The 121,896-nt window shown below is 40.4% G+C and overlaps 1 protein-coding gene and 1 pseudogene across 2 annotated transcripts; one reads left to right on the forward strand and one right to left on the reverse strand.

The window, feature by feature from the left end:
• Positions 1–14,214: 14,214 nt before the first annotated feature.
• On the forward strand, positions 14,215–15,732 carry GPR101 (G protein-coupled receptor 101; the record flags this gene model as incomplete). Its single annotated transcript, XM_081221848.1, has 1 exon — positions 14,215–15,732. Exon 1 carries the CDS (start codon positions 14,221–14,223, stop codon positions 15,730–15,732), a length of 1,512 nt encoding a protein of 503 aa, XP_081077974.1. The 5' UTR covers positions 14,215–14,220.
• Positions 15,733–24,981: 9,249 nt separating this feature from the next.
• LOC308609283 (transmembrane 9 superfamily member 2-like) lies at positions 24,982–117,120 on the reverse strand (annotated as a pseudogene). The gene is made up of 14 exons: positions 116,776–117,120; positions 111,651–111,718; positions 110,423–110,516; positions 107,256–107,336; positions 103,744–103,872; positions 90,650–90,777; positions 85,682–85,793; positions 73,155–73,234; positions 69,874–69,982; positions 68,735–68,866; positions 67,643–67,762; positions 67,162–67,223; positions 50,018–50,189; positions 24,982–25,049 (listed from the first exon to the last, which is right to left on the reverse strand). The product of its transcript is annotated as a transmembrane 9 superfamily member 2-like (transcript).
• Between the last annotated feature and the right edge of the window lie 4,776 nt (positions 117,121–121,896).

The following is a 121,896-nucleotide window of genomic DNA, read 5'->3' on the forward strand; positions in this document are numbered from 1 at the left end:
ATGGATTAAAGACCTAAACGTAAGGCCAGACACTCTCAAACTCTTAGAGGAAAACATAGGCAGAACACTCTATGACATGAATCACAGCAAGATCCTTTTTGAGCCACCTCCTAGAGAAATGGAAATAAAAACAAAAATAAACAAATGGGACCTAATGAAACTTCAAAGCTTTTGCACAGCAAAGGAAACCATAAACAAGACGAAAAGACAACTCTCAGAATGGGAGAAAATATTTGCAAATGAAGCAACTGACAAAGGATTAATCTCCAAAATACACTAGGAGCTCATGCAGGTCAATATTGAAAAAACAAACAACCCAATCCAAAAATGGGCAGAAGACCTAAATAGACATTTCTCCAAAGAAGATATACAGATTGCCAATAAACACATGAAAGGATGCTCAACATCATTAATCATTAGAGAAATGCAAATCAAAACTACAATGAGATATCATCTCACACCAGTCAGAATGGCCATCATCAAGAAATCTAGAAACAATCAATGCTGGAGAGGGTGTGGAGAAAAGGGAACCCTCTTTCCCTGTTGGTGGGAATGTACACTGAAACAGCTACTATGGAGAACAGTATGGAGGTTCCTTAAAAAACTAAATATAGAACTACCAGCAATCCCACTACTGGGCATATACCCTGAGAAAACCATAATTCAAAAAGAGTCATGTACCCCAGTGTTCATTGCAGCTCTATTTACAATAGCCAGGACATGGAAGCAACCTAAGTGTCCATCAACAGATGAATGGATAAAGAAGATGTGGCACATATATACAATGGAATATTACTGAGCCATATAAAGAAATGATATTGAACTATTTGTAGTGAGGTGGATGGACCTAGAGTCTGTCATACAGAGTGAAGTAAGTCAGAAAGAGAAAAACAAATACTGTATGCTAACACATATATATGGAAGCTAATTTAAAAAATGGCTATGAAGAACCTAGGGCAGGACGGGAATAAAGACGCAGACATAGAGAATGGACTTGAGGACACGGGGAGGGGGAAGTGTAAGCTCAAATGAAGTGAGAGAGTAGCGTTGACATATATACACTACCAAATGTAAAATAGATAGCTAGTGGGAAGCAGCTGCATAGCACAGGGAAATCAGCTCGGTGCTTTGTGTTCCTCTAGAGGGGTGGGATAGGGATGGTCGGAGGGAGACGCAAGAGGGAGGGGATATGAGGATATATGTATACATATAGCTGATTCACTTTGTTATACAGCAGAAACTAACACACCATTGTAAAGCAATTATACTCCAATAAATATGTTTTTAAAAAAAGAGTCATGTACCACAATGTTCACTGTAGCACTATTTACAATAGCCAGGACATGGAAGCAACCTAAGTGTCCATCAACAGATGAATGGATAAAGAAGATGTGGCACATATATACAATGGAATATTACAATAAAAAGAAACGAAATTGAGTTATTTGTAGTGAGGTGGATGGACCTAGAGACTGTCATACAGAGTGAAGTAAGTCAGAAAGAGAAAAACAATTACCGTATGCTAACACATATATATGGAATCTAAAAAAAAAAAAGGTTCTGAAGAACCTAGGGGCAGGACAGGAATAAAGACGTAGACTAGAGAATGGACTTGAGGACACAGGGATGGGGAAGGGTAAGCTGGGACGGAGTGAGAGAGTGGCATGGACATTTATACACTACCAAGTGTAAAATAGATAGCTAGTGGGAAGCAGCCGCATAGCACAGGGAGATCAGCTCAGTGATTTGTGACCACCTAGTGCGGTGGGATAGGGAAGGTGGGAGGGAGACGCAAGAAGGAGGGTGTATGGGGATACATGTATACATATAGCTGATTCACTTTGTTATACAGCAACAAATAACACAACAATGTAAATCAATTATACTCCAGTAAAGATGTTAAAAAAATAGAAAGTCAGGCTAGTAAAAACTTCACGTTTCCAGGCAACACCCAACCCTTCTGGGTAGTAATATGTTAAGCTCTTTAGATTAAACTGCAGAAGATGCTGAGAGGCTGAGTGAGTGGGCTGAAAAGAAGCAGGTGAGCGTTGGTGTAGGCAAGTGCAACATAATGCTCCGAGAAAAAGAATCCCATTAACCACTCAAAATAACACACCGAGCAATCAAGCCTCCTTTGTACAAATCCTCGGGACATCTGCATCCCAAATGAAAGGGCTAACTCTTCTATTAGACAAATGAAGTGACATAGAGGTCATCCAGCTAGAGATGAGGATATGGAGGCCAAGGTACAGATCTGGGACTAGAACCCAGGCCAGAGGACTTCACCAGGAGCACAGCCACTGGACAAGAGTATTAGCACTGACGTATCAGTGGACAGATCAAGGGTCTTGGAAACAGTGTGGTGTAATGGAGGGAGTACAGGTTTTTGAGCCAGACTCATTCACACACCCCTCCATTTCTAGCTGTATACAAATTAAGCAAGTTGCTTAATCTTTTTGAGTCTCGGTTACCTCAACTGTAAGATGGGAATCATGACACATACTTTCCTAGGTTGTTATGAGGAGTAGAGATATTTTAAAAGTGCTCTACAAAAGGATATGAATAGACATTTCTCCAAGGAAGATATACAAATGGCAATACACACAAGAAAAGATGCTTGACATCACTAGTCTTTATGGAAATGCAAATCAAGACCACAATGAGATTCCACTTCACATCCACCAGGATGGCTATAATCAATAAAAAGCGGGGGGGTGGGTGGGGGGCAATAACAAGTGTTGGTGAGGATGTGCAGAAACTGGAATCCCAGTACACTACAGGTGGGCATGTAAAATGGTGCAGCTGTTGTGGAAAACAATTTGGTAGATCCTCAATAAATTAAACAGAATCACCATATGACCTAGCAATTACACTCCTAGGCATATGCCCAAAAGAATTGGAAACAGATGTTCAAACAGAAACTTGGACATGAATGTTCATAGCAGCACTATTCACAATAGCCAAAAGGTAGAAACAGCTCAAATGTCCATCAGCTGATGAACAGATAAGCAAAAGGTGGTATATCCATACAATGAAATATTATTCAGTCATAAAAAGGGATGAAGTACTGACACACATCACAACATGAATCAACCTTGAAAACACTATGCTAAGTGAAAGAAGCCAGTCACAAAAGCCAACATATTCTATGGTTCCATTTATATGAAATGTCCAGAACAGGTAAATCTAATAAATTAGAGACAAAAAATAGATTAGTGATTGCTTAAGGCTAAGGAGTGGGGAATGTGACATAAGGGGCTGTTAGCTAAAGGGCTTCTTTTTGAGGTTATGGAAATATTCCAAAATTGAGTGTGGTGATGCCTGCACATATGTGTGAATATACTCCAGTCAGTTGAGTTGTACACTAGATGGGTGTGTGGCATGTGGATTATATCTCAATAAAGCTCTATAGATAAAAATAATGTGTTCTACAGACAGTGATGTGTCAGTAAAGGTTTAACATCTGGCTCTTAGAGAAAAATGTCCTAATTTGCAGTGTTTGATGATTTCCATGGTAAAAATACTCCCTTGGCCAATTTCAGGTACCAGTGAGATGTCAGTCAATGTGGAGTTGTGTGGAAATGTGTGGCATTACTGTATAATAGAGTATTTGCGATATACACATACAATGGACTTAAATAATCTCAAGATAACAGATAATAGTCAAAGGTGATGAAACAATTAGGAAGTGATGTGTTTTGAGTATTTATTACCTTTTTTTGAATGTAATTCATTTAACTGTACGTTTACGTAATTTAATTTTTAACCATCACTTGCAAAATTCCTGAAAACGGAACAAACCAGTACACCAGCTCTCACAAACCAGTACAGACTGTCTCTAGACTGTCTCTACTACACTGTACCACAGAACACTCTTTTTAAAGAATTTCACATGAGCAACTTCTAGAAAAATGCCATCCTTTGCATTCCTCTGGGCAACAGCTCTAAAATTTATATGGTCATTACTGTTTGGCTTGAAGAGGTTGATTTCTCCCCCTCTAATGCTGATATCTGAGCATGGCAGAAATATTTTCCTAAACGTAGAAACATAATCCTATTTTCTGTCAACTCTGTATTAAGGCATTTTGGCCCCATGTCTACAGCCAAAAAGCAACACTAACAGTTCGAGGAAGGCACCTGAGCACACTTGAGGAACTGTCTTCCTCTGGTCAACCCACAGGCTCCGCAGCTCCCTTCTGATTCTTAACTGCCATCAAGCTCATTGCTTTGAATCAAACTTCCAAGTCTTAATTCAATGAAAAACAAAATACAAATTCGCTGTTGAAAACTCCACAGCCCCTAATATTTAATGCAGAGCCATGGGAGGTTTGAAGTGTTTGGTACTTTGAATATTCAATACTAATCAGTGATACATTGGCTCTAGCCACCCAAGCCCTCCACTCAAGGAATACGTGTTGTAGAACGCGGTAGGCCGTTCCAATGCTCCTGGCACCTGACACTGCACCAAAGTTATGCTGTGAAACTCTAGAGCCTTTGGGCAAGTTGACTCAAGAAGAGTTAAGTGTGGTTCCAAAGATGAGAAGATTTAAGTCTTTCCTTCCCTGAGGGTGACAGTAAGCAAAGCAGCTACAGAGAGTAGGCTCTGAAGTTATCCATATGCTATTGGGGTGACTTGGAGCAAATTATTTAGCTTTTCTAAGCCTCAGTGTTCTCATCTATAAAATAAGGAATATTAACAATACTCACCTCACAGGATTGTTGGAGAATTAGATGAGATAAGGCATATAAAGTTCCTCACATATCAGTGATACATTTTAAAGAATTGCTTAGTATAGGGAAGCAAAATAGTGTAGCAGCTAAGCACTCAGGCTGTAAATTCAGAGTCAGTCCTAAATTCAAATTCTAGCCCTGCCTGTTCCAGAGTGACTCTGAGTAAGCCACAGCTCCTTTCCAAACCTTTGGTTCCCCGTCTATAAAATGAGGCAAATGATCGCACAGTGTTCATTAAATGATCTGGGAGAGGTCAAGTGCAAGGTACACTGTTAAATCCTCAGTAAATGAGAGCTGCTAGCCTGCCATGAAGGGATGGACACAATTCTGTAAGCATTTGGGAAGAGTTCACATTGTGTTCCCATCACAGAGGGAAGGTGGGGCAAGAACACAGATTACTGAAACACAACGGTACACTGATGAGAACCAAGACGGGGTGCTGGGAGGCCTGATGGTTCCCTTAGAGAAAGGTGAGTGTTCTAATGCTGGAGGTGGGATCCTGGACACACAAACCATTTGCTTTGTTTTTTTTTCCCAGGGACTTATTTTTACATACAGTTTTATTTAGGTATAATACATGTAGATTAAACTGCACATATCTGAAGAGTACAATTTGATGAGTTTTGACATAGGCATACACCACAAACAATCACCACCATCAAGATGATGAACATTTGTGTCCTCTCCAAAAGATTCTTCACACCCCTTCCCTCTCTTCCCCCACTCCAAAGCAACCACTGATCTGCTTTATGTCACTTTAGTTTTCATTTCTGGAATTTTCTGTAACAGAAATCATACAGTATGTACTCTTTTTTGTGTGGTTTCTTTCACAGCATAATTATTGTGAGATTCATCATGTTGTCATCTATATCAACAATTTGTTCTCTTTTGGGCTAAGTATTGGGTTGGCCAAAAAGTTCATCCGGGTTTTTCCATAAGATGTGGAAAAACCCGAATGAACTTTTTGGCCAACCCAATAGTATTCCAAGGTGTGAATATACCATTCACCTGTTGATAGACACTGGAGTTGTTTCCAGTTTTTATCTATTACAAATAAAGGTGCTATAAACATTCATGTACATCTTTGCATGGACAAATGCTTTCATTTCTTTTAGGAGTGGAAAAGCTAGGTTATATGGTCAGTGTATATTTAATGTTTTTTTAACCAGCCAAACTCTTTTTCAATGTGGCTGTCCTATTTTACATTCCAAAAGCAGTGTATGAAAGTTATAGTTTTCCCAAATATCCTCATCAACTATATGGCAAGGATTTATGGAGAAACAGGGAGTATTATCTGTGCCTTGGTATGGTTTTCATGTTTCTTGTGCTTGAGTTTTGTTGAGGTTCTTAGATCTCTGGGTTTATAGTTTTTATTACATTTGGAAAAGTTTCAGCCATTATCTCTTCAAATAATATTTCTGTCTCCCTAACTTCTGGGACTCCACTTACACATATATTAGGCCACTTGAAATTGTCCCACAGCTCACTGTTTCTCTGCTTACTTTGTTTTCTTTTTTTTTTTTTTTTTTTTTTTTTTACGGTACGCGGGCCTCTCCCTGTTGTGGCCTCTCCCGTTGCGGAGCACAGGCTCCGACGTGCAGGCTCAGTGGCCTTGGCTCACGGGCCTAGCCGCTCCATGGCATGTGGGATCTTCCCAGATCGGGGCACGAGCCCGTGTCCCCTGCATTGGCAGGCGGACTCTCAACCACTGCGCCACCAGGGAAGCCCTTACTTTGTTTTCTATCTTTTTTTCTCTGTGTTTCATTTTAGACAGTTTCTATTTCTATGTCTTCAAGCTCACTAAACTTTTCTGCTGCAGTGTCTAACATGCTAATAATGTTATCCATTGTATTTCTATCTCAGAAATTATATTGTTTATCTCTAGAAGTAAGATTTAAATCTATTTTCTATCTTCTATGTCTCCCCTTGACATGCCTATGCTTTCCTCTACCTTCTTAAATATATGAAATATATTTTTAAGCCATTTTACTGTCTGTCATCCAATTCCACCATCCATGTCTATTTCTTTTGATTTCCATTTGCGTGGAATACCTTCTTCCATCCCCATCTATGTCTATTTCTATTAAAGGACTTTTCTTCTCAATATGGGTCATATTTTCCTATTTTGCACACATTGTAATGTTTTATTGGAATTCAGACTTTGCAAATTTTACCTTGTTGTGTGCTAGAGATTTCGGCACTCCGTTAAATATTTCTGAGGCTTGGTTTGAGTTGCAGTAAAGATACTTGGAAAGAGTTCAACCCTTTCAAAGCTTGCTTTTAAGCTTTGCTATGTGGGACCAGAACAAACTTTACACTAAGGTTAACTTGGCTCCACTGCTGAGGCAATCCTCTCTGAGTACTCAGTCTGATGCCCTGTATATTATGAAGTTTCTTCTCTCTGGCTATTGAGAAACTGAACTATTCCCAGCCCTGTATGAGCTCTAGAAATCACTCCACCTACCTCTTTTGAGTCATTTCTTCCCCAGCCTTGGGTAGTTTCCTCACATGTAGTCAAAGATTTGAGGGGTACCTTTTACAGTTCTCAAGAGCTCTCTCTCTCTCTGGGAGGCTCCTCTCTAGTACATTACCTTGCAAATTCTTGCCACCCTTACTTACCTCCCTGAATTCTGACCTCTGTCTCCTCAGTTTAGGCAGATGCCTAGGTTCAGCCTGGGTTCCCAGCTGGTAAACTTTCTCTAGGTAGTAAACTGGGGCAATTGTAGGGCTCACCTCATTTGTTTCCCTTTTGTTGAAGACCACTGTCCTGCATTCCTGTTTTCCAATGTGTGACAACCATCATTCCATATATTCTGCCCAGTTTTTTAGTTGTTTAAGGTGGAAGGATAAACCCAGTCCCTGTTACTCTTTCACAGCCAGAAGCAGAGGTCCAGCTTTCAGTTTTTAAATAGTTGAGTTGGATTAGTTTGGGGATTTTTAATAACACCCAGATATAAAATAGATGGAATCAGTCAAAAACTGACAGGATCCTTCGAAATTACCTAACGCTAACCCCACCAAATTTGGTGGATTAACAGAAGTGAGATCAGACAGAGGAGCAGATCTTCCCAAAGTCACACAACTAATTCTAGCCACAGAATTAGGACTAGAAATCAGGTCTCCTGCTCTTTATTTTTATTCCATTCAGTTATTTTCTGCTGATTTTCTCTTCCAAACCATTTTATTTGGATAGTTATAGCTTTGAAATCTAGACCTTCTGTCCTGCCCAAGCCCACAAAGTTGGCAGTATTAGCTCACACCCAAATGGTACTTAATTTCATGTGAATTTTGCAAACAAAACCCCTAGGGTTAGACTAAAGTGAATACCAGAGCAGCTCATAACACTGAAAAACTTAAAATGCCCCCATGGGTAGGCACTCCAGAACAAAACCATATATTTTTCCCCCACTGACTTATTATGAACTCACTATGCAGGAAGGACTGTGACTTAGAATTTAGATTGGCTAATTTAGTCATTTCACCACCTATGGGAACCATGTATCTTACAAAAAGAAGCCATTATCATTGCAACTGCATTTGTCTTACCACAATTTTAGCAATTCATCTGGATTCAAAAATTTTATCTGGGCTGGGTCTCTGGGAGCCTTTCTTTCTGTCTTGCCTCTTGACCCTGCCAAGAAGCAGCCTAGGAAATGTTCCTACATTGGAGTCAGAACAAGTTTTACCTCTCAGCTCCAATACTTACTTGCTGTGTGACCTTGGGTAAAGTTACTTAACCCCTCTGTAAGGACAGGGAGGGTACTGGCATACATTGATTCTAAAGCACATTTCTTTTCACATTTTAGCATCTTTAAAATCAAGATGCATATTGCCAGCAGTGGTGTGAAGGTTAAATTTGCAGCTTTTTATTCTTAATGGTATATGATGTCTTGGATTCTAAAAATACTGTATTAATCTCTAACTTGCAGAGTTTCCTCAAGGATTAAATAGGATAAAGCAAGCATAGGGCTTGGCATGTGGCAGGTGCTCAAGGACTCTTGCACTCCCATTTTTACTGGAACCAATACCTGGCTGGGTCCTGGGCTGCTGACTTCCCTCACCTGGCAGTTGGTACATGCATCGGGGCAGTCTGATGAGGTGAACAAGTCTGGGAAAACCAGGCTGGCACGCTGCTGGCTGGTGTTGCAGCTTGTGATTGTCATCAGGCCCTAGAGCCTTTCTAGTAGCTTCCTGCCCTCCAGCCCTGCCCCATTAATACCATTTGCCTGATCTTACCTCTGCTGCTACAGAACTATGAAGGTAGGGAAATGGACTAGGTGGCTTCTTGAACCATCATCCCAAACTCTCCCTGTCTCATCCCAAAGAACCTCCCCAGAATCTAACAAAGCTTGTCAGTTGAAGGGCTCTCCCAAGGCCATCAGAATCAGGGCCTGTGGGGCCTGAAGCCAAATCCACATTCCCCAAGGCCCCCCACATACCTCCAGTTGGGATGCTGATACTTGCATGCCTTTGAAATTCAAGGACACCAACTCTACTCCTGCCTAGAAGGAAAAAAAGAGGAAACAGACACCTGAGGATTAACAACCCTCAAACAACTCCCTGTACAGAAAAGTGGCTTATATTTCTTCCCCAGGGCTCCCTAGCCTTTCGTACTGTCTCCTGCAGGCAGACTGGCTTTGGTTGCAGAGGCCTCATTGCGTTCAGACTCCTCCACTCCCCATCATGTCCCGTGGCACTCAGGGGTGCAGCTGCAGATTCCACGATGCCACCTCTCTGAGGCACCCACCTTTAACATGTACCTAGAGGTTTTCTTCCTGTGCCCTGCTGGATCCCAGCAGTCCAGGGAACTCTTGGGACCACAGTGAAAAAGGAGGAAAGAGCAGGATAGACTAGACTGGTCTTTGTTTCTGGCCATTTCTCGCAGCTTGACAGCCTCCCAAGTGATTCTAAAATATGGAGTCTGAGTGATCTGTCACTTGACAGTGCGTGCCACCCAGGATTCTGCGCCATGGCCAGTGTGAGGCTAGGAATTAATAACTGTGAGCGATTATCATGGAAACTGTCTCCAAGAAAAACGACTAGGTTTATACCATTCAAACTTCAGAAGATAAAATCAGGCCTAGCCAAAAAAAAAAAAAAAAAAAAAAGACAAGGTATCTGCAGCAAATGGTAGGACTTGAAATCCAAAGAGCATCCTGGGGCCTGATTCTACACCTGCCTTGTTCCCTGTCCAAAGGCATGGGGTGCAGTGGGGGGAGGGGGCGGATCTCCATCAGGCCCATCAACCAACTCAGAACCTTGTGTCATCCTAGATCCCTCCCAACACCTCCTTTCCGTTATCCCTCCCCATTGTCAATTTGGCCTCTCTATGGGTCTCTGCTCAGCCCCCTCCTTGTGACCTATCCAGACTGTCTTTCTCTCCCGCCACAGCCTCCTTCCTGCTCTTTCTCCATTCAGCAGCTCGCCCCCCGACCCAGCCCTGCTTCTAGACCCTGGAAGAACAGAAATCTTACCACATCGCCCTGCACAAAAACCACCAATGAAAAATGAAAATCATTAAAAAAATCATATATAATCTTATCATACACTAGATGATAACTTTTAACATATTGGTTTAACCGCCTTCATATCCTGAATTCATGTATAAAAATATATAGGCCTTTTTAAACAAAAGTGTTTAGGGGACTTCCCTGGCGGTCAAGTGGTTAAGACTCCACGCTTCCACTGCAGGGGACACGGGTTTGATCCCTGGTCAGGGAACTAAGATCCCGCAAGCCACGCAGCACGGCCAAAAAAAGAAAAAGTATCTAAGTTTATACCCTGATTTTTTTCACTTATTAAACCTCGTTCAAAATTTTTTTTTAAAAAATCAATGAACAATAATTGCAAAATATTTATCGTTGGTAAGGTTGGATGGTCAGAACAACGGGGGGGTATTTTATTATTATCATCATATTTGTGCATGTTGGAAACTGTGCATAATAAAACAAATCCTCAAAGGCCCTCCAGGGATCTCAGGATGAAGTCCAAAGTCCCCAGACTGGCATTCAAGGCCCATGAGGAGCTGCCCCTACCCCATTTTTCCAGCTCACCTGCTGGCACTCACCGTGCTGCAGCCTCTCTTGGCACCCAGCTCTCCCCTGCAGCCCTCTTTGCCTGTGCATCTCCTTCTAGAAGAACAGTTCTCCCCTTCTGTCATGCCTAGAAAAGGTTTCATTATCCCTTGGAAACCAGATGCAAATGACCCCTCGTCTGGGCCCCCTTCCTGGACACGACCCTCCCTTCTGGGGGGCAGGTGAGCTTACATTCTGGTGTTTGCCTGCCTGGTAAAGAGCAAACACTCGATGTGTACGTGTTTGGGAGAGTCCAGAAAGTCTTGGTTAATAGAGCAGGTGCAACATTTACTTGAACTTAGGCAAGTAGGGTAATCTCTCTTGGCTTCTGCTTCTGTCTCTGTAAAATGAGGATAATAGCAGTACTTTTCTCACAAGGCTGGAGGAAGGATTCGGCGGTATTCTCTGTGGAAACAGTTTACCACAGTACCTGGCACAGAGAGAGAGAGACTGACTGACAGACAGACTTCAATCAAATAATAAAGTAGATAATTAAGCAGCTTGTCTTAGAGGAAATGCTCCCAAGGCCTAGAGGAAAGGAACTGCCGTTTAGCTCTTGCTGGGAGCTAGAGAAAATTGTGGCAAATCAGTGATATCAAAGTCATTTCCTCTCTCAGGCCCAGGGGCGGTTCATACTTGAGGGGGGTGAGTGTGTGTGTGTGTGGGGGGTCTTCCAAGGTGAAAGGCCCAGGGCCCGGCCCAGCTTTCTGCTTCTCTTCGGAAGAACTGTGCAAGTCTGGGGCCCGGCCCTGCCCCGAAATCCGGGGGCTACAAAGGCATGGCATTTGCAGGAAAATCAGCCCCATTGACGATCCCCAGTCTCTGAGGTCTCCAGTGAGCTCGGACCGCCCGGGGCGTTGATGCGGGGTGAGAATAGCTAAGCGGGCCCTGCGCAATGCCGCCCGCCCCTCCGGGAGCCCGCGGCCTCGTGCGTCAGCTGCGCGGGCGGGGGCCGGGGGGAGGGGGGCGCCGCAAGGTGAGGGCCCCGCGCTGCCTTAAGACGCCGCGCGCCCCCGCCGCTGCTCAGAGCTCGCAGCGCGCCGCGCCGGCCGGACGGGCGGGCACGGGCGCCCCGCTCTCGCTGCTCCAGCCGCCCGGTGCCAGCTCGCGGCCGCCGGCGCCTCGAGAGGCCACCCGGTCGAGCGCGCCGAGTCCCGAGGGACCGGCACGCAGCTCCTGCGGCGCGACGCCTTCGGCAGCAACAGGTAAGCGGCCCGGCTCCGCTCCCCGCGCCGCGGCCCCTGCGCCCCGCCCGGCCCCGTGCTCCGGCGCCCGGGACGCACTGTCCGCCGCGACCCGACGGCGCCTGCGCTGCCCCGTACGGAGGCCCCTGGCGCAGCCCCTTCTCGCCTCACCTCGGCCGACCCCTCGCGCTCGCATTTTCCCTCGCACTTTCCCTCGCGCCCACCGCCCCCCATCTTCTCGATGTTTCCTCGTTCTTTCTCACATTTTCTGCTTCCCATCCTCTCTTTTCTTATCCTCTCTTTGATGATTTTTCTGTCTCCGTCTCTCCCTGTCTCTCATTGGCTCATTCATTGACTCTAGGCCTCTTTTCTCTGTCATTTTCTCTGTTTCTCTGTGTGACTGTCATTCTGTCTCTCATCTCTTTCTGTCTCTCTGTGTCTCTCGGTTTTTTCTCTCATTCTCTTTCTCTCTCTGCCTCTCAATCTCTTGCGCTCTCTCTCCCCACAACCCCTGCCTGCTCCCCCGCTCTCCCCGAGCTCACCCGTCCCTACACCCGCCGCTGCCGCCGCCGCCGATGCCGGGTGGGCTTGGGAATGCAGGGAGGATGCCGAATGGCGGGGGGGGGGGGGCGGTCGCAGTAGGCATCCTCCCTGCCTCCAGCCGCGGCTGCGCTGCTGAGAAACTGGGAGGTTTATCTGCCACAGCCCGCGGTGGCCAAGGTGGCAGCTGGTTTCCATGGTAAAATAAAGTCGACAGAGAGATAGAGATCAGAGACAGTGATCCAGCCAGAGAAAAACCGAGGTGAGGGATCGTCGGAGAAAGATGGAGAGAGACAGAGATGCACACGCACTCAAACACACAAGGAAAGTGTTTAGCGAGAGCCCCCGGGAGAGAGTGAGTGACAGAGAAACCGACTCCCTTTAAGTGCACGCGCTGGAGAGAGTCTGAGCAACGCAGAGACAGAGATAATCAGGAGAGACAAGGAGTAGATTTTCAGAGACCCACTTAGAGACACAGACAGCGATAAAGAGAGAACTTAACGCACGGGGAGACAGAAGCCGCAGGGGGGAGACAGGGAGAGACACAGAGGGGAGAGGATCCGAGGAAGAGCGAGAGCAACGAGAGACGGGAGACGCGGAGAGAGAGAATCCGAGGGAGACATGGTAACAGGAGAGTTGGAGAGACATGGAGACGGTCAGAGACACATTCAGCGAGTGATACTGAACAGGTGCACCGGGGACCCACAGAGATTGTCAGGGAAATAGACTGTGAGAGAGAAATGGAGAGACGAGACAGCATCAGGGGAAGACGCAGAAGCGCACGCACTAGCGAGCGACAGAGACAGTGAGAGGCAGGGATACAGAGACGGGAGCGCATCAGAAAGAGATGGAGGGAGAGACAGGGACAAGACTGGGAGAAAGACGACGAGAGACAGAGACACGCACACACAGCTAAAGAGAAAGTGCGCTGGCGAAAGAGACTCAGAGAAACTGAGACGGAGAAGCCGACCAAGAGTGGGAGGGCGAGACAGGAGCAACAGAAAGGAAGGTGAGAGGAGAACGACAGACTGGCAGAGATGGACAGACAGCGCGCATGTGCTAGCGAGGGTCTGAGAAATAGGGACAGGCCACAGAGTGAGAGACAGGGGTGAGAGAGTCAGAGAAAACCGGTGAGATACACACACACACACACACACACACACACACCCGAGGTACAAGAAAAGTGCGCTAGTGAGAGACACTGGGGAGAAAGAGACAAATCGACACATGGAAACAGGCAGGGACGGAGCGCGCGCGCATGTGCTAGCAGGAGAGCTAGCGCAGAGATCTGCGGAGAGACCTCCAGAGAGACCCAAACTTCGAGACCCCCAGATAGTGTGGGAGACGCACAGAGAACGCGCGCGCGCGCGCCAGCGGGACACAGGGGTGGGGGTCGGGAGTACTCAGAGACCCCCAGAGGGAGAGGCAGAGAGACCCAGAGTAAGAGAAGGATTCATAGAAACTGCCCGAACGCGGACTGGAGCCGCGCGAGGGCCCTGGGGCCGGGGTCCTGCAGCGCCGCTGCCCGGCGCGGAAGCACCCCTCTTCCTCCCCGGCAGGAGGACTAACTCAGCCCCGCGTGTTTCTTTCGTCCCCAGCCTAGACGGTGAGTGTGGTCCGTGCGCCCCTTCGCCGCCCGCCGGTGCCCGCTCCGCGCCTGCACCTGCCTCCCGCCCGCCCCCGCCGCCGCCATGGCGTCCACCTGCACCAACAGCACGCGCGAAAACAACAGCAGCCACACGTGCGTGCCCCTCTCCAAAATGCCCATCAGCCTGGCGCACGGCATCATCCGCTCGAGCGTCCTGCTCATCTTTCTCACTGCCTCCTTCGTGGGCAACATAGTGCTGGCGCTCGTTCTGCAGCGCAAGCCGCAGCTACTGCAGGTGACTAACCGCTTCATCTTTAACCTCCTCGTCACTGACCTGCTGCAGATTTCACTCGTGGCCCCCTGGGTGGTGGCCACCTCCGTGCCCTTTTTCTGGCCCCTCAACAGCCACTTCTGTACCGCCCTGGTTAGCCTCACTCACCTGTTCGCCTTTGCCAGCGTCAACACCATCGTCGTGGTGTCGGTGGATCGCTACCTGTCCATCATCCACCCTCTCTCCTACCCGGCCAAGATGACCCCGCGCCGGGGTTACATGCTCCTCTACGGCACCTGGATCGTGGCCATCCTGCAGAGCACACCCCCACTCTATGGCTGGGGCCAGGCTGCCTTTGATGAGCGCAATGCCCTCTGCTCCATGATCTGGGGGGCCAGCCCCAGCTACACCATTCTCAGCGTCGTGTCCTTCGTCATCATCCCGCTGATTGTCATGATTGCCTGCTACTCTGTGGTGTTCGGTGCAGCCCGCCGGCAGCACGCTCTGCTCTACAACGTCAAGAGCCACAGCTTGGAGGTGCGAGCCAAGGACCATGTGGAGAATGAGGATGAAGAGGGAGACAAAAAGGATGAGTTCCAGGGTGAGAGCGAGTTCCATGGCCAGGATGAAGGTGAGGTCAAGGCCAAGGAGAGCAGTGTGGAAGCCAAGGATGGCAGCAGGAAGGCCAAAGAAGGGAGCGTGGAGACCAGTGAGGGGAGCGTGGAGGCCAAGGGCAGTGAGGAGGTCAGAGAAAGCAGCTTGGTGGCCGGCGAAGGCAGCACCAAAATTCAGAGCAGCAAGAAGGCAGACAAGGGCCGCCTAGAGGTCACCCAGTGCAACATTGACTTGGGTGAAGATGACATGGAGTTTGGTGAGGATGACATCCATTTCAGCGAGGATGACATCGAGGCGGTGAACATCACAGAGAGTCTCCCAGTCAGTCTTCGAAACAGCACCAGCGACCCCCCTCTGCCCAGGTGCTACCAGTGCAAAGCTGCTAAAGTGATCTTCCTCATCATCTTCTCCTACGTGCTGTCCCTGGGGCCCTACTGCTTTCTAGCGGTTCTGGCCGTGTGGGTGGATGTCCAAACCAAGGTACCCCAGTGGGTGATCACCATAATTATCTGGCTTTTCTTCCTGCAGTGCTGCATCCACCCCTACATCTATGGCTACATGCACAAGACCATCAAGAAGGAGATCCAGGATATGCTGAAGAAGTTTTTCTGCAAGGAGAGGCCCCACAAAGAAGACAGCCACCCAGACCTGCCCGGAACCGAAGCCGGCACCGAGGGTGGAACTGAAGGCAAGATCATCCCTTCTCATGATTCTGCCACTTCGCCTTGAAGTTCGTTCTAAGATAAACCTTGAACTGTCCACAGAACACAGGAGCAGCTTTCTCTTAAATGGACCATCCACAATCGCATTAATGCCAACCCATACCATTCCAGGCAAAGGTTCTGCACACATCCTCTCACAACAAGGTAGATAAATATATGGAAGAGGTAGGAACTGGGGTCTTCCCTTAAAAGTGTGCCCCTGAAAGAATGGACTTGAGGATTCTGACTGAAATTTTTCCCCCCCAAAAAAGTTATTAGGCTCTAAATTTCTTAAAGCAACAAGGGCTATCCATTTTGGACCCATGCCTGGTATTCTGTCTGTCTCCCCAGAGCTACCATGTGTCAACTTTTGCTCTGGGGGAAAAGGAAGATGATACTGGTGAACTTAAGGACTTCTGAGTTCATGGGCAAGGGCTACAGCCCATGTTCAAGGGAAAGAAAAGCAATGGAGCAAGTCATTCATGGAGCCCAGGAAGCATGACCTGACTGACTGATCAACATATGAGACAAATTCTAGACTGAAGGGCCCCCAGAATCCGGTGCAAAGGCTATTATGGAATCTAAGGGCACTGTGTAGTTAAAAACCAAGAAGGTTTCTAGATCCTCTAAAGGGATCCAGAAAAGTGGAAGAGGATAATAGGGCATGTTTGAAATGGAAAGATAGTCCAAGGGAGAAGATAGAGAAATCACACACATCCGTGGGGCTAAACAGTTGACTTTTTTCTATAAAATCCTGGGTTTGTGCATAGGCTGAGACCAAAATTGTCTCATGCAAATGGAAAATATGTCAGGTGACACTAAACTATTTTCTGTCTCTTATTTGAATAATAATGGGACAGAAATCATGCCACCATTTTCCAATTTTCCCTTTTGTGATCAAATTGAGATGCTCATAAGAATCCTCCAAATCTCCTCTGCCAGTCACTTGTGTTTTCTTTTCCAAATAGGCCTTTTTGGTCTATTTGGAAACAGTATTTCCGGGGAAAACAGTATTTCCAGGAAAAAAGAAAAAAGAAATTCAACTAGGAGTGGCCAAAGTCCTACAAAACTCACACTGCCAATCAAGAGTGATGTGCCCACTAGAAATCTCTTTTTTGTGTCCATGAGATCATAGACAAAACATATGATCTCCACATGGGGTGAAAGTAAGGCAGGATAAACGTTCTCCTTCCTCCAGGCACACCCATGCATCTTTTCCACCTGTGGCTGTCTCTAAAGCCTTTAAGCTCTCCGCAGATGTGGGAGAGAAGTATAGTCAGAAATGACAGAATGGTTTCTCAATACCTGGCAAGCATCTGACCCATTCCAGACAATCGTAAATCAAAGCGTTCAGGTCAGACTTATCCTAATTATTGCTGTTGAAATATATCACTTTGGGAAAACCTTTACAATATCTAAATTATCCCTAGGGTCAATACAGAGGAAGAGTTTTCAAATCCCAAACCCTGAAATCACTTTGGGTGGGAATATACTTGTTTATTTCTGAGGTCACAGGCCATATCAACATGACCAAATGACATGGAACCAAAAAATGGTCAAAACGGTATTATTGATCCTCCTGAAGATCAAATTAAAGCAACTGTATGGTCAGTCATGCGTTCAAGCAGAAATCCAATGTTAATATGGGTGGAGGGAGAGGAAGGAGTATTTGATTGAAAAAAATGGTTAATCAGGTGGTTGTATACAAAGATGGCCATATTCAGAGTTTAGTCTCATTCTTCTGTGATGACCATATTGTATTAGAACTCAAATTTCGTTCATTTAAAAGCCAAGCTCACTTATATTTTATCCCTTCCTCCTGACAGATTCCAACATGTGCATCTCAAGGTGGAGAGGTAAACAGCAGCGTATTGGGGCTGTGAATAAGTCTGCATGGGAATTTGGCATTGCCATGTTCAGAGTTTAGGAAAGGAGCAGGGTAGACCCAAATAACATTGAGCTGACCCAGCAGTTCGCTACATCCACAAAAATCTTATCGATTTCAACCCCGTTAATTTGGAACTTGTGGTACAGACAAGACATGGGGGCTGAAGTTTACCTTTGCAAATCATTTATTTTTCTACCAAAACATATAAAGTGAATTAATAGTCATAAATTTATGATACCCATTTATTGCCAAACTCTTGTATCGACCTGTCCTCAAAGGATATCTGGGTGAAGAAATGGCCCGTGTGACCAATCCTTCTATGCGGGGAGGGGTATTGCCTTGAAGATCTGTCATGGTCAAAGGAGTTCGAGGTTGCTATAGCCTGTCCTTTGAGTAGAAATGCTTACCTGGGTAGGAAACAGGATTTCAAACATAAGTGTCTCCAAATATTTTGTTGAAACTGAACTTCCTGTTTTATTTTTAAAGCTCAACCCCTTCAAAGTGTATCAGAAAATTTTTTGCCAAAATCCCAAATCAAAATGGAAGCAGAACCTGTCCGAGTGTGGTAAGTTTGTGTAATGGCACACACAACATCCTCCAGGGCACCAAGACTCACCGATTTCCTTTTTCAAGTTCCTCTTTTCCCTATTTTAGTCATTGTTTATTCTCATAGCAAATTGGATCTTTCAAAGGTGAAAACCTTTTGAAAATAGGGAACTGGAAAAGAGGACCTTTGAATTCAGAGCATTCCCTTTGCTGACCTGTTCTTCTTAATTAACAATAGGGACTCTAGTTAGCTTGGAGATAGCACTGCTTCAAGTTATGCTGTTTTGAATAAAACACTATCAACTTAATGAGGTTTTACTGCACATACTGTTTTGTCATTTGAAAATCTGAAAGCACACACAAAAGTCATCATTAGCCTCACAGATCCTCATGTGCAATAGCTTTCCCTAAATGTTTTTAAAGGAGGTATTCTTTTGCCAAGGCCACTTCATATGCGCAGTAAAAATCCCATTAAAGTCCAGGAGCCAGACGAACCAGACTTTGAAATGATGTGGTTTCCAATTTAATGATTTCCTTAGTTAAGAATAATAGAGCCTCCAGTTTGCCAAGGAGTCGCAGGTGCTTTGACTCACACACCAATTTCAACGAGCTTGGGAAGGCAGTAATAAGGAGCGAGCCCCTGGCTTCTGTGACTTCTGTGACTGTGAGGGCCTGTCTTCTTACAGCACCACAAATACCAGCTGCCGGGAAGTCCTCTACACTTCTGCCCCCCTGCCTACCTCCCGCCATCATGCCCACTGCCTTCACCTGCCTCACTCCCCCTGCCCCCGCTGTGCTGGCCCTTCAGGAACATCCCGTTCTTGAAGCTCTGTGTGCTCACTCACCCCTGTTCATCCCTGCCCACCAGGAGCTGACAGGTTCACAGGGACCCAGGGGCCCGTGGCAGCAGGGAAGGACCGAAGTGAGCAATAGGATTAAAAGTATTTTTCTGTCTCCTCCCCAACTCCAATCCAATTTAGAGATGAGGGGATACCTACTTCAAATTCAACAGGTAAGGACAAGTGCCATTTTATAATAGGAGGAGGTAGGCACCTCATACCAAAAAACACACACTACAACATATCTTTGGGAGCACATTCAACCCTGTAGATACTGTCCAGTTATTTCAGCAAAAAAAAAAAAAAGAAAAACACTAAAAAAAATGTACCTATAAAATTGTAAGGTGCCTGATATTGCCTTATTTTCTATGTAATTAACCAATTAAGCTAGGTAAAGTTACTTCAAAAGATTTTTTTCATACTACCTGAAGAGTAATACACAAGATTAAACTGGCTTTCTTTCTTAGACTTTGCCAAAATGCTCTTAAAAATGTCTGAAATACACCATTTGGAAGAGAAAAATTATGCCATCATCTGGTAATTTGAATGCTCCAAGATGAAACCCACAGAGGTTGTTGGGATAAAACAGAGAGTACCAATTTCAACTAGTGGACTGTATTTTTTCCTCATAACTGCCTTCCCCCATATTTTGAGGAAAAAAAATCAAAAGAAGTGTTTTCCCCTCATAATGTCTTTTTTATTGTATTCCTCTTTAAGACAAACCCTCGGGCTGTCAGGAGAGGCTTCTCTAAGCAAAATGTCTTTTCCCCCAGAGCAGACAAAAGATTAAAGGAACAGTTGGCCGTGAGCCAGTTACCAAGATAAGAGAAAATCTGGTCAGTCATGGCTTTTAACCCTCTCAGTCCTTATCTGTGTGTCTCTCATTTTCTGTGGGCCAGACAGGTGCTCCTGGCCCCCTCAAAGCCCCTCCAAGCTTAGGCATGAGGAGACAGAAGCAGTGAACCACAAAGAACAGATCATAGCCTAAAAGTCAAAGAGAGGCTCCTGTCATAAATTCTTTCCAGTTACTTACAATCTCTTCCTCTACGGCAAAGGCCCAGCTTGCTTACAGCAGTCTTCTGCTAAAAGCAGCAAGACTGGCTGAAGGAAGAACTAGGAGAGCTAAAATCCACAGCTAAAGTTCACTGCTCTTTGGTAAGTAGAATAAGAATCCTCAAGGTAAATGAAGGTCACCAATGGGTGTCAAATGTTCCCATCACTGCCTCTCAAAGCTTGTATATCTCAAAGTATACACACCAAGGGGAAAACACAGTAACTTGTACACTCACAAGAGGTTTGCTATGGCCAAAGATTCGTTACTGGATCTCTCTTGTTCTAAAATACAGGCAAAAACAAGATGGGTTTAGTTTGGTGCTTCAAAGTTGAGTGGATTCCCCCCTCCCTTCATCTGTGCTACAACTTTAATGTTAAAAATTTGGTATTTTTGTCTGTTTCAGTGGTGTATTCCTTTCTGTAGTAATTCTTCTAAATGTAAGCTATTACTGTATATAAAATATGTGTTCTTGGAGATAAGGTGCTAGATATTAGATTTATGTGTCCATAGATAGTGTCACCCTCAAAACTGGGTAGTACGTACATGTAAAGTTAGTTAATAAAATGCATGCAGAATTCTATTTGTGACCCACACCTTGGTCAGTTTCTGAAGTAGAACATAGTATATTTGTGTTTAAAGTTTTCTTTTTAAAGTGTACACTGCAGGATGTATAAGAGGCTCCAAGGTGGGGTGGGTGGTGGGAAGTGGTGCCTTTCATTCCTTAAATCCCTGGTATAGTATATGACAGGTGAGAACTTATTCTGGTACAGTTGGTCATTACTGTGACTTAATCGTCTTGGCCAAAGTCCTCGCTGGCAGTTCTCCACAACACGCTTGGCACTGCTACGCCTGTTTTCCATTCATTGTATAGAATGCAAAATCAAAAAAGACAATCCTTTCATCCTTAAAGAGCAAAGGCCCCAGGACAGGCTACTGGAGTCCTGTTAGCAGGATGGAAAGAATGATGTAGTCTCAGGATCCAACCAGTACCTGACTGTGAACTGGCAGGGTTTGCACTGAGCAGATCTATATTGCGACCATCCCTGCCCTCCCAGAGCAGTACCAAAAACCAGAAAAAGGCTGCTCTGTTTAGTTTTTTTTTTCTTTGACCGGTTGCCTGAGAGATAAGAGAGCATAGATGGGTAAATAGATAAAGAAGTAGCGGGACTCCTCCGGGGGTCACAGCTAAGATGTTTGAGAATTACAATCGTATAGCAATGGCATTTGCATCAGACAAGAAAAGAGAACTATAAGATGAGTTTATTTTATTTTAAGAGTAAAAATATTAAAGCTGAAAGCTATATATATTGAATAATTTCTAAAACTGCCTTTAATACCAAATTTTATGTGCTGTTTTTGAGACTGAAAGCAGGAGGAAAATGCATTCAGTCAATAAACAGTTTTCTTTAGTATTTTAAATTTAGAATTTGAATTTTTCCTTTTCCTTATCAAAAAGTATTTGTAATTTAAAAGTGCCTTTTCAAAGGATTGCCAAACTACAATCCTGGGGCCAAGTTCCCACTGGCACAACTTACCTTCAGGTGCACAAAAGGGGTGGACTTAATCCTCCTCTCCCCAGCAAGAAGAGAAACCCCTTCACACCCCAGTCAAATTCATACATCAACACTGTTACACGGGTCGGTAGTCTCGGAGACTCTGCCCAAGGACAAGGTTTCATATATTGGTTGGCTTTAATTGGATCCTTTCTAAAATGGTTACAGTGCATGTTCTTGCTGGACAGGAATAACAGACTCCTGCTTGGGGAATACAGAGTGATTGATGTTTGTGGTTTAACTAAATATTATTAAGTAATGTTTGTGTTTCTTAAATAGGTGCTGTTAATCTGTCCTTGGTATATTCTTCTTAAATATGCTGAATAAAGTCTAATTTTAATGCGTGTATCTGGTTATTATGCCAAGTTCCATGGAAAACACATAAGGGAGGGAGACACATAACTAGTTCTCTATCCCTTCTCTTTTGCTTGAACAGAGGAAACGGGGGGAAACTAATTGTAGTACGCAGCAGAATGAAATAGATGGGCTCCAATGCTTCACATTGCACTATTCCAATATAAGGAATATGCAGTGGGAGGGGGGAGTCATCTTGAGGGGCTTGCTGGAAGAGGGGAATCTGCTGAGTCCTCTGTGAATAAAAAGGATTCCAAAGTGAGGGTGGTCAGGCTTGGAAAACAAACTTATGGTTACCAAAGGGGAAAGGTGGGAGGAGGTATAAATTAGGAGTTTGGGATTAATACACACTACTATGTATAAAATAGATAACTAATGGGGACCTACTGTATAGCACAGGGAACTCTACTCAATATTCTGTAATAACCTATACGGGAAAAGAATCTGAAAAAGAATGGATACATGTATATGTATAACTGATTCACTTTGCTGTACTCCTGAAACTAACACAACATTGTAAATCAAATATGCTCTCCTACAAAATAACATTTAAAAAAAACAAAGTGAGGATGGGTGGGCAGAGTGGAAAAATGTGGCCAGGCGGTTTGCGGGGCTCCCAAGTGCCAGCCTTAGTCTCAAGGCCATGAGGTTTGGGGGGTTGGGCTGAATAGGCTTTGTTTTAGGAAGCAGTACTGCCCAGCACCTGGGTCACCCCCACTGGGCTCCTGGCCCTTCCGTCTTGCTACTCATGACCAGGACACCTCCCTCGGCACAATTCAGCCACACCAACACCATTGTCACCCCACCCACACACACACACCCATACACCCAGAGTCCTGACTCACCACGGTTTACACAACAAGAGGCAGGAGCATGATCTCTCAAGCCCCAGTTTAAGAAACTGGCTCAGCCTCTAACGCCAACCATGACATATGAAAACACAGGGCACAGATGAGATAAGCAAGTATGTGTAAAACTTAAGAGCCCACTAGTTCCTCTCAAGTCGATGTGCTTGACCTACTAGTAGCCCTTCTTCCCATAATCTCATCAGCAGTGGTACAAGGAGCTGTGCCCTCGTGCTTCCACGCTCGCTCGGAGGCTCAGGGAGCTATTCATCCCCATTTCAATCAAAGGAAAGTGCTCTTCTCCATTTTTCACTCCAAAATCTAAATACTGACTTACGCGCTGTTATTTCGAGATGTTCCAAGGTGGCTGCCGTGAGGCCCGCCCGTGGTCGCCTTTAACCTTGGTTTATGAACAACGTCCAGGCAATGACCTTCTCGTGCTGCAGAAATACACTTACCATCTAGAAAACTACTACCACCAGTGCAAGCAAGTGAGCTCGTGAGCTCCAATAAAACTATCAGGCAGCAAACCTGTATTTAGAGAAGGGGCCGGGTTCCAAGGTATCTATCGCCTCAGAGAAGTTCCTCCTCTCAGGCAGGGTTTAGGGCTCGGCCTTCGATTCCGAGACTGAATGAAAGAAGGTTGAGAGGGAGCTTCCCTGGTGGCACAGTGGTTGAGAATCCGCCTGCCGATGCAGGGGACACGGGTTCGAGCCCTGGCCCGGGAAGATCCCACACGCCGCGGAGCAACTAGGCCCGTGAGCCACAACTACTGAGCCTGCGCGACTAGAGCCCGTGCTTCGCAATGAGAAAGGCCGCAATAGTGAGAGGCCCGCGCACCGCGATGAAGAGTGGCCCCGGCTCGCCATAACTAGAGAAAACCCTCGTGCAGAAACGAAGACCCAACACAGCAAAAATAAATAAATAAACTCCTACCCACAACATCTTCTTTAAATGAACCAAGGACTGATCCCTAGAGCAGTTCAACATTAAAAAAAAAAAGAGGGTTGAGAGGATCTGAAAATGCCACTGTCAAGAGACACCTTTGACCTTCTGTAGCCACTCCCTCTCCCCCAGGTCCGGTCAGCTCCAGGCCCCAGTCACAACCCTGCTCCTTCCAATGCAGAGGAAGGCCTACTACTGGTTACTGAACTAGTTTCTTCTTCCCTGAGGCAACTAGTCAGCTCTTACTCTGTCTCCCACTCTCTCAGAATGCAACCCCCTGACCTGTCCCTCCTCATTCTGGACTCCCCTTCAAGGGCAACACCACCTCTTTGCTCCCTGCACCCACCAACATGTATTCCACAGCTGGAGGGCGGCTTTGAGAACGTTCATGAATTGAAGGGTATGTGAAGATAGTTTTCAAACGTTTACCTCAATAAGACCAATATTTATCAATAAAATGTATCACAGAACAATGTATGATTTTCATGACTGCTCCCCCAAAACTGCAAGCTCAAAGAATGCTTGCAATACAAATTCCCGACATTTGGGAAGTTGTGATGCCGGACTATTGTTGAGTAGAAGCAAAGAAATCCAAGAAAATTGACTCCAAAGATTTTGTATCTACACACAACTAAGTCACACTTGCACATTCTCAGCCTCCAAAGGCAGCAAACAAAAAAAGACAACCAACAACCAGAAATGTGCCAATTTAACTGAGGAATAAGACAGCAGTATCTGGTATTCCATAAATTCTATATGCTAAACCAACGCATATTTTTAAAGTGATCACCCAGATACAAAGGTGTAATATAGTTTGTACAATCAACTTAAATTGGAAAATTTCACATTTTACCTAAGAGTTATTTGGCAGTAGTTCTGATGCTCTAAGCAGATGAAGAAGAAAAAAGAAAAAAATTTTTCATCCAAAAAACCAGTCTACTCAACTTTTTTAAGGAAATGTGCTTCCTTTGTTCTAATTGCTTTAAATCAAACCCTTTTATGGTATTGTTTCAGGAAAAATATTACTTAGAATGAACCTGCCTTCCAACCTGGTTTTTTTTTTTTTTTTTTTTGTCCATACAATCGTATTTTGTGTCATACAAACTGAGGCCGGACAATGAGGTTTTTAAATTGATAGATATTAAAAACATGCAATTAGAAGCATACATATATATCTCTATAGATGTTCATATAGCTACAGATATATATTCAAAAGCAAGGGTGATGTGCCTGGAAGCCTCTGGGGACATTATTTAATCCACTTTCACCACACTGTAGAGTTTAGTAATAAAACAGAAGCAGGAAAAAAATTCAACTGTCCCTGAAACAAAATGAAAAATATCCTTGTTAACCAGACATTATAGAACATCAAAGTAGCTTTCTCAAAAACGCAAAGCATGTCCGTTTTGAGGTGGAGCACTCATTCTCTAAATCTCAAGACTCAGACTTTATCAAATAAAAATCACCAGGCTCTCTTGCTGAGCAAAGAGGATGAGCAGCAGGGCTGCAGGCAGTCACCTGGAAAAGGGTGAGAAGCCATTTGATTGAACACTGCAGGTCTCTAACCAAAGCAAAGTAATAAAAATGAGTAACTTGGGCTTTCCTGGTGGCGCAGTGGTTGAGAGTCCGCCTGCCCATGCAGCAGACACGGGTTCATGCCCCGGTCCGGGAAGATCCCACATGCCGCGGAGCAGCTGGGCCCGTGAGCCACGAGCCATGGCCGCTGAGCCTGTGCGTCCAGAGCCTGTGGTCCACAACAGGAGAGGCCACAACAGTGAGAGGCCCGCGAAACGAAAAAAAAAAAAAAATGAGTAACTTAAGTTCTCTATTTCAAAAAGGATCAAAAAAGTGCAAGGCTACTTTCTTTTTTATTTTCTTTTTAAAAAATAAATTTATTTATTAATTTTGGCTGCGTTGGGTCTTTGTTGCTGCGCACGGGCTTCCTCTAGTTGCAGCAAGCGGGGGCTACTCTTTGTTGTGGTGCGCGGGCTTCTCATTGTGGTGGCTTCTCTTGTTGCAGAGCACGGGCTCTAGGCGTGCAGGATTCAGCAGTTATGGCTCACTGGCTTCAGTAGTTGTGGCTCTCAAGCTCTAGAGCGCACGCTCAGTAGTTGTGGCGCATGGGCTTAGTTGGTCCACGGCATTGTGATCTTCCCGGACCACGGATCGAACCCGTGTCTCCTGCATTGGCAGGCAGATTCTTAACCACTGTGCCACCAGGGAAGCCCCCAAGGCTGCTTTCTAACACAATAAACTTTGTATAACTTGCTTCAATTTTAGAAAATGTAAATAACCATTACCTACGTAGCAAAAGCAGGAATAATCTATTTACTTACATACTCAGAGAATATATTAGTTTTCTAAATCAAAGTTTTGTATAATTAAGCTTGAGAAACAGCCCATCTCTGGGGACTTATCCTAAAGAAATGATCCCATAGAAGAAAAAAATTACATGCAAAAGGTGTTCATAATACTGATTTATCACATTGAAAAGTCACAACCAACCAAAATGCCCCCAAATAGATGACTACCTAAACGATGGACTAAGATGAAATAAGATAGGCATCAAAAATGACAAATATAAAGCAGCATGGGGCAATATTTATAATATGGTGTCAGGTGAAAAAAGCCAGACCTTAAAGAACTCCCAGGCATCACACCTATGAGAACACTGCATAAGCCTAAACCTGTAGACTACAGCAGAGCATGAACAAAAGAAGATACCTTTATATTTTAGGGTGACATGATTATGGACAAATTTTTCTTTAACATAGAATTCCATTGATGTTCATACTATAAAAATAAATCTTCAGATGACATTAAGGTCTAATGACTTAACTGAAGAAAACTCTAATAAGATTTCCAAATCCCATAGTCTAAATGGGGCACCCTAAGACAATTTAATCATCTAAGAAAACATCTTAATAACAAGATCACAGAAAGCTTTAGGCAGGATTTGTTACCTTTTTCTATGCCGATTGCTAAATTTATCAATAGAATAACTTTCCATCCTATATACCATCATGCCATTTCCCTCCCATCCTACAAAGCTCCTTGTCAGGAGTCAGTATGGTACAGTGATAAGACCATGGGCTCTGGAGGGACACAAATCTCCTCTGTTGGTTACTTGTTGATCTTGGGCAAGTGACAGTCTTGCCAAGCCTCAGTTTTCTCAGCTGAAAAATGGGGGCGATAATACCTATTCCTACTTTTGGCTTCCTTTTTTGAATCCAACAACTTCAAAGGTTCAGGTGCATGGCTAATATATGTCTCTGAATCTAAAACACTCCTGATTTCAATTTGCTGCATATTATTCCCATAAATCATTAAAATGTCTACGAATTCTCAACTTTTTGATGCTCTATTTAAAGTACCAAATTGTCTCCTACCTGAAAAACAAAAATCCATCAACCCTCACATTGTTCTGATAGTTGGCTGAGCTAAAGAATCTGGACTCTGGAGTTAGGCAGACACTTAGCTGTATGATGATGTAGAGCAAGATACCTATCTCCTCTGTGCCTCATAAGTGAAAAGGAATCATATCCCCACCCAGCTAACAGGCTTGACCTGACAAAAAAAGGATAAAATACATTAGAGGCACCCAAGAAATGATAGCTGTCACTGATGTTCTGATCTGGGGCTTGAAAAATATGTTCACATGGGATTTATTTGACTAGTGTGGAAGTCCTCAACATCACTTGTAGCTTGGAATCACCGGGGGAGATTTAACAAATACTATTGCCTGGGTCAACTCCCCCCCCCACCTATGCTGATTTAATTGATCTGGGATGCAGCTTGAGTGTCAAGAGTTTTTAAATCTCCCCAGGTCCTAACATGCAACCATGGTTCAGAACCTCTTGGCTAGCCTGTCTTCCTTAAGTATGAAGAGAGGTGTGGAAATTTCTCTCCTAAGGGCCACTGTACCACACAAGTTAAAAGCAATGTAAAGGATCTGGAGAAATTAAAATATTTTTTTCTACAGCTCAATTGCTTGTACTACAACTTGAGGGTAGAAAAAGGGAAATGGGACAAAAAGGGAGAAAATTATCACTTTGGTGTCTTTGCCTACTTTTGCCTCAGGACAGAGAAAGTACTAAACCAATACTAGAAGTGTCCTAGTTTCTTTCTAAACCTCATAACCTTTTTTCATTAGGTGGGGTGGTACATAACAAAAAGACAATCCAACCACAGGATCTTGAATGAGGCAGTCCAAGACAAGCAGAGAAACCCGTTTTCCCCGTCCTTTCTCTAATTGCAATTCTATAATGAAAAAAAAAATTCACAGTCTGATCTAGAACTGGCATCCAATACACATTTCCTCCAGGGCTTTCCCAAAGTAGTCATGAGCACTTGAAAAAGAAGAAACTAGCTATATAAAACATTTTGAAAGTCTATCACATTCTATGTAACGAGATACAAACAAACATTTAAAGAGGCTTTCCACAGTCACAGTAAATTCCAATATACATTAATTTGAGAATTGGCAGCTGTGAATAAGACACGCAGAAAAGATTTTCCTAAAGCTGGAATTAAAGCCATTGCACAGAGGAATAAAGAGAAAGTGTGTTTGGAGGAAAGGGTCTTGGGGACCTTGATTCTCCTCAGCCACATTTGATTCAGTATTCAGTAAGCACTTTCTCTGGGCCTGGCACTTGCCAGGTAATGTAAAGGATAGTAAAGGGGGCTCTGGTGGGGAACAATGTCAGTGGCCGCACAACATAGCACTATTTATACAGAGGCCACAGTCTGAGACTTGGAAAGGACCCCTAACCCCTCGTCTTTCTCGCTTCCACATCTTATCAGTCACCAAGACCTGCCAATTCCAACGTGGAATTTTTTTTGAAGTACAAATATTTTATTTACATGCTTATTTAAATACTTCTTTTCCTCAACTAAATACTTACTGTGATAACAGAATACAATTGCTTTCCCCCTCTCAGTTGGTAACCTGTGAAATTATTTGTTTTGGTGTTTACATACATAGGAAAACATCTTTATAACAAGTTTTAGAACTAAAGAGGAGACTGAGATTCAGTAACACTGCCATACCCATTAAAAGTGCCAGCAAATGGATGAAAATATTACCAGAATTCATATTACATATTAAACCACATTTTTTCACATGCACGTTATTGTTAGGATTGGAAGAAAGTGGTGTTATTTACTGCAGAAACTCTTAATAGATACAATTTAATATAATGTTTAAACATATTTTATACTCATTCTTGCATAATTGTATAATTTGTTATGAAAATAAAAATCAGAGATGGTAAATGTAGTTTTCACTGATTCCTTGATTGTTTCTGTTTACTTTCCGAGCTCGATGCTCTATCATTTATAAATTAATGTTTTCTGTGATCTTTTCTCTAAAAACTTTATTATCACTTCCAGAACATAATTGGCATTGTTTTTTTTTTTATGGGAATCTTCTGAATCCATCCCCTCCATCCATCTGTCCATCTCTGTAGCCATTGGGTCTTAAGTCACACTCTCTTCATCTCTCATCTAGAAAACTGTCTCCTGGCTTGTCTTCACTTCCAGTATCCCTCTCAAATCCATTCTCTGTCAGAGTGATTGTGATATTTCCAAAACACAAGTTTGATTGCCAGGTCCCTACTTACAAACCTTTAATAGCTTCCCATAGCAAAAGTACTTAAACCCCGGAGGGTATCAGAAACCTTTTAAGCTGGCTAAAAATACAGATCAGCAAGGATTTTGATTCAGGGGCTTTGGGATAGGCCCTGGGCATCAGATTTATTGGTTTTAGGTAGTTTTAAATAATTTCCACAAGTGAATGTAAGGCACACCCAAGTCTGAAAATGACGACTATATATGATAAAAATTCCAACTCCTTAGTCTCAGCACACAAGGCCCTCCAGAATCAGACCCTGGCCCGCCTCTTTAGGCCTTCTTCCTGCCATTTGATGCCTTAAATTTTAAACTCCCTAACCCCAAATTACCTGAAGATCTCTGTGCTTTCACAAAACTCCAGGTTAACTCTATTAGGCTCCTTACCACGATGCATGGAAACGATCTGTTTAGAGGGCTTCTCTCTCCAGATGATAGCCTTGAGGCTAGGGGTGAAGTCTTACTCAGTTTTGTACCCCCAGTGCATGTGTAAGCTCCATGAGGATAGGGATTTTGATCACTGCTAAAGCCCCAGCCTCTAGGGCAGTTCATGACATACAGTAGGTGTTCACTATATTCTTCTTGAATGAATGAATGAATGATGAATAAATGGCAGGAACTTGGAGAGGGCATCATAGAGAATGTGCTATAAAGCTGGATTCAGAGGCGTTTGAGGATGGGAGACAGCTATTCCAGATAGAGGGGAAAGTACCCATAAGCCTGAAATAACTAAAACCCTGGCAGTTTTAAGGAACAGTGAGAACCATGGCAGAGGGGTTGGAACATTAAGGGTGAGTGATCAGAAAATTAAGGGAATATTAAAAAGAGCATATAGGAGGGCTTCCCTAGTGGCGCAGTGGTTGAGAGTCCGCCTGCCAATGCAGGGGACACGGGTTCGTGCCCCGGTCCAGGAAGAAGATCCCACATGCCGCGGAGCGGCTGGGCCCGTGAGCCATGGCCGCTGAGCCTGTGCGTCCGGAGCCTTGCTCCGCAACGGGGGAGGCCACAATGGTGAGAGGCCCGCGTACCGCAAAAAAAAAAAAAAAAAAAAAAAAAAAAAAAAAAGAGCATATAGGAGAAAAGACCGCAAAAGTAGGTGGGGGCCAGATAATGAATGATAAGTTAAGAACTTTGGATTTGATACCATAGGCAACTGGGAGCCAGCAAAGTTTCATATGCCAGAGAGTGAGATGAACAAATTGACCAAGACAGTGACAATGATGATGATGATAATAATAATAATAGCTGAGATTTACTAAATATTTATTATATGCCTGGCTCCAAGTTAAGTGTTTCACCTGTGCGATCACTCTGAGATAGGTGCTATTATTTTCTATAAAGAAATGGAGGCTCAGAGAAGTAAAGCGACCTGCCTTACAACACACAGCCAATAAGCAGTACAGCTGGGACTCAAAGTCAGTTCTACCCTGACTGTTCTAGAGTGGAGATAATCAATACGGGCTGAGATGACCAAGAACTGCTTTGTACAGAAAAATACCTCAAAGAATAAGCAGCAGTTGGACAGGAAATGCTTGAGGATAGGAGTAAGAAATCAACTCAGGTATGAGATGCCAGAGACATAAAATGCACAAAACAAGAATTCAGCTTTTGCTTACCTCTGGGGAAAAGGAATACTTCCCTTCCTTTGAATATTTTTAGTATGATGCTCAAAACTAGAAGAATACTGGCTACCACAGGGCCCAGGGTTAGAATAGGTCTGTAACTACTTGCACTGGGAAAAATGATAAGACCCTGAGGTTTTCAATATCCTTGAGAATAGAGAACACTCTGTCCTGTTAATTCCTACAGCACCTGGCACTTTGGTCCATAAATATAAGCAGAAATCAAAATCAGCTGGAATTAAAGAAGTAATGGAATTATCCCAGAGATTACACTGGCCTTGACTCCCTCTATCCTAGAATAATGTGGAAAAATTGGAAGGATGTGCCTCTATTTTTTTTAAAGAAGGGCTGGAAGGGTTGAAGGGGCATGGAAAAGACTTGGGATAGTCTCTTTTCATCATCTATTCCTGAGCGCAATACTTCATTGCTTTACATGCACCTGTCTTCATTCTCCCAATTACAGGAAGTCCACCTGATCAAATAGAGGCCCACAGAGCAGATTCCGCAGGCATCCTTTGGTGGTTGGTTTAGCCCCACCTCAAAGAAAGTACCTCTTTCTTAAGGAGGACATAGAGAGTTGTGTTTAAGAGAATGAACTTTAGAGTCAGAGCAACCTGGGTTTGAATGAATCATAGCTCCCACACTTACTAGCTGAGTGACCTTGAACAAGTCACTTAATCTCTCTGAGCCTCAGTTTCCTCATACATGCAATGGGAATAACATGACCTACACCTCATAATAATCAGACAATTAGGTGAAAATTAAGTGAGATAAATGTATGTTTCCATATTCCCTATTAGCACATTGCCAAGCCCATAAAAGAAGTAGTTTAGTAAATATTTGTTGGTTGGTTAACAATTAGCACTAATACATCTTTATCCCTTTTTGATCTTTTGGCCTTTATAATTGAAATTTTTAATAAGACAGAGACAGCTTGGTATAATAAAGCACAAAAGGCCCACTACAGCTAACATTTGTGTGTTAAGATAATTGGACATTTCCTTCAATACAGTGTATTTCATCTTGCACTGTGTGAGAACATTCTTCACTTTAGTGATACAATGTTATACAGTAGACACTCTCAAAATATATTGAACTTCAGTCGCTTCTTTTAGTGAATAAAAATATATTCAAAGCATAGACAGTGAGAAAGCCAACAGAAAAGCACTCTGCACCCGGCTGATACTTCTTCTGGGTCGTAGAAACTCTTTGAATCACGCTGGCTTCAATTACTGCACAGTGACTGGTGGCTCAGAGTCTCAAGACTCTAAACATGTTCTCTTGAGATGAACAAAACTATATTTTGAAAATAGCATTAACTCCCAAGTAAAAGTGAGGTCCAAAAACAGTTCACTCTAGACCAGATTTCTTAAACAGCAGTACTATTAACATTTTGGGCCAGATAATGCTTTGTTGTTCAGGGCTGGTCTGTGCATCATAAGATGTTTAGCAGCATCCCTAGCCTCTACCCACTAGATGTCATTAGCATCCTCCCAGTCATGACAATCACAAATGTCCTATACGGGACAAATTTGTCCCTGGTTGAGAACCACTGCTCAGGAATAAAAGACTGTGGCTGAATGCAAACATTTATATAAAATATTTAATTTATTACCCAATGGCAATGCAGCCAGGATTTATATTAAACCATAAACTCCATTATTATAATAGAACATAGCATTTAAACACAAAGAGAAGGAATCTTAAGTATTAGATTATTGTGATCTTATGTCTATTACATCAAACTAGAGATACATTATTTTGATTAACTTTCTTAAGATTTTAATGCATTGATATCGAAAACAAAACTTGATGCAAATAAAAAATCACTAACTATCCTCCAATCAAGATCGAGTATCCAGGGCTTCCCTGGTGGCACAGTGGTTGAGAGTCTGCCTGCCAATGCAGGGGACACGGGTTCGAGCCCTGGTCTGGGAGGATCCCACATGCCGCGGAGCGGCTAGGCCCGTGAGCCACAACTGCTGAGCCTGTGCGCCTGGAGCCCATGCCCCACAACAAGAGAGGCCACGATAGTGAGAGGCCCGCGCACCGTGATGAAGAGTGGCCCCCGCTTGCCACAACTAGAGAAAGCCCTCGCACAGAAACGAAGACTCAACACAGCCAAAATAAAGAAATAAATTAATAAACTCCTACCCCCAACATCTTCTTTAAAAAAAAAAAAAAGATCAAGTATCCATATGTGTGCCAACCATGAACATCCATTAGAGATCTGAGTAAAGTGATCAGATTAGAAGAGATCACAGCCTACTTGGTCATGCACAGACTTAGTTTCTTTAATAGCCAGTTTCTTAACAGCTGGTTAAACTAGTTATACTAAAACCAGTTAGGATTTTGGGCAAGTCACCGAACTTTAACTGAAATTTATCTTTGTCTCTACAATACAAGGTTTCCCTCCTGGTACCCTTTGGTGACATTATTGGTATATTGTGGCTTATCCTTCTTCTTCCTGTTCTTTGAATCCTATTTCAAAATGTTATTTACACATCTGTTAGTGTGCTATGAACTGAAAATTGGGTAGAGGAACACCAGCCACAATGTACCTCACTTCCTTTGCCTCAAAAAATGAGAGGAAGAAAACAATGGGGTGTCATTTTAGACATACTGAGTTAACAAAAAAGAAAACCACTTTTTCAGGGTTTTTTGGTTATTGTTTCTTTAAAAATAATATTCAATGCCAGCCAAGGCTGTAGAGAAACCGATACAATACTGCTGATGGCAGAAAGCCATAAAGAGCCATAAAAATATTTATGCTTTTTGACCCTGTCATCCCATTACACAGACTATCCTAAGGAAATAATCCAAAATGGCGGGGATTCAACAGTGAGGAAACAGTTAAGTAATCTGCTCAATAGATTAAACAGCCATAAAAATGGCAAATATAAAGGATATGTAGAAACATACTCAATATTGAAAAGTGACAGCTCTGAAGTCTTCTACTTCCATTGTGATGCCATGGATGAATTCAAATACCAAAGAGAAATGTGGTGACCACAAGGAACAGCTTTGGATAAATGCGTAATTATTCTAAATTAGTGTGAAACTCTTCATCACTTTTTACATGAGTGGATATTGCTAATTTTAAAGTTCTCATTTAAAAAAATCACTCTCAGAAAGGTTTGTCTACAGCAAGAAAGAGTAGTCAGCAATTAAGAACTATACTTTTGTGTACATCTATATTCTTAAGACTAATTATTTAATTAAGGATGTCTTCCTCAAAAGTGAAACACCATGAACAGAGGTAATAAGCCTTGCTTCCTGCTGTGAACCTCAAAATGTAACAGTGAAATGTAAAGAGATGCCATTTAAGAGTCTTACGCAGAGAGGGCTTCTTAAACAACAGTTCTAGAAAACTGATGTCAAAAGCACACTTCATGATTTTACTAATTTTTTTCCTGATATGAACAATAACCAGGATTTACTTTGGAGGTTTCTCCTACCCATGATTTAATTTTAAAATAGATATGGAGATGTCTTTTTCTCTCTCTCCCCCCCCCATATGAAAAATAATTTGCTCTGATTCATGATGATGACATAGGAAGATCCTGAACTCACTTCCTCTCATAGACACACCAAATCTACAGCAGTGTATGGAAAAAAATTCCTCTGAAAAAAGCTGTCAGAGAGCCCACTTCACGTGGGGTAAATGAGAGGGAAACCACATCGAAGGGGATAGGAAAGGCTGAGACACAATCTCACCGTAAACCCCAAACCCGGCATGGTGACGCACATTCGGAAGGGAACTCAAGACCTTGAACTTCTTTCTGAGGAGAAAAGCATTCATACCCTATATGGAGCGCTCCACCCTTTAAGACTGGCATCTGTAAATAAACCCCCCAAACATCTGGTTTTGAAAAACAACAGGGCTCACACCCATGAGACCCAAGGGGCTGATACAAACTGAGGTTTGGCTCTTAGGGCCCCACACACAATCTCCAAAATATACAAACAGCTCATGCAGCTGAATATCAAAATAAACAACCCAGTCAAAAAATGGGCAGAAGATCTAAACAGTCATTTCTCCAAAGAAGACATACAGATGGTTAAAAAGCACATGAAAAGATGCTCAATATCACTAATTATTAGAGAAATGCAAATCAAAACTACAAAGAAGAATCACCTCACACCAGTCAGAATGGTGATCATCAAAAAGTTTAGGGCTTCCCTGGTGGTGCAGTGGTTGAGAGTCCACCTGCTGATGCGGGGGATGCAGGTTCATGCCCCGGTCCGGGAGAATCCCACATGCTGCGGAGCAGCTGGGCCTGTGAGCCATGGCCGCTGGGCCTGTGCGTCTGGAGCCTGTGCTCCGTGGCAGGGGAGGCCACAGCAGTGAGAGGCCCGCGTACTGCAAAAAAAAAAAAAAAAAAGTTTACAAAGAAGAAATGCTGGAGAGGGTGTGGGGAAAAGGGAACCCACTTATGCTGTTGGTGGGAATGTAAACTGGTGCAGCCACTATGGAGGACAATATGGAGGTTCCTTAAAAAACTAAAAATAGAGCTACCATATGATCCAGCAATCCCACTCCTGGGCATATCCAGAGAAAACCATAATTTGAAAAGATACATATACCCCAATGTTCACTGCAGCACTATTTACGATAGCCAGGACATGGAAACAACCCAAGTGCCCATCAACAGATGAATGGATAAAGAAGATGTGGTACATACATACAATGGAATATTACTCAGCAATAAAAAAGAATGAAATAATACCATTTGCAGCAACATGGAGGGACCTAGAGATTGTCATACTGAGGGAAGTAAGTCAGACACAGAAAGACAAATATCATATGATATCGCTTATATGTGAAATCTAAAAAAAAGTGTACAAATAAACTTATCTACAAAACAGAAATAGAGTCACAGATGTAGAAAATAAACTTATGGTTACCGGGGGTAAGGGGGGGAGGGATAAATTGGAAGATTGGGATTGACATATATACACTACTATATAAAATAGGTAACTAATAAGGACCTATTGTTTAGCACAGGGAACTCTACTCAATACTCTGTAATGGCCTATATGGGAATAGAATCTAAAAAAAAAAAAAAACAGAGGATATATGTATACGTATAACTGATTCACTTTACTGTCTAGCAGAAACTAACACAACATTATACATCAACTATACTCCACTAAAACAAATTTTTTTAAAAAAGGGCCCACACGCAGACTCACTGGCTCCAGGGCACAGAACAGAAGCAGTCTTTTGAAAGGCACCCAGACTTGATGTGAAAGACTCCTTTGCTAATTTTAAAGCATTGGTCTGAAGGGATGGGGCCTGCTGGGATACTCTGAGACAGAGGCTGGTGGGTGCCATCTTCTGCTCTCCCTATGCCTACGTAAGCTAGCTGATACCATCTTTTCTTCTTTTATTTTTTCCTTTCTTTGCAGCAGGTGTCATCATTATGCTTCAGCCAGTGGGCACCATCTTCCTCCAAATCCCTCTGCCTTGCTAAAGCCAGCAGGTGCCATCTCCCTCACCTCTTATTTTATTTCCCATTTTCCTTTCTCTTCTTGTTTTCTTTTTCTTTCATTTTTTTTTCCTTTTTTTTCTGTGGGTGCCATCTATGCACTTCCCCTTTGCCTTGCTCCAGCCAGTGGGTGCCCTCTTCGTGCTCTCCCCCGGCCATATTCCAGAGTGCTGTATCTCCCAGAGGGGAGCTTCTACACACATCTGGCACCCCAGTTTTTACATATGGTGCCCTGATTTTTGCAGCTGCTGCCAGGGGACACCTCTGCATTGCCCGGCTCTGGTGGGCAGTGGGGCTTATGCTCACACGTCCCACAGGACTGTAACCAATGGAGAAAGAGTTCTTAAACAGCTACCACTCCCTGGGCCCAGCAAGAGGCAACAGACCCAGGGGCTCCTATTACCTTATCATCACAACTTCAGCCTGAGGGGCAGGCTTCTAATTAAGCCCACATCTTAGGGCTGACTGTAAACCTTCCCTGAGACTTTGGAGGATGGGAACTCTTATATGAGTCTGGTCCCCCAGTTTTTACATTTAGTGCCCTGGGTTTTGCAGCTGCCTCCCAGGGATACCCCTTGATCGCCTGGCTCTGGTGGCCAGGAGGGCTGGTGTTCCTGGGTCCCATGGGACAGTAACAACTGGAAAGACAGTCCTTGGCAACTACCACCCCCAGGGCACTACACAGACAGCAGACTGAGAGGCTTTTTGTGAAGGAGGCCTACTTGTTAGTCCTAAATCTTCGGCCTTAGGGGCAGGCGTTAGGTTTGGCACACATCTGGAAGCTATGGAGCTGCTCTCAGGGAATGTACGCTGAGGAACATCACCTTTGCACTCTCCCTCTACCTTGCTACAGCTCACCAGTGCCTCCCAGAGAGGAGCTTATACACTCATCTGGAGCCCTGATTTTTGAGACTGCTGCCCGACAGACACCTCCAGATCACCTGGTTCAGGGACCCAGTGGGGTTTACACTTGCAGTTCCACAGAAGATATATGTCTATTCTTTAAAAGCTGCTGCCTGAGGGTCTGGCTTTCAATCAGTCTGAATCTTGGTGCTGACTGAGATCCTCCCTTTTGAGACACCGAAAGGTTTTGGCACACCCTCGACTACTAGGAGCTACTAAAAATGAAATAGGCTGATGGACCTAGAGGCTGTCATACAGAGTGAAGTAAGTCAGAAAGAGAAAAACAAATATCGTATATTAACGCATATATGTGCAATCTGAAAAAAAACTGGTATAGACCAGCAGTCCCCAACCTTTTTGGCACCAGGGACCGGTTTCATGAAAGACAATTTTTCCACAGACCATGGTGAGGGGGACTGGGATACAGTGGTTCAGGAGGTAATGTGAGCGATGGGGAGGAGCAGAAGCTTCGCTCACTCACCCACCGCTCACCTCCTGCTGTGTGGCCTGGTTCCTAACAGGCCACAGACCCCTGGTATAGATGATCTTATTTACAAAGCAGAAATAAAAGACACAGACTTAGAGAACAAATGTATGGATATGGTGGAGGGGATGAACTGGGAGATTGGGATTGACATATATACACTATTCATACTATGTATAAAGTAGATAACTAATGAGAACCTACTGTATAGCACAGGGAACTCTACTCAGTGCTCTGTGGTGACCTAAATGAGAAGGAAATCCAAAACTGACGGGATACATGTATACGCATAGCTGATTCACTTTGCTGTACAGTATAAACTAACACAATATTGTAAAGCAACTATACTCCAATAAAAATAAATAAATAAAATAGGCCACTTGGATAATCACAAAGGTTTGAGAGACAATCAAGAGCTAGGGCAGATTTCAACAGTGAGGTTCATCTCCTACACAAGGCCAACCCTTCAAGGCTGGGAGAGGTGGCTATTTCATCTAACGCACAGGAACCAACACAGTCAAGCAAAATAAAGAAAGAGAGGAATATGTTCCAAATAAAAGAATAAGAAAACCTCAGGAAAAAAAAAAAAACCTTAAGGAAACAAAGTTAAGTAATTTACCTCATAAAGAATTCAAAGTAATGGTCATAAAGATGCTTACAGAACTCGGGAGAAAAATGGATGAATACAGTGAGAACTCCAACAAAGATGTATCAATAGAAAATATAAGAAAGGTTCAAACATAAACCACAGAGCTGAAAAATACAATAACTCAACTGAAAAATACACTATAGGGGTTCAATAGCAGACTAGATGAAACAGAAGAAAGGATCAGTAAACTGAAAGACAGGGCAGGTAACTCACCTAATCAGAGCAAAAAAGAAAAAGAATGAAAAAAGTGAAGATAGCTTAAGGGACTCATGGGACACCATCAAGTGGACTAACATTTGCATTATAGGAGTTCCAAAAGGAGAAGAGAGAGAGAAAGGGGCAGAAAAATTATTTGAAGAAATAATGGCTGGAAACTTCCCTAACCTGGGGAAAGAAACAGATGTCCAGATCCAGGAAGCCCAGAGAGTTGCAAATAAAATGAACCCAAAGAGACCCACTGAGACACATTACAATTAAAATGTCAAAAGTTAAAGACAAGGGGAGAATCTTAAAAGCAGCAAGAGAAAAACAACTTGTTATGAACCCCCATAAGACTATCTGTAGATTTTTCAGCAGAAACTTTGCAGGTCAGAAGGGAGTGACAATATATTCAAAATGATGAAAGAAAAAAATCCAACCAAGAATACTCTAGTTGGCAAAGTTATCATTCAGAATTGAATGAGAGATAAAAAGTTTTCCGGGGTGGGGGGGGATAAACTGGGAGAATAAGATTGACATATACACAGTACTATATAAAATAGATAACTAATGGGGACCTACTGTATAGCACAGGGAACTCTACTCAATACTCTGTAACGGCCTATATGGGAAAAGAATCTAAAAAAGAGTGGATATATGTATATGTATAACTGATTCACTTTGCTATACAGCAGAAACTAACAGAACATTGTAAATCAATTATCATCCAATAAAAAGTAATTAAAAAACAAAAGTTTTCCAGACAATCAAAAGCTAAAATAGTTCATCACCACTAAACTGGCCTTACAAGAAATGTTAAAGGGACTCCTTTATGCTGAAAAGAAAGGGCACGAATTAGTAACAAGACAACTTATGAAAGTATAAATCTCACTGGTAAAGGTAAATATATATTAGTAAAGGTAGTGGATTCATCACTTATAAAGCTAATAGGAAGGTGAAGGGGCAGGAAAATTTTTTAATTATTTAAAAATTTAAAAACCTAATATAAAGGTTAAAAGACAAAAGTAGTAAAAATAAGTTAGGGGATACACATAATAAAAAGATGTGAAATGTGACATCAAAGACATAAAACATAGAAGGAGAGTAAAAATGTAGAGCTTTAGAATGCTTTCAAATTTAGGGTCTTATCAACTTAAAATAGACTGTTATAAGTTGTTATTGGGTTGGCCAAAAGGTTCCTTTGGTTTTTAAGTAAAAATAAAAACCAAATTTTTCATTTTCACCAAGAACTTTATTGAACAATGTATTCACTGTTTTGTTCCACTACATTCTGCCATTTTTCAGGCAACTTCATAATTCCATCTTCCCAAAACTTTTTATCGTTTTGAGCAAAGAACTGTTCCAGGTGCCTTTTACAGTCTTCCAGGGAATTGAAATTTTTTCATTAAGAGAATTTTGTAAAGACCGAAATAAATGGAAATCCAAAGGTTCAATGTCTGGTGAATACGGCAGATGAATCAGAACTTCCCAGCCAAGATGTAACAGTTTTTGCCTGGTCATCAAAGAAACATGTGGTCTTGAGTTATCCTGATGGAAGATTATGCGTTTTCTGTTGACTAATTCTGGACGCTTTTCGTCGAGTGCTGCTTTCAGTTCGTCTAATTGGGAGCAGTACTTGTTGGAATTAATCGTTTGGTTTTCTGGAAGGAGCTCATAATAGAGGACTCCCTTCCAATCCCACCATCTACACATCATCACTTTCTTTGGATGAAGACTGGCCTTTGGTGTGGTTGGTGGTGGTTCATTTCACTTGCCCCACGATCTCTTCCGTTCCACATTATTGTACAGTACCCACTTTTCATCACCCGTCACAATTTGTTTTAAAAATGGAACATTTTCATTACTTTTAAGTAGAGAATCGCATGCAGAAATACGGTCAAGAAGGTTTTTTTCACTCAACATATGTGGAACCCAAATATCAAAGCGATTCACATAACCAAGCTGGTTCAAATGATTTTCAACGCTTGATTTGGATATTTTGAGTATGTCAGCTATCTCCCGCATGATATAATGCTTATTGTTCTTAATTAATGTCTCGATTTGATCACTATAAACTTCAACTGGTCTACCTGACCGTGAAGCATTGTCCAGCGAGAAATCTCCAGCAAGAAACTTCGCAAACCACTTTTTTTTTCCCACAAACCACTTTTGACACATCCAATCATTCACAGCACCTTCGCCATACACTGCACAAATCTTTTTTGGCGTTTCAGTTGCGTTTTTAGCTTACTTGAAATAATAAAGCATAATATGCTGAAAATGTTGCTTTTTTTCTTCCATCTTCCTTATTAAAATGGCTACAAAAAAATTCAGGTTTTTTTAACTATTTAACTATTTATTTATTTTTGGCGGTGTCAGGTCTTAGTTGAAGCATGCAGGATCTTCGTTGCGGCTCATGGGTTTCTCTCTAGTTGTGTTGCATGGGCTCCAGAGCAGGTGGGCTCTGTAGTTGCAGCATGCAGGCTCTCTAGTTGTGGCTCACGTGCTCAGTAGTTGCAGTGTGCGGGCTTAGTTGCCCTGCAGCATGTGGGATCTTAGTTCCCCAACTAGGGATTGAACCTGCATCCCCTGCATTGGAAGGCGGATTCTAAACCACTGGACCACTAGGGAAGTCCCTGAAAATGCAATTTTGATAAGTTTTTTTTTAAATGCATGCTATGACAGCTGTCACGATACAATCTAACAAAACTGTTTCGAATGAAGTTAAAGACAACTAAGCGCTACTAGAGCCATCTTATGGAAAAAACCGAATGAACTTTTTGGCCAACCCAATATATATAGTCCTCATGGTAGCCACAAAGCAAAAACCTATAGAGATACACAAAAGATAATGAGAAAGGAATCTAAGCATAACACTAAAGAAAGTCATCAAACCACAGAGGAAGAGGCAAGAGAAGTAGAAAGGGACAGAGGAACTAAAAAACAGCCAGGAAACAAATAACAAAATGGCAATAAGGACATACCTATCAATAATTAAATGTAAATAGACTAAATTATCCAATCAAAACACATACAGTGGCTGGAATGGATAAAAAACAAGACCCATCTATATGCTGCCTATAAGAAACTCACTTCAGACATAAGGACACACAGACTGAAAGTGAAGGGATTAAAAAAAAAAGATATTCCATGCAAATGGAAACCAAAAGAAAGCTGGGGTAGCTATATTTACACAAAATAGATTTTTTAAAGAAGACTGTAATAAGCTAATAAGGGCACTACATAATGATAATGGGTATAGAGGATACGTATCTCAACATAATAAAGTCCATGTATGACAAACCCATAGCTAACATCATACTCAAAGGTGAAAAGCAAAAAGCTTTTCCTCTAAGATCAGGAATAAGACAAGGATGCCCACACTCACCACTTTTATTTAATAGAGTATTGAAAGTCCTAGGCAGAACAATTAGGCAAGAAGAAGAATAAAAGGTATCCAATTTGGAAAGGAAGAAGTAAAACTGTCACTATCTACAGATGACATGATATTATGTATAGAAAACCCTAAAGACTCCACCAAAGAACTATTAGAACTAATAAATGAATTCAGTAAAGTTTCAGGATACAAAATCAATGTATAGAAATTTGTTGCATTTCTATACACTAATAATGAACTATCAGAAAGAGAAATTAAGAAAACAATCCCGGGCTTCCCTGGTGGCATAGTGGTTGAGAGTCCGCCTGCCGATGCAGGGGACATGGGTTCATGCCCCAGTCCGGGAAGATCCCACGTGCCGCGGAGCGGCTGGGCCTGTGAGCCATGGCTGCTGAGCCTGCGCATGCGGAGACTGTGCTCCGCAACGGGAGAGGCCACGACAGTGAGAGGCCCGTGTACCGCAAAAAACAAACAAACAAACAAAATCCCATTTACAATTGATCAAAAAGAATGAAGTACCTAAGAATAAATTTAACTGAGAAACTGAAAGACCTCTACACTGAAAACTGTAAGATGTTAATGAAAGATTGAAGAAAACACAAATAAATGGAAAGATATTCTATGCTCATGAATTGTAAGATTAATATTGTAAAAATGTCTACACTACACAAAGGAATCTACAGATTCAATGTATGAATGGCAATAAGGACATACCTATCAATAATTAAATGTAAATAGGCTAAATTCTCCAATCACAACACATCAAAAGTCCAGTGGTGGATTTCCCTGGTGGTCCAGTGGTTAACACTCTGTGCTTCCAATGCAGGGGGCGCAGGTTTGAACCCTGGCCAGGGAACTAAGATCCCACATGCTGCACAGCATGGTCAAAAAATAATAATAATAATAAAAATAAAATAAAAGTCCAGTGGTAATTTCACAGAAATAGAACAAACAATCCTAAAATTTGTATGGAACCACAAAAGATCCCAAATAGCCAAAGCAATCTTGAGAAACAAGAACAAAGTTGGAGGTATCCGTCCCTTGATTTCAAACTATATCACAAGGCTATAGTAATCAAAACCGTATGGTATTGGCATAAAAACAAATACATAACTCAATGGAACAAAACAGAGAGCCCAGAAATAAGACCACACATATATGGTCAACTAATTTATGACAAAGGAGCCAATAATATACAATGGAGAAAGGATAGTCTTTTCATAAATGTGTTGGGAAAACAGGACAGGCACACGCAAATGAATGAAACTGGACACAAAAATCAACTTAAAGTGGATTAAAGACCTGAATGTAAGACCTGAAACCATAAATCTCCTAAAAGTAAATATAGGAGGTAAACTCCTTGACATCAGTCTTGGTGATGATTTTTTTGGACTTCACACCAAAAGCAAAGGCAACAAAAGCAAAAATTGACAAGTGGGACTACATCAAACTAAAATGTTTCTGTACAGAAAAGGAAACCATCAACAAAAATGAAAAGGCAACCTACTGAACAGGAGAAAATACTTGCATATCATATATCTGATAAGGGGTTAATATCCAAGATATATTTTTAAAAAAACTCATCCAACTCAATAGCAATAAACTCCCCCCAAAAAATCCAATTAAAAATGTGTAGAGTGGGACTTCCCTGCTGGTCCAGTGGTTAAGACTTTGCCTACCAACGCAGGGGGTGAGGGTTCAATCCCTGGTCGGGGAGCTAGGATCCCCCATGCCTTGCAGCCAACAAACCAAAACATAAAATAAAAGCAATATTGTAACAAATTCAACAAAGACTTTTAAAAAAATGGTCTACATCAAAAAAATAATTATAAAAAAAAAAGTTTTTTAAATGGGCAGAGGATCTGAACAGACATTTTTCCAGAGAAGACAAAACATACAGAAGGCCAACAGGCACATGAAAAGATGTTCAATGTCATTAATCATCAGGGAAATGCAAGTCAAAACCACAATGAGATATCACCTCATACCTGTCAGAATGGCTATCATCAAAAAGATAACAAATAACAAGTGTTGGTGAGGATGTGGAGAAAAGGGAACCTTTGTACACTGTTGGTGGGAATGTAAACTGGTGCAGCCACTGTAGAAAACAGTATGGAGATTCCTGAAAAAAATGAAAATAGATCCAGCAATTCCACTCCTGGGTATTTATCTGAAGAAAACAAAAACACTAATTCAAGATATATGAACCCCTATGTTCACTGAAGCATCATTTACAGTAGCCAAGATATGGAAGCAACCTAAGTGCTCATCAATAGATGAATGGATAAATAAGATGTGGTATATGTTTGTGTGTGTGTGTGTATATATATATACACATATATATATATATATAAAATTCAGCCATAAAAAAAGAATTAAATCTTGTCATTTGGCCATTTGGGACAACATGTATGGACCTAGAGGGTATTATGCTAAGTGAAATAAGTCAGACAGAGAAAAACAAATACTGTATGATTTCATTTGTATGTGGAATCTAAAAAATGGAACAATTGAACAAACGTAACAAAATAGAAACAGTCATAGACACAGAGAACAAACAGGTGGTTGCCAGGGGTGGAGGGGTAGGTGGAGGAGTGAAATAGGTGAGGGAGATTAAGAGATACAAAATTCCAGTTACAAAATAAATAAATCATGAGATGAAACGTACAGTGTGGGGAATATAGTCAATGATTATGCAAACCTTTGTATGGTGACAGATGGTAACTAGACTTATCATGGTGATCATTTTGAAATGGATAGAAATATCAAATCACTATGCTGTGTACCAGGAACTAACACAGTGCTGTAGGTCAATTATACTTCAACAAACAAACAAACAAACTCATAGAAAAAGAGATCAGATTTGTAGTTACCAGATGTGAGGGGTTATACTTCAACAAACAAACAAACAAACTCATAGAAAAAGAGATCAGATTTGTAGTTACCAGATGTGAGGGGTGGGTGAAGAGGAATTGGATGAAGGCAGTCAAAAGGTACAAATTTTCAGTTATCAGATAAATAAGTATTAGGGTTTTAATGTACAATGATAAATATAATTAACACTGCTGTACGTTATATATGAAAGTTGCTGAAAGTAAATTTCAGCACAAGAAAAAAATCTTTTTCTATTTCTTCAATTTTGTAACTATATGAGATGATGGATATTCACTAAATTTACTGTGATCATAATTTCATGAAATCATTATGCTGTATACCTTAAACTTATACAGTGCTGTATGTCAACTATACCTCAATAAAAATCTCAATAAAACTGGAAAGGAAAAAAAATATACACCCTCCAGAAAGATTTTAGGGCTGTTACAATAGATGTAAGCATTTTATTACAAAAAAAAAATGGGCAGAAGATCTGAATAGACGTTTCTCCAAAGAAGACATACAGAAGGCCAAGAGGTACATGAAAAGATGCTCAACAGCATTAATCATCAGGGAAATGCAAATCAAACCCACAGTGAGATATCACCTCACACCTGTTAGAATGGCAATTATCAAAAACACAAGAAATAAAAAGTGTTGGCGAGGATGTGGAGAAAAGGGGACCCTGTGCACTGTTGGTGGGAATGTAAATTGGTGCAGCCACTATAGAAAATGGTATGGAGGTTCCTCAAAAAATTAAAAATAGAACTACTGTAAGATCCAGCAATTCCAGTTTTGGGTATTTATCCAAAGAAAATGAAAACACTAACTCAAAAAGATACATGTACCCCATGTTCACTGCAGCATTATTTACAATAGCCAAGATATGAAAACAACCTAAGTGTCCACTGATGGATAAATGGATAAAGAAAATGTGGTATATGTATACAATGGAATATTATTCAGCCATAAAAAAGAATGCAATCCTGCTTTTTGTGACAACATGGATGGGCTTGAGGGCATTATGCTAAGTGAAGTAAGTCAGACAGAGAAAAACAAATACCGCATGCTCTCACTTACATGTGGGATCTTAGAAAAAAAAGAAACCAACCAAGCTCATAGATACAAAGAACAAATTGATGGTGTCCAGAGGCTGGAGGGTGGGGAGAGGATGTGGGCAAAATGGGTGAAGCGGGTCAAAAGGTACAAACTTCCAGTTATAAATAAGTCGTGGGGATGTAATGTACAGCATAGTGACTATAATTAATAATACTGTACTGCATGTTTGAAAGTTGCTAAAAGAATAAATCTTAAAAGTTCTCATCTACTCCAAAAACTTTGTAACTGTGTATGATGACAGATGTTAACTAGACTTATTGTGGTGATCATTTTGCAATATATACAAATATCAAATCATTATGTTGTACACCAGAAACTAATACAATGTTGTATGTCAATTATACTTCAATCTAAACATTTTTTTAATTTAAAATAAAATAAAATAGATAGGGAAACATTATACCATAATGGTATCTCCTCTCTTTCATGCTCAATGTAATTCAAGAAGAACCATGTGCTTAGCACTATAAAAGATATAAAATAGGCATACGATGTGGTCTCTGTTCTCAAGGAGATTCCAAGTTAGGTGGGGAGACATGCTAAAAACGTCAGGAGGAGGGCTTCCCTGGTGGCGCAGTGGTTAAGAATCTGCCTGCCAATGCAGGGGACACGGGTTCAAGGCCTGGTCCAGGAAGATCCCACATGCCGCAGATCTACTAAGCCCATGCACCACAAATACCGAGCCTGCACTCTACAGCCCACGAGCCACAACTCATGAAGCCCATGCACCTAGAGCCTGTGCTCTGCAACAAGAGAAGCCACCGCAATGAGAAGCCCACGTGCCACAACGAAGAGTAGCCCCCACTCGCTGCAAATAGGGAAAGCCCGTGCGCAGCAACAAAGACCCAATGCAGCCAAAAATAAATAAATAAAATAAAGAAATTTTTAAAATATATATTTAAAAAAAAAGTCAGGAGGAGACACGCCTAAACTCAGTAAATGGTTCAGTTTAAGAGGTTTAGAAAATACGCTGAGCAGGCAGAACAGGAGCCCAAACACCAAGGTAAGTTTAGACCTTGATAGAGAAGTATGGGACTATTAAAGCTTTCAAAGAAGAAGAGTGATATTATCACATTAGTTCCCTATTTAAACCCCCTCAACGTCCCATCATTCCTACAAATAAAATCTAAATTCCCTAGTACAGTAGAGTTTTTAAGACCCTGGTAAGATCTGCTAGTTCCTTATGTCTCTAATCACTATTGCCACCCAGTGCCACCTTCCTTCTCTTGCCATCTTGAACTTCTCTGTGTTCTTTGAAGATGTCATACTCCTTCTCACTTTAGGACTTTTGAACATGCTGTCACCTCTGTTTGAAACACTTGATTATCCACCTCTTCTTCAATATCATTTCTTTCACAAAGCTCATCAAACCCATAATTCCTTCTTTGTTCCCCATCCATTAAAATATAAGATCCACAAAAGCAGGGGACTTTACCTGTCTTCTTCACCACTATGTCCCCAGCACCTAGCTCAGGGTCTCACGCAGTGTAAGACAGAATAAGAAGCTTCTGAAGAAGAATAAATAGGGGAGTTGTAATTAATTAACTATAAAGCATGGAAGGTCTATGTTAAGAATTCCTGCAAAATAAGCCAAGGAGATGAGAGATTAGAGATGATGGTCAAAGGAAGAGAGAAATTAAGATGAGTCCGTTGGGGGGAAAGGAAGTGCTACACTGACTTTCTGGGGCATGTCGAGTTGGCAGTACCAATGCGACATGCAAATGTTCAGAATATAATTGGAGAGAGGTTATGACTAGAGATACAGATTTGGGAGCTGTCAGCACTGAGGACATAAGTGAAGCCCTGGGACTAAATAAGCTCTAAAAGGGAGAGTGTAGAAAGAAAGGGCTGAAATGCTGAAAGCTGAACCCTTGATAAAGGCTAGAGTTAGGTGACAGGAAGAGGGAGGAAAACAAAAGAATTCACAGCGTGGTACAAGAAGAAGAATGCCAATCATGCTGGGAGAATTTCACAGAACAGGTGTTGAATAGTGTTTAGCTAAGAAGCCAAGGAGGATGAAGACCAGGGAAAGGCCTTAGATTTGGCAAGAGACCACTTAGAGCCTTAGAGAGTCACATATTAGTGACAGAAGCGATTCAAGTGGTGGAGCCAACCAAAGGGCACAGATTTTTGTCAGCAATGTGACCATTTGGGATGACATCTAACTTCTGAAAGAAGTTGTTGTAATATAAGACTCCCAGAAAAAGGCAGCCTGAGTCAAAGTGTTAGGTAATGAAGAAAAGAAAACATAATCCATCTAACTGCACATTACACAAATAGAAAAGCCAGTAACCCACAGGAGGAGAAACCCAAAACAGAACACACAAGGGGCAGAGACGACATGTACGCACAGCGATATGGATGAAATTCGCAAACAATCTTGAGAAAAAGAAATCAGACCCCAGTGAAGCCAGACGTAAAATAGTAGATCTCGTATGATTCCATTTACCTACAAATCAAAACCAGGCCAAATTAACCGATGCTGTTAAAAGTCAGGATAGTGTTTGCCTTTTGGGGAAGGTGAGTGGAAAGAGGCCCAACAGTGGCTTTGGGTGTGCAGATCACGTACTGTTAATTAACATGGGTGTCAGTTACAGATTGTGCTCACTGCTCTACACTTATGATGTGTGCACTTTTCTGCAGGCATATTTCAGTAAAAAGCTTAAAAACCTCAAAAACAAACATGAGGAGGCTGGTAGACTAGAATGATGAGACACTCTCAGGCCTTCGGTTTTAAATAGAACTTTTTTAGTTCTCCAACCAGGGATCAAACCCGGGCCCCCTGCAGTGGAAGTGGAAGAGCAGAGTTCCAACGACTGGACCGCCAGGGAGGTCCCTAAATAGAACTTCTGGTGGCTGAGAGATGAGAGAAGGCCTGCCCAGTCTTCTCTTTACTGAGGAGTTGAGAGCAGCAGTATACGAAAAGCACAGAAAGGAGCCACCAACCAAGATGCCCAGTTTCTCAGATAATGTTTACATATGTCTTAAGGCTTTGATTTCTGACAAACTTCCACTGTTAATTTTTGCATATTTGTTGAGGCTGAGAGTTAAAATCGGAGAAAAATATTTGAAATGTTCCAAACTGATCTACACAAGTGATATGACTTGAGCTAAAACCAGAACTTAAAAGTGAGGCAGGGCTTCCCTGGTGGCGCAGTGGCTGAGAGTCCACCTGCCGATGCAGGGGACACGGGTTCGTGCCCCGGCCCGGGAAGATCCCACATGCCACGGAGCGGCTGGGCCCGTGAGCCATGGCCGCTGAGCCTGCGCGTCCGGAGCCTGTGCTCCGCAACAGGAGAGGCCACAACAGTGAGAGACCCGCGTAACACACACACACACACACACACACACACACAAAGTGAGGCAGGTAGCGGTGGACCGCTGCTTCCCTTGGGTTAGAAAGGGAGTAAAGCTCTCCATCTTCATTATTTCTCCAACTGGATCATCTTAGAAACCATGCCATTTTTTCACCTGCTTCAAGCATTAATTTAAACAAAAGTTTCCATCGCAGCGGAACCCAAATAACAATCCCAAATGAGTAATCCTGAGAAGTATACATCTTGTTCCTCACCTATAATTGCTTATATTGACTTAATCTAATTTTACTCATTTAAAAGTTATTCAAGTCGGTTAATTTTTTATGCTTGGGAGCTATTCAAAGGTGATTACACATAACCCTTACTGTGCTTTGGAACACATCCCTACTGTTTAAAAACATTCACAAGAGACAGTCTTACAGCTAAGTACATAAGGTCCCTCCAGCTCCCTGGGCTTTGCAATCTTTTATCTCCAAAGCATAAAAATGAACATGATGACTTTGTTCCCTCTTCCTTCCATTAATTGTTAATTGATGCTTATTATATTATGGATATTGCCAAGTCTTTTTAGAGAATCTGAAATACACAAAGTAATTCTGTGCTCACCTGTGAAAAGGAAGAAAATCAAGACCATGAGCATCGTGTACCCAAAGTACAAAATGGTGTTTGCAATGCCCGTGATTTGAAGTTTGGTAAAGAAGTAATAAACTGCATACAAAAAAAGGTAAACAGCTGTAAAGCTGCTGGTAAAAAGGGCTCTCCACCACCAATGATAATCCTGCAAAAAGAGGTAGAAAAATCAAGTTTTTAGATGAAATCCTAACTGTCCATGGGTTAGCAATTATTGTAATAACAAGAAACATAAAATAGGCTCTGTAGGATTATGGATTAAAAGAAATAAAGGGGGAAGTTTTATAAGAAATTTAATATAATATGTACTGTCTGACTAATGTACATCCTGCTTGGGGCGCCCTAACAATGATAAACCCTTGGTTTCCAGGGGGATGATGTGTGCCCTCGGGGATTGTACTTCTAATGTGTGCATCCTTTCTCTGCAGATGCTGCCTCAGCCCTGGAAGGCTTTCAGGTCAGCTTCAGTTTACTGGCCAGAGTTGTGCTGTGCCTGAATTGATGCCTCAGGCCAGGTAAAAAAGGTTAATATAGAAATTTAAGATAGACCTTTTTTTACCCTTTCAGTTTTACGGGGATTTTTATTGAGATATAACTGACATACAGCACTATCTAAGTTTAAGTTATACAGCATAATGATTTGACTTACATACATCATGAAATTATTTTCACAGTAAATTTAGTGAGCACCCATCATCTCATACAGATATAAAATTAAAGAAACAGAAAAAAATGTTTTCTTTGTGATGAGAATTTAGTATTTACTGTCTTAACAACTTTCATATATAACATACAGCAGTGTTAATTGTATTTATCATGTTGTACATTATATCCCTAGTACTTATTTATCTTATAACTGCAAGTTTGTACCTTTTGACCACCTTCATCCAATTCTCCCTCCCCCCAACCCCTGCCTCTGGTCAACACAAACCTGATCTCTTTTTCTATAAGTCTGTTTGTTTCTCTAAGACAGATCTTTATGGTTAATAGGATTTGTTTTAACTGGCTAAATTCAGGACCCATGGAGGCATGACTGAGGTCAATAATCAGGTTAGTCTCATCCTGCCCCAATGGGCCCTTCCTGATAGTAATTTTACCATAAAGGCACTGTGGTCAAGGGCCAAGGGGATAAAGTGTGCAGAAAAGAGTTAACATGGCAGGTCTGAGGTTGCTATCTTTAGAAGGGTCTGCTTACAAGGTTGACTCTTGGCTTATATCTGGGAATTTGGCATTTAATCATTCCCTGACTGATGAGACTGGTTTACTCTACCTAGACTGTACAAACAATGTGATTTATGGTGAACACTTGCTTTCCTTTTGGGAGCCTGGAATTTTGGGAGTTGCTGGGCAGAGGGTGCCTATGTGACTAGCTCCCAATAAAAACCTTGGATGCTGAGTCTCTAATGGGCTTCCCTGGGCAGACACGTTGCACATATATTCCTGAATTTTTTTACTGCTGGAGAAAGGAGCATGCTTGGTGTGTCCCCTCATGAGAGACAGAAAGCATATGAAGACTGAACATGGATTTTTTTCCAGGTTCCACCTGTGTTTTTTCCCTTGCTGATCCTGTTGTGTATCCTTTTGCTGTAACAAACCCTAGCCAAGAAGACATCTATACCCTGAGTCCCGTGAGCCCTTCTAGTGAGTCACCAAACATGTGGGTGGTCTTGGGGGCCCCCAAAACATTTTCTAAGGAATAAAAATATACACATTATATGCCTATTAATGTATGTTTCATTAATGACTGTTGCAGATTTTCTATGACAAAATGTACCACAGAATGAATGAGTAGCTAAGTATAATATATACATAATTATATATTTTTTACCTTTATTCTTATAGCGCAAGAAAAAAATGCTCTAAGACATCATGTATATAATAATCATTCCCTAAACTCTCTTGTCACCTTTAGAGAGTCACATTAAACTACCAAAATAAGAGGGATTTAGGGGATTTAAGAAAACATGTTCAGGGACTTCCCTGGTGCCCAATGAAGAGCCACAAAACGTAGCATCCTAACACAACTGTTTCTTCTCAGAGATCTACAGGTTGGCTGAGGGGCTCTACTTCACGCTGTAGCTTAGGACCAGAGGGCTGGCTGGGACCTTTTCTAATGGTGATGACAGTTTTAAAAAGTGAGGTTGGGGGGCTTCCTTGGTGGCGCAGTCGTTGAGAGTCCGCCTACCGACGCAGGGGACGCGGGTTCATGCCCCGGTCTGGGAAGATCCCACATGCCGCGGAGTGGCTGGGCCCATGAGCCATGGCCGCTGAGCCTGCGCGTCCGGAGCCTGTGCTCCACAACGGGAGAGGCCACAACAGTGAGAGGCCTGCATACCACAAAAAAAAACTAAAAAATACAAAAAAAATGCTATGTAATATTTCACAGCCTAACTAAGCGTAATGAGATCACTATTTTAAGTCTAGGAAATAAAGCGTCATATATCTAAAGATGAATAATTTCAAATGAGCTGATAAGGTTTTTATTATTACTTTTTCATTTGAAATGTTTTATGGACTGGCTTAACTCTGTTTAAATTTTATTTTTCACTGTTGTGTTTATGGTTTATTTTGTATAACTTTTTATAATAAAATAATTTAAATTTTCCAAAAAAATAAAACAGAGTTTTAAATTAGTCATTCAAAATCAGCAGGTCAACCCCTAAGTCTACTGGATAAACCCCCAGGCAAGCCCAGCTACTGTGCTTGTATGTGTGCCAGACAAGTTTGATCACAGCTACAAGCTGAATATGGCTGTGGGTGGGTATGGATGTGAGTGTTTCTGAAAGCCTAAAAGATGAAGTTGAAAAGGTGGGCAGAGGCTAGATTGTGGAAGGCTTTGAAAGTCAGGTTAAGGACTGTAGGCTTTATCCTGTCAGCATCAGGAAGCAACTGAAGGGTTTTTACACTCAAAGCTGTGAGGTACACAGTGCAGTTTTCCAGGAAGGTGAACCTACAGAATTTCGAAGGACAAATCTAAGGGAGGAGATACTAGAGGCAAGGAGACTAAAGTGTTAAGAATCTGTACAATGTGGTGATGGTTAAAATGTAAAGGATGGATATAAAAGACCTGAAGGATACAAAAGACGTGAAGAATTAAAAGACTTTAGGATAAAGATGTCAGATTGAACTCACACATTTAGCTCTGCTCCCTCCTCAAAACCCTGATAAAATTATAGCAAAGGAATTTTTAAAAGGCATAAATACAAAAGGATGGGGGATACAGGGGAGAAGACATTAACAGCAAATTTTGGAAACCAGATAGCAGACAGACAAATAGTAACCAAGTTAGTAGAAAGTGGGAAACTGTATCCGAAGTCATCAGTAGGGAAAGCTGAGAGGCAACTCAATTTATACCACAAGGGACTTCCCTCATGGCCCAGTGGTTAAGAGTCTACCTCCCAATGCTGAGGACGCGGGTTCGATCCCTAGTCAGGGAACTAAGATCCCACATGCTGTGGGGCAACTAAGCCCGTGTGCCTCAACGAAAAATCCCACGTGCTGCAATGAAGACCCAACACAGCCAAAAATAAATAAATAAATAAATATTTTAAAAAATATATTTTATACCACAGAGCTCCAAAAAGGTTCAGGAATTTGTAGTGCCAGGTACCTCTACAAGTAGGGGTGAACGACTGGCTAACACCAGGAGGATTGGTTGAAAGTCAGCCTGAGATGCTGATAGACCTGCAGAGCCAAACAACTCCCCTTGAAGACCTCCACATTAGACGGGAGGGCTACTCCCTTAGAGAAGATCCCTGAAGCTCAGAAGAAAACTTTACCAAGAAAATATATGATCTTCAGAGAAATTAAAGAAGATTTTGCCGCCATGAGACAAGAAGAGGAAATTTTAAAGGACTTTTGAGAAAATAGAAGAGGTCTTAGGAATTAAAAATATGACAATAGGTGCTTATATATGGAATCTAAAAAAGATACAAATGAACTTATTTACAAAACAGAAAGAGACTCACAGACATAGAAAACAAACTTATGGTTACCAAAGGGGAAAGGGGGTGGGAATAAATCAGGAGTTTGGGATTAACATATACACACTGCTATATATAAAATAGATAACCAACAAGGACCTACTGTATAACACAGGGAACTATACTCAATATTTTGTAATAACCTATATGGAAAAGAATCTGAAAAAGAATATATATATATATATATATATATATATATATACGTATATGTATAACTGAATCACTGTGCTGTACACCTGAAATTAACACAACATTGTAAATCAACTATACTTCAATTTTTAAAAAATGACAAGAGGATTTTAAACCTTAATAACAGGGTTGGAAGATAAAGCTGATGAAATGTCTTAGAAAGCAGTGTTTAAAAAAAGAAAGAAAGAAATGAAGAACAGGAAAAAAAGGAAAATTAATGATCAACCCAGGTATATGAAAAACAGAAGTTATGTGGATAGACAGAGTTCTTTCTGAATGTATTTTAGGGATATTAAGTAATCTGCTGAAGATTGAATAGCTGATAAGAGGTAGAGCTGGGATTCTTAATCAGATGTGTGTGACTTTTTAAGAGCAAGCTTTCGCCATTCCACTGTGCTATAATAAAGTCTCTATGGTAGGAACCAACTTGACCAGTCACGTCTATCTTCTCCTCCCCCAAACATTTTGTCAAAGATCAGAGCCAGGGAATGTGGTGACAGCCACTTCATGCTGAACCAGGTTAGGCTTTGAGGTCTACTGTTTAGAGAATCTCTGGTTTTGTTCTTCAGTTGTAAATTCTCTCAAGGTCCATTCTAATTTTAGGATTTTAAGGCTGCCTTCATATTTACGATCTATTTTCAATTTCTTACTTAGGATCACTGCTTTGGATGCTTCCCCCTCTCTCATTATAAGTGATTTGGTCCTTTCTAAACCAACTTCAGTCATTTGTTCTTTCATTTTACTACTTCTACTCCACCTTTCCCCCTTGTGTTCATGGTCTCTTCTATCAACACTTTTTTCAGTAAACATATCTATTCATACTTTGCTCCTGTTGGAGATGTAGTTTCCAGTCCTTTCAAACAACAACAAAAGCTCCACCTTATGTCTCATCAGTTTCTGGCATCTCAGTAAGGGAGTCTAGTTTCCCATGACTTAACCATACTTCTTAAAATGTTTTTTAATACCTTTCTGCTGTAATGAATTTGTTTAGCCACGATATTCCTCTGCCACATTTCCTAGCTTTGGAGAGATTCATTTCAGCTCTTATCTTTCTGTGGCCAGAAAAATTACTTCTCACTTGACAAATCATAAACTCCCTTCTTATACATAAACTCAATTAACCCATCTCAACAATTTCCCTTTTGAAAGTACACTCTAGAATGTTGATATGTGTTTAACGATTCTGTAACTGCCCTTCAATTTCATGTTTTTATACTCTAAGTATGAATTCCTTTGTCAAACTCTAATTATTTCTAGACCTTTTCATGGAATCTTAAACAGCAAAACTAAAATTAAACTTAAAAGGTAACCTGGATCCACCTCCTACTCAAAACATTTATTCACACATTCATTAAACATTTATTGAGTACCTATGTGCTCGGCCCTAGTGTTCCAAGATAAATAAAACAAAAATCCTTGCTCTGAAAAAGCTCAGTCTAGTGGGAGACAGAGATAAACAAATAAATTACAACATAGGAAATGCTATAGCAGATGATAGACATAGAACAGTAGGAACACAAAAGAAAAGAGTGACCAAAAATGCTTTGTAGCTCACAAAACAATTTCACAACCCATTAGTTCATTTACTTCTCTAAATGACTCTGTGACACAAGCATCACAAGTAAGCAAATGGACAAAGGTTATAGGACTTAACCAAAGTCACTCACCTAATACTGAGTGCTGGAATTCAAACTTTCTTCTTCTAATTTTAAAATTTGAGTACATGCCAATCAACCTCTGCTGACTCTTTCCCTTTTCTACCTACCGCTTTAGGGATTACATGCAGGAAAAGGACATCATTTAATAATTTTAGGGACCTCCCTGGTGGCACAGTGGCTAAGAATCCGCCTGCCAGTGCAGAGGACATGTGTTCGAACCTTGCTCCAGGAAGATCCCACATGCCACAGAGCAACTAAGCCCATGCGCCACAACTACTGAGCCTGTGCTCTAGAGCACATGAGCCACAACTACTGAGTCTGAATGCCACAACTACTGAAGCCTGCACGCCTAGAGCCCGTGCTCTGCAACAAGGGAAGTCACCACAATGAGAAGCCCGTGCACCGCAACAAAGAGTAGTCCCCACTCGCCACAACTAGAGAGAAAGCCCACGTGCAGCAACAAACACCAAATGCAGCCAAAAATAAGTAAATTTATTGTAAAAAATAAATAAATAATTTTACTTTCTTCAATTTCTCTTAGGAAATGTATGTTCATTAGTTTAACCACTTCTCCAATTAAATTCAAATCCATTTTTTTACATCTTTATTGGAGTATAATTGCTTTACAATGGTGTGCTAGTTTCTGCTTTATAACAAAGTGAATCAGTTATACATATACATATGTCCCCATATCTCTTCCCTCTTGCATCTCCCTCCCTCCCACCCTCCCTATCCCACCCCTCTAGGTGGTCACAAAGCACTGAGCTGATCTCCCTGTGCTATGCGGCTGCTTCCCACTAGCTATCTCTTTTACATTTGGTAGTGTATATATGTCCATGCCACTCTCTTACTTTGTCCCAGCTTCACCTTCCCCCTCCCCATGTCCTCAAGTCCATTCTCTAGTAGGTCTGCATCTTTACTCCCGTCTTGCCCCTAGGTTCTACTGACCATTTCTTTTTCTTTTTTTTAGATTCCATATATATGTGTTAGCATACAGTATTTGTTTTTCTCTTTCTGACTCACTTCACTCTGTATGACAGTCTCTAGGTCCATCCACCTCACTACAAATAACTCAGTTTCATTCCTTTTCATAGGTGAGTAATATTCCATTGTATATATGTGCCACATCTTCTTTATCCATTCATTTGTGGATGGACACTTAGGTTGCTTCCATGTCCTGGCTATTGTAAGTAGAGCTGCAATGAACATTTTGGTACATGACTCTTTTTGAATTATGGTTTTCTCAGGGTATATGCCCAATAGTGGGATTGCTGGGTCATATGGTAGTTCTATTTGTAGTTTTTTAAGGAACCTCCATACTGTTCTCCATAGTGGCTGTATCAGTTTACATTCCCACCAACAGTGCAAGAGGGTTCCCTTTTCTCCACACCCTCTCCAGCATTTATTGTTTGTAGATTTTTTGTTGATGGCCATTCTGACTGGTGTGAGATGATATCTCATTGTAGTTTTGATTTGCATTTCTCTGATGATTAATGATGTTGAGCATTCTTCCATGTGTTTGTTGGCAATCTGTATATCTTCTTTGGAGAAATGTCTATTTAGGTCTTCTGCCTATTTTTGGATTGGGTTCAGGAACAAGACAAGGTTGCCCACTCTCTCCACTATTAGTCAACATAGTTTTGGAAGTTTCAGCCACAGCAATCAGAGAAGAAAAAGAAATAAAAGGAATCCAAATTGGAAAAGAATAAGTAAAGCTGTCACTGTCTGCAGATGACATGATACTATACATAGAAAATCCTAATGATGCTACCAGAAAACTACTAGAGCTAATCAGTGAATTTGGTAAAGTAGCAGGATACAAAATTAATGCACAGAAATCTATTCCATTCCTATACACTAATGATGAAAAATCTGAAAGTGAAATTAAGAAAACACTCCCATTTACCACTGCAACAAAAAGAATAAAATATCTAGGAATAAACCTACCTAAGGAGACAAAAGACCTGTATGCAGAAAATTATAAGACACTGATGAAAGAAATTAAAGATGATACAAATAGATGGAGAGATATACCATGTTCTTGGATTGGAAGAATCAACATTGTGAAAATGACTCTACTACCCAAAGCAATCTACAGAGTCAATGCAATCCCTATCAAACTACCAATGGCATTTTTCACAGAACTAGAACAAAAAATTGCACAATTTGTATAGAAACACAAAAGACCCCGAATAGCCAAAGCAATCTTGAGAAAGAAAAACGGAGCTGGAGGAATCAGGCTCCCTGACTTCAGACTATACTACAAAGCTACAGTAATCAAGATAGTTTGGTACTGGCACAAAAACAGAAATATAGAGCAATGGAACAGGATAGAAAGCCCAGAGATAAACCCACGCACATATGGTCACCTTATCTTTGATAAAGAAGGCAGGAATATACAGTGGAGAAAAGACAGCCTCTTCAATAAGTGATGCTGGGAAAACTGGACAGCTACATGCAAAAGAATGAAATTAGAACACTCCTTAACACTATACACAAAAATAAACTCAAAATGGATTAAAGACCTAAATGTAAGGGGAGACACCATCAAACTCTTCGAGGAAAACATAGACAGAACACTCTATGACATAAATCACAGCAAGATCCTTTTTGACCCACCTCCTAGAGAAATGGAAATAAAAACAAAAATAAACAAATGGGACCTAATGAAACTTAAAAGCTTTTGCACAGCAAAGGAAACCATAAACAAGATGAAAAGACAACCCTCAGAATGGGAGAAAATATTTGCAAATGAAGCAACTGGCAAAGGATTAATCTTCAAAACATACAAGCAACTCATGCAGCTCAATATCAAATCCGTTTTTACATTGTCCATGTATATACCACAAGGCACTGAAATTCTCTGGTAACCTACCACATTTTAAGAAATAAGAATCCCAGTACCTTATGATTCTCTCTCTCATGTACCTAAGAGAGCCCCTAAACCTCTTGAGGGAAACACGTTCTTTGTATCATGCCTGGTTTATTGCTTTTAAACTGCATTCGGTTCTACTAACAGAACTAGGAAAGTGAATCTGTCTTGCATTTTAAATTATTCATGATTCAGTCATTTACTGAGCACTTACTCTCTATAAGGCACTCATACTTCATATAAGGCACTGGGCTACACACTGTGAAAGATACAGAAATGAGTAAGACATAGTACTAACCCTCATGAGTCTTGGAATATAAAATGAGAGATAAGACATATCACAAATAACTCCAATCTAAGGAATACTATTGTAAGTGTTGTAATAATGGTAATAGACATTGTACAATTTCAAAACATGAAAGTGGTAGTATTTGAGATAGAAATTAAAGAATGAACAGAAATTTGTCATTAGAAAATTGGTACGAAGGAATTACAAATTGATGGAATAGCTTGAGCAAAGGCATGATAATAGAAGAAAACAGTAGCTAATAACCACAGCTACCATTTATTAAGCACTTATTATGTGCTACGCACTGTTCCAAATGCTTGAATACATTATCCCATTTAATCTTCATAACAACCATATGAAGTAGATAATACTATTATTTCCATACTGCAGATGAAGAAGCCTAAGATTAGAAAGGTAATAATATTAGTAAATAATATTAGTAAATATTATTTAAAACTCCTTTTTTGGCTATCAAATTTAAAAGACAGCTGCATAATGCAGTAATTATAAATCTGTGTTGATGAGCATACAAAGCATTAAGATATAATTTGTATGACAATAACAGCACAAAGGAGGGAGGAGGGAAAGGAGCTATATATGAGCATATAATATTTTTAATAATATTGAAATTAAGTTGGTACTAATCTGAACTAGATTGCTATAAATTGAGACATTAATTGTAACCCATAACGTAACCACTAAAAACAAACTCAAAATAATAGTAAAAGAAAGGACAAGGGAATAAAAATAGCACACTAAAAATATCTATTTAACACAATAGAGGGCAGTAATGAAGGGACAAAAAAGACCTAAAATTTATAGAAAGAAAATAGCAGTATATCAGATGTAAATCCTACCTTATCAATAATTTCATTAAATGTACATGGATGAAATATTCCAATTAAAAGGCACAGATTGGCAAAAGGGACCCCCCAAAAAATGATCCAAATAAATATATGATGTCTACAAGAGACACAATTTTGATTCAGAGACACAAACAGATTGAAAGTAAAAGGATTTTACATACAGTTGACACTTGAACAAAATGGGTTTGAACTGCACGGGTCCACTCATACATGGATTTTTTTCCAATAAATACATACTACAGTGCTACACAATCTGCTATTGGTTGAATCCGTGGATGCAGAATCGTGGATAGAGAGGGCTGACTCTAAAGTTATACACAGATTTTTGACTGTGCAGGCGGTCAGGGCCCCTAGCCCCCATGTTGTTCTAGGGTCAACTGTATACAGATATATCATGCAAACAGTAACCAAAAGAGAGCTAGAGTGGCTATACTTCTAACAGACAAAATAGACTTTAAGACAAAAAGCATTATGAGAGGTAAAGAAGGACTTTTATAACAATAAAAGTATCAATCTACCAAGAATATATAACAGTTGTAAACATATATGTACCTAACAGCAGAGCCCCAAAAATATATGAAGCAAAAACTGACAGAACTGAAGGAAGAAACAGACAATTCAACAATGATAGCTGGAGACTTGAATAAACACTTTCAATAATGGATAGAACAACTAGACAGAAGATCAACAAGAAAAATGAAAGACTTTAACAACACTGTAAACGTCCTAGACATAACAGACATCTATAGAACACTCCACCCATTGACAGCAGAATACACATTCTTCTCAAGTGTACATGGAATGTTCTCCAGGATAGACCATATGTTAGTCCATAACACAAGTCTCAATAAATTTAACAGATCTGAAATCACCCAAAGTATAATGTAATTGAAAGGAATTAAAGAAGACCAAATAAATGGAAAGACATCCTATATTCATGAATTGGAAGACTTAATATTGTTAAGATGGCAATATCCCCCAAATTGATCTACAGATTCCATGCAATCTTGTCAAAATCCCAGTTAGCTTTTTGAAGAAATTGAAAAGCCCTTCCTAAAACTCATATGGAAATGCAAAGTTCCAGAAGAGCCAAAATAATCTTGAAAAAGAATAAAGCTGGAGGACTCCCACTTCCTAATTTCAAAATTTATTAAAAGCTACAGACTAAAATCAAGACTATGGGTGGGATTCCCTGGTGGTCCAGTGGTTAAGAATCCACCTTCCAATGCAGGGGACGCGGGTTCGATCACTGGTTAGGGGACTAAGATCCCGCAGGATCTATGCCCATGCACCGCAACTACTGAGCCCGTGTGCCACAATGAGAGAGCCCACGTGCCACAACTACAGAGCCCATGCACTCTGGAGCCCACGTGCCACAACTAGAGAGAAGCCCATACACCACAATGAAGAGCCTGCACACCACAACAAAAGACCCCGCATGCCACAACTAAGACCCAACACAGCCAAAAATAAATAAATAGATTAGAGATAATCTCAGAGATTACAAGTACACAAAAAGGAGCAACAAACTTATAAAAAAAGAAAAAAAGACTACGGATACTGGTCTAAGGATAGACATATAGACTAATGGAATAGGAGTGAATGTTCAGAAATAAACCCACAGATTTATGGACACTTCATTTTCAATAAGGGAATCAAGACAAATCAATTGGAGCAGAAGAGTCTTTTCAACAAATAATGTCAGGACAACTGGATAATCATGTACAAAAGAATGAAGTTATATCCCTACCTCAAACATATATAAAAATTAACTCAAAATGGATCAAAGACCTATATTTAAGATGTAAAACTAGAAGACTTTTATAAGAAAACATAAGCATAATTTTTTTTTCTTTTTTTGCAGTACACGGGCCTCTCACTGTTGTGGCCTCTCCCGTTGCAGAGCACAGGCTCCGGATGCGCAGGCTCAGTGGCCATGGTTCACAGGCCCAGCTGCTCCGCAGCATGTGGGATCTTCCCGGACCAGGGCATGAACCCGTGTCCCCTGCATCGGCAGGCAGACTCTCAACCACTGAGCCACCAGGGAAGCCCAAGCATAAATTTTAATGACTTTGGATTAGGCTTCTAAAATATGACACCTAAAGCACAAGCAACCAAAGAAAAAGTAAATAAAGTGAATGTCATCAAAATTTTAGTTTTGCACTTCAAAGAACACTATCAAGAAATTGAGAAGACAATTCACAGAATGGAAGAAAATATTTACAAATCATATACCTGATAAGCAACTAGTAACCAAAATATATACAGAACTCTTACAATTCAACAATAAAAAGAAAAATAATCCAATTTAAAAATGGGCAAAGGATTTGAATAGACATATTTCTAAAGAAGATATGCAAATGACCAATAGGCACATGAAAAGATGCTCAATATCATTAGTCATCAAAAAATGTAAATCAAAACTACAATGAAAGATCACTTCATAATAATTAGGATGGCTATAAGCAAAAACAGTAACAAGTGTTGATGAGGGTGTAGAGAAATTGGAACCCTCATACTTTGCTGGTGGGAATGTAAAATGGTACAATAACTTTTGAAAATAGGCTGGCGGTCTCTCAAAATAGTAAGCATAGTGACCATATGACCCAGTAATTCTACTCCCAGGTATATACCCAGTATCTACCCAGTAGAATTGGAAGCATATTTTCACTCAAAACATCACATACAAATGTTAATAGCAACACTATGTATATTATCCAAAAGGTGAAAACAGCCCAAATGACCATCAACTTATGAATGGGTAAACAAAAAGTGGTATATTGATACAATGGAATACTGTTCAATCATAAAAGGAATGAAGTAGTGATACATGCTATAACATGGATGAACTCTGAAAACATTATGCTAAGTGAAAGAAGGCAGACACAAGAGGCCACACTTTTTATGATTCCATTTATATGAAATGTCCAGAAGAGGCAAGTCCATAGAGACAGAAATTAGATTAGTAGATTAGCAGCTGAAAAATTCCAGTGGCATTTTTCACAGAGATAGAAAGAGCAACCGTAAAATTTGTATGGGACTACAAAAGACCCCGAATAGCCAAAGCAATCCTGAGAGAGAAGAATAAAACTGGAGGCATCACATTTCCTGATTTCAGACTATACTACAAAGCTATGGTAATCAAAATAGTATGGTACTGATATAAAAATAGACACACAGACTAATAGAACAGGATCAAGAGCCCAGAAATAAATCCCTGCATATACTGTCAACTAGTATTTGACAAGGGAGCCAAGAAATCGATAAGTGATGTTGAGAAACTGAATAACCACATTCAGAAGAATAAAATTGGATCCCTATCTTATACCACTCACAAAAATTAACTCAAAATGGATTAAAGGCTTAAAAATAAGACCTGAAACCATAAACTCCTAGAAGAAAACATAGGGTCAAAACTCCTTGACATTGGTCTTCACAGCAATTTTTTGGATATGACACCAAAAGCACAAGCAACAAAAGCAAAACTTAAGAAGCAGAACTACATCTAACTAAAAACTTTCTGCACAGCAAAAGAAACAATCAATAAAATGGAAAGACAACTTACAGAATGTGAGAAAATATTTGCAAATCATATATGTGATAAGGAGTTAACATCCAAGTATATAAAGAACTCACACAACTCAATAGCAAAAGAACAATCTGGTTGACAAATGGGCAGAGGAACTGAATACACACTTTTCCAAAGAAGACATACAGATGGCCAACAGACACATGAAAAGACGCTCAACATCACTAATCATCAGGGAAATGCAAATCAAAACCACAGTGAGATATCACCTCACACCTGTCAGAATGGCTATCACCAAAAAGATAAGAAGTGTTGGCGAGGATGTGGAGAAAAAGGAACACTCGTGCACTCTTGGTGGGAATCTAAATTGGTACAGGCACTAAGGAAAACAGTATGGAGGTTTCCCAAAATTTTTAAAATAGAATTACCATAAGATCCAGCCATCCCACTTCTGGGTATATATATAAAGGAAATGAAAACAGGATCTCAAAGGGATAGCTGCACTCCCATGTTCATTGCAGCATTATTCACAACCTACTCAAGGCCTCATTAATTAGAAAGGGGCAGAATTGGGAAATGGACCCCTATGTGTATAGAGCATAGGGTGCATGTGTGTGTGTGTGTCTGACTCTAAAGCCTATGCCAGTAGCCTCTAATGCTACCTCTCCACTTCAAAATATGGTTATGAGTTGTTGTTATTGTTGTTTATAATGAAATTATTTTAAAATAGGTAATGCATGCATATGGTACACAATGTGAAAAGTAAAAAGAAACAGAGAAACAGTGAAAAATAAGTATAAAATAGTCTCCTTCTCACTCTTGTCCCCCAGCCACCCAGGAGACAACCACTGTTAACAGTTGCTTTTCAAATTAAAAAAATTTATTTTCACAGAAGTGGTTTGCCACTGCATCATTTCATAGCCCATGTAACCCTGAGCCATGTTATTATGGATTCCTACTCTAACTTTTAAATTTTTCTGTGTAAAACATTCTTCAAAATTGATCCCATAGAAAACATGATAAAAACAACTCATAGTGCATTGCAAATGCTAATGCTTTTCAGACATTAATTGTTCAGTTTAGCTAATCAAGCTTAGTGACACAGCATATTCTAATTCTTTTACATTTTCTATTTCAATGACGTAACTTCTTTTTACAATAAGATGGAACATCTGTCTGATGAAAAATGGGCCATTATTATTTATCTGAAGCCACGAAGGCAGTTTCAGGGGAGATTTACATTTATTTCCTCTACAGTGCCTAGCATAATGCATTAAATATAGTAAAAAACAAAAACAAGACAAAATTTTTTAAAAACACAATAAATATGTTGAATGAGTAACTAAATAATGAAGAGAATAGTACATGGTTTATTGACTAGTTCTTGCTTGCAATATCCCTTGCATGATAATCCAGTATAATGACTTTAGCACAATGGCACTTTGTTGCCAAAGTTATTCAATTTCAGATTCATCTGAGTCTTGAACTTGAAGCAACAAATATCTGAAATATTGTCAAGGACATTGCATTCTTACATAAATATATTAAAGCATTCACCTCAGGAAAGACCACCCATTCTAGTTCCCTTGAAAAGAGTTATAGAAAAAGCAGATGGCTGTATTCAAGGTGGTAAGGGGGAGGGGAGTGCATTGTCCTTATTTTAAGTAAGTCAAAAACTGCAGTACATGTATTTGATGTGCAAACTTATAATGTTCAATCTTTTCAATTATATTACCTTTTTCCCTGGAGTTTAGGAGAAAACAAGCCACATGTAGATAAAAGATTATGAGTCTACTGAATATATCATCTGTCACTGCACTGAATTGTTTATGGCATTATACTCAGTCACAGAGCATTTGTTCTCATTTTGTCACTAATTAGTATATAATATAACTGAATTTACTATGTATAAGTTTCATTATAGGACTTCCACTATTGTGACACACTCTAGCATCAAGGACATGGGAATTTTACAACAAAAGAAAATTAAAGTACCACATAACAGTTAAGATATAATCCACTACTTTTTCCTTAAAAAAAAAAAACTTGTCCTTCAGAACATATCAAGGGAATAATTTTTTTAATGGAACTTGCTATGGACTGAATTGTATCCCCCAAAATTCATATGTTGAAACCCTAATCCCTAATGTGATGGTATTTGGAAATGGGGCCTTTAGGGAGTAATAAGGTTTAGATGAGGTCATGAGGGTGCGGTCTTCATGATGGCATCAGTGCCCTTATAAGGAGAGACACCAAAGAGTTCGCTCTCTCTCTCTCTTTTCCCTTGCCATGTGAGGACACAACAAGAAGGCAGCTAGCAGCAACCACGAAGAGAGCACTCACCAGGACCTGACCCTGTTGATACCCTGATCTTGGGCTTCCCAGTCTCCAGAACCGTGAGAAAATAAATGTCTGTTGTTTAAGCCACTCAGTCTATGGTATTTTGTTATGGCAGCCCAAGCTGACTAAGACAAAACATATTAAAGAATTTGGAGAGGGCTTCCCTGGTGGCGCAGTGGTTGAGAGTCTGCCTGCCTATGCAGGGGACACGGGTTCGTGCCCCGGTCTGGGAAGATCCCACATGCCGCAGAATGGCTAGGCCCGTGAGCCATGGCCAATGAGCCTGCGCGTCCGGAGCCTGTGCTCCGCAACGGGAGAGGCCACAACAGTGAGAGGCCCACATACCGCAAAAAAAAAAAAAAAGAATTTGGAGATAAAACCTTAAGCAAGTCAGCACCTTATCAGTGAGGTATTATGGGAAGAGCGCTGGACAGGATGTAAGGGGTGAGTTCCGTTATATACAGCCTGGGCTGCATGACTGACTTCTTGTGTGACCTTGAACACGCTGATTCCACATCTCTATAATTAGGGGACTGGATGAGCTCCCATTATGGCCACTGTGCAGCACCACCCCGACTCCCACTCTGACCATGACTGTGCCTGGGGACTGTAGCACTAATGACACTGCAGTAACTAGGTGAGACATGAAGAAATAATCACTGAAGGCAAGGACGAGGAAAATAACACAATGTAGTGTATAAATTGCCACTCTAACGTGATATGTAAGGCAAGATGCATAACTGAGATGAGCATTTATGAAACCTGCTTCAAAAAAAAGATCAAAATGGAATACCGCAGCACCATCGCCATCTCTTTGTACTAGGGGTTAAGATGTACAAAAAGATGAAAAGAATGCAGATACACCAGAAAAAGAATGCTGCAGCCACAGAAAACACAGTGGTCATTCAACTCCTTTCTACTCTTCATTATCATGTAAAATGATTTTTCCAAGATAAAGTATAAGAAAGGGGCTTCCCTGGTGGCACTGTGGTTAAGAATCTGCCTGCCAATGCAGGGGACACGGATTCGAGCCCTGGTCAAGGAAGATCCCACATGCCGTGGAGCAACTAAGCCCGTGCACCACAAGTACGGAGCCTGCGCTCTAGAGCCCACAAGCCACAACTACTGAAGCCCGCGTGCCACAACTACTGAAGCCCACATGCATAGAGCCCACGCTCCGCAACTAGAGAAGCCCCCACAGTGAGAAGCCCATGCACCGCAACAAAGAGTAGCTCCCACTCACCACAACTAGAGAAAGCCTGGGTGCAGCAACGAAGACCCAACTCATAAATAAATAAATAAATAAATAAATAAATAAATAAATAAATAAAGTTATTTTTTAAAAAAGTATAAGAAAGAGTATAATTGCATAGCGAAAAGAGAACGTGAGATACTAACCCAGGACACAGTAGTGCCGTCAGCAAAAAATTTGTCTTCCACTTAATACCTCTAAAGGCTGAGGAAGTAAAGGACAGAAGAGTTACTGGAGCAACTGGATTTAGTCCACTTTACAAATACTTTATAGTAACTAACACACAACTACATTTTGCTAGGTCAGCTAAAATTCCCCATGCAATTTTTGAATTTTTTTTTTTTTTTTTTTTTTTTTGCGTTACACGGGCCTCTCTCTGTTGTGGCCTCTCCCGTTGCAGAGCACAGGCTCTGGAGACGCAGGCTCAGCAGCCATGGCTCACGGGTCCAGCCGCTTCGCGGCATGTGGGATCTTCCCAGATCAGGGCACGAACCTGTGTCCCCTGCATCGGCAGGCAGACTCTCTACCACTGCGCCACAAGGGAAGCCCTGAATTTTTAATTTTACAGCTTTTTAATTTCTAACACACCAACTTACTGGAATAATAACAGTTGCAATGCTTACTCATATACATCTTAGCAGATACGTATCCAGCAGAGGTTCCCAGAAGGACCCATAACAGAATAGCACTGGTCATTAAAGCACCTCGTTTGACAGGGGAAAGGAAACCAAGACAGGTCAGAACTAAAGGCACAAAAGAGAAATATCAAACCAGTGACAATAATGGCCTCAAAAGCACATAGGACTTTATAATAAAGACAACCTTATGAAGATATTTTTATGAAACAGCATACAAGGAAATTCTCTGATGTTATTCTCTTAGCTAATTTTTTGACAATTTTTTCTTAGTGAAAAAGTCTGATTTCCCATACAAGGCAAATGATATGTTTTCAATTTAGCCTTTAATCTCACTGTTTAAATCAAAATTAAACAAAAGATCTTCCCCTTCCCTACTCCAGTAGTCACTGCATAAACGGCAAATCATTTTTCCCACAAAAATTTCCTTCTGTTTCCTTTTATTCAAGGTAAGGGGGAAAAATCACAGTGAGACTTGGTCTCAGGAAAATATAACCTTAAGAGCTAAATTTTGAAATTATCACTGACATCTGAAACAGCTAATAAGCCATTTATTTACAGCAGCTTTGTTTGTGAAAATCAGCACTCTGGTTATCAAAAACTGACAAACTCCATTTTTAGTTGATAAATGAAGGCAGCCAGGGTTCATCAGCCACTGTAAGCCTACTAACGATGCCATTGCGCTTATACATTTAAAGACCAGCACTCAGGCTTGCCATAGCATTTCAAAATGCTAGTCTTTGAATTATAACTCCCTGAGTTCATTTAAAATATGATTCTACCCACATGCTGATTTTCAAGAACGCATCTACCTTGCAAAGCAAGGAACAAGTGTATTGGACATTACTATAAATTACTCAGAACTGAAGAAGCTATGAAAGTTCCTTTATATAGGAACATATTCAGACTCATATCCTTAATTTGAGAAGAAAGAAATATAAGTACTATAAAACACACATTTCCTTAAACTTTAGGGTAGAATTTTCAAAGCTCTTTTGTACATATGAATCAAAGTTTAACATGTGTTAGCAGCTCACTAAGACTGTTGAAGAAGACACATATTGATCTGAGATTACTCACATAAAGTAATAAATATCATAATCAAAACTTGTGTTCTTGACTCAGGAAAACTGACAGCAACATTCCACTCCTTGGAGGTCTGAATACATCCCCATGAACCAGCTTCCAACCAAATTCCTTCTGGGCATCTTCCTGCATATGAGAAAGTCTTTAATAAACACAGGAGTTACTAGGACAGAAAGTTACAAGAGCTCTGAAAGTTAGAGAAAAATGAATTTTCCTCTAGAGACAGACTAGCTGGAAACCAATGGCTCATTTTGGATAGAGTAGGTCTCTGGCAGGTATGTGACCCTGCCATACAAATGAGCTATTCCCTTACTTTAAGTTTTGCATTGGAGGGAGTGTGTTAATTATATAAAGGACACAACTGGCTTGATTTTCATGAAGAAAGCAACACAATTTAACATACATAAAAGATCCAACCAAGTGACTTCCTGGTGGTGCAGTGCTTAAGAATCCGCCTGTCAATGCAGGGGACAAGGGTTCAATCCCTGGTCCGGGAAGATCCCACATGCTGCAGAGCAACTAAGCCCGTGTGCCACAACTCCTGAAGCCTGCACGCCTAGAGCCCGTGCTTCACAACAAGAGAAGCCACTGCAATGAGAAGCCCGTGCACCGCAACAAAGAGTAGCCCCCACTTGCCACAACTAGAGAAAGCCCGTGTGCAGTAACAGAGACCAACGCAGCCAAAAATAAATAAATAAAAATTTTAAAAAAAGATTCAACCAATTCTATAGAAATTAAAAGTTCATCAATACACAAATGACTATAAGAGTCAAAACAGTATAAATTGATAAAACTAAATTTACCCTAAATTGTAGTATTTTGCAGTGTTTCGTATATTTATCTCATGCTGCAAATTAATGAAAATCTTAAATAATGATATTTTGAAAGGTCAGAAACATGAAAAGGAATATAACCAAAGAGTTGATAGCAAATAACTCTCTAATAAACTTACCTGTACTTTTTAAGAATCAACACAACACTCTGTACTTTGATTCAGCATAATATGCAAAATTACTAGACATCAAAATGCATTGTATTCAAGGTGTTATACTCTAAGTAGAAACATAACATTGAGAACTGGGCAAGCAGGCACTCAAATATTTGCTGAATCAAATATGTGCATTTTTACTTACGGGAAAACTCATCTGATTATATCTGATAATACCTTTATGGAGAGTCCTTAATATGATCATAGCCACCATTCCAGATAAGAAGACAGCAATAACAATGGAATTCATAATACTAGAAAACATAAAGAAGGAAAAAGAGAAGTTAAATCTCAAGTTTCTTATTTGAATACTAAAAAGAAAATGTGTGCACACGTAAAAGAAAGACATTCAAATTATCATTATGTCGATCAGTTTTCTAAGGTTAAATGTGGATCAAAGGCTGAATACATCAATATATTAAATGAACTTAAAGCTCTATCACAAGGGGCTTCCCTGGTGGCGCAGTGGTTAAGAATCCACCTGCCAGTGCAGGAGACACGGGTTCGAGCCCTGGTCCGGGAAGATTCCCACATGCCACGGAGCAACTAAGCCCATGCACCACAACTACTGAGCCTGTGCTCTAGAGCCCGTGAGCCACAACTACTGACGCCCGTGTGCCTAGAGCCCATGCTCCACAACAAGAGAAGCCACCGCAATGAGAAGCCTGCGCACCGCAACAAAGAGTAGCCCCTGCTCGCCGCAACTAGAGAAAGCCCACGAACAGCAACGAAGACCCAACACAGCCAAAAACAAATAAATAATTTTTTTAAAAAAAAGCTCTATCACAAAAGTGCATTACAAATAAATCAATAGAAGCAACACTATTCTTAAGGTTATTTTAGAACTTTGTAAGAGTACATTCCCAAAAAGAAACAAGGAGAAATGAATAAGATCAGGAACACAGACATAGTTCCAGAACATGAAACTGAGAATGGAAGTTCAGGAATCAATGTTGAATTGATGACTGACTGACTGACTTCTTAGCTGATGGACCAAGGCTTTTAACTCTATCAAGTCTTTATCAAGCTTCGGGGTAAAGACCCCATAGACCACTTACCTACCAGCTCTTACATACTGTTTCCAAAACTGAATCTTAAAATCTATGCCCAAATCAAAATCAAGACCTTCTGCCATCCCACCGCCCAGACAAGTCCAGACACATCAAAAAAGTTTCACCAGAATCTATGAAAAGGCCAGCACTGTTTTGGAAAAATGCCATTAAGATAATGTCTAAAATGTCTGTTAAATGTGATAAGTAAATTAGCTCGAGACAGAAGCTAAAGTACATTTATTGTTACATTATAAATATTATTACTACTAGAGATTAGCCCCACAATCTATCTGGACGCCCTTCCCTTTCACAACCCCTTTAAAGAAAGCATTTAAATAAATTTTATCCAGGGACTTCCCTGGTGGTCCAGCGGTAAAGAATCCGCCTTACAATGCAGGGGATGAGGGTTCCATCCCTGGTCAGGGAACTAAGATCCCACATGTCGTGGAGCAACTAAGCCCACACACCACAACTACTGAGCTCATGCGCCTCAACTAGAGAGCCTGTGTGCCGCAAACTACAGAGCCTATGCACTCTGGAGCCCATGCACCACAACTAAAGAAGAGAAAACCCGCACGCCACAACTAGACAGAAGACCACAACAAAAGATTCCGCATGCCTCAATGAAGATCCCATGTGTCACAACCAAGACACTATGCAGCCAATAATAAATAAAATAAATAAGTAAATCTTTAAAGAAATAATAAGTAAATAAAGTTTATCTGAAGAGAGTTCTGGGTGGTGTGACAAAATGGGACCTGGACTATTGCCCAAACAGAGGATTTTCTAGAAAAGCTACAATATGATAATAATAATGAGGAGGAGAAGGAGGTAGAGGAGAAGGAAGAATAAGGACAGAAATAGGAGGAGAAGGGGGTGCTATTCTCACTTTAAAGGCAACAGCACTGTAAATCAACTATACTTCAATAAAATAAATTTTTTAAAAAATAAAGCCAATGGCATATAAGGAAAATCATCAACTCAGAAGACCATACTCATAGAATCACACCTTTCCTTACTTTCATCTTTACCTTTATAGTCTTCTTCCATCCAAAGCTGATTTATTATAGGATATGAGGATAACAGGGGAAAAAATACTACGAACACAGGTTCGTCGGCTTCTCTGATCAGTCTCCTAAGTTACTAACTGAAGATCCTACTCTCGTTGTCAGTGCTTTATGACAGCCCCAATCATCATGTTCTCAGTTGGTCCATCCTTTGATTTCATGTTGAAACTACTCCTTCCACAGTCATGAAGGACTCCTAACTCTGTGGTCTGTCCTGTTGAAGATTCCTGAGGAATCAAGTCCCTTCACTCTGAATCCACTAGAATATAAGCTTCCTGCGAGCAGAAGCCTGTTGGCCTTATGTACCGCCATGTCTGAGAGCCTCTCCTAGTGCTTGGCACCCTAATAGGGATGAAAAAGAATATGTGGAGAATGAATCCACCTTCACTCACAGACATTATCTCAACACAGTCCTCTCGTCTATATGACCTGCCTTGACCACTTGCAATATTTTGGTTTCTCATATTTAATCTTTTCATCTTTCTCTGCTCTCTTCCCAGTCTTTCATGACATCCTGACTTTCCTCCACCCCATCTGGTTACTTCTTTCTCTTACACTCCAGTTTGCTCAGACTTTGACCCCACAAATGAAAGTGTCTCTCCTGTTTTCATTCCATCTTTTGCACAGTGTCCACTGCCACAGTCCTATCCTGCCTACTTCCCAGCATGGACTACTCTTTACATGCAGACATCTTCTCTCTAGAACATCTCAGCCTTCTCCTTCCCTTCAGCATAAACATTAGTATATTTAAAACAGATTTTCCTTTTTTCTTTTGCTTTGCATATGTGGAGAGGTGGAGGAGAGGAAGGAGAAGGGAAATTAGCCACAGAGAAGAAAAAATGTCACTCAAGATCATCTCGGATCGGGGTGGGGGGAACTGGATGAAGGTGGTCAAAAGGTACAAACTTGCAGTTATAAGATGAAGTACTAGGGGTATAATGTACAACATGGTTAATATAATTAACACTGCTGTACATTATGTATGAAAGTTGTTAAACAGCAAATCCTAAGAGTTTTCATCACGAGGAAAAAATCTTTTTATATTTCTTTAATTTTGTATCTATAGGAGATGATAGATGTTCACTAAACTTATTGTGGTCATCAGTGTAAGTCAAATCATTATGCTGCATACTTTAAACTTATACAGTACCGTATGTCAATTATATCTCAATAAAACTAAAAGGAAAAAAAGATCATCTCTGGTGACAAAATAATTTTTAAAATACATATATGTATGTATGTGTGTGTGTGTTTGTATACATTTCCTACTGTGAAGCTACTTATTCTTTATTTCATCAAGGGCTTACTTAAACCACTGAATGCTGGTATGAGACATGGACTCCAAAATATAATCCCATCTAGAACCCCACTTGATATGTTTGTTTTCCTAAAAACAAAATTACAAAATCACATGACCAAACTTTAACTGACTTTTTACTGGTTATAATCCTAAAACAGACAGAAAGTTATTCTGCCTGTACTTTCTCTATTTCTTTACTGCTAACTTCATGGAATCATGCAATCTAGCCTGATATTTTATCATTTCTTTATTTACTGATATTCTACCTCATTTCAGAAAGGGACTAGGAAAAAATAATTTTAGCTTACTGCTGTTCACCAGAAATAGCACCATTTTGCTACTATTTTTCTGTAACCCTAAATCCACCCCATACCTCATTTCCTTTTGTCCAGACTGCATTTTCATCTTAATTGCAACTTCATACCATGCTTACAAAGGTATACATAATGTCACTGTAGTTTTGTTTGTAAATTTAAAAATGTAGAAACAACCAAAAATTCCCAACAGAATGGGAATAAATAAACTGTGGTAATCCATGCTAAGGAATACTACGTAACCATTAAAAAGTATGATGTGCATCTATAGGTGACAATATGTCTATGAAATATCATTAAGCAAAAAAGAAAGATGAAAAGTATATGGTAAGACAAGTTATGTACAGCAAGATTCCATTCCCCCCACAAAATTATATACATATTTTGTAGATGCAGACATTTTTCTGGAAGAAATAATAATGGTTATACTTTTGGAGCAAGAGAATAGAAATTGGGGGGAGGGTAGTAAAGGAAGGGAGATCTTACTTATACATTTTCTATATGGTTTGCAGTCTTCACCACATACAAGTATTATCAATATTATTATTTAAATTGAACTCAACATTTGAACTAAAAGACAACTTGCATCACTGCAACACACAAAATCCACCTCCTGCAAATAGGTTTATTATTAGGGTATTTTGTTTAATTAGAAAACAGTATTCAATTTCAGTCATTATTTCTTATAGAATATTTTAATATTTTACATTTTTGTATGTTAAGTATTTTGAAATATTTTAGCAACGAATTTATAAAAGTTGTTTTAATACTGTAGTGCTCAGTACAGAATAAAACACAAGAAAATATAATCACCAGCTGTTTCTGCTGGTGTGTAGTCAAACTCAACCTTTCAATAGCTTTCTTATAAAATATCCCCAGTAAATGATCTTAAATGATAATCCCCAGTAAACATTTAAACCATTAATGCAGTATTATTACCCCTTAAATTAATGGCATGCTCTTAGCAAAAGGAAAACACTGGTACAGTTTGACCAAGTTATGTTTGAAATGACTTATTATTTAAAATTAGGTAACTTTAAGTGTTTCTTCTGAACTTTAGGGGTGGGTATGAAGTAAGCCAATATACACTGCTTTAAAAATAACTGAAATGATGGGTTTTAATTGAACAATGGATTTTAGTTGACACCTGATGACCTGGTGATCATGGTTAACATTATCCATGAAAGGTCAGGTTGACATTATGTGTCTACTGATGCAAGCTATCACTTTTGTGGTCTTCCTGTCCAGAATCCATGGCCTGAGCCTGGTCACGAAGAACCATCAGACAGACCCAGGTTGATGGTCATCCTACAGATTGTAAGGTCTGCACTCTTCAAAATTTTCAAGAGGGACTTCCCTGGTGGCACAGTGGTTAAGAATCTGCCTGCCAAGGCAGGGGACACGAGTTCGAGCCCTGGTCCGGGAAGATCCCACATGCCGCGGAGCAACTAAGCCCATGCACCGCAACTACTGAGCTTACACTCTAGAGCCTGTGAGCCACAACTACTGAGCCCACGTGCCACAACTACTGAAGCCTGTGCTCTAGAGCCCTCGAACCACAACTACTGAGCCTGCGTGCCACAACTACTGAAGCCTGTGTGCCTAGAGCCCGTGCTCCGCAACAAGAGAAGCCACCACAATGAGAAGCCCGCACACCGCAACGATGAGTAGCCTCCTCTCGCCACAACTAGAGAAAGGCCACACACAGCAATGAAGATCCAACACAGCCAAAAATAAATAAATAAATAATAAATATTTTTTTTTAAATTTCAAGAATATGAAACACAAGGAAAGACTAAAGAACTGGCCCAGATTGGAGGAGATCAGAAACTAAACATAACATGTAATCCTGGATAGGATAGTGAACCAGAAAGGAGAAAAGTGACATTGTTGGCCAGCTGGTGAAATCTGAATGGATGAATGTGAATCAGATGGTAATGTAATGCCAATACTGATTCCTGGTTTGCACGGTTGTATGCTAGTTATATAGGAGGGTGACCTTGTTTTACGGAAAGATACTCTGGAGGGTATAGGGGTAATGAGACATCATCTAGCTCTCAAAAGATTCACAGAAAGACTAATGATAATGGACACACACAAAGAAGAGTGAACAATGGAGCAAATGAAGTAAAATGTTAACAATTGGGATGTCTGGTTAACAGAACTACGGGAGTTCTTTGTATTATTCTAGCAATTTTTCTGTAGTATGAAATTGTTTTGAAATAAACTATTTTTTAAAACCTATAAGAAAATCTGAATTTATAGAACTGACAAATCCAGGGATAAATATTCATTGTATGAAAGGATTCATCTTAGCCATTTTATTAAAATATTGTTCGTATACTAAAATGTGACTTAATTTTTCAAAATTTGAATTGCATGCATCTCTTCACCAGACTGTCCATCACCTTAAGCAAGTAAACTCATATCAAGTCTTTTAAAAAGGAGTGAAGGGGCTTCCCTGGTGGCACAGTGGTTAAGAATCCGCCTGCCAATTCAGGGGACACGGGTTCAAGCCCTGGTCCAGGAAGATCCCACATGCTGCGAAGCAACTAAGCCCGTGTACCACAACTACAGAGCCTGCGTTCTAGAGCCCAAAAGCCACAACTACTGAGCCCATGTGCCACAACTAATGAAGCTCGTGCGCCTAGAGCCTGTGCTCCACAACAAGAGAAGCCACCGCAATGAGAAGCCTGTGCACCACAACGAAGAGTAGCTCCCACTCACCGCCAACTAGAGAAAGCCCACGCGGAGCAACAAAGACCCAACACAGCCAAAAAATAAAAAATAAAATAAATAAATTTTAAAAATATATGTTTAATTAAAATTTAAAAACTAAAAAAATAATAATCCACCTGCCAATGCAGGGGACATGGGTTCGAGCCCTGGTCCGGGAAGATCCCACATGCTGTGGAGCAGCTGAGCCCATGTACCGCAACTACTGAGCCCACGTGCCACAACTACTGAAGCCGATGCACCTAGAGCCCGTGCTCCGCAACAAGAGAAGCCACCGCAATGAGAAGCCCGAGCACCACAATAAAGAGTAGCCCCCGCTCGCCACAACTAGTGAAAGCCTGCATGCAGCAACAAAGACCCAATGCAGCCAAAAAATAAAATAAAGAAAAAGGAGTGAAATAAGTGAGGGAAATTAAGAGGCACAAACTTCCAGTTGCAAAATAAATGAATCAAGAGTATGAAATGTACAGGGTGAGTAACATAGTCAATGATTATGTAATACCTTTGTATGGTGACAGATGGTAACTAGACTTATCATGGTGATCATTTTAAAATGGATAGAAATATTGGATTACTATGTTGTGTAACAGGAACTAACATAGTGTTGTAGATCAATTATACTTCAAAAACAAACAAATAAACCCATAGAAAAAGAGATCAGATTTGTGGTTACCAGAGGCAGAGAATGGGGAGAGGGAGAATTATGTGAAAGCAGTCAAAAGGTATAAACTTGCAGTTATAAGATAAATAGGTACTAGGGATGTAATGCACAACATGATAAATAGAATTGACACTACTGTATGTTATATATGAAAGCTGTTAAAGAAAGTAAATCCCAAGAGTTCTCATCACAAGGAAAAAACATTGTTTTTCTATTTCTTTAATTTTGTATCTATATGAGATGATGAATGTTCACTAAATTTATTGTGGTCATCATTTCGTGACATAAGTCAAATCATTATGCTGTACACCTTAAACTCATACAGTGCTGTGTATCTATTATATCTCAATAAAACTGGAAGAAAAAATACAATGTAAGAAAAAGGAGAGAAACTTTCAAATATGCACTATGAAGTTTGGCTTTTAAATACAAAGAGAGCCTAGAAAATCTGCAGTTGTTAAATCAAGTAGTCTTTGCACCAAACATTGCCATCTGCTGGAAATAACAGTCCACAACACATACTACTCCTCCATAAGAAAATAAATCGTTTTAAAATCCTAAGGTACATTTGAGACAAAATGACAAATGCAAAAAGATAACTAAATGGTGGAAACCATTTTTAAAATCCATTTAAAATTAATGAATTATTCTGCATCTTTACATCCCAGAGTTTCAAATCTTTTATAAGACATAGCAATTGTCATAAATGCACACAAGGTAAGCAGGTCTTTAATGCTATTTATAATGAAGTCACAAGAAGCAAATGTAGAAATATAGACGAGAATTCTTGATTCAGGACACAGCACATGATGGGTTTCACTCGGTAAAAATACAGGCAGGGAATCAAAGAATCAAGCTGGCAGGTAACTACAGCTTCTTTTAGTCTAGCTGTTTTCGACAGGGGAAGCAGCACCCTCTAGGGGGCATAATGAAAAGGTGTGGGGATGCTACTGGTATTTAGCAGCATAGTATTGAATAGAAGGCCAGACGTCCTGCTTGGCACCAGGAGACCCACACAAAGAATTGAGAAGAACTTCCAAAAGCCCCATCCAACATTCATGTGAGTGAAAAACTGCTTATGATTATCTGCACCTAGATTCTAACTTCATTTTACAGATAAAGTATTTTTACACAGTTTTAATATACATTGATTTTTCCCCCAGCAATGTGACTACCATGTAAATTGAGGGAAAATGGTACTATGTTTGGCTTGAAACTTCACCAAAATTGATCAACATTTGAGAAAATCATGGCATCCTTTAGAAAGATGTGGTATTTGAGCCATCAATGTACAATATTCTCATAGCCATATGCATTCGCAGATGTCATGTTTACAATGATTATACACATAGGTGCATGCATCTGACAATGACTGAAATATATACTGAAACATACATTATTTTATTAAAAGCTAATTTATCTTTATTTCTCCTTTATATTATAGTTAGGGTGCTATATTGATGCCTATTGAAACTATGTGTAAGACAGGTTTAATTATCTAGTATCTATTAATATAATTTTACAATAGTAATGGGAGAATGATAAAACATTTGTTATTAAAAGAGGACGTCGATCTGATAGGTTGAGAACTACTGATCCAGCTCCATTCCCTTACTTTACTATGCAGAAACTGAAGTCCAGAAGGGAAAATGAACTTGCTCAAGGTCACAGTATGAGTTTGAAGCAAACCAGCACCAAAATTCTCTGATTCTCAATTCAATTATTGGACTATGGTGCCTGAAAATCAGGAATGCATCTTGCAAAAAAAAAAACAACTATATATGTGGCTAGGGTCCCAAGCTAGCCCACAACTAAAGCTTATATAACTCACATATGTAGATACATAGCTAAAATTAATGTGATTAGAGTGAAACCAAAAAACCTTTGGTTGGTGGTATAAAAACAGTAAGTTTCTAAAGTAAAATATGGTGAATAGAAATACCTTAGCCATTCAAAATCTGGCCCAAACCTATCTTTCTAACCTTTCTACCAATACTATATAAACAATTAAAGTCTGGGGTACTAGACTGAATCTTTTTGGCCTTTATATACCCCAGGGCTTAACACCTGGCATGTGGAGTGCATTTACTGCCTGTTGCTGAATGAATAAACAAATGAAAAAAGTTTTGTTTCAATCAGACAAGTCTATTCACTGTTCCCCACATATACCATGTACACTCTTACCTGAAAAGCCCTTTCTCTAGCTCCTCTCCAGATTCCTAAATGCCAGGTCTTTTATCTCAGTTTATAGGCTTTCCCAGAATGCCTTGCACACTTCTACCCCTTCTATCCAAATTATCTTCAGCATCCTTCAAGGACTAGCTAAAGGCCTCTCTCTTATAAAGTCTTCTTGGTCAATTCACCCACCATAACTCCTTCCCATTCTAAACTCACACGATGTATTAAAGAGACTGTGTTAGAAGCCTTGATTCTGTAGTCAAGCTAATCTAGACTTATAATCCTTTACATTTGTGACCTTGGGCAAGTAACTTTATCTCTATGAGTCTCAGTTCTATAGTCTATAAAATGGAGATTTAAAATAGTACCTGCCTTCAGAGGACTATTATGAATTAAAAAGTTAAACTAGGTACTTTATAAAAATTCCCATGCTAGGCACATAATAGGCCCTCAATAAATATTTGTTATATAAATGGATGAATAAAAGGTCTTCACTCAAATGTTAATCTTTATGGTCCCATCCTTCAATAACTTCTGAACAAAATTGTTATATAAACACCAAACTTTGTACCCACTTGGGAACATGTATTATTTTCTGAAAACATAAAGTGCATAAGATGTTCAATTAAAAAGCAAAAAGACAAAACTTTTAAAACTAAAAATTGCTATATTTGCCTCTGAACCTTTCTGTGGCCAGTAGCTGCCTGACCAGGGGCTCAGGCCAACAACTCGGCCGATGACCACAAGCTCTGCGTCCTAACAGCAGTTTGCAGGTGGCTGCACTAAGGTGGGAGAGGTGGCGCAGGAGGATGGAGATCACAACCCAGGTGGCTCAGGCGCCATAGCTGCTGTATGGCACTGACATCTGTAAGTCGTTTGACGTGTTCAGCTTCCTCAGCCAGGCCCCCCCGCCCCGCCCCATCCCTGTGTCAGGATCACACCTACCCTTCCCCTAGCCCGATACTGTCTTTGTGGAAGGCTTCTGCAGTGTGCAGGAGGGTGAGAGACTGCAGTTCACCCAGCCAAGTGCCTGGGATCAATCCATGTCACAGGACCTGGTGGGATTTTCTGTATTGAGAGTGAGAAGCAACAAAAGGTGAAAAACAAGTAGAAACACAGACCAAAGGGGACAGTCCCTGAAAATGTGGAGGTCTAGATCTTTGCCAAGATGGCAGCAGCTAGTCACACATGGCTATTCAGCACTTGAAACGTGGTCAGTCCTAAGTGAGATGAGCTCTAAATATAAAACACACACCAGATTTCAAAGACTTAGTTCAAGAAAGAAGAATGTAAGATATTTCTTTATCAAAAAATGCTATACAAACACTATATATGGGCTTCCCTGGTGGCACAGTGGTTAAGAATCCGCTTGCCAGTGCAGGGGATATGGGTTCGAGCTCTGCTCGGGGAAGATCCCACATGCGGTGGAGCAACTAAGCCCGTGCACCACTACTACTGAGCCTGCACTCTAGAGCCCGCAAGCCACAACGACTGAGCCCACGTGCCACAACTACTGAAGCCTGCGCGCCTAGAGCCTGTGCTCTGCAACAAGACAAGCCACTGCAGTGAGAAGCCCGCACACTGCAAAGAAGGGTAGCCCCCGCTTGCCGCAACTAGAGGAAAAAAACCCACACCCAGCTGTCTGATTTCGAATTATCACTCTTAATTACATACACAAAAATTTTCATGGTAGTTCTCAGCATGTGGTGGTATTCTAAATGACTTTTATTCACATTTTGTGATTTTGCTATATTTTCTACAATGAACATGAATAACTACCATAATTTTTTTTTTTTACTTAATACAACAGAAGTTTATTCTCTCACAGTTCTATAAGCTAGAAGTCCAAAATCCAGGAGTTGGCAAGGGATGGTTCCTTCTGGAGGTTCTTTTTTTTTTTCTTTTTAATAGATAACTGACAAGGACCTACTATATAGCACAGGGAACTATACTCACCATCATGTAGTAATCTATAAGGGAAAAGAATCTAAAAAAGAATATATATACATATATATGTATAACTGAATCACTGTGCTGTACACCTGAAACTTACACGATATTGTAAATCAACTATACTTCAATAAAATTTTTTCTAATTTAAAAAAATAAAAATTTCTAGTTCAATAGGATTTTGTAAGCTACTATAAGACACAACAACTATGTACACCTAGGGTACACAAAGTGGAATCTGCAGTGGGATATAAATGGTACTCCAGAATGGTACTCCATAGTCAAAGACGATTATAAAATGCTGAGTTAGACTCAGTCGAAGGTTTCTTTATTAGGAGACTTTTAAACATTAATGTGCTTTGTGAAGCTAAGAAAGGAGACGGTAGAAAGTAGCATTTTCCAAACTTATTTGACTAGTATTCTTGGGAACGCACTTTGAGAAATGTTGACATGTACGATTATCACTGGGTTAAAAAAAAAAAAATCAACCCAAACCCAAGACAGAAAATAAAGAAACAGCACCATCAGAGATATCCATCACCACTCTTCCTGGAGCCCTCCCCACAACTATAACAGCAACTTTCTGGTGTTCAGGTAAAGAATATTGTGGTTAAAAGAAATTAACTAAAGAGGAAAAAAAAGAATATTGTGGCTTGGTGCGTTCTCACTGTGTAAGTGCACTCTGCATACCTGAGCTACTCTTGTATGAAACATTAGTAAATCAGGTGCTCCTGTATCTGAGAGAAGGGATAGGAAACACTGTGTGTCTACTACGGGCTAGCTAAATATTTTATATGTTAGCTCACTTATCTCTGACAGCAGTCACATGAGGTAACTATTTTAGCCCCATTTTACAGATCAGGAAATATAGGCTCAGTGTAACCTACCAAAGTTCACACAGCTAGTAAATGTCAAAACCAGGATTCAAACTTTGGGTGTGTCTAGTTCTTTCCACCGTACCACGTCTGGAAGCCAGGAGCCTTCTAAGCACCCTAAATGAGTTTCAATGGGAAAGGAAAAATTCCTCTTCTGGAATACCTCCCAGGATTAAGGAAACTTAAAGAACAAGGAGTTGAGACCTAACCTCAAATAAGGCAATTCCCCAAAACCCCCATTTGGTGTAGCTGCATCTGAACTTGCACTTCAGCTCTTTTGACTGCCACAGTTACTTCCTGACACGCAGGCAGACCACTAAAACCATATCATGCAGGCTCCTGGCATGAATCTAAACTTCAATTTAGATGTGCTTTCCCTTGGCTTTTACTGTAAACGTAAGCATTCCTACACTTAAATTTTTTTATTTTGTTATTTTTTTCTTCCAGTTTAATTGAGATATAATTGACATACATCACTGTATAAGTTTAAGGTGTACAGCATAAGGATTTGACTTACATACGTCATGAAATGATGACCACAATAGGTTTAGTGAACATCCATCATCTCATATACTGTAGATACAAAATTAAAGAAAAATATATATATGTTTTCCTTGTGATCAGAACTCTTAGGGTCTACTCCCAACAACTTTCATATATAACGTACAGTGTTAATTATAGTTATCATGATGTACATTACATCCCTAGTACCTTTTGACCACTGTCATGTGATTCCCCCCTCCCCCCATCCCCTGCCTCTGGTCACCACAAATCTGATCTCTTTTTCTATGAGCTTGTTTATTTGTTTGTTTTTGAAGTATAATTGACCTACAACTCTATGTTAGTTCTTGTTACACAACACAGTGATTCAATATTTCTATACATTTCAAAATGATCACCACCATAAATCTAGCTACCATCCTATACTTAAAATTTTAATAGCCAACTGATAAGTGATAAAAATGTATAAGGGTTTCAGCTCTTCAATCAACTTCTGATAATAGCTTAGACTTGGAATACTATTCTCAGTCACTGGGGAAAGGTTATTTTAATTTCTTCAGGGTGTATTTCATTCCTTTCCCCAGATTACACTTCTGTGTTTCATCCAGAGATTAGAAGACTGGACTATACTTATTGGACTAGTAAATTGCCTGTTTTCACCAATTGTACTTTGGGTAAACTGCAGGATGTAGGATCAAGTAATCCTGACCTCTAGCTGGATGATTCAAAGTACACACACACACATTTCTAACATAAACGTTTCTCATTTTCTTTACAGTAACTCTGTAGGCAGAAAATATAATAGACCTTTAATATAGAAAGCCAGAATGGAATAGTGGATAAACTATGAGTTTGGGGCCAAACAGACCTGAGTTTGAATATCACTTCCACCTCCTGCTAGCTACGATCCAGAGAAAATTACTTCAGCTCACTGGGCTTCAGGATCCTCATTTATAAAATGGAGATAACATTTTATAGGTGATACATAGGGACAAAAGCAAGGCATCCCCAAACTGGAATTGCTTTCAGAATGAGATTAGGAAGAATCGTGTTATAATGGCTGTCAGGCCATCTATAGAAATGACACAAACCAAGCACAATCTGTAAGTGTTCAAAGAGATTTGAGACCTAATCCCAAATAAGGTGATTAGGGTTTTGTCTCAGGAAAGCAAATCTAAAGCCATAAGAAATAAGCCTTATATAAAATCAAGTATAATGAAAGCTGAATCAAAAATATGATGCATAATCTTTAAAAACTATAAAGAGAAATACATATATCTACATAGTCATAAAAAGTTTTCCCTATGAAAGGAAAGCCCCAAAGTTCATCTTTTGGAGAAGCACCTTTAATACTGTCCAAGGCTAAGAGTACCTGACCCATGAATATGAACCAGATATCTGGTCCATGGGCAAGCATAGCACTAGTGCACCTGAATATCATCTTTTAATACTCTCTTACTTTTGCTCTGGGGTCCTATGCTCACCAAGAAACTTTCAATTTATTCTATTCTATTTATATTTGCTTTCTCATATATCTTTATTATAGGCAGATGGGCTAACCAGCTGACATGAATGGTGTGGTCCACTAGACATTTATATTCCTTCACATAAATTACAAAATTGGTGTTCTGGTTTATATATTGGATCCTTAGGCGTTTGCCTAGTATGAATCTACCTCCCTTTGTTATACTCACAGAATTAAAATTCTGAAGCAAGATTTTTAAAACTGACAAAAACCTAGTATTGCTGAGTGTGTGAGGAAACAGCAGATCTTCAGGCCTAGCAACTTTTCTGCAAAAGAATTTGGTAAGGTATTATCAAAATTGCACACCCTGTTACCTAAATAATCCTACTTCTAGGAATTTAAGTCTAGGAGATAATCAGACAAATAAAAAAGTAAGGATGCTCATTAAAGCATTGTTTATAATAATTAAAAATTAGACATTTGGATTGTTTTTATCAATATGGCACTAAATAAGTCAATTACAGCCTGTATGTTAAATATACTATGTAGTCAATTAAAAGAAGGCTGTGACTCTGTATTTATTGAACTGGAAAGATGTCCATGACATACACATTAAGTGAAAATAGCACATGTAATATCCCATTTGTACAAAGATGTACAATTTTTAGCACCACACGCAGTGTTTTCCTTATATATTCTACAGCAAATTATATCCCCATGAGTTCTTGCCATGGTCTATGAAATGCTGCATATTATAATCATCTTTTGAAAATTCACAATGCTTTTTTTTTTTTTTTTTTTTTTTTGCAGTACGCGGGCCTCTCACTGCCGTGGCCTCTCTCGTTGCAGAGCACAGGCTCTGGATGCGCAGGCTCAGCGGCCACGGCTCATGGGCCCAGCTGCTCCACGGCATGTGGGATCTTCCCGGATCGGGGCACGAACCCGTGTCCCCTGCATCGGCAGGCGGACTCTCAACCACTGCGCCACCAGGGAAGCCCAACAATGCTTTTTAACATACTGAATACTCATAAAGCCATTGTTTTAACGTTGTTTAACCTAGCATTATCCAAAGTAACCTCATCATAGATCCTTTTTTCACATAACACCTTTTAAAATACCAAGCTAAAATAAATAAAATATGAAAGAACTAGTTTACAGAAAACTCTTTGGAAAACGCTTCAAAGAGCTGATACGTTATTCACCAGAATGTTAACAGTCAATCTGTCTACCTACCTATCTATCTATTTACCAAAAATACATACCATCTTTATAAAAATAGCTATTTATAAAAGGAAAAATTCCAGATGTACAAATAATAATGAATGTTATATGTTGAGGACCTACTCTGTGTCATGCTAAGGGCTTTATATATTCTGAAAATGAGGATGAAATGACATGAGAAGAAATCGAGCCTCAGAGATCACATGACTTGCCTATGCTCATGCAGCTAGTAAGTGGCCAAGCCCCAATTTGAACTGTAGGTCAGTCCAAATGTCCAATATGTCAGCCCTTTTCACTACAATAGATTGTGTCTCTTCCACAAGATATTCTTCCTTGAAGGTCTCACTGCACCCCTCTGGTTACCCATGTACCTCATTCAAACCTCAGTATGAAGTATGAGAAAGTAAAGTACTGGGCAAGGTACCTGAAATGTAGTAGATAGAATACAGAAATTCCTGTAATTATTGTCTTTTGAATAGTTTTAACATAAAGAACTTACCTACTTTCTTGGGCTCCTAAGCTGTGTTACACAACTTTAAATTGATGGAAATTAAGGCTTTAATATTAATGAAATATATGATATTTATATACTTGATTTGGGAAAAAAATAAGATGATGGCATGGAATACTTACTTCAAATTTCACAGAATAAGTGTAGGTTACATTCAACTTATCTGTATATTCTCCAGGAATTTCCATAGGGGGTCCATTACAAGTTAGGTGGTTTTCATCTGAATGTTTATAGCTAATAAAAGAGAGGGAAAAAAGGAAGGGAAATGAATTTTTATACCAAACTGATATCGTAAATTTCTGATTCATGGCTCTTCAGGCATGTTAACAATAGAAGGCTGAAAAAAAAATAGGCCTTTCACTATATTCTGCATTTAAAACTCTTTACGATTTAAAAGATTTTTGTTTCTAAATGTCCCTAACACACAAATAAGACTCACTATACTGCCCAAAACACAATACTTAAGAACCTTCTCTTTGCCTGTGGATAGATTTTTTTAAATCCTTCTATTAGCAAATGGCTTTATTTCTCATCTTTTATTGCATCCCCCCTTCTATATACTAAAACAGAAAACTATCTTGTAACCTTAGCTATAGAGTTAGAAAATCAAATAGATGATGCAGAAATCATATTTATAAGCACCCAGAGATTTGAGGGCCTGCTGTGTGTAAAATGCCATGCTTAATGATGAAAGGTACTGAGTATATAATCTATGTGAACCTTTTGTGTTTGAAAAAGAGAATGATTACTAAAACCAGAAGATGGAAAACAAAAACTAGAGAAGTTTGAAACTAGACAGGACTGGTGAATCTAGCAAATGCCTGGTCAGAAATAGAGACACTTCTGTCACTCGAATAGTAAAAGAGGAATAAAGGGTGATAGAAAATCAAAAGGAGAAACCATGATGCTTCCATTTTGAATTATTTACTCAACATACAGTTTACCCCTTGGCTTCTGTCTAAAGAATAATATGTAATCCTTATGGGATTGTTATCTGTACGTGTATATGCACAATAAAACCAGTCGCTCACGATTGTGAAGGTTATTGGTGTGTGCCTCTTTTTATTCATTCCTGTAACCCTACTGTCTGGTACATAAGGTGCGCTTATATTATACATGTTTGTAGGATGAATGCATTCTACTTAAAGCCAAAATACAATTTAAAACAGCTACGAATTAGAGAAATAATAATTGTTAATGCTACAGATCAAAACTTAACATTAAAGAGAAAAATTAAATTACTGCATGATAATGCGTATCAAGGTTCACTGTTCAAGTATGGGTCCTGAACCCAGTACAGGAAAGATCTGCATTTCATATGAGAGATTATGCAGCAAAAATTGTGTTAAGGTCTCTAATCAAGGTAGAAGCCCTATTTTAAACCACTGGCCTTATATATCAGTTGTATAAGGCCTTACAGGCCATTTTCAGAACTTTGACTTTTACTCTAAGACGGGAAGTCACTGGAAGGCTCTGAGCAGAGGATTCACACGAGCTGAAATTTAAAAAGGAATGCTCTGAATGCTGTACTGAGAACAGACTGTGAGAAGACAAGGAGACCAACTAGATTTTTGCAACAATCCATGTGAGATATAACCCTGTCTTGGACCAGCTGATTGTGGTGGAGGTGATGGGAAGTGGTGGATTCTGAAAATATTTTAAAAATAGAGCCACATGGGGAATTCACTGGCTGTCCAGTGGTTAAGACACAGGGCTTTCACTGCTGTGGACCCGGGTTTGATCCCTGGTCAGTGAACTAAGATCCTGCAAGCCGTGCAATGCAGCCAAAAAAAAAAAAAAATTAGAGCCCATGATCTGCCAAAGGGTTGGACTAGATATAGGGTATAAGTGAAGAATGATAAAGAGGAATCAAGGGTGATGTCCGAGCAACTAGAAGGATGTAGTTGCCATTCACTGAGATGCAGAAGACAACAGGAGAAGCAGATTTGGAGGGAAGATTAGAAGTTCTTTTGGGAACATGTTAAGTTGGAAATGCCTACTAGACATCCAAGTGGACGGGTCAAGTAAACAGCCAGATATACAAGTCTAGAGACCTAAGCGTCATTGAGGTATCTGATGCGATGAGACAGGGTAAGATCGCCAAGGTGTGAGTATAAATAAGAAGAGGGGGCCTCCCTGGTGGCGCAGTGGTTGAGAGTCCGCCTGACGATGCAGGGGATACGGGTTCGTGCCCCGGTCTGGGAGGATCCCATATGCCGCGGAGCGGCTGGGCCCGTGAGCCATGGCCGCTGGGCCTGCGCGTCCGGAGCCTGTGCTCCGCAACGGGAGAGGCCACAACAGTGAGAGGCCCGCATACCGCAAAAAGAAAAAAAAAAAAAAAAAAAAGAAGAGGCAAAGCTCAAAGACTGAGTCCTGGGGCCCTCCAACATTAAGCGGTTGGAGAAATGAGGGAATTCCCTGGTTGTCCAGCGGTTAGGACTCCATGCCCTCACTGCCAAGGGCCCAGGTTCAGTCCCTGGTCGGGGAACTAAAATCCCACAAACTGCGTGGTGAGGCCAAAAATGAAAAAAAAAAATAGGTTGGAGAAATGAAAAGACAGATGAGCAACCAGTAAAACAGGAGAAAACCACAAAAGTGGTAACCCAAAAGCCAAATGCAGCAGGTGTTTTAAGGAAAAAGAGATGATCAGTTACAGCAACCATCAGGGAAATTAACAAAGTACAGAACCTGAAAGAAAACACAAGACTCTAGACCCAGAAAACCATTAGGCCTAACTCACATCTATGACCTAACTCACGTCTATGACCTAACTCACGTCTATGACCACGTCTATTGCCTAATTCTGAAAAAGATGAATTTTAACACAGTCATTCTCAGGGGGCCCAAATAAATGAGCTTTACTGTGATTAGATCAAAGTTTTATTGCATGCATACATAAGCTATTACTATGGGCAGTGTAGAATAAATGCAGCTCTAGAAAGTGATTTTCTTGGCTTTTTTACTCTATCCGAGCCAGAGAATATGAGATGTGATTATAAGCATTAAATGTGATTTTCATATAGCTGATGAGATTAGCTTCCTGTATCATACTTTGTATGTTTACTACCTTTCTACCCAAATGACTTTCAACATGAGTAGCCATCCTGAGTTAGACCTCACAGTCCATCAACCTAAAATTATGTTCCCAGATATCGGAAGTGACAGACACAAAGAAGCATGGGCGGTTGCTCTTGACAACGGTTAGTATCCCCTGGCCTCTCTTAGTAGCTCTATTTACCCCATTATTCATAAATATGTCCTGATCCTTTTAATCCTTCTTTTATTTCCTGTCTGCAACACCTTATAAAATAAATCTTCAAAAATTTTTAATGTAGCCACTAATTTAAAAAGAATATCTTTTTACTAAGATAAATCAGAGTTGGAAAGTACCAGTGTTCTTCATCTTTTGGGGTCTGTTTATCTAATGAAATGTACGGACGCCTTTGCCCAAAAACATACACATCAATAAAAATTGGGAACAGATACAGATAGTTTATAAACATGTAAAATGATGCTAAATATCACTCATAATAAACAAATAAAAATTAAAAATATTTAAAAAAATAAAATAAAATTGGGTTTGATGCATCAGTATCTATATTAAAGATTCCTAATTCAGCCCTCTCCTATTGCAGATGAGGAAATTTAAACCTATGAGAGATGAAGTTAACCTACCCATGGTCAAAAGCTTGGCACAGTACATTCTCTAACTATTCTTTCCCTTTGGCCATCAGCTGTGACAGATGGAACAACCTTGGCTAAAGTAAAATAGGCCAGTAGGCTTAAAAACAATGAAGTCTGATTCATCTCGATGAACTTAGGGTTGACTTCCAAAATGGAACCAGCAGAGATGAGACAAAAAAACAAATTTCCAAATTCCTTGTTCTGTGTTCAGAAAACCATACCACACTTACCTCCTTTAATATACTTCACGTAAGTTTCAAAGGATCACTCCCATCCTAATATTTCAGGTTTTATAATATTTTGCCCATATGGATCATGATTTGATACACTGTATGATATATTCCCCATCTATCTATTTTCATTGAAGAGTACTATTCTTATCCTACAGTTTCAAAGAATCTTAAAGTTGGAACATTAAAGGTCACCTGTCCAGTCTCTTACCCAATACAGAATTGCCCTTTACAATTCATTAAGCACTCACTTACTAGGGACCAGACACTATGCTGGGTGCCTAATTATGAAATCTCAAAGAGCTGGGTCATCTAGGCTCTTCCTACAAATGTGTAGGGATTAACTACTCACTAATTCTTGAGGTTGCTTATTCAAATGTTAGAGAGCTCTAATTGCTAGCAGATTCTTCCTTATACCCAGCTGATACCTGCCTAATAGACTCCACTGGTACTAGAATTGTCCTCTGAAGAAACAAATCTTAATCTAATCTCTTTGTCATATGGCAGCAACTAAAGAAGAGAGTTAGGATACCCTCAATAAGTCAATTCTCTTCCAGATCTGTCAGTTCTTCCTCACATTACATGTTATTCAGATGCTTACTATAGGTTAAATGGAATAAAATTGCCTATTTGATTTTTCTTTTTTTAATTTTTGGCTGCGTTGGGTCTTCATTGCTGCGTGTGGGCTTTCTTTAGTTGTGGCGAGGGGAGGCTACTCTTGTTGCGGAGCATGGGCTTCTCACTGCGGTGGTTTCACTCGTTGTGGAGCACAGGCTCTAGGTGCACGGGCTTCAGTAGTTGCAGCATGCAGGCTCAGTAGTTGTGGCACGTGGGCCCTAGAGCGTGCAGGCTTCAGTAGTTGTGGCACGTGGGCTCAGTAGTTGTGGCTCGTGGGCTCTAGAGCACAGGCTCAGTAGTTGTGGCGCACGGGCTTAGTTGCTCCGCAGCATATGGGATCTTCCCGGACCAGGGATGGAACCCATGTCCCCTGCATTGGTAGGTGGATTCTTAACCACTGCACCACTAGGAAAGTCCCTGCCTATTTGATTTTTCAAACTTTATGTCTAAGGTTATATCACACATGTATCCTAAAAATAAAAATTCTGGTGAGATTTTCTACATTTTGAATTAATTTTTAAATTAATGGAACTAATTAGAAAGAGATTCTATAATTACCTTTTGGGATCAAGTCTAGAAGTAACCAATCTTACAATACCCCAATTTGTTTCACTTTCCCCGTGATATGTAATGGTAATATCGACATGGTTGAAGAGGTAGAAAATATTACTTTTGTTGAATTCAGACTGCAGAAAGATAAAGAAATTTGAAAGAAGTTTGAACTTTTCCTACAAACTAAAAAATATAAAATCTAATCACGGAATGAAAATGGGATATATTACTTCTAAAAAATCAAGCTATAAATTAAGCATACTGAAGTGTAAATGTGTTTTTATAAGATAAAACTGCAGCCCTGAGCATCTGGCCTAAAATTAAGATGTTAGTTAATTCTACAGTTTTAAATAATTGTTACAAAGGAATAATATTGCAAATGTAAAATTCACAAATGCGTGCATCGCTGGATTTTTAACCACACAAAACTATGAAGTAATACAAATAAACTAATAAAGTGTTATCAGTACTTAAAGTTTAAGCCTATCAAGAGTTTGGGCTTGGGCTTCCCTGGTGGCGCAGTGGTTGAGATTCCACCTGCCGATGCAGGGGACGGGGTTCGTGCCCCGGTCCGGGAGGATCCCACGTGCCGCAGAGCGGCTGGGCCCGTGAGCCATGGCCGCTGAGCCTGTGTGTCCGGAGCCTGTGTTCCGCAACGGAGAGGCCACAACAGTGAGAGGCCCGCGTACCGCAAAAAGAGTTTGGGCTTTATTTATGGTAAAAGTAATGAAGCAAGAAAAAAGAGAAGGAAGATGTGTTTCAGAATGTTAACTGTGGAGCCTCTGGGTAGTGAGATTATAGGCAATAATTTTTCCTCTACTTCTTTAGATTTTTCTGTACTTACCAAATTTTGTATAATGAGGATATATCTACATTTATAATCAGAAGCATCAAACAGATAAAAACAGAGTGAAACTCTCTCTACCAGCCAAGTATTCATTAGTTCACTCCCTAGTAGCCACAACTATATCTGAAGATAATTATCTTAGTCAATTCTTAAACTTGAAAGTTTATACAAATTGCCCAGGGATCTTGTTAAAATGCAGATTCTGACTCACTGGGCCTAGGGTGAAGCCTGAGATTCTGTATGTCTAACAAGCTCCCAGGTGGTGCTGATGCTCCTGGTCCTGGAACACACTTTGAGAACCAGTGGTTAAGGGAGAGTGAGGGACTACTTTTCCATAAGGATTTGGGGGGCAGTTTTTGTATAAGAGTTGTGATGGGTTGGACTGTGTCCCCCCGTAAAAGACAGGCTTAAGTCCTAACCCACTGTACCTGTGAATGTGACCTTATTTGGAAATAGGGTCTCTGTAAGACAAAATCAAGTTAAGATGAATGAGGCCATTCGGGTGGGCTCTAATCCGATATAACCAGAGTCTTCATAAAAAGAGGAAAAGGCCATGTAGAGAGAGAAACACACAGGCAGAAGGCCATGTAAAGACAGAGGAGGAGACTGGAGGGATGCAGCCACAAGCCAAGGACTGCTGGCCATCACTAGAACCTAGGAGAGAGGCATGGAACAGATTCTCCCTCAGAGCCCTCAGAAGGAACAAGCACTGCTGCTGACACCTTCATCTCGGACTTCTAGTCTCCAAAACTCTGAGACAATAAATATTTGTTGTTTTAAGACACCCATTTTGTGGTACTTTGTTACAGCAGTCCTAGCAAACTAAGACAAGGGTTAACAATATGAACTTTGCAATCAGACAGCCATTTACTAGCTATATGACCACAGACAAGTCATTTAACCTCTTTGAGTCTCGGTTTCCCCTTTTTACAATTGGGGACAATAATAGGATTGTCCATAAGATTGTTGAGAGGATTAAACAGAATAATGTATGTAAAGTACTTAGTGCAGTGCTTGGCATAGAAAGCCTAAATATTAGCTATTATGTCACCCAGGCCTTCAATCTTCAGAGAATGAGTACAAATGAGCCTTGTCAATTACCATGTTGAGTAATCTACAACATGCAGGACTCCTAGATTAAGAATTATGACTCTGCAAATCTCAGAATTGAGAGTGATAGCCCTGAAGAAAATTTAGAGATCATTTAGTACAGTGATGATAAAGAAGATGGTACAAGTGATCCTGAGGCGGTGTATCAGAATCAGCTTGGGATGGAAAGTAAGTACTGCTCACCACAATACTGTCCATAATTGCAAAAACCTAGAAACAACCAAAAATGTCTATCAGTACAGTTAAATGAAAGATGGTATAAACATACAGAGAAATAAAATGCAGCTAGTAGAGCATGTACTGGTACAGAGGTATGTGCGTGATATGTACTAATAGAAGCAGCACAGCATAGGGGTTAAAGACTCCACAGTCAAACTGGCTAGGTTGAAAGCTCAGGAATGGCATGTGGTAGCCTGTGTGACCTTGGCCGAGTTGCTTAACCCCTCAGTGTCTTGGTTTCCGAACCTATACTGTAGAAATCATAACAGAGTGCTGTGAGGCTTAAATCTGCCCATGAAAAGCATTTCAACCACCGTCATGCATACTCAATCTGACAGATAAAGTGGTAACAAGGCCCTTCAGGATCTGAATCCCGCTTGTCTCTCCAGACTCATTTGCTGCCATAGCCTCTACTTATAATCTGAAAAATTACTAAAGAGAATTCTTTATTCTGTGCTCTCATAGCACTCAGCTCATATCTCTGCCACTTACCACATCAAATTGTACTCAGTGTATTTACATGTTAACATCCCCTAGTAAATTGTGGTCCCCAGTAGATCACAAGGCTATGAACTTTGTCTGGCTCATTCGTTCATTCAACAAATATTTGTGAACATCCTCCATGTGCCAGGCACTTCTCAAATATATTCTCAGAGCTAATATCCAGTAGATGCTCAAAAAATATGAGGCAGTTTGGTATGGTACAAAGAGATCAAAATTTGGATCAAGAAACATTGGGATAGAATTCAGATTTTGCCACATACCATCTTTTGTATGTGAGTCTTTCTGGGCCTTAGTTTTCTTAGCTGTAAAATGGGGCTATCATCACTTAATTCATAAAATTGTTGAGGATTAAGTGAGAAATTATACACAGCACCTGGCACAGGGTAAGGAAGTCATTAAATGTTAGTTTCCTTCCTACTAGATATTAAAATTATGCTTTAAAACTTTAACTAGATTTCCAATTCCAATCTTATTTGGGCCAAATCTCCTGCTAAAAACTACAAATGATAAATATAACAAATATCTCCTTAAAAGAAACATGAGCATGGAATGTACAACACCAAGAGTTAACCCTAATGTAAAGTATGGACTTTGGATGATTATGATGTGATGGGCCAATGTAGGTTCATCAGTTGTAACAAATGTCCAATTTTGGTGGAGGATGCTGAGAATGGGGGAGACTAAGCGTGAGTAGGGCAGGGGGTAGATGGGAAATGTCTGTACCTTCCTCTCAATTTTGCTGTGAACCTAAACCTGCTCTAAAAAGGTAAAGTCTTTAAAATTTAAAAAAGAAAAAAAGCAACATGAGGTGACAAGAAAGTAAGGAACTACCATGCCAAATTCTAAGGGAAAGTAGGAAGCCAGAGAGGTCAGCTGGGTAAGGGAGCACAGATGCTGCTATTGCCCTGAGGTCACCTGCTGAGCTGGGCAAACTTGAACTTGGGCTTGGGTAGCTTCATGGGATGAGGAGGCGGGAACTCAGGGAAGGCCCTCCCAGGTGAAAAGGCTAATATAAGACCCTCTGCACATTACGCTGAGACCACTCACCCCCTCCAAAAGTAACATCCTCAGGGTAAAGGTGAGCCAGAAGTGAACCTGCTCCTATAGTCCCAATGGACTATTGGGAAGATGGCCTTGAAGCTAAACAGAACAAGGCAGAGGCGGGGGGAGAGAAATAAAACTGTCCTTAAAATGTTGTGGCCACAGACCAGCCCTGATATAGATTTGCAGGCTGGATTCACGTCATCAAGGCGGCCCCAGAAAGTTCAAGTTATGAATTTGCTTTAAGGTGGTCCCAGACAGGTATTTCCCAAAGACTCCTTGTGGAAGTAAAGGAAAATCCTCTCTGGAGGAAAGTACTTTGACCCTAGGACTCAAAGAAACTCCACAAATAATCTTCGAGAACAGTAAGTATGTAGTCAAAAAACGAAGCATACAAGGAAAAAAGGAATTATGAGCAAGAATCAGCAGAAACAAACTTGTAAAGAGTTCAGATCCAGAAATGATCACAAGCAGATTTAAAATTAACCAAATTTAATATATTTTAAAGACATCAAATACAAGTGTGAAAGCATGTGCATGCAATAGACAAGTACAAAATAATGACCTAGCAGATCTGAAGAACAAAACTTGTAGAAATGAAAAGATGATTACTGAAATTCTCTTCTCTTAAGAAAAGTAACAAGTGAAAAGAGAATTTATAGACTAGAAGATAGACCAGAAGAACACAGCACAGGAAAAAAGTGGAAAATACAGAAAGGAAGTTAACAGACATGGAGGAGGGGCTTTCCTGGTGGCACAGTGGTTAGGAATCTGCCTGCTAATGCAGGGGACACGGGTTCGAGCCTCGGTCCAGGAAGACCCCACATGCCACAGAGCAACTAAGCCTGTGTGCCACAACTACTGAGGCTGCGCTCTAGAGCCCACGAGCCAGAACTACTGAAGCCCGCGGGCCTAGAGCCTGTGCTCCACAACAAGAGAAGCCACCGCAGTGAGAAGCCCACACACCACAAGAAGAGCAGCCCCCACTCAACGCAACTAGAGAAAGCCCATGCACAGCAAGGAAAACTCAACACAGCCAAAAATAAATAAATAAAATAAATTTATTTAAAATTTTTATTTATTAAATAAATTTATTTTATAAATAAAATAAATTTATTTTTTAAAAAAGCAAAAGAGAGACACGGAGGAGAAAATAACATTTAACATAGCTTTAATTGGAGTCTGAAAAGGAAAGAAAATATCTCACCATGGCTGAGAATTACAGAACTGATAAAAGGCACCAATCCAGGAAACTTAAGGAATTACAAACAGGATTAAAAACAAAGCAAAACAGGGACTTCCCTGGTGGCGCAGTGGTTAGGAATCTGCCTGCCAGTGCAGGGGACACAGGTTCCAGCCCTGGCCCGGGAAAATCCCACATGCCACGGAGCAACTAAGCCCGTGTGCCACAACTACTGAGCCTGCACTCTAGAGCCCGCAAGCCACAACTACTGAGCCCACGTGCCACAACTACTGAAGCCCGCACACCTAGAGCCCATGCTCTGCAACAAGAGAAGCCACCACAATGAGAAGCCCACGCACTGCAACGAAGAGTAGCCCCTGCTCACCACAACTAGAGAAAGCCCGCACACAGCAAAGAAGACCCAATGTAGTCAAAAATAAATTAATTAATTAATTTTAAAAAAAATTTTAAATCATTATTTTATGTGCTGCTAAAAAGAAACACTGTCAATTAACCTTTAACATGCCATCAACTGGAAGACACATCTTGATTTCAAAAATGTTAAAATATGGGGAAACATAAGTCTTAGAATCAATAAAATGTGAAATATCAAAATAGTAAAGAAAATGTAATAAAACAGAACTGAAAGCAAATGTCATATCAATACATGTAAATGGGCTTGACTCACCTATTAAGAGGAAAAGATTTTTCAGAAGATACCACAAAGCAAAACTCAACAACATGTTGTGTAAAAGAGACACATCTAAAAGAGATTCTGAAAAGTTAAAAATGAAAGGATAGGCAAAGTTACACGAAGCAAACGTATGCAAAAAGAAAGCAAGACAGCTGGACTTCCTCCTCCAGACATGATTGAATAACACGAGACTAGATTTACTCTTTCACCTTAAACAACTTTTTCAAATGGGTAAAATATATGAAACAACAGTTTTCAGACCTTGGACAACAAAGAACATTAAAAGAGTGATCACCCAGAGAAATGGAAGCCTCACGCTTCCTTCCCAGAGAGGATTTCCAGGTTGTGGTGCAGGGAAAGGGTACCCAAGCAGAGCCCTGCAATCTCTCCCAGTTGAGAAGACAAAGTTCAAAGTCCAGAGAGGCCTAGGGGGCTAGATTTTGTGGGGCAGATTACCAGAGAGAGGAGAGCCGCACAGAGATTTCTGGAGATAGGCAAGCGGTCTCTTTCATCAGAGTATTGATCAGTACATGCTTGTAAGGTGTGCCAGTTATTGATTTATTGCCTCTCATCCCCAAATTCATGCTCTTTGACCTCTGTGAAAGTTATTGGGCCCTTTCAATATTTTAAATAGTTCTCCTTCGCAACCTGACACTGAATGAAGCTTTGTCAGTAGAGGGCGCTGGATAGACACTGCAAGAGAAAAGGGTTTTGTTTCCTGGTTGATGAATGCTCACTCCGCAGCTCCTGTTTCTTCAGCCTCAGCAACCTCTAAGGAATTAATGGATCCACTTATCATAGTAAAAGAGAGAAACAAAAGACATCAGGTGGAGGGGGATGAATAGGCAGAGTACAGAAGATTTTTAGGGCAGTGAAACTACTCTGTATGATATTATAACAATGAATACATGTCATTATACATTTTTCCAAACCCATAAAATGTACAATACCAAGAGTGAACCGTAATGTAAACTATGGATGTTGGGTGATAATGGTGTATCAATGAAGATTCATCAATTGTAACAAATGTGCCACATTCTAGTGATATCATGTGCCTCCTGATGAAAGAACACATCACTACTTTATCTTGCCAAAGAGATCAAACCTGAATCTAATCAAGCCGCTGGATCTATCTACCAATTTGAAGGAATCAGGGACAGAGGAAAATGCACCATTGTTTGGATGAATAATAAAGGAATGGACAAATGGATAGAAAGGTGATAAATCAAACACAGAAAATGCTAATTATAGAATCTAGGTGCTGGGTTTATGAGTGTCCACTATATAATTCATTCAACTGTTTGTGCATTTGAAAATGCTCACAGAAAACATTGAAAAGAGATACATAAAATGATCAAGTCTAAACTATAGCGTCTAGGGATGTAGACTTGGGTGACAAAACCGTAAAAGAAACTCAAGGAAGTGATTAGGGTAAAAGTTAGGATAGTGGTTATTTTAGGGGAAGGAAGAGTGTTGTAACTGGGTAGGGACACATGGATACCTTCTGGGGTGGCTGGCCAAATTCTATTTCTTGATCTGGCTGGGGTTTACAAAGGTGTTCCCCTTATAACAATTCATTACACTTCATATTTGTTCTGTATGGTTTTCTGTATCTGTATTTTACAACGAAAAGGTTTTTTTTTAAAGTCCATATCCTTTGACCCAGCAATTACACTTATATGAATTTATCCTAAGGTCATAATTAGAAAAGAGTACACAGAGGTTTGCACAATAATAACTATCATTTATTGAGTGCCTACTATGTGTCAGACACTGCTCCAAGAACTTTACAAGTCTTATCCTATTTATCCTCACAACAATCCTATGTGATATATACTATCCTTATTCCCATTTTACAGATGAGACTCAGAGGTAAAAGAATGTTCACTGCAGCATCATTAATAACAAAAATTGAAAACAGCTAATCATGATGGAATGGATAAAAAATTATGATCCATCCATATAATGGAATATTATGAAACTATTAAAAAGTATAATCATTTTCTCATTCTTGTATTCCCTCTCTCCGTATATATGTGTGTATATGTACATAATATCCAAAATGAACATGGAAAGAAGTCCATTACAAACTTCTAAGCAAAGACAAAGAAGCAGACTACAAAAATATATATATTACAATCTCAATTAGATTAAGAACTTACGTATACATAAAAAGAATCTATTAAAATTGAGGAGGATTATATGAAGACTGTCACTTCATACTCTATACCTCTGTGTTGTATGAGGGGTTTACAAACATGTATTACTTTTTTTCCCCTTTTTTTTGTCCACAATGCGTGGCATGCAGGGATCCTAGTTCCCCGACCAGGGATGGAACCCAGGCCCCCTGCAGTGGAAGCTCAGAGCCCCAACCAGTAGACCACCAGGGAAGTCCCCAAACAGGTATTACTTTTGTAATCATCGTGGTGGTGTTTGTACAATGCTAGCATACTTAATGAATTTAAAACTTTTTATTGATAAGACAACCATATTTGCCACTTTGATTCTAAATACCTAATTCAGCAGTTCTCAAACTTTTTTAATCTCAGGACTCCTACTCTTAAAAATTATGAAAAACCCTAAAGAGTTTTTGTTTATGAGGGTTATGTCTACCCATAGTGACCAAATTAGAACTTAAAATGAGAAAATTTTAAAACACAAGTGTACAGAAGCACACATTCCATTAGCCTTTAGAGTGATGACATCATCACACTTCACATAGCTTCTGGAAAATTCCACGGTACACTCATGAACGAGTGAGAGTAAAGAAGGCAAAAAACATCTTAATATTATTATGGAAATAATTTTGACCTGGCAGACTCCCTGAAAAGTTCTCAGAGAGTCCCAGACCTCACTTTGAGAATAGCTGATATTATTAGTCCTGCAAAAAAGATCAATTACACTATAACACTATAAACAACTTTTCTGAAACTTCCCTACAGCTTTAAGTTTGCAATGGAAGGAAGTCTGCCTGTAAAGGGGGGAAGGAGGAGGGCATCAACATCTATCCAAAATAAATATCCTTAGGGACTTCCCTGGCGGTCCAGTGGTTAGGACTCCATGCTTCCACCGCAGTGGGCATGGGTTCAATCCCTGGTTGGGGAACTGACATCCCACGTGTGGTGCAGTGTGGCCAAAAAAAAAAAAATTCTTAAAATAAAAATGAATGAGAAAATTCTCAAGAAAGCATTCCTCTATATATAAAAGGGATGACAAAAGACAACTGCTGGTTTCACTTAACCTTGGTAATCTTAGGGTGGCAACCCACAAATGTTGATAAAAGTTACTGCTACTCTGGCCAACTGGGGCTCTTTCATCCTATTGGTCCATTTATTCTTCCCAGACCTTCAAAGATGTGGTCTTTAAATGGTTCCAAAGAACCATTCCAGGGAATTCCTTGGCAGTGCAGTGGTTAGGACTCTGTGCTTTCACTGCCGAGGGCCCAGGTTCAATCCCTGGTCAGGGAACTAAGATCCCACAAGCCAGGAAGTGCAGCCAAAAAAAAAAAAAATTTCCATATAGACGTCCATATAGAGTATCAAACACAGACTATATTAATGCAAATTTCTCCTACTCATTAACTCCTGTCTTCAGCCATTTTTCCTTTACTTTAAAAGAATGATCAATTAAGCAGTTGTTTGCTGCTTTTCCTCCCACATTCCCTATGTGAATGTTTCCCATTGTGAGAAATACATATCACTGGGGATATAAGAGATAATTTTAGGTAGTAGGTGAAATAACAATCTGTACTCTACTTTTTAATCTAGTTACTTGAAAATAGATGAATAAAATATATAAGTAGTACACTAAGCCTGTAATTTCTGTAATTTCCTGTTAAATAAATTTAAGTTAAATTATGAATAAATAGGGAGTTCCCTGGTGGCCTAGTGGTTAGGATTCTGGGCTTTCCCTGCCAGGGCCCAGTTTCAATCCCTGGTCAGGGAACTGAGATCCCGCAAGCTGTGCGGCACAGCCAGAAAAAATAAATGATGGATAAATAATAATACAGGTGCCTCAGATGTGGCAAAAATCACCAAGGTGGTGCATGAATGACTGAAATTCAAGAAGCACTATCCTTTTCTCTGGAAAGAAACAATGAAGGGTACCACCAATTAGACACCAAAACAGAAACTTGGCAGGCATCCTCTGCTCCTCTCTCTCCCTTCCCCTTCATCCCCACTGCTGACCACATCGAGTCTCCCCCTTCATCCCCATTGCTGATCCACGTCAAGTCTCCACATGTAACACAGATTATAAGCAATGCTGCCCTGGTTGAGCACTTCCATGCCCATTCAGCCTCCATGGCAGCCCCAAGACACTTCTATTACCCTAGGGCCCAGTAGAAAACAGTTTGAAAACCACAAGACAGATTTCAAAAACAGTCTGATTGGGACTTCCAAGATAAAAAGATCTGAGTTACCATTGCAACAAAAAGAATAAAATACCTAGGAACAAACCTACCTAAGGAGACAAAAGACCTCTATGCAGAAAACTATGAGATACTAATGAAAGAAATCAAAGACAACACAAACAGATGGGGAGATATACCATTCTTGGATTGGAAGAATCAATATTGTGAAAATGACTATACTACCCAAAGCAATCTACAGATTCAATGCAATCCCTATCAAACTACCAATGGCAATTTTCACAGAATTAGAACAAAAAATTTTATAAATTGTATGGAAACACAAAAGACCACAAACAGCCAAAGTAATCTTGAGAAAGAAAAACGGAGCTGGAGGAATCAGGCTCCCGGGCTTCAGACTATACTACAAAGCTACAATAATCAAGACAGTATGGTACTGGCACAAAAACAGAAATATAGATCAATGGAACAAGATAGAAAGCCCAGAGATAAACCCACACACCTATGGTCACCTAATCTATGACAAACAAGGCAAGAATATACAATGGAGAAAAGATAGTCTCTTCAATAAGTAGCACTGGGAAAACTGGGCAGCTACATGTAAATGAATAACATTAGAACACTCCCTAATACCATACACAAAAACAAACTCAAAATGGATTAAAGACCTAAATGTAGGGACTCCCCTGGTGGTCCAGTGGTAAAGAATCTGCCTTACAATGCAGAGGACATGGGTTCGATCCCTGGTCGGGGAACTAAGATCCCACATGCCGCAGGGAAACTTAGCCCCCGGGCCACAGCTACTGAGCTCATGCACCTCAACTAGAGAGCCCGTGTGCCACAAACTACAGAGCCCATGTGCCCTGGAGCCCATGCACCACAGCTAGAGAAGAGAAAACCCACACGCCACAACTAGAGAGAAGCCTGCACGCCACAATGAAAGATCCCACATACCCACAATGAAGATCCCGCATGCCACAACTAACACACGGCACAGCCAAAAAATAAAATTAATTAATTAATTAAATGTTAACAAAAAAGACCTATATGTAAAACTAGACACTATAAAACTCTTAGAGGAAAACATAGGAAGAACACTCTGACATAAATCACAACAAGATCTTTTCTGACCCACCTCCTATAGTAATGAGAATAAAAACAAAAATAAACAAATGGGACCTAATTAAACTTAAAAGCTTTTGCATAGCAAAGGAAACCAAAAACAACACGAAAAGACAACCCTCAAAATGGGAGAAAATATTTGCAAATGAAGCAACTGACAAAGGATTAATCTCCAAAATTTACAACCAGCTCATGCAGCTCAATATCAAAAAACCAAACAACCCAATCCAAAAATGGGCAGAAGACCTAAATAGACATTTCTCCAAAGAAGATATACAGATTGCCAACAAACACATGAAAGGATGCTCAACATCACTAATTATCAGAGAGATGCAAATCAAAACTACAATGAGGTATCACCTCACACCGGTCAGAATGGCCATCATCAAAAAAATCTACAAACAATAAATGCTGGAGAGGGTGTGGAGAAAAGGGAACCCTCTTGCATAGTTGGTAGGAATGTAAATTGATACAGCCACTATACTATGGAAAACAGTATAGAGGTTCCTTAAAGAACTAAAAACAGAACTACCACATGACCCAGCAATCCCACTACTGGGTGTATTCAAAAAGACACATGCACCCCAATGTTCACTGCAGCACTATTTACAATAGACAGGACATGGAAGCAACCTAAATGTCCACTGACAGATGAATGGATAAAGAAAATGTGGTACATATATACAATGGAATATTACTCAGACATAAAAAAGAAATGAAATTGAGTTATTTCTAGCGAGGTGGATGGACCTAGAGAGTGTCATAAAGAGTGAAGTAAGTCAGAGAGAAAAACAAATATTGTATATTAACGCATATATGTGGAATGGAGAAAAATGGTACAGATGAACCTATTTGTAAAGCAGAAATAAAGACACACATAGAGAACAAACAAACGTATGGATACCAAGGGGGAAAGGGGGCAGTGGAATGAATTGGGAGATGGGGATTGACATATATACACTATTGATACTGTGTATAAAATAGATATCTAATGAGAACCTACTGTATAGCACAGGGAACTCTACTCAATGCTCTGTGGTAACCTAAATGGGAAGGAAATCCAAAAAAAGGGATATATGTATACATATAGCTGATTCACTTCGCTGTACAGCAGAAACTGTCACAACATTGTAAAGCAACTATACCTCAATAAAAATAAATAAATAAAATAAAAAAGATCTGAGTTGGAGTCCTATGTCTGCCACTTACTAGCTGTATGCCCCTAGTCATGTCCCTTACCATCTCTGAGATTGAATTTCATTATCTGTAAAACAGCAGTAGTAGATTCTAGCAACAGGGCTATTCTAAGGGTTAAATTAGTCACTGTATATAGAGTGATATAACATTGCTCCTGGCTCATAACAGGCAGTCAATGCTATTTTCCTTACCATTGCATACAGGACCTCCTGCCATGATCTGGCTTCTGCCTACCCGCCACCCCCCTTTTTTTTCTGGCCCTGCGGCTCAGCATGCAGGATCTTAGTTCCCCAACCAGGAATTGAACCCGGGCCCCCTGCAGTGGAACCATGGAGTACTAATCACTGGACTGCCAGGGAATTCCCCCATCCCCCTTCTGAGCTTCATCTCTACCTGCATCCCCCAAACCGCAAATCTTATGCCACAAACACACTCGACTATTCACAGTCGCCCAATCACAGTATGCTGTTTCAGACTTCCAAGCTTTGGACCACACTGATTTCCCTACTAGAAATGCTCACCCACCCATTCATCTGACAAATACTTTTTCATTCCCTCCATTATATCCTCACTGCCCCTTAGTCTCCTAGCATATAACATTTTATCACAGTGATTTGCTTACAAGTCTATCTCCCTACATAGGACTGTGAACTTCTAGAGGGCAGGGACCACTTGTCTTTGTATCCCCAACACCTCGCACAAAACCGAGAAGATGGTAGGTGTCCCATTCATGTTTGTTAAGTGACTAAAATAGAAAGCAAATTGTAAATGAAGCAACATTCTTATATTTCTATAGTAAGTTCTCAACACTTACATGGATAATGCAAGCATCTTTCGATATGCCACATTGGGTAATAAAACATCCTATTGGAAATCCTGGTGTGCAGTACTTTTTCCATCTTCCATATCACGACACCATATCACTGGCATATTATCAATAATCCTAAATATAAATATTTTTAAGGAAAAGATTTAAAAAGCATTTCAAATCAAGCAATACTAACATCATCTTACATTTAAGTTCAGATTTTTAATCAAACTCAAGTCGCAAAAAAATAGTATACAATTTCAGTAGATATTAAATAGTTATTAAAACTACTTCTGAGAGGAAGTGAAAAATTAAGTCATGTGATTTCAGATGCCAAACACAACAGTGATGTTGATAATTCAGTTATATTCCTCTCTTCAAGAAATCCAGCTTTGGGGCTTCCCTGGTGGTGCAGTGGTTAACAATCCACCTGCCAATGCAGGGGACACAGGTTCAAGCCCTGGTCCAGGAAGATCCCACATGCTGCGGAGCAACAAAGCCCTTGCACCACACCTACTAAGCCTGCATTCTACAGCCCTCAAGCCACAACTACTTTAGCCCGCATGCCTAGAGGCTGTGCTCCACAACAAGAGAAGCCACAGCAATGAAAAGCCTGCACACTGCAACAAAGAGTAGCCCCTAGAGAAAGCCCGCGCGCAGCAACAAAGACACAAAGCAGTCAAAAATAAATAAATAAATTTATTTTTTTAAAAAAGAAATCCACCTTTTTCTTTTGTTTTTTTTAACACCTTTATTGGAGTATAATTGCTTTACAACAGTGAGTTAGTTTCTGCTTTATAACAAAGTGAATCAGCTATATGTATACATATATCCCCATATCGCTTCCCTCTTGCATCTCCCTCCCTCCTACCCTCCCTATCCCACCCCTCTTGGTGATCACAAAGCACCGGCCTGATCTCCCTGTGCTATGCGGCTGCTTCCCACTAGCTATCTACTTTACATTTGGTACTGTATATATGTCCATGCAACTCTCTCACTTTGTCACAGCTTACCCTTCCCCCTCCCCATGACCTCAAGTCCATTCTCTAGTAGGTCTGTGTCTTTATTCCTGTCCTGCCACTAGGTTCTTCATGACCATTTTTTTTTTTAGATTCCATATATATGTGTTAGCATACGGTATTTTTTTTTCTCTTTCTGACTTACTTCACTCTGTATGACAGACTCTAGGTCCATCCACCTCACTATAAATGACTCAGTTTCATTTCCTTTATGGCTGAGTAATATTCCATTATATATATGGGCCACATCTTCTTTATCCATTCATCTGTCAATGGACATTTAGGTTGCTTCCATGTCCTGGCTATTGTAAATAAAGCTGCAATGAAAACTGTGGTCCATGACTCTTTTTTTGTCTGTTTGTTTTTTTTGGGGGGGGGTTTTGCAGTACACGGGCCTCTCACTCTTGTGGCCTCTCCCGTTGCGGGGCACAGGCTCTGGATGCGCAGGCTCAGCAGCCATGGCTCACGGGCCCAGCTGCTCCGCGGCATGTGGGATCTTCCTGGACCAGGGCATGAACCCGTGTCCCCTGCATCGGCACACGGACTCTCAACCACTGTGCCACCAGGGAAGCCCCATGACTCTTTGTGAATTATGGTTTTCTCAGGGTATATGCCCAGAAGTGTGACTGATGGGTCGTATGGTACTTCTATTTTTAGTTTTTTAAGGAATCTCCATACTGTTCTCCATAGTGGCTGTATCAATTTACATTCCCACCAACAGTGCAGGAGGGTTCCCTTTTCTCCACACCCTCTCCAGAGTTTATTGTTTATAGATTTTTTGATGATGGACATTCTGACTGGTGTGAGGTGATACCTCATTGTACTTTTGATTTGCATTTCTCTAATGATTAGTGATGTTGAGCATCCTTTCATGTGTTTGTTGGCAATCTGTATATCTTCTTTGGAGAAATGTCTATTTAGGTCTTCTGCCCATTTTTGGATTGGGTTGTTTGGTTTTTTGATATTGAGCTGCATGAGCTGGTTGTAAATTTTGGAGATTAATCCTTTGTCAGTTGCTTCATTTGCAAATATTTTCTCCCATTTTGAGGGTTGTCTTTTGGTCTTGTTTATGGTTTCCTTTGCTGTGCAAAAGCTTTTAAGTGTCATTAGGTCTCATTTGTTTATTTTTGTTTTTATTTCCGTTTCTCTAAGAAGTGGGTAAAAATGGATCTTGCTGTGATTTATGTCATAGAGTGTTCTGCCTATGTTTTCCTCTAAGAGTTTTATAGTGTCTGGCCTTACATTTAGGTCTTTAATCCATTTTGAGTTTATTTTTGTGCATGGTGTTAGGGAGTGTTCTAACTTCATTCTTTTACATGTAGCTGTCCAGTTTTCCCAGCACCACTTATTGAAGAGGCTGTCTTTTCTCCATTGTATATTCTTGCCTCCTTTATCAAAGATAAGGTGACCATATGTGTGTGGGTTTATCTCTGGGCTTTCTGTCCTGTTCCATTGATCTATAGGGGTCCCAGAAGAAGAAGAGATAAAGAAAGGGACTGAGAAAATATTTGAAGAGATTATAGTTGAAAACTTCCCTAATATGGGAAAGGAAATAGTTAATCAAGTCCAGGAAGCACAGGGAGTCCCATACAGGATAAATCCAAGGAGAAACATGCCAAGACACATATTAATTAAACTATCAAAAATTAAATACAAAGAAAAAATATTTAAAGCAGCAAGGGAAAAACAACAAATAACATACGAGGGAATCCCCATAAGGTTAACAGCTGATATTTCAGCAGAAACTCTGCAAGCCAGAAGGGAGCGGCAGGACATATTTAAGGTGATGAAAGGGAAGAACCTACAACCAAGATTACTCTACCTAGCAAAGATCTCATTCAGATTTGACGGAGAAATTAAAACCTTTATAGACAAGCAAAAGCTAAGAGAATTCAGCACCACCAAACCAGCTCTACAACAAATGCTAAAGGAACTTCTCTAGGCAGGAAACACAAGAGAAAGAAAAGACCTACAATAACAAACCCAAAACAATTAAGAAGATGGTAATGGGAACATACATATCGATAATTACCTTAAATGTAAATGGATTAAATGCTCCAACCAAAAGACATAGACTGGCTGAATGGATACAAAAACAAGACCTGTATATATGCTGTCTACAAGAGACCCACTTCAGACCTAGGGACACATACAGACTGAAAGTGTGGAGGTGGAAAAATATATTCCATGCAAATGGAAATCAAAAGAAAGCTGGAGTAGCGATTCTCATATCAGACAAAATAGACTTTAGGGCTTCCCTGGTGGCACAGTTGTTGAGAGTCCGCCTGCCGATGCAGGGGACACGGGTTCGTGCCCCGGTCCAAGAAGATCCCACATGCCGCGGAGCTGCTAGGCCCGTGAGCCATGGCTGCTGAGCCTGCGCGTCCGGAGCCTGTGCTCCGCAACGGGAGAGGCCATAACAGTGAGAGGCCCGCGTACCACAGAGAAAAAAAAAAAAAGACTTTAAAATAAAGACTATTACAAGAGACAAAGAAGGACAGCTTTTTCTTCTGATTTTCATTTGCTGTATCATAAGATTTTACACAAATTTTTACACGTTTCTGTCTTGTTAAAAGAAAACTATTAAGAAAGAAAATTAAAAATATTAAGAGATTTGACTAAATTGTATAAATCAAATGTCACAAAACAAGCACTTTATCTTACAAATAAAACTTTTCTTCAGAGACTTCAGTATGCCATCATTCTCAGCACTATCTCCTCTACATTTCAGTTCATACCTAAAATGATTACAGTAGACACACACACACATACACACACACTGCTTTCACCACTAAACAGAAGAATTTGCCTTCTTCAGTATTATAAAAGGTGGGGTATAAATCCATTGTAGCGGGAATTCCCTAGCAGTCCAGTGGTTAGTACTTCATGCTTCCACCACAGGGGATGCAGGTTCTATCCCTGGTTGGGGAACTAAGATCCCACAAGCCTCACAGTGCAGCCAATAAATAAATAAATAAAATCCACTGCAGCTTTATAAAAACTACCCTGATCTACAACCCTTCACTAAAAACTGATAATAAAATTGGTTATAGTGATCGTTACACAACTCCATGAGTATACTAAAAAGCATTGAATTGGACACTTATGAGTGGGTGAATTATTTGGTATGTGAATGATCTCTCAATAAAGCTGTTACCAAAAAAAGTGATAATAAAATATTTGATACTTTTAATATGAAACCTCTTGTTTACAAAGTCTAGTTACAGGAGATTATCAAGATGAAGTGCCATTGTGGTTCATCAGAAAACAATAAGCAAGAATAAACAATGAAATTTAACACTTCATATCCTGAAATCATACAAATATTAACCCGAAAATTCCTTATTGGCAACTGAACTAAACTGTCATGTTTCTTCCATCCAAAGGATAGCATTTCTTGAAAAGGCGCACTTTTCTCTTAGGACAATGGTACTCCACAGGGGAATTGTGTGCAACTTTAATCATCAAAAAGCAAATGCCTGACACACAGACCAATGGAACACATCAATAGAGAACCCAGAAATAGACCTACACAACTAGGCCCAAGTGATTTTTTCACAAAGGTGCAAAAGCAAGTAAGTGGAGGAAGAACTGAAATTGCTGAAAAGGTCTTTCCATCAAATGGTACTGAAGCAATTGCACACCTACAGGCAAAAAAAAGAAGAATTTCAATCCAGACCTCACACCTTATACAAAAAATAACTCGAAATGGATCAGACTTAAATATATAAAGTCAAATTATAAAACTTTTAGAAGAAAGTCTTCAGGACCTAAGGCTATGCAAAGTCTTCTTAGACTTGACACCAGAAGCATGATGCATAAAAGGAAAACTTGATTACTGGACCACATAAAATTTAAAACATTTGCTTTGTGAAAGACCCTATAAAGAAGACGAAAACACAAGCCACAGACTGGGAGAAACTATTTGCAAAATACTGTTGCAATAAAGGAATCATAACTATTTTTAGAATATACAAAGAATTTTGAAAACTAAATAGAAAAAGAACAGAAAATGGGCAGCATGAGGGAGCCTTGTGCTGATGGAACTATGCTGTGTATTGACTGTGCTGGTGTGTACACAAATCTGCATCTCACACACACATGCACACACACACACACATACACACACAAAGAGTGCATGTAAAACTAGTGAAATCTGAAAAAGGTCTGTGCATTGTCCAACATCAATTCCCTGGTTTTGCTATTGTACTATAGTCATGCAAGATGTTACCATTGGGCAAACCTGGGTAAAGGGTATACAAGACCTCCCTGTTCATTTTTTTGTAGCTTCCTGTTAATCTGTAATTATTTCAAAATAAAAAGTTGTAAAACAAGCGAACGTCTGATGGTTTCACCTATACTAAAATTGATCAAATTATACACTTTCAATATGTGTAGTTTATTGTACTTCAGTTATACTTCAATGAAGTTGAGAAAAGAGAAGAAAAAAGTTAGTGCCTTCATAACCATGACTGCTCTTGAAAACATCCTCACTCTATCCCCATATCTATTAAGATATCAAGGGCAATATCAATAGACACTGAGAGTCCAATTACATCTATTTATATCACCCTACCCAAAATATGCAAGAACAAAAAATTGAACTTTTTTTCTTTATGAAGCAAAAATAAAACTTGAAAGGCAAAACCTTTGTGTGGAACCACCAACTACTGCAGATAGCTTAAAGAGCATTTAGAGTCATCCCTCAGTATCAGTGGAGTATTGGTTCTAGAACTCCCAAGGATATCAAAATCCATAGATACCAAAATCCACCATTGCTCAAGTCCCTCATATAAAATGGTGGAGTATATGCATATAACCTACACACATCCTCCCCTATACAGTTGACCCTTGAACAATGCAGAGGTTAGGGGTCCAACCCTCCCTGATGTTGAAAATCTACCTGTAACTTATAGTTGGCCCTCTACATAGATGGTTCCTCTGAATCAGGGTTCCACATCCAGGGATTCAGCCAACCACAGATCACATACTGAAAAAAAAATCAGGGTGTAAGTAGACCCACGCAGTTCAAACCTGTGTTGTTCAAGGGTCAGCTGTACTTCAAACCATCTCTACATTACTTATAATACTTAATACACAATGTAAACGCTATGTAAATTCTAGTTTTGCTTTTGGGAACTTTCTGGAATTTTTTTCCCCGAATATTTTCGATTCCAGGTTGGTTGAATCTTCAGATGTGGAACCCTTGGATTTGGAGGGCCAACTGTATTAATGTATTCTTCTGGCAATGCCGGATTCTACCTCCTTTCCTTTTTCTTTACCTCCTTTTAGAGCAAAGACTCTGGTGCAATTATGGTTGACCTTTGAACAACACAAGTTTGAACTATCCAGGTTCACTTACATGCAGATTTTTTCAATAAATATACAGTGGGCACTCTGATTCCATGGGTTCCACATCCACAGATTCAACCAACCGTGGATGGCAAACGTAAAATTTAATACACGAGCCGTGGTTGGTTGAATCTGCAGATGTGGAACCTGCCTATGTGGAGGGCTGACTATGGGCTTGAGCATATGTGGATTTTGGTATCTGCAGTGAGTCCTGGAACCAATCCCCCATGGATACCGAGGGATGGCTGTATATGTAGTCAGTTTTGAGAAGATTCGTTTTTAAATAAGATTTAAAATAAGATCAACTGAATAACCTCATAAGGAGATGATGTTATTCGTTCTCCAAATAGTACTTGTCCAAGATTTTCAGAAGGGCTTTTCTTTCCGGAGTCTTGACAGAAGTCAAAAAAAAAAAAAAAAAAAAAAGAGAGAGAGAGGTTCAAGTAAGGTAAAAAAAAAATCAGCAAAGAAATCAGTCCTTATAATTTATCTAGCCTCTCCACTTTTAATAGTAGATTCTTCTAAAAATATGACCCAGAACCTTTCTATTTATGATTTATAGACCTCATTATATGTTCCTCTTTAAACTGTTTAACCTCTGATAATTATGAATTCATTATTTAAAATGCTCATGGTACTGCTCTTGACTTTTGTAACGCAGGTAATCACAATCAAAAAGAAAACAACACTCTATTTAGGATTAAACTTCAAATTACATATAAGCACAAATAAGGTAACAATGGCTTAACGTCTGTACTGATTCTAACCTGGGACATTTAGAAACTGTAATTATCAGTTCTGATCAAAGGGGAATTAAAAAACAAACAGCCCCAAACACATTCCCACATACTCACAAATCAAATAGTTACTAGGTGAAAAGAATTACAATTACCTTTAAGTAAATTTGAATGTAAAATGGCTTAGGTAGAAGATAAAATAAATGGTAGGCCTCTGTAATATTTTAAATTCTCATACTAACACCCTACATTTACACCTGGTATTTTAATGAAAATCAGGCCTGATTTTATTTCTGCTTAATTAGTAGAAATAAAGTAATACCAAAGGGAACTACAATCATTTTTTCTAAGTACATCATTTGTTGTTATTCTCAAATGAATGATCATACTGAATCTTATAACAACTACTCACTACTAAACTAAGCACCTTCATCCATTAAAAACCTTAGTATAAACCTACCTTAGTATTTGATATGTTAGAAATAAGATACAACTCTGCAAAGATATTTTTTCAAGTTCAAAGTGTAGTAAATTTATAATTTTCCTTTCTTAGAAAGAAAAATCAAGTATGGCAACTTCCTAATTTTTAAGCACTTGTCTCACATTGAAAGCTCTCTATTCTAATCCTTTTTTCTGTTACGTTTATTATAAAATTACCACTACATTTCTTAATATATTCAGGGCTTTCGTTCACTAACTTTAAAAACTTAAGGCACATTTTAACACAATTATATCATAATTATGATATAAATTAATCACAATTATATCAATTATATTGGATATAATTATAATACTTACAACTTACGTATTATACTCATAAGGTAGCACAGATTCCACTGAGTCCAGTCTATTTACAAATAGTGCTACTGATGACTACAAGAAGGGAAAAAAAATCATTACTTATACAAAGTAATATAAGGTAGCACTTGCAAAATACATAATGAAGTAAGTGAAAGGTAATTGGGTCTATTGCTCCCATCAATTTATAACTGTATAGTTATAAATTTATAACTTAGCACAGTGTTATAAATTTATAACACAGTACAGTTATAAATTTTTAAAACAGTATAGCTATAAATTCATAACATTTCATTTATCTGGCATCATCGGGGTCTTTGAATACATAAATTTTTCAGATACCTCAGCCATTCTTAACCTTTTTAAATTATAGAACCCTTTGAGAATAGGATGAAAGCCATGGCTCCTTGCCCCAGAAAAGCACACATATTCACCAAATTCCCTGTTCAGCTTTAAGAGGCTTCATAGGGCCCCTAGGGTCCATGGAACTCAAGTTAAGAACTTGAAATAATTAAAGCTACCTGCATAAGTGCTTTTCTTGCATTATTGTAACCATTTTTATAAGAATTATTCTAAAATACACTTCACTCTTTCCTATCTTAAACAAAACATTATGATCACAATTTAACCTTCCTTGATGACTCAGGGTCATTTTGAGCATCAATCATTGCACCTGCTTTGACTCTGTAACATCTCCAGTATCAAATGAGATGAGAACAGCTATTTGCCCCAAAACTGAATGGCAAGAGATAACTATTTACACCCCTGCTACCCACACCCCTCCACCCCTACCAAAGAACATAAACTTGTTTGTAAAGAGTTTCCTTTCTTTTTGTAAAGAGTTTCTCTTTCATTTTGGCTGTCAGCTGTCATTATGCCTTTTCTCCCTTCTTTTTTTCCCCCTAATCTGCTATAGGGTAAGCCCTCAATTTGTGTAATAAATGATCAGATTTGTTGAAACTATGTGAAAAAGGACATAAAAAAGAATGAAATTTTGCCATTTGCAACACCATGGATGGACCTGAAGGGTATTACGCTTCGTAAAATAAGTTAGACAGAAAAAGACAAATACTGTATGATATCACTTATATGTGGAATCTAAAAAATAGGATGAATGAATATAACAAAACAGAAACAGACTCACAGATATAGAGAACAAACTAGTGGTTACCACTGGGGAGAGGAAAGTGGAGAAGGGCAAGATAGGGGTAGGGAATTAACAGATACAAACTACTGTGTATAAAAGAAATAAGCTGCAAGGATATATCATACAGCACAGGGAATATAACCAATATTTTGTAACTTTAAAATTTTTATTTATTTATTTATGTTTTATTTTTGGCTGCGTTGGGTCTTCCTTGCTGCACGTGGGCTTTCTCTAGTTGCAGCGAGCGGGGGCTACTCATCATTGTGGTGCGCAGGCTTCTCATTGCAGTGTTTTCTCTTGTTGCGAAGCATGGGCTCTAGGCGTGCGGGCTTCAGTAGTTGTGGCACGTTGGCTCAGAAGTTGTGGCTTGTGGGCTCTAGAGCACAGGCTCAGTAGTTGTGGCACACGGGTTTAGCTGCTCCATGGCCTGTGGGATCTTCCCGGACCAGGGCTCGAACCCATATCCCCTGCATTGGCAGGCGGATTCTTAACCACTGCGACACCAGGGAAGTCCTATAATAACTTTAAATGGAGGGAGTTCCCTGGCGGTCCAGTGGTTAGGACTCAGTGCTCTCACTGCTGGAGCCCTTGGTTCCATCCCCGGTCAGGGAACTAAGGTCCTGCATGCCGCACAGCAAGGCCAGAAAAAAAGCCTATGCCAAAAAGACGGTCTGAGAGCATGAAGTTAGTTCATGAACACTATAACATCTCTTCTGGCTCTTCACAGGACGCTTTTGCTTACTTCCCTGGATCTCAGCTGTCTCTTGATAATTTACCAGACAGGATTTTTTAAATCACTAAAACAGCAGAACTTGGGTAATCCTTTATTCTTTTTCAAAATTTCATATGCTGCTTTTTAAAAGATTGAACATCTGCTATCATCTATACCATGTGGTTAGATTTTTCTTTTTTAAAGACAAGGACATGGAAAGTTATCACACTTGGGAACACATGTAAATAACCTTACTATAACTCTGTAAACAAGAGAATTGTATCTACACTTAGTGAAATTTAATCAGAAATTTAGAAATTGCAACATATATGAGTTATAGTTTTATAAAGGTGAATAGGCAAAGGTTTCTAAAGGACAGCAGATAATTAAAGATAATAGTTCTCATCTAGAGTCCCCAAACTAACAAAGTACATAAGATTTCAACTATATTTTAAAATGCGGGACTTCCCTGGTGGCACAGTGGTTAAGAATCTGCCTGCCACTGCAGGAGACATGGGTTCAAGCCCTGGTCCGGGAAGATCCCATGTGCCATGGAGCAACTAATCCCATGGGCCACAACTACTGAGCCTGCGCTCTAGAGCCCACGAGCCACAACTACTGAAGCCCGCGTGCCTAGAGCCCATGCTCTGCAACAAGAGAAGCCACTGCAATGAGAAGTCCGTGCACCACAACAAAGAGTAGCCCCTGCTCGCCACAACTAGAGAAAGCCCATGCACAGCAACGAAGACCCAACGCAGCCAAAAATAAATATAAATAAATAAAATGCATATTTGGAGCTTACTATATTTATAAGAACCTTGATAGTTTCTCAAATCAAGTGGAAAAAAGATAGATTAATCAATAAATGGTGTTAAGACAACTGGTCACCAATCTGAAAAAAAAATTAAGAGGGCTCCTCTCATATATTACACCAGAAAATGTTAATCTTATTTAAATGTTAAAATTAAAACCATACAAGTAATATAAGAAACCATAGGAGGTCTTCCCTGGTGGCGCAGTGGTTGAGAGTCTGCCTGCCGATGCAGGGTACACGGGCTCGTGCCCTGGTCCAGGAAGATCCCACATGCCGCGGAGCAGCTGGGTCCGTGAGCCATGGCCGCTGAGTCTGTGCGTCCGGAGCCTGTGCTCTGAAACAGGAGAGGCCGCAACAGTGAGAGGCCCGCGTACCGCAAAAAAAAAAAAAAAAAAAAAAAAAGAAACCATAGGAGAATTATTTTATAATCTTGGCTGGTGTGGTAAAGACCTCTCAAATAGGGCACAAAACTCACAAGTCGTAAAAAATTTGAAAAATAGAATAAAAGCCAATTTTTCTAAATGACAAAAGAAAAAAAAAACAATAAGCAAAACCAAAGACAACTGACAAACTTGGAAAAAGGATGCCACAGACCAGGAACTAGTTTCCTTATTTAAGAGTTTCCACAAATCAATTTTTTAAATGTTCAACTTGGGACTTCCCTGGTGGCACAGTGGTTAAGAATCTGCCTGCCAATGCAGGGGACACGGGTTCAAGCCCTGGCCCGGGAAGATCCCACATGCTGTGGAGGAACTAAGCCCGTGTGCCACAACTACTGAGCCTGTGCTCTAGAGCCCACGAGCCACAACTACTGAACCCATGTGCCACAATTACTGAGCCCATGCACCTAGAGCCCGTGCTCCGCAACAAAGAGAAGCCACTACAATGAGAAGCCCGCACACCGCAAGGAAGAGTAGCCCCCGCTTGCTGCAACTAGAGAAAGTTCGAATGCAGCAACGAAGATGCAACGAAGGAAGGAAGAAAGAAATTTGTTAAAGATTATATTTCTTTGCTAGGAAGCCTGCTGAAATAAAGAGCCAGTACTAGGTATTACCAGTCAGAGAAAAGGCAGGTGTAAAGTAATTTTTACATGCTATTTCTTAGTTACACGTGTTTCACAAGATGATGGCTCAAAACACCACCATCAATACTTCTCACAGGAAAAGGCAAGCTCCAGAATTAAGAGCAAGTTTGCTGCACCTAGAACTGGCCTCTAAAAACCCCAGCTTTCAACTTGGCTAAGTCTATAGTCAAACCACACCTCGCACTGTTCTCAACTCTGTAATGCCTGTGTGGTTCCTTCTAAGAGAACATTACCCCACACACTCGACTGGGTAACCTGAGGTCAGAAAATAAGTCTTACAATTCATTAATACTTTTTGAATTGATCACCTGCAAAAAAAATTTTTAGAGTGAGTTTACAGTTACAAAAACAAGACTGCCAAGGAAGGGAGTCAAAAAATTATTGGGGTTTGGTGGACATGCGGAAGAGGAATTGTGCCAGAAATCTCTGGCTAGAGAAAACTCATAATGATAATGGTTACCATTTATTTAAGGCTTACCAGGTGCCAGGTGTTTTTGTCAGTGCTTTTCATACGTTGTCTCATTTTACTCTCACAAGTCTGAGAGGTAAACAATATTATCTTGCTGTTTGCGGAGAGGGCCCAGGAGAAACCAACGTGAATTAACAAGAATTAAGGAGGTAAAAGTGTGTGACCACAGGAGTGAGGGGTGACAGAAACATGGTGGGACTATATCTAAGGAAGACCTAGTGACTGTGTGAATCTTGAAAGGCAGATTATATTCAGTATATGGGGGAGAGTAGGGAGGGGAAGTGGGAAAGAGGGAGAGGACACAGAGTAGGTGAGGAAGGAACCCCCGAGCGGGAGGGGGAGGGGAGGAGTTATGATGGAGGAGGAGTTAAGAGAGAGGTGGAGGAGCAACCAATTGGAAGGGGGGAGAGGTAGGAACCAAGGGGGAAGGGGAGCGGCTGAGAGGGAGCAGGCGGGACAGAGCAGGAGCAGGAACTAGAGGCACCAAGATAAGGGAAGAGGGCGGGGCCGAGAGGAAGGGCGGAGCCTAGAGGGAAGAGGGGAAGGGAGGGGGCGGAGTCAAGAGGGAGTGGAAAGGAAGAAGCCCGAGACCGCGGGCAAGAAGCGGAGAGAAAAGTGTAAAAGGAGGAGCTGTGAGGTGGGCGGAGGAGAAGCTGAGAGGGAGTTAGAGGAAAAGAGACGAAGGGGGAGGAGCCAAGAGGGAGGGAAAGAGGATCAGGGAAAAAGAGAGGTCCGGATCCGCCAAGTGCGAGGCTCAGCGATTGAGACCCTGAAACACACCCACAGAGGGGGCTTTGGCATTCCGGGTCAGAGTCTGAGAGCTCCCAGCACTGGTCGGCCCCGGTGTGCCCCCTACCGCAACCCGAAGCCTCCCCTCACATCTCACTTCCTCCCTCTAGTCCTCACCTTGCAGGTAGCAGTCTCTCGGTCTGCCTCGCAGAAGTTGACCGGAGCCAACGCGGGAAGATAAAAAGCCGCGCAGCGGGCGGCCTTAAACCCCGGGAGCAGCCCCAGCCCCAGCAGCCACCTGAGCCCGGGGAGGGTGGCCACAGGCGACAGAGGTTGGTTCCCAGGCGGAAACCACGAGTACACATTCTAGGAGCCGGTTCAGCGCTTGCGGACACACACCATGGGCGAGATCGGAACCAGTGGAGGGGAGAAGCGGAAATGATAAGGAAGAACCGTGGACGGACAGGGAAGAGCCGAGACCGGCTGGTGGGACTAGAACTCCAGGGAAGGCTACTTGTTCGGGCGAGACATTGGCCTGGAGAGACCGGTTGCTAGACGGCCTGGCTGGCTTTGTGAACGCGCGGAGCACGCATGCGTGCGGGTCCCCGCCGCGCCTTCCACCGCCCCTCACCCCTCCTCCCTACCCCCCACCTCCCTCCTCGTCCTCCCAGCATCCCCAGCCTAGCCCTTTCCCGCGGTTCTGGCGGTTCCTCGCGCGCAGCCTTCAGAGCTGCCTCGCGGTGTCCGGGGTGGGGGGGGGCGGGGGGGAGGGGAGAAGCAGCCTGAGAGGTTTCAACTTCCCAGCATCACAGAGTCTCGCGTCCTCCTGATTTTGCTTCTCTTAGTACCAATAGCAGGGTTACCGCCCCGCCATCTTCAGTTCTTGCTGCCGGGGTGGGCGGAGGGGAATTCCTGGGCCTTGCTGCCCAGTGTGGTGGTTATTCGGCGCTTGAAATGCAGCAAGTATGAAACTGATGTCTGTAAGTGTACATTGTACACCAGGTTTCAAAGAATTTGCACGGTAAAAAGAATGCAAAACCTCTCCAACTTCATACTGATTACACGTTGAAATGACAATATTTGGAGTCTCTTGCATTAAATAAAACATTAAAATTAATTCCACCTGTTTCTTTTTTGTGGCTTAATTTTTTTATTGAAGTATAGTTGATTTACAATGTTGTGTTAGTTTCAGGTGTTCAAGACAGTGATTCAGTTATACATATGTGTATATAGCTATTCTTTTTCAGATTCTTTTCCATTATAGGTTATTATAAGATATTGAATATAGTTCCCTGTGCTATACAGTAGATCCTTGTTGTTTATCTATTTTATAATAAGTGTGCATCTTTTAATCCCAAATTCCTAATTTATCCTTCCCTCTATTTTTTGTGTGTGGCTACTAGAACATTTTAAATTACATATATGGCTCTAGATATATTTCTGTTGGACGGCGCAGGTCTGGGGAAGGGGGAAGAAAGGGAAAAAAACTGAAGAAGAGAGAGGGGAAGAAAGGGGGTTGCTCTTAAGATTCTTAAAGTTTTCTTTCTCTAAGCAGCAGGGATCTTATTTTGCGACCTCCGTAAGAATCCTTGTCGCCCTTACCTTCTGCTCCTTGTGCTGTCTTATAATGCAAAGTGCCTGTATTTGGAACTAGAAAGTATTGTAGGTATCATAGGACAAAGATAGTAGAAGAGCGTATTATTTTTCCTCCTTGTGTCTCAAGAGCTTTGGAGAACAAGAGGTCATTTGTTTATGCTGAGACGTGTGCGCCTCCCCAAGGGCCTTTCTGTGCAAGTTCCCTGGCTCCAAAAGGTCTGCATCTTCTGCTGATTGGCAGGGGGGCAATTCAAGACAGAACAAAGGCAGCTAACTGGCCAATAGCAAAGACAGGTCGAAATTTAGCGAGTTAACTCCTGGATTAGAGGGGTAGAAAAAGTTGTAGGACAAAGGAATGGAGAAAATGTACCAACATCAGAATTAGGGGAGTTGTTAGTAAAAACATTGAACATGGGGGCTTCCCTGGTGACGCAGTGGTTAAGAATCCGCCTGCCAATGCAGGGGACACAGGTTCAAGCCCTGGTCCTGGAAGATCCCACTTGCCGCGGAGAAACGAAGCCTGTGTGCCACAACTACTGAGCCTGTGCTCTAGAGCCCATGAGCCACAACTACTGAGCCTGCGTGCCACAACTACTGAAGCCCGCGCACCTAGGGCCCGTGTTCACAACAAGAGAAGCCACTGGAATAAGAAGCCTGCACACCGCAAGGAAGAGTAGCCCCCGCTTGTGGCAACTAGAGAAAGCCCACGTGCAGCAACGAAGACCCAACGCAGCCAAAAATAAATAAATTCAATAAATAAATTTATTTAAAAAAAGATTGAACTTGACCAAAAGAGCTGGAGACATCCCTGTAAAGATTTGGAAAACAGGATAACATGATCAGAAGGGGCACCACTTTTGAGAAGAGGACCAGAAGAAGGGAGCTAGTAAGCGAGAGAATGGTCATGGTTGGAAGTAACCACAGCTCGAATAAAAGTTTTGTGTTTCACCACTGCGTGACCACCTCTCTCCGGCCTGCCTTTGGATGAAAAAGAGTATAAATGAAAATAAACGGGATGCTCCTCCAGTCTCTCAGGCCTGGGCCCGAACATCTAGAAGACGTGCTAGGACCCAGCAGGCGTAAACTGCTTCGGGACTGGGCAGACTGCCAAGCGCCTGCAGGATCCTGCTAAGCGAGGGGGCGGGTTCTGGGCACTCCCTGGAGGAGGTGTGCCACCCACATCACCAGCAGGACGCCTGCCCCCACCCCTCCCCGCACTCTCCAGAGAGATTTTGAGAAGCAGGAAAGAGCAGTGGTCAGCATATCACCATCCTCATCCTCTACAACTCCCGTAGTGCCGTTGAGGTCTTCCATTAAAGCTCCCTGCAGGGGCTGTTTTCTGTTAACCTCAAGAAGTAAAGCATCACCGAAGGCTACGTCCCCATTGTCAGCAACAAGATACAGCCCTCCTGGTGTCATCAGTGTGTGATTATCACCCGCTCCGGCCCACTGCTGGTCCCAGAGATACAGCATATTCTCTGTGCTACAGGGGCTCTAAGAGTTTGTTTCTGCTTCGCCACCACCCTAGAAGATGCAGAAGCCCCAGAGCAGCCTTGTGGGAGTAATCCTCTAGGCAGGCCCGGTTTTCCCCAACACCAAAGCCTCGCCTCCCACCGTGAGCCAATTTGACCACGTCTTACAGAAGAGTAAGGCCTGCCTGCCATCTCCAGCCAGCCCTGTACACATTCTCATCTTGTATGCTAACAGGGACCTTTCTATTTCTATTGGCCAGGATTTCCAATACAATGTTGAGTAGAAGTGATGAGAATGGACATCCTTGCCTTGCTCTCCATCTTAGGGGGAAAGCATTCAGTCTTTCACCATTAAGCATGATATTAACTATAGGCTTTTTGTACCTGCCCTTTATCAGGTTAACGAAGTTCCCTTCTCTCCCAGTGTGCTGAAAATTTTTATCATGACTGGCTATTGAATTTTATCCAATTTTTTGGCATCAATTGATGCAATTTTGTGTTTCTTCATAAGATTATTGACATGATGCATTACATTGATTTTAAAATATTGAATCAGGCTTGTATTTACTGAATAAACCCCACTTGGCTGGTTGCTGTGTAAAAAAAGCAGTAACAAAATAAACAGGACTACACTGTGGTGTAGAATGCAAATTTGTAAGGCTTTTACAATAGAAAATTCAAAGAAATTAATTTCTTTTATAATTTTTTATTGAAGTATAGTTGATTTACAATGTTGTGTTAGTTTCTGGTGTTCAGCAAAGTGATTCATAGATAGATAGATAGATAGATAGACAGACAGATAGATAGATATTCTTTTCAAGTATGGTTTACTACAGGATATTGAATATAGTTCCCTGTGTTATACAGTAGGACCTTGCTGTTTGTAAAGTCATTCTATATGTAATAGTTTGCATCTGCTAATCCCAAACTTCCAATACATCCCTCTCCCACCCCCCCTCCCCCTTCACAACCACAACTCTGTTCTGTATGTCTGTGAGTCTGTTTCTGTTTCATAAATAATTGCATTTGTGTCATATTTTAGATTCCACATATAAGTGATATACGGTATTTGTCTTTCTCTTTCTGACTCACTTCACTTAGTATGATAATCTCTAGGCTCATCCATGTTGCTGCAAATGGAATTATTTTGTTCTTTTTTATGGCTGAGTAATATTCCATTGTATATATGTGCCACATCTTCTTTATCCATTCATCTGTTGATGGACATTTAGGTTGCTTCCATGTCTTGGCTATTATAAATAGTGCATTGGAGTGCATGTATCTTTTTGAATTAGAGTTGCTATATGATCCAGCAACCCCACTCCTGGGCATATATCTGGACAGAACTCTAATTCTAATTTTAGTTTTTTGAGGAACCTCCATGTTGTCCTCCATATTGGCTGTACCAACTTACATTCCCACCAACAGTGTAAGAGGGTTCCCTTTTCTCCACACCCTCTCCAGCACTTGTTATTTGTCAAATTTTTAATGATGGCCATTCTGACCAGTGTGACGTGTAGTCTCATTGTTGTTTTGATTTTCATTTCTCTAAAAATTAGTGATGTGGAGCATCTTTTCATATGCCTGTTGGCCATCTGTATGTCTTCTTTGGAGAAATGTCTAATTAGGTCTTCTGCCCATTTTTTGTTTGTATTGTTTGGTTTTTTTGTTATTGAGTTCTATGAGCTGTTTATATATTTTGGAAATTAAGCCCTTGTTGGTTGCATCATTTGCAAATATCTTCTCCCAGTCCGTAGGTTGCCTTTTGGTTTTGTTTATGGTTTTCTTTGCTGTGCAAAAGCTTAAAGTTTGATTAGGGCCTATTGGTTTATTTTTGCTTTTATTTCTATTGCCTTTGGAAACTGACCTAAGAAAGCATTGGTACAATTTATATCAGAGAATGTTTGCCATGGGAGATGGACCTAAGAAAACATTGGTACAACTTATGTCAAAGAATGTTTTACCTATGTTCTCTTCTAGGAGTTTTATGGTGTCATGTCTTATATTTAAGTCTTTAAGCCATTTTGAGTTTATTTTTGTATGTGGTGTGAGGGTGTATTCTAACTCCATTGATTTACATGTGGCTGTCCAGCTTTCCCAACATTGCTGAAGAGACTGTCTTTTCTCCATTGTATATTCTTGCCTCCTTTGTCAAAGATTAATTGACCATAGGTGTGTGGATTTATTTCTGCACTCTCTATTCTGTTCCATTGATCCATATGTCTGTTTT

The sequence above is a fragment of the Mesoplodon bidens genome, assembly GCF_964165515.1.
Source record: "Mesoplodon bidens genome assembly, chromosome: X".
Classification (NCBI taxonomy): Eukaryota; Metazoa; Chordata; class Mammalia; order Artiodactyla; family Ziphiidae; genus Mesoplodon; species Mesoplodon bidens.